Consider the following 144,179-nt stretch of genomic DNA (forward strand, 5'->3'; position numbering starts at 1 on the left):
GCAAAAATCCTGCCTTCAGTAAGACATTTTTCCCCATCTTCCAGGTCTTGTTACCACCATAACATCAGAAAACAGCTGTCAGTTGGCTTGTCTTTCATCAACTTCTGATGTGTTTAAGGTTGACAAATTTTCAATTTGTGTGTTACCTGTTCATTAGAGCCAGTAGCTATATGTAAGCTAACAAAACAGTAGGTATGACAGGGTCACATAGAAATTTTTATTTATTCTATTCAAAAAGTCTGCCTGGGGCTGGAAAGATGGCTCAGTGGTTAAGGTACTTGCCTGCAAACCTAAGAACTAAGGTTCAGTTTTCCAGTACCCATGTAAAGCCAGATGTTCAAGATGGCACATGTGTCTGGAGTTTGTTAGCAGCAGCTATAGGCCCTGGCACATACATTTTCTCTCTCTCTCTCTCTCTGCCCCCCCTCTTTCTCCCTCTCTGTCTCTCTCTCTCAGAAAGTAAATAAATAAATAGATAAATCTGCTTGTGTAATTATTATATCCTTAGCATTATGATTAATATTAATCAGTACTAATGCCAACATGAAAATATAATGATGTATAGCAGTCATTAACACCAGCATAATGCATATTATAGTAATATCCCTATTTGCTACAATTGCTAAGCTTTAGGATATTTATACATTATATATATATATGTGTGTGTGTGTGTGTGTGTGTGTGTGTGTGTGTGTGTGTGTGTTTTCATTTAAAATCTGTACAGTATCCAAACAAAATAAAATCCTTGTCCCAAGGATACAGGAATGGAAAATGAGATTCAGCAACCCTTCTAGTGCTATAGCTAGTAATTAGCCAAGCTAGTCTCATTTGGATCCAAAGTCCCAGGAACTTGCCCCCACATTTCATGGCATCTAGCTGAAGCAGGAGACGATGCTCGAGTTACAGATGTTAGAGATGTCTTGTTTGTGGAATAGCAGTGTCCACAGCAGTTCATAGTAGCCTGAAGTGCACCTTCTAGTTTAGCTTCCATTAATGAGGTAAATTTGCCAAACAAGTGTGACATTTATGTGGACAAATTTTAACTAACTTGTGAGCTAGATTTATAAAGCGGTGCTTAATTTACTACAGTTTGTTTATGAGTGTTCTTGGGTGAGGTGCATCATTAGGGCAGTTTATTTTGAGAGTTACATGAGGAGGAGATTAATAAAACACAAGAATTGCAAGCAAAATCCACTGGCACAGGCACAGGTGGGACCAGGGATCATGACTGCTGAGAGAGTAGGACTTTGGACTTGAGCCCCAATGCCTATCTGCAACCCAGATGCAGCGATTGCTGGCTTGTGTGTCATGTCACTGACTTTGTAATGACTGCAATCCTTTCTCTTCTAGAAAGCCTGAATTGAACCTTACTAGAGGATTGTTGTTTTCCAATTATTTTTCCTGCTCACTTAAGCCAAAAACCTTGGAGTCATCCCTTGACAGCTTTGCCTCACATTCTGTATATAATCCACCCAGCCACTCATCTATATTGCAAGCAGGAACACATTTTCCCACCTCTACTCTTCTGCTCTATGCTCTGCTACCATAATGTCTATAATAGTTTCTGAAATATCCTCTTTGCTATGGAAACACACTCTGTTTTCAACACAGTAGTCATGAATGATGCTTTAGAGCTTTAGTCAACCAGGCACTCTGTTCAGAATGTCTTTTTGTCCTTCAACTTTCTCAGAGAAAAAGCCTATATCGTGCCCATCCCCATCTTCCTCCACTCCCTGATCTCTCTGAAGTACTCTTCTACCATACCTGTTACTCCTTCATGTCAACCACTGGTTCTTTTGCTATCCTTTCAGGCCCTGGGCACATTTTACTTTCGGACTTTTCCTGGTTGCTCCCTCTGCCCAGAAGTCCCTTGCCAAATATGCCTAGCCAATTGCATTGTTTCTTTCAAACTTAGGCTGAATGTCACCTTTTGTGTGTGGCAGTGGAAGGGGTGGGACATGTGTACATTTGTATGCGGTTCTGTGTGAGAGTGTGGTGTCCAGAAGACAACTTAACATGTTATCCTCAGAAACACTGGCCACATTTTTTTTCAGACAGTCTTTCATTGGCCTAAAGCTTGCCAAGTAGGCTAGACTTGCTGGCCAGTGAGCCCTAGAGATCTACCTGTCTCTACCTCCCCAGTACTAAGATTAGAAGCATTTCTGGCTTTTGTTACATGGATTGTGGGGATCAAATTCAGTTCCTCATGCTAACATGCAAACTCTTTAATGACTGAGCCAGCTCCCCAGCCCTGTCAGATGTTATTTCAATGGGACTAAATCTCTTCTTACTAAATATTTCTATCTGCTCCCTAACCCTGCTCCAATATCTCTTTGTTACATAAGCTGGTCAACTGATGAAACATCAACCTTATCTGATTCACTGCTGGATGAGAGCTACAACCTGTACTCATTTACTGAGATGTCTCAAGAACGAAAAGCAGGCCTGGTATACAGTAACTTTTCAATAAATATTTGCCCTTACTAAGAGCTAAATTTGAGAAAGAGATTTTCTAGCTTGGGGGAAGAGGGCAATAGTGGGTCTGCCTTCTGTTGTAACATTTGGCAGGTATTGTCAGTGTTTGGCACCGGCGTCCTTGCAGGCATGCAATAGACGCTGGCTTATATGGGTGGAAAGGGCTTCTTGCGGCAGCATACCTGGAAGGCTTTCTGCTCTGAAAGATAAATGACGTTGAAGAGAAAACAGTGCATTAGAATGAGGAGTATACATTTTTGAAAATTCTATATCAGCACAATATTAAAGTGACTGCTTTCTCTGAGACCAGTAGTTTTGTGAAGGTTGCTAGAGTTTTAGCTGTCATTCAAAATCAAGATGAATAAGATTTTACTTAGTGCCACTCCCTTTTGGGACAAGATGAAGATTATCTGTTATGCATAAAAACAAGGAGAACCAGACAATGGTTCCTAGCCATCCTGTGTTATTTTATACTGAGGTCTTGTGTTATTTTACCCCAAATGTGATATGAACTTTTTTCTAATGCAGAAGAGGGTTATAGGTACCTAAAACTGGAGTTACTAAACCAGGCATGGTGGCACATGCCTTTAAACCCTGCATTTGGGAGGCAGAAGTAGGAGGATTGCTGTGAGTTCGAGGCCACCCTGAGACTACATAGAGAATTCCAGGTCAGCCTGGGCTAGAGTCAGACCCTACTTTGAAAAAACAAAAAAAAAAAAAAACAACAAAAAAAAAAACCCCTGGAGATACTGCAATGAACTCATTTTTTAAACAAAATGAAACAAGTAAGCAAACAAAATAGCCCTTCAGCTCCTGTGGAACTGAACATATTAGGAAAGATTTAGAGATATTCTTACCTCTTTTTCTTCTTGCCAAGATACAGTGCATCATGGGTATTGAATTTCAAGAAAATAAAGCTATTCCCTGTTCTATTCCATTTTGCCACATGTGAGCTGTGGCAGTGAGTGTACAATAGTCTAGACCTTGTCATACAGCCAGCTCCTTCTTGCCACGTAAGCAATGCTTCAGAGAGGGAAAGATTATCAAGGAGCTCAAGAAAGGAAAACTATCAGAAGGGAAAATTCAGTCTGCAGAGACCCATGAAGTGCCCTTGTGTCTTCCCTTCACACAATCAGTTAATCACCTGATAAAATGCCAAACTCATCAGAACCTAAGCTGAAACAGCAAATTCAATTTTTTGCTCCTTTAAATGTCTCCTTTTCAGTTATAGAGTATTTTATGAAAAATTGATGTCTTACTAGTCAACATGATGAATGCTGGGACATGCAGAGAATAGTTTAAGGAGTTTGTTTTAACAGTTATGCATTTAAATTGTCCCATTACAGTGGACATGTTTCTGCTGCCAACAACAACAAAAAGCAGTTCTTAAAGGTCCAGTTCTCCTAGATTTTATTTTATTATTTTTGCTGCCCTCAATCATTTTGATAGCAGCCCTGATAAATTCATGAATTAAAATTATTTCATCAAAATGTTAGATTTCAAGGTGGCAGTTGGCAGCCTCTTTTTCTTTTATTACAGAACTTTAATGCATAGTACTGAAGACATAACATAAAAGTATGATATATTTTCTAAGGAAAACATTGAGATACTGAAGCTCAGTGGGGCATTTGCCTGAAAGCAATTAAGTTGTGCAGTGTGGATCTGTATACAAACTGTTTTTACAACTCAATGCAATTTTATTCAAGACCAGCTTATAGGTCAAAGCCTAAACCATAGACCTGGCATGGCTTGCAGTATAATAGCTATTTATTTAATATATGAGTATATAGGCAATACCATCCACTCTTCTACTCTAGTAGTAGAAAAAATGAAGATATATTATCTTTTCCTTTTCTTATTTACTCCCAAATTATGGATTGATAGCATGGTTTGGCTATAACTTAAGAGTCATGTAAGTCAATTTATACATTTTACAAATGGAGCCATAGAGTTTTGACCCACTTCTGGTTCTTACAAAGGTTAACAGCCATTGAACTGATAGCAGCCAAGCAGCAAGTCTGGCCTTCCAGCTGCAAAACCACCTCCTTTTCTTGCTAGACCTTGTTGGTGTTTTCTTTTGATCACAGTAAAGGATAGAGTAAGACTCTGTGGACCTGGTCAGGACTTAGCTTGCTCTTATCTTGGGAAGAGGAGAAAGTCCTCAAGAGAGGTTTTCTTTTTCTTATGCACCTGTACCTTTAGACACACCTCAGCCCTGATGAGCCTTCAACAAAACAGTTAGTGGGAGTGGTCCTAGTCCAATGAAGTGATTAACATGGCTGAAATTTAAGAAAATACCTTTGCCAAAGTTCTTTCTGAAAAATATTTTTTAAATTTATTTTGAGAGAGATAGACAGACATACCAAAAGAGAGAAAGGCAGACAGAGAGAGTCAATATGGGCAAGCAAGGGCCTCCTGCACCAGATTTACACACCACTTTGTAGATCTGATGTTAGTGGGTACTGGGGAATCAAACCCAGGCTGTAAGTCTTTAAAGTTCTTAAGGAAACCCAAAGTTAGAACAAATAAGCAAAAGCCTTGAGAGCTGGAGGTGGTGATGGAGGAGTATTAGTTTAGGGAATAAAAAATATAATTGGCATTTTCAGAAAATAACTTGTGAAAAGTGGCATGAGAGCAGAGTGGAGTGAGAAAGTAAGACCACGGAGCAGCAGCTGGGAGGCTGGATGTCTGGTAGGTAAACTGACCTTGGAAGTTAAGAAGATGTGCAAAGTGCAGGGATTTAAAAAATTATATTTTTACTTATTTAAGAGAGAAACAGAGAGAACGAGAAAGAGAGAAGTGGAGAGAGAATGGGCATTCTAGGGATTCCAGCCACTGCAAATAAACTCCAGATGTATGTGGCACCTTGTGCATCTGGCTTACATGGGTCCTGGGGAATTGAACCTAGGCCCTTTGGCTTTGCAGCAAGTGCCTTAATCTCTAAACCATCTCCCCAGCCTAGTGCAAGGATTTTGAAGTGACAGAAGTCACATTTGTTAATCCACTCAATCTTGTGCAGTAGGGAGTTTAAAATCAGGAGATTGAAGGTGACTCCCAAGTCCCTAGCTCTGCTGGCAGCCATAAGGAGAAATGGAGAGGTCCAAACATAGTGTAAGGGAATGTGCTCAGACTTTATTCATTCTGAGTTGGAGTTCCTCTGGGCAGTGTGATGGTTTATACTGCCTGTCAACTTGACAGGATCTAGAATGACTTGTGAGGCATTATCACAATTAGATTAATCAGAGTGAAAATACCCAGGCAGCACCATTTCATGAACTGGGTTCATGGACTCTGTAAAAAGGGGAGAGATGGCTGAGTGCCAGCATTTATCACCCCTGCTTCCTCACTACGGACAGAATGTGAGCAGCACAAGGTTTGCCTGGCATGCTGCCCCTGCCATGATGAATCATAACCTGGAACTATAAGCTAAAATAAAACCTTCTTCTCTTAAAATATTTTTGTCAGGAATTTTTGTCCCCAAATCAAGAAAGTACCTTATACCCAAGAGGATATGTACTATAGTTAGTCAGAAGTATCCTTGCATTTGAGAATATTATTCAAATAGGTGTGGACAATGTACTCAGGCTATGCATAGCCCTAAACCTGGCACTTCTCTAACCTCGTGCCCCAGAGTCTCTATTCCAGTTATACTGGCTCTGTTGCTGGGCTCCACTACACCAGCCACATGCCAGCTTGAAGATCTTAATAGAGGCTTATTTCTCTGCCTGGAAGATCTTCTACACAGAGCTGCCTGGAGTACTTCCTGACCTCCTCAAGGCTTGCTCAGATTCTTTCCTTGATATAGCCTCAAGACCTCACTCTTCAGGACTGGATTCCTCTGTCTGCCCACTATCATTATCATTTATCTTCCCATCTTTGTCTCACAGCTCCTATATTGTCTTGTCTTGTATCATACACTATCATGTATTTATTCATTATATCTGTTCTTTGGTATTTCTTCCCCCCTGGCATGGACAAGGACCTTTGTGTGTTTACTGAACCATGTTTGACTGAATAGAAGAGTGTTTCCCATTGAAGGGCTACACTGTCTTGACTTACACTTGACTACAACCAGAATCTCCACATGGGAGCTCTCATCCCTACCACTGTCTCCATCACATTAGCTCAAGGCGGTATATTCTCAGTCCTGATTCTAAAAGTTAGACTCACCCAGAGATTTCCTTAAAATGCAGACCCTGACTCAGCTAGCTTCTAGTCATGCCAGCTCTCCAGTTGAAAGCAACAGATGAGATAGCATTTAGTTAGTGGTTGACATTTGCCAAATGTCACAAATGCCTTCTTGTATGTTAGGAGCTTTTTGTTTTTATGACACATCTATAAGGCAGAAATCCATGAGCATGTAACAGCACAGCAAGATAATGGAGTACCAGAAGCAATGGTAAGCACAGTATCAATCTGACATCATTATGAAAAGGGGAGGTCAACGTTGTCTAGAAGAGCTGAGGGTGTGAAACTTGGGGTGAATGTAGAAAGAGAAAGCTATTTAGCTAGGTACTGATGATGCACATATCTAGTAAAGCGAGTAGTATGTGTGCTAATTGGTTGACAGAAAACTGATTAGGAAGCATTCAGTTTAATTTCTCTGGTGCATAGAGCAGTTAGAATAGTTATTAAATACCATTTAAAATAATATAATACCAACAACATGCCAAGTACTTTATGTGTATCTTCGCACCAATCATGTGTAAAATAACATTGCTATCTCCTTTGTAACATAGAAGAAAGCTGTGGCTAGACAGAGTTAAATGACTGAATTTTGAATGCACATCTGAGGACTATTTGGTATTCAGTATGGATCTGTCCAACTCCACAGCTCCTGCTCTTTCTACTGCAGTAGCTAGCCTTTCAGCAGTGAGTGACTTTGCCGGTTACTTCAAACTCTGAATAGTTTAGAGTGAGACCGAGATAGGATGTGGGAACAGTAAATTATTGGCACTATTGGCATACTGCCAATTTTCCTTCATTCTTGTTTTTCCTCTCCCCCACTCTGAACGCCCCTTTCATTTGAAGTCCCTGTGTCTGAAAGCAGCTCTGTACTCCCTGGGCTGGTTAGTGAGCCTCTATAAAGTATGATAACCTCCATTTCCAATGAAGACATTGAGAGCATAACCAGATAGAACTGATATGATCATCAGGGGGATTTGTGTACAGTCTGTTACTAACACATATTAAGGACTTGCTACATTGTATGAGCATGCAGTGTTGCTTTTTCTGTCCCCACAAACACTAAGAAACATCAAAACATGGAATGTAAGAATCTTGGTGTTTTCATGCTTAGTCTATTGTACAAATGAATCTAGACTTTGTAATAGTGAGCAGATCCTAACTGCAGTGAATTCAGTAAGCATCTGTGTTCTTAGCGTAAGCTGACCTTGTGTTTGATGGAAAAAGGGTGTGCAAAGTTGAAAATACACTAACCCTGTCTTTATGGGTCTTGACTAATTGAAATTTAGTGCTAATATAAACAATGTCAAATGATATGTTTGTTGATCTCAGTGGTTTTAGATAATAAATTGCTACCATGCTTTTCATATTGTTACATGCCTGATCCATACATAAATTCTTTTTATTAATTTCAGAAAGCCTATGTAGAAGGTACTATTTCTCCTTATTAAAATAGAAAAGTAAGTATATTCCAAAAAACTATATAAATTGTTCCAGTGAAGTAACTACAAAGTATTTGGTAGAGAGGAAAACTACTGGTATAAAGAGGAGCAGGGTACTCAAATCCCAGGAGATGTGACTCTAAAGTTCTTTATCTTTTTATCCTTTATACACACGCTGGGAGTTATTTACAGAAAAGCATTCCCATACCCCACAAATTTGTAAGTGCAAGGTTCCTCTGACACAAAGATAATATTATGCCTAAACTGAGAGGTATTGGAGGACCACAGGCAAGTGACTCAAACTGACAGTGGCTCATTTGAATATTCCATAGCCCTAATGGCATATCTATCTCCTACTTTAGTGGCTGCATAGAACATGGGAATAAATAACCAGGAAATGCCTCTGTAAAAGCAAAAACCAAGGATGATTCAATATATACTGACCATATCACTAAGAGCTTAGAAGTTCCTACTTGAACCCACAGCATGAACACCTTGAAGGGTCTCAGTCAGAAGACAAAAGAGCAAAGTCATGTTCATGTACTAATATAAACTGGAGGAGACAGTAAACAATCCACCAGATCAGTAAGTACTAGTGTTTAAGTGCTAGTCAAAAGAAACTCACAAATTCATAAATCAGTTATACAGAACAGTGTAATGAAACACCTCCACCTTGGAATCACTTCTCTGGTCATGGCACCCCTCCACCCCCCCCCCCCCCGTCATTGAGTCACGATATACACTGAGAATTGCTCTCATGTAATGTTGTAACAGCACGTAGAATTGATATCTGAACTCACATGGTTCAAAAGACACCCCATAAAGCTCAACTTCTTGACCCAGACACCATTTTGGGGACATGATGACCAAGACTGATAGGGAAAACAAATTTATTATTTAAAAAAATGGATTGTAATAATTGAAATGAAACAGAATGAAATCAGAGCAAGAATTACAGCCACTTATCATTTATTCGTACAGTGTTACTATTAAAAGAAATTGTGCTCATTATGTACCAGGTATTGTGCTAAGTGCTTGCATATATTACCTTGTTTGGGGGTTTTGTTTTTGAGGTAGGGTTTTACTCTAGCACAAGCTGACCTGGAATTCACAATGTAGTCTCAGGGTAGCCTCTAATTCAGGCAATTCTTCTACCTCCACCTCCTGAGAGCAGGGATTAAAGGCATGTGCCCCCACACCCAGCTATATTACCTTATTTAAATCTCAGACCAATCCAAGAATACAGCTACTGTTATCTGTCCACTTATGAATAAGAACTGAATAACAGATGAGTTTAGAAAGCATAAGCAACTGTTATAAAGATCACTTAGCTAAAGAAATGGTAAAGACAGATTTTGAACCCAAAGTCCATGCTTGTAACTACCTACCAGTGCCATCATTATATTCCAGCTTTAATGTTCTGTCAGCTGACATCCTATCACATATCAGACTGTGTCTGTTTATACAAAAATTGTTGTGCAAAATGATATACTTTTGACAGTAGAAGGGGTTCCAGTAACAGTTTTTTTTGGGGGGGGGCATTTCCTAGGCATATGCCAGGCAAACAAGGATATCTGATAAGCCTACTTAAGTACAGCCCAGTTCACATTTTGACATGATTTATATCTATGTGTATATGATGAGAATTCAAGCAGCAGTTTATAATTGTAGTTGGGTGAACATGCTTAGATGATATACCACAAAAAAAACCTTTAGGGTAGCTATTGTGATATATAGCACTATATAAAGAGACCACTGGTGCACTTGAAGAAAATCTATTTTTCTGGCTTGAAAGGGACCAATCAATTGTATGGGTACAAAAGGCTGCCTTGAGGGCTATGGAGAGTCACATTGCTCTATGAAATTTCATGGAGGCAGGGACCTTTATATAAATGATGAAAAACTGGTACCTAGTTACGAAGCCAGGTCCCAATACCCTGGTTGAGGAAAGGCAGTTCTGTTGAAAATGTGATAACCCCAGCTAAAGAAGCCTGATCTATAGCCTGGGTCCAGACTGGGCTAGGATGTCATGATATAGGAACATATCTAGAGGCAAGAGAAGAGAAAGGAAGACATAAGGAGTAGGGTAAGGAGGATGGGGAAAGTGAGGTGAGAAAGGCCCTGAGTTGCCTTACAGATTCCTTTCAGGTGAAAGTATTGATCTTTTTATGGAAATGCATTACTTTCATTAACTGAAAAAAGAACTGTTTAAATCTTCCTATTCAGATACTCTTTTAAACTGTCATAAAGCATCCTATATTTCTGTGGAGTTAAGATTCCTACATTCATTCAAAAGAAAACTTTAGGTTTGTTTTTATTTTTGCCTTACTCCAAATTAAATCTACAGCTTCATGCATGGTGGACAAACACTCTACGCTTAGCATTATCCCCAGTCCTCTACTTACTTATTCAGTTTTTAAATTTTGGAAAGAGTTTCATTATTGCTTAGGCTAGCACTGAACTTGCTGTAGTCTAGACAGGGCTTCAACTCCTATTAGTTAGCTGTGATTACAGGTCTGCATCATCAGGCCTGGGAACAAAGCCTTCAGGCCAGTGCATATTATAGAAAATTGAGGTACTGTGGATTAAGCGGTGAGCATGACCCATCCTGATCCCACTTTTTAATTTTTTTAAATTTTATTATTTATGGTAGGGGAGAGAAAGAGGGAGAGAACAGGCATTCCAGGGCCTCTAGCCATTGCAAACTCCAGATGCATGCACTGCCATGTGCATCTGGCTTATATGGGTACTGGGGAAATGAATCTGGGTCCTTAGACTTTGTAGGCAAGCACCTTAACTGTTAAGCCATCTCTCCAGCCCCTTTGTTTTTTTTTGTTTTTTGAAGTTTCTGATCACATTCTTGATATGTCCAAAGGCAAGTCATGATATGTCTAAAGGCAGTGGACAGTGGCATTTAAAAAGAATATTTATGTAAACAGCATTTTCTCCAGCCCCTAATCTTATTATTTTTGTTGTTTTCTAAGAAAACAGATACTATTTAAAAAATAATATCTGTAATGCTATCTGTCCACATGCTGTATTAGTTACTTTTCTTGCCACTGTGACAAAACATCTGGTAGAAACAACTTAAGGGAGGAAGATGTTTGTTTGTTGTTGCAGGTGATGATGATGATGGTTTTACAGGATTCAGTCCTTCATGGTGGACAGGGCACAAGAAAGTCATGCATTTCTGCAATGGCATCCAGACAGCAGTTGAAGGATAATACCAATGCACTACTGGCTTTTTCCTTTGCTGTCTGTTACTCAGTCTGAGGCCCTTCCCAAGAATTTTGTCACTCACATGGAAAGTAGGTCTTACCTCTTTGTTCATCCTCTCTGGAAAAGCCATCCCAGACTTACCCAGCAGTGCAGCCCAGTCTCTTGGTGATTCTAAATCCAGTCAAGTTGTCAGTAGAGGCTAAGCATTTGGAGGTGAAGCCTTGCTGGAGGAGGTGTGCTGTTGGGGACTGGCTTTGTGGTAGTATAGCCAGCTCCTTCTTGGCAGAGCTCAGTGCACTTTTGCTGCTATCTTCTACCTGCTGTGTCAAATCCAGTCCGGGATATCCAGCCTCTACTCTAACATCTTTTCCCTGCCATCTTGAAACCCCCTCCTTGATCCTGTGGGCCAAAATAAGCTCCCATCAGCTGCTTTTGGTTAAATGTTTTCTCCCAGCAACTCAAGATAACTACAATACCTTATCTTCTATTTCTCTGTTCTCACCTCTCACCACTTCTATACTTATTTAACCTGTGTATCCAGTGTCTATCCCAATTCACCCATCTCAGGAACTTTGCTTCTCTGCTGTGCCTTCTTTCTCAGATTTCCTCATAACTGAGACTTTTATTAATGGATTGTTAGAGCAAATGTGAGGAGGCCTTTATAGAGAGGCTACCTTGATCTCCCATCTCAGGCTGTGGCCTGCCTTTGCCCATAAGTTTCCATCTTATTACCCCAGATTTCCTTCATAGAATTTATCACTACTTGAAATTATTGTACTGATGTAATTATTTCTTTTCTTATTGGTCATCTTCTTTCATTAGTAAAATTATAGCCCACTCTATAAAATAGACATCTCTTTATTCCTACTGTGATATCCCCAGAGCCTATAACATTGTCTTGAGCATAATAGTCTTCTAAATACCCAAGGCCTATACTTTCTTGAATTGTTTTATCCTTCTTCTGGAAGAAAATCCATAAATATTATTTGTTCACTTAATTGGATTTTTTCTGGTCCCCAAGACATTCAATAATTCATCAACCTACCTCAGTAAATTTTAAATCTGGATTGATTTCCACATTTAAAACCTTGATTTAGTATCTTTACTGTAGAAGTATTCAATGAAAACAGGAAGACATTAATTTTGCAACTTTTCTGCATCTAACACTTGCATAGCTACATGGGGTGGCTGGGCACACATTAAATTATGTAACAATAACAGAATACCAATCGCATACCAGAGGTTACATCAGACCGGGAGATTTGTCAGTGTGTGGTTAGAGCTCTCTCTGCCCTTGGCGGAGGATAGCAGCTATAGCTTTGTGAAAATCTGTGTGAAAGATGACAGAAAGATGCAGCTATACATGACCATATACGAACTAGAAACAATGATGATTTGGACAAACTTTACTTTGTGATATGGCTGAGAAGGAACAGAAGTTGGGTGTTTGATTATAGTCTACATGAAGTTCCCCAGAACTGGTTGTTATATGAGTCATATTTCAGAGCCATTTGTCCTCTTCATTTGGCAGGATTTGTTTAAGGCAAGTCTGGGTGATTTATCCTGCTCACTAATGAGCTCCTCCTCCAGCAGGGCAGCAGCTCCTAAGCTGGCACCCGAGTCATTAGCAGAGGCATCTTGAAGACTGTTCAGAGCTTGGGAGACTGGATGACAGAAGTGATCTGGGCTTCCAAATCAGAGTCACACACTCAGCTTGAACCTCATCATTTTTAATACCCAAATTAAAATGTATTGAAAAATTAAAACAAATTAGTTCATTATAATCATCAAAGTATATGGTCTTGGAGTTTGGAAAATAGATGAAAGAAACCATCCTATGAATTTCCACAGACCTGTATTCCTTAAAAAAATCCATAATTCTTTCTCTTGGCATCTTTCTAAAATTTTCTACACACACACACACACACACACACACACACACACACACACACACACATATATATATATATATATATATATATATATATGTATATATATATCCATGTATAGGTATATAGACAGATAGTTGCATAGCAATGGTATCAATCAAAAAATATGATTCTGTTGATGTGGTGTGGCACACTGCAGTGATATCCCTAATTCCTCCCTCTTTCTTGCATTGCACTCCTACCATGGGTAGCTGATCTTCCCCATCACTAACACTGGAGTTGACACTGGACTCAGCCTCACTTCTTGTTTTTGCTCCTATGGTGTTAGCAGACCTAAAAGAACAGAGGTATGAGATTAGTTCATGCACTGGGCTGCTCTTTTGAACTTCTTTTGTTCTCTTAAGAATTTATCTGGCTTCATGTGTGAGACACAGGGAACAGAGCTGAGTTATCACAGCCTCTATCAACCCAGTAGCCTAGCCACCTTCAGAATTGTGAGTGGGCCTAAGCTGCTAAAGACTTTTTTTTTTTTTTTTTTTTTTGGTTTTTCAAGGTAGGGTCTCACTCTAGCCCATGCTGACCTGGAATTCACTATGTAGTCTCAGGGTGGCCTTAAACTCACAGTGATCCTCCTACGTCTGCCTCCCGAGTGCTAGGATTAAAGGCGTGCACTATCATGCCCGGCTCAAAGACTTTTAACTACTGCTGTCCTCATAGAGGCTTGAGGAATGACCACTTATTGGTTAGTGATTATTTGCTAAGAAATATTACTCTGAGCGTAGGCAAGTGGTATGCCTTAAGCTCTCCCACAAAATCTTTCTCTTTGAACTAACCATAAAATATTCCAGTATATATAGGTACCCTGATTTAATTCATCTTACATCAATAGGCATTTAGATTGTTACCACATTTTTGCTAGCCAAATAACATTGCCAAGAGCATGAACAGATAGGTATCTGCATAATTGGCACACTGATACAGAAGATAAATTTCTAGAGGTAAAATGACTAGGTCATAGGGTAAGCATTTTTCAGATTGTGCTAGTTAGTGCCATAACAATTTGCTTCAAAGTTGTATTTACTGGACCATGATTCTATTGTCACAATAAGTAAGCCTCTCGTCTTTTAGAATAAAAAATTTTGAAAGAATGTTATAGGATTTTATGAACTTTCTTTTATAATTTTTTAAGTCAAGTTTCACAAAATATTGCTATTTCCATTTTCACTCTTGCTTTGATATTGAGTCTTCTATGCTTTTATGTATGTGTGCATTATGCATGTATATGTATCAGTTACTTTTTAATTGCTGAAACAAACTACCCTACTAGAAGCAGCTTATGGAAGGAAAGGGGTTTAATTCAATATATGATTCCAGGAGGTAGAGTCCAACTGGTTAGGAAAGCACAGCAGGAGCAGAAAGCTGTTGTCATGTCAGCAGGGAGAAAGTAGAGAGAAATGAATGCTGAGTACTCATTGTTATAGTAGATTTCATGTCTCTGGGATGAACCTCCAAACCAAGACAGTTTAGGGGTGGATAGGATTTATTTCAAGTTTATAGATGCAGGGGAAGTTTTTTCTATGGTGGAAGAAGCTGACTCCCTTTCTCAGATCCAAGCAGAAAGAAAAACCACAAACAACCAGCAAACACCAAAAGCAACAAGTACAAGCTGCCAGCAAGGACCCTGCCAGAGCTCAGACCTCTGTGCATGTTTTTGGGCTGGAAATCAGATCTTTCCTCAAACACAGCTTCTGGCTAGACCCCAGGATCCAACCCCAATGATACCTCCTCCAGCCACTGGAGAACCAAGTTACAAACTTTAATAAAACATCTGGGGGGGGGGGCATGCATTCAAACTACCACACAGTATAGTCCTTTAAGTATAGTCCAGGGACTCAGCATTTTGATGGTGCTGCTCAGTTAGGATGGGTCCCTACACCTGAACTAATCTAATCTGGAAAATCCATCACAGATAAAACCAGAAATTTATTTCCATGGTGACCCTAAATCCTGTCAAGTTGACCACAAAAGATTAAATATAATAGTTTATTTATTTATTTATAAGCAGAGAGAGACAGAAGAGGAGAGAGAGAGAGAGAGAGAGAGAGCATGTGAAGGCCTCTACCTGCTGCAAATGAACCCCAGATGCATGTGCCACTTTGTGCATCTGGATTTATGTGGGTGTACTGGAGAATTTAACCCAGGTTGTTAGGCTTTGCAGGCAAGTCCCTTAATTGTTTAGTTATCTATTCAGCCCCAGATACATATTTTTTAATATAAGAAGTTATCTACTGTAGGTTAGATTTACTTTGCTCAGTAGATCTAGAAATTCACAGAAAGGACCAGAAGCCCTCATCCTCAGTCCCCAGTTCCTAGATTACAGCCTCAGGGGAAGTTGATGTCATAGTTCTGTGGTCACTTTTATCCCTTTTTAAGACCCTTACCTGTTTAGTATCAGGCATTTATATTACTTATGTATTGCTCTGATAAAACAACCTTAAAGGCAAAAGGGGCTGGAGTATTGTTAGCTGAGCAGTTAATCTCTCTGTACCTCATGTCCTCCATCAGAGATGGAGATAGGACATCCGCCTCACTACATCGCTTTGTATGAAACACTTACTACCAGGCCTGGTGCACAGAAGGGCACACAGTAATGGTACTTAGCACTTTTATTTGTTTACTCTAGTGACCATAAATGAATGGCAGGCATTTTAGCTCACTGTTTTCTCTCACGCATTTTGTCTAATTTGGAGCACATTCTTTACTTATATTTTAGTATCTTTGAAAATGTTCTATGGATGAAAATTGATGATATCTTATAGTTACTACAAACCAGGCCATAGTCAGAGGGTCATTTTTACCTGTGCCTGTGAGAACTTGTGACAAGACTGAAAATGAGAACCTCTCAAGTTCTATGTGAAAAAGGGACAGAATCCCTATGTATTCTCTGAAACAGATTCTTTTTTTTTAAATTTTATTAATTAGTTTTGTATTCAGGAAATACAGTCAATTTGGTACCATTATTAGGCTCACCTATGAACTACACCCTCCCCATTGGCCCCTACTTGTTGAGGCATATGGGTTGTGCATTGTGGAGTTAGCCTACAGTTATGGGTAAGATACATGTCTCTGCATATCATGACCCAACATGTGGCTCTGACATTCTTTCCACCCTTTCTTCCGCAAAATGTCCCTGAGCCATGTTGGGGTCATTTGTGGACTGCTTGTGTGATGAAGTGTTGGGGGCCTCTGAGGCTCTAGCTCTCTGATTTGGTAGGAGTAAATTTTTCTCTGTGTTGGTCTCCTTCCCCCTTGTGCTGGTATCTGGCTCATCAGGAAAACAGCACCCATGCTTGTTTCACCAGTTTTTCTTAGTTTCAGCCAGGGCCCTTTTGAGGTATGATGGGGTGGCTCTCTTCTTAGGATCTACATCTATCTGAAAAAGAGGAGCAGATTCTCCAATGGTGAGTAAGTTAGCACCAGGACAAATGAGACAATCCTTACTTTTTTATAGAGAATTTAATAGGTGTAGGCCCTCTTGTAGCCCATGATTGATGGTAGCTTGATAATGGAGAGTGGACGTATGTTTGGATATGGTTCTGACTTGTTTCCCAGCTTCAGCTATGGGTCCCATAGCACTGAGCAGATCAGCTAGCCAAATCAAGAGCAGTTGGTTCCCCACCATGGCTGTGTGCCACTATTGCACTTTTGTGAGCATCATGACAGGTTATTTGCTGCTTAGTAGGTTAGACCATGAGTTGCTTGGACAGATATTGGTCATTTTCTCCCAGTCGCCCACGTAGCACCTTCTGGCACTAGATGCGCTGACTGTCTGGGGACTGAGTCTCTTCCAACTTCCAGCCATGCCATTCCATTTTACATGTCAACCACATATGGTGTCTTCAGCAGTAGGGTCTTACCACTAATCTTTGGTGGGTCATTGTTGCAGTCCGGTTCGCATTGCTGGTAGAAATCACCCAACCAAGAGTAGCTTCTGGGAAAAAGAGGTTTATTTTGGCTTATAGGCTCGAGGGGAAGCTTCACGATGGCAGGGGAAAACGATGGCATGAGCAGAGGGTGGACATCACCCCCTGGCCAACATAAGATGGACCATAGCAACAGAAGGGTGTGCCAAACACTGGAAAGGGAAAACTGGCTTTAATACCCATGAGCCGGCCCCCAACAATACACTCCATCCAGGAGGCATTAATTCCCAAATCTCCATCATCTGGGAACTTAGCAGTCAGAACAACTAGGTTTATGGGGGACACCTGAATCAAACCACAACATTCCGCCCCTGGCCCCCATAAACTGATATCCATGCATGATGTAAAGTACAATGCATTCAGTCTGACTTTAAAAGTCCCCATAGCTTTTTATCAATCCCAATGATGTTCATACATCCCCATAGTTCAAGATCTTTTAACTGAGCCATATACCAAAATATAACCTCAAAAAACCCATAGTGGCACAGAATAAATATTCACACTGCTAAAGATGGCATTGGGCATAGCAAAGAAACATTCAACCAATACAAGATTTAAAACAACCAGGGCAAATATCAAACTCTGTAGCTTCAAGTACAGCAACTCTAGCCAGTGACAAATCTTCAAGTCCAATAATTCTAACCAGCAATAAGTCTCTGGCATTCCAATTCCGCCCCTCCAGCTAGGCTACTCACAGTCCTGGAAAACTTCATCGGGGCTGGCAGCTCCTTGGCAGCCATCTCATGGTCCTGGCATCTCCACTGGGTCTCCACTGCAATCCACGGTTCATCCTCATGGCCCCATGGGGTCTCTATGCAGGCAACCAGCAAACCCACTTCACACTGCCCATGGCCATTTCCAAAACACAAGACCATGTTGCAAACTCAATGACCCTCTTTCCAGCATTTCTTATACTCCATGATACCAGGTAGGGTACCTATTTGTTAATCCAGGGGGGAATAAAGCAGACTTTGAAGAACAGGACACTCCTTGAGCACTCAGGCCCCTTCAAAAGAGTCTACATTCTTCTTGTTGCCCCAACGCAGGTCAGCTAGCCCAGTCTCAAAGGTTGTAATCTATCAGTTGCAGCTGAATGGGCAACAGTTCACCCAAAGATTTTTCTTTCTGTGCCATATCCCTCTGCTCATACCAATTCATTTCTATGCAAAGCAACCCTGCACAACTTCTCAGGACATGGGCATAAGAGCAAGCTTCTCACACAAACTGCTAGCCCAGTCCAAGCAAAGCTCTTTCTCACCCTCATAAGCCAAACTTCACAGTCCATAGTTTTTACTGCATTCAGGTCTTGCAGCTCAGACCGGGACAGTCCATCAAGCTGTACTTACAGCACTGCAAGGCATCTCTTAGGCCAAAGTTTCAACTCCTTCCACTTTCCTCTTGAAAATCAGCTCCAAAAAGGCTGAAGCCACATAGTCAGGTGTCTAGCAGCAACCCCACTCCTGGTACCACTTTACTGTTGCAGTCCGGTTTGCATTGCTGGTAGAAATCACCCAACCAAAAGTAGCTTCTGGGAAAAAGAGGTTTATTTTGGCTTATAGGCTCGAGGGGAAGCTTCACGATGGCAGGGGAAAACGATGGCATGAGCAGAGGGTAGACATCACCCCCTGGCCAACATAAGATGGACCAAAGCAACAGAAGGGTGTGCCAAACACTGGCAAGGGAAAACTGGCTTTAATACCCATAAGCCGGCCCCCAACAATACACTCCCTCCAGGAGGCGTTAATTCCCAAATCTCCATCAGCTGGGAACTTAGCAGTCAGAACAACTAGGTTTATGGGGGACACCTGAATCAAACCACAACAGTCATCAAGTACTCTGACAGAAATCTGTCTTTCCTTTAGGAAATCTTGTAGGTCTCTCTGATCAAAAGCTCATTGTGGATGATGGCCACATGCTGGAACTGGGAGTTACAGGTCAGTGCCCACTAAGAGAAGGAGGAAAAAAATAACTAATATACAAGAGTTAGACAGAAGAGAGAGGGATAGGGCAAGGAAGGGAAGATTAAGGTTAGTATTCATCATAATCTCTCCAGTGTCTCATGGTTCAAGTGTTCTCTGTAAGGGCCTGGTGAAGGTTCAGCCATTTGGTCTGCCTTTTAGGAAGTAGAATTTTATGGTACCATTGCCATTTGGGTCTAGATTTGTGTTTCCTACCCCTTCGAAGCCTTCCCCTCCCTCCCCATCCATCCTAGTGTCTTGTCCATGAGATGCTTGCTGGGTATGTAAGGTATCTTGGGTAGATTCAGGTTAGGTGCTATAGATGAGTGAGACTATGTGGCAATTTTTTTTCTGTGATTGGGTAAGTTCAGTGAGAATGATCTGTTCCAGGTTCAACCATTTTTCCTCAAATTTCATTGTGTCATTTTTTCCTTACTGCTGTATAGAATTCCATTGTGTAGATATACCACACCTTAGTAATCCATTCTTCTAGTGATGGACATCTGAGTTGACTCCAGCTTTTAGCTATTACGAATTGAGCTGCTACAAACATGGTTGAGCAAATCTCTCTGGCCTGTTGTTTGAAGGTTTTAGGGTAAATGCCCAGTAAGGGAATAACGGGGTCTGTTGGTATCTATGTAGTCAGCTTTTTCAGGAGTCTCCATATTGCTTTCCAAAGTAGCTGTACCATCTTACATTCCCACCAACAGTGGATGAGTGTTCCTACTTCTCCACATCCTTGCCAGCATTTATTTTCATTTGATTTTTTGATGTTTGCTATTCTTACTGGGGTGAGGTGGAATCTCATACTTGTTTTAATTTGCATTTCTCTGATGATTAGGGATGATAAACATTTTCTTAAGTGTGTGCTTGCCATTTGTATTTCTTCTTCTGTGAACTACCTGTTGAGATCTTTGCCCCATTTTGTGAGTGGGGTGTTTGACTTCTTACTGTTTAGATTTTTGAGTTCTTTGTAGATTGTAGAGATTAGGCCTTTGTCATTTGAATATTCAGCAAATATTTTCTCCCATTTTGTCGGTAATCTATTAGCTTTCCTTCTTGTATGCTTGTCTGTAAAGAAACTCTTCAGCTTCATGTGGTCCCATTGGTTGAGTGACTGTTTAAGATAGTGAGCTACTGGGGTTTTGTTCAGGAAGTCCTTTTCCATTCCTATATCATGGAAAGTACTTCCTAAATTTTCTTCCAGTAGTATTTGGGTTTCTGGTCTTATATTGAGGTCTTTGATCCATGTGGACTTGAGTGTAGTGCATGGCAAAATGTGTGGATCAAATTTCAATTTCCTCCATTTGGTTATCCAGTTTTTCGAGCACCATTTGTTGAAGATGCTGTCTTATTTTCCCACCTATATTGTTCAGGCCTTTGTGGAATATCAAGTAGCTATAGTTTCTTGAGCCATGAAACTGATTCTTTTCACTACTGTTATTTCATTACCATCACATAAGAATCTAGCCAGTGAAGGAATATGGTCTGAGACCCAGAAACACAAAGTCCTTAAGGGTTTTACAGGGTCACCAAGGAAAGAGGGCACAGATATAAAAGCATAATTAACTGTGCAAGACAGTCTATAACTGGTGCCAAGAGATACTGTAGACATTTTATAAGTGCTTTAAGAGACAGAGAAAGAGAAATGGTTGGGACAGTGAGGTCCCATAAAGGAGGGAAAACATCATTAGGTATCAAAATGAGGATAAGCTGTGGTCTCTCTGGGGTGAGGCATGGCTAGAACAAAGGAGCAATACAAAAAAAAAATAGTCAAAGAAATGGATATCTTGGGTTCACCAGATGAAAGGAATAGGAGGGCAGATAAGGAAGATAGCTGGGTGCAGGCTACATGATGATTTAAAGTTATATCACATGTCCCCTCCTTCCTTTTAATTTATAAGTTAATGATGTGAACACTCATGGATTATTGCTACTTAGTACACTGAGAACAAGAGGGAAATTTCTTCTTCATGGATGATTTGATCTGATTGTTCAGAATTAGAAGAGGATTCTAAAGACAATTTGTACTGCTATCTATTACTAGAAACAATGGCATAATTATCAACCACTCAAAGATTATGAGCATTATTTTTGGCAGATGTCCTTTAAATGTAATTGGCTCTCTTTCATAGCCCCAAGAGACATCATCTGGTGACTGAGATGCTTGATGGGCACATCTCAATGGCTGGGATAGGCCCTTGGCACCACCTATTTTGAAGATTATAGTAGCCAATATTGTCCTAGCCATATAATTTTTTGAGATAGAAGAATTATTTGTTTGGGTAATTGTATGATTTTTTTATTGCTATAATCAAGTCTGACTAAAACAATCAGAAGAAGGAAGGGCTGATTTTGGTTGGCAGTTAAAGGGGCATAGTTCATCATGGTGCAGAGGTATGGCAGCAGGAGTGTGAAGCAGCTTGTCCCATTGCATCTGACTCAGGAAGCAGAGAGAGATAAATGCTGGTGCTCATCTAGCTTGCTTCCTTTGTAATCAGTCTGGGACCCCAGCCCATGTAATGGTACCACCCACATTTATGGTGGGTCTTCCAGTTCAATTAACATAATCCAGAAAACCCCCCATTGACATGTGCAAATATTTGTTTCCATGGTGATTCTAAATCCAGTCAAACTGATACCTCAGATTAACCATCACAGTAGTAAGATACTGAGTGAGTGTCATACACACAGTGTTACTTAATATCTGCTAGAATGCAAATCACCTTTGTAATGTGACTTGAGATTTTGACCAACCCATTGAAAATTTCTACTTGTTGCCATCTACCATGTGACTCCATACTATACAAAAGGAGAACAAATAAATCAGAGAAAATTAACCCCAGGGTCTTAGGCATGCCAGGTATGCAAACTACCACTGAGCTATACTCCCAGACCTGCCTCCCCATTTTTAATGTTGATTATGTACAACATGTGCACAGCAACCTGTTACAGATATATCCAATGTTATTAGGATACATATTGTTCCTTAATCAAAAGCCAGTATAGAGCTGTATAGATGGCCTAGCAATTAAGATAATTTACCTGCAAAGACTAAGAATCCAAGTTTGATTCCCCAATACCCATGTAAGCCATCTAGATGCACAAGGTGGCACATATGTCTGGAGTTCATTTGCAGTGGCTAAAGGCCCTGGTGTACCCATTCTCTCTCTCCAATAAATAAATAAATAAATAATATACTTTTTAAAAGCCAGTATGACTATGATTTTAAAAAGCCAACAGAAGACATAAGCCTATTAGTATGTCTCTGATGTACCAAAAATTATTCTACCTATTTTTCTTAAACACTGCAGTTTGAGATTGGGATTGTATGCTCTAGAAAAATTATCAAATGGATGTATCATCTCGCTCACTGAATTTCAGTTTTGTTTGTTGTTTATGTGGAATCATAAAGTACGTATTCTTGTGTTTGACTTCTCCCCGCATTTATTATGTTTGTGAGACATATACTTTTCACTGGATTTAGTGACATTCATTCTCATTGCTGTACAGTGTTCTACTGCGTGAATGTACCATGATTTACTTATCTCTCAATGCTCAACTCAGTGAGCATTTTGGACAGTTTCCATTGTGGGGCAGTTGCGAATAGTGTTGTCATGAACACTCTGTTGCATGGAATTATGGTAGAAACATGTGGCCTTTCTACTACCTGCGTACTGGGGAGTAGAATTTCAGACTGTAAGACTTTTCTAGAAGTAAACTGATTTTTTTCCCTTTGGGAAAACATACATATGTACAGAAGAGTAAAGAATATGCAATAATGTTGGAAACCAGTGATAGTCATGCACTCATGATGATTGCCACAGAGTGTCCACCTCTGTGCTATGAGGAATGCAAATGCCTTATCATTCCACAGAGCAGTCTGGGTGTGGAATGAATATTCACATGATACTACACGGAAAACTTTAGTCTCCAAACTCAAAGCATCTAAGTGATAAATAATACCTTAGCTTCTTCACATTCAAAGAGAAAATCCTGTAAATGTCTCACCAGTGAGCATCAAGGAGATCAGCAAACCACAAAGAAAATTAATACTCACCTAGCGTTCTCCATCTGCAAAGCACTTCACAGACACTAACTCATTAACCCTCCACTTCGCTCCTGCTCTCCCACCACGAAGCAGGTGGCATCTTCATATTATGTCACTCCTTTGCAGAAAGATAAACACAGGAACAGATTATGCCACATCTTCAACGAGGTCCAGGAGTGTAAAATAAATGCTCTGCTGCCTGGGGCCTTTGTGAAATAAAATTAGCACATATTTGAAGTCTGAAAATCTACGTTGCATAAATAAAGCCGCCCCCCCCCAAAAAAAAGGACATGTAGCAGGAAAGATGGATTCATCTTTGAGTTTGTTTACTAAACTGTTACAGTGGTTGCTTGATGCCATAACCCTTGGGAAAGTGCAGAAGGAACATTAGGAGAAAAGAATTACTAGATATTTTCAAACATGGCACCAAGCAAAGGCTATTATGTTGGTTCCGCTGGGCTCTCCCAGTCCCAATCCAAGAAGAAAAAGGTTTTAATTACTTTGAAAAGAAAGAACAGCATGGATACAATGAGACAGATTTGTAAATGCTGGGATAGCAAAGGGATGTGTGCCCCTCATAGGTCTACTAGGAATAGACACTTTGCTCTGGATTTCTTTTGAGTCTTTGGAAAACAGCTATAACATGGGGGTACTAGTTATCCATCCATCTATTAACCAAGAACCATGTTTGGTTTAAATTATTTTCTACTGGGAGAAGGACTATGGAAAATTTCCATCATTTTATATTTACAATTTAGTAGGATGGAGTGATACACTTTAATTTTCGATACAACCTACATTTATAACCAGGAGATCAGGAAAGTAATCAGAACTAGTGATTATGCTAGATGAGAAGGAATTCTTCCTGAGGCGACGTTCTGCTCTGGTTCTATGCTCACAGCTCACTCCAGCTTCCCTAGAGATGTTTTTTTTTTTTTTTTTTTTTTTTTTTTGTACATATTGAGGACACCAGAGCCTCCTTAGAGTACTAAATAGAAAAAAAGTAAGTGATTTGAGGCTTGATAAATTTGCTCAAAGAGAAATTAAGATGCTTAATTTTAAATTTATTTTCCTGTACAAATAGGCACTTCTGGGGAAAAAGCAGCTCCCTAACAGAAACTGCTAAAGAAGAAAACAGAGTTTGTGCACAGCAGTAAGGATAAGCCATACAAGTCTAAAGAACAGAGCAAAAGGAGAGTCTTCTGCTACAGAGTGGCCTGAGTACTCCTGATATTCTCAATTCCTATTTCCCTGAAAATCAAACGGAAATTTGCTAATGGGCAGGAGAGATGACTCAGTGGTTAAAGACATGTGTTTATAAAACCTGCTGACTTGGGTTCAATTCCCCAGTACCCACATAAAGCCAGATGTACAAAGTGGCATATGTGACTTGAGTTTCTTTTCAGTGACAGGAGGCCCTGGCAGGTGCCCCCCCCCCAGCCCCTATCTCTCTCTTCTTCACAGATAAACAGATGGATGAAAGGAGGAATATATGCATACATAACTGTGTTAATAACTCAGTTAAGAACAATACAGAGCAGAGATCCAAGCAAAAATGGGAGACACAGCAATTCTAGAAAGGAGAAGCAATTTAAAGGTAGGAGAGTAAATGGGAATTGAAGCCAAAAGGTCCAAGGAAGGAAATCTTCCTTAGGGCTAGGCCTTTCAGTACCAAATCTCAGGACACAGTGATTGCTTTGGAAAAGGACTTACTTTTAAAGAGCATTAGAGAACTAGCAATTTTAACCCAAGGAAGGAAAAATCAAAAAGAAATGAAAAGAAGCAAAACAAACCAGGAAGAACTATAAGTATTGAAGTGGGCAAAATAGCTAGGGCTGCTGGTGAGCATGGCAGGAGCATGGTCAGAGCAGGCACAAGGTGGCAAAGATGGTGAAGTGTGAGAGGCCAGGGAGGGTTGAGGGAGTGCTCAGGACTGAGCAGTGTGTCAGAGCCAAAGCAGGGGAGGTAGAAGAGGAATAGAAAGTAAAGAGGAAAGAGAAAAATGAAATAGTTGAATAGAGTTGTAGGAGGCTGCTTCTTGAGGATAAAACAGATCTTTATAGGCTTGTAAGGAAGACTTGGCCCAAGGGAGCAGTGGAGGGCAGGGAGGAAGGGAAAGGCAGGAGGGAAGGAGGGAAATGACAGCAATCAGTGGAAAAAAACAAGCAAAGGCAGAAAAGGTTGGCCTAAAAAATAGGTGCAAAGGTTAACAATGGAAAATATATGAAATACTTCACAATATTTCACTTACTTTGGACATGACTGGCTGATGAGAATTGTGCTTTCATGAGAAGTCTGCTGTCATGGTGATGGTGATATCTGACGATGGGGGCTGATGGGATCACCACTCCTTACACCATCCTTTATACCATGTTATCTATCTTAATATCCTAGCACCTTGTCAATTGCCTATTTTGCTTAACAGATGACACAAAGCAGTAAGCATTCATATTCTCTCTCACCCAGCTGGTCTGGGTCAGGAGCCTAACTGGTGCTTTGCTATGTGGCTCTGGCTCTGGCTCAGGGTCTCTCATGATGTTGCAGGGAGGTTGGCAGTTGGGGATGAGGCATGACTGGACCTGGAGGACCCACTTTCTTCATGAGTCACTGCACACCTGGTAAGTGGGTGCTGGTTGTTGAAACCCCTGCACACATCTCCCTAACACTGCCTGAGTGTTTTCCAGCATAGCAGCTGGCTTCCCTTGATTGTGTTGGGTGAGGGGTCACAAATCCTTTAATGACCTGGTATTAAGCTTCCACAGTGAGCCTGACAACCTGTGCTAGGGTGATGGTAATAGACACTAAGGATACTCAGAGCATACTAAAGCAGAAATCCAGAAGCTGCTTGAGAGCTCAACACTACAGTAGACTTAAAACACACCAACCGAGGCTCAGGGAATTTTGTGGAAGAGGGGACTGAAAAATTGTGAGACCCACAGGGTGGGAAGGAATATTCAGAGGCATTGCTCCCTCACCCTATACAATGATTGACTGCTGCTCTTACAACTCATAACCTAAAATCCCACTGTGAATACCAGCATCCCACTGAGGAAGGCCCTCAGTGGATTGGGCCAAGGAAGAGGGAAATGATTGTAGCATAGCAACATATGATATGTACACACACACACACACACACACACACACACACACACACACACACTATCCCTTCTTGCATTTTCTGTCTTACTAGAGCCCACTCTGAAGGAAGGTACCCAAGCTCTATCTTTTTAGGTGAGGAGTGCTGAAGAATTTGTAGACAAGTTTTAAACTGCTACAGACAGCTAGATCTTCAGGCGCATTCAATTAAGAAGTTCGGGGAATCTTCCACTGGAGATGCTTGCTACACTTAGAAGACCTGTGATTCAAAATGAGGGGTATATTTAGTAGCCATGTTATTGTGCACACTGTGCCTCAGAAGGTGAGTGTGATTCTGCCATGTCATTACTCTATCATTTGTGTGGTGTGGTGGTGTCTGAAAGAATACCAGAGAGTGCTCACACTGTTAACGAGGGGGAGAGTGTATGCAGCCGTGGGAAGGAGGAAGGAAAGGAGGAGCGGATGTAGCAATGGGTCATGCGTTATCTGATGTCTTTGTAGATTTTAGCAAGTGATTTTTAGTATGATATTACCCAAGAAAAAACAAGGATGCAAGTCACAAAGTTTCTATACATTCTGATCTCCCTTGTCTTTAGCCTTTGGAAGAGTGGAAAGAGCCAGATTCAAGGTGATGCTTCCCATATAGACACTAAAATGAGATAAATCTGCCCGCCCCCCACACCATTCTGTTGCCAATTCCCTCAGTGAACTTGGAGGAAGAAGGAATTAATGAGACTCATTGTGCATGCAAGAGTAAGCCCAGTTTGTGTTGAGCTAAGTCTAGCAGCAGCTGAAAAGCATATCTGGCACAGCTAAGTAATTAGACTTCACATTTCTCACGTTTGGTAAGGAAAAAAAAGTCTTTAGTGGAAAGTGTCTTTAAGCTCATTTTCCACAGGCAGCAAAGGCATTCCTAGTTCATCCCAGAGCTGCTCCTTTGTGGACCACATTTACAACAGATGTGGAAATCAGTGCCATTGTGTTCAAGGTTACTCATATGCGCTGCAAGGAAAAGGTGACTGCTTAAGGCACAAAACTAGTGCCAAATTCTTGGCTAGAATGAAAACCCAGCAAAATGTGTGTTCAAATCAAATTCAGGAAGCATCCATGTTCACTCTTACCAATGTTTGCAAATGCATGCAGCACAGTGAGCGTGTATTTCACATGCTGGTTGAAAGCAGCCTATGGTGCCAGATGGCCTGGGTTCAGTTCCGGTTTGCCACTTAGGAACTGTGTGATTGGTAGATGATTAGTTTCATCTGTCTCTGTCTCAGTTTCCACATCTGTGAAATGGGGTAAATAGTACCTACCTCCTTCCTCCTCACACTGTTGTGAATAAGAAACAAATAGGAATTGGAGAGATGTCTCAGCAGTTAAGGTACTTGCTTTTGAAGCCTAATGGTCTGGGTTTAGTTACCCAGTACTCATGTAAAGCCTGATGCACAATGTGGTTGCCTCATATGTCTGGAGTTTGTAGTGGCAGGAGGCCCTGGTACCTATTCTCTTTCTCTCTCTCTCTTCCTCACTGTGCTTGCAAATAAATAAGTATTACATCTTATATAAAAAAACAAATAAATATATGTAGGTAGCAAAACAGTAACTGACACATTCTAGCCTCTGTAAAGTTTAGCTTTTTAAAATGTGTATGGTATGTGTGCATGTTCATATGTGTGAGGGTGTGTATATGTATGTGGGGGGGGTGTGCATGTGGAGGCCAGAAGACAATCTTGCATATCATTTCTCAGGAATACCTTATACCTTTTTTTGAGAAAGGATCTCTTATTGGCCTACAGCTCTCCAGTTAGGCTTGATGGCTGGCCAGCCAACCCCAGAGATCCATCTGTTTCTGCCTCCCCAGTACTGGGATTTTAAGCAGGTGCCACCATGATCAGCATTTTCATTTGTTAATGTCGTCTTAGAATCAAACTCAGATACTCATCCTAGTGTAACAGCAGCACTCAATCAACTGAGCTATTTCCCTGGGCCCAAAGTTAGCCATTGTTTATGACTATTAAGTGTTGATAAGAATGATTCTGTGAACAGAGTACGTAGTGGATCAATAATTGTTATTTGAGGTGAACATTGTGATTCACATGTACATCAGATTCTGTTAAAGAGCGGTTCCTCTGTGGACTTTGCCAACACCCATTGCAGCATTAGTTACTCTGTACACACATGGGCATATGCATGCACACACACCATGTTTCAGTAACCCTTTATCATTTCCCTCCAGTATAATTTCCTCTTACTGTGTCACAACTGTGAATGATTAGAACCTCCTTGAACTGCGAACATAATGAGGTAGAGTGTGCATTTTCTATGTATCTCTGTGTCACATCTATCATCTATCTGTCTTTTGTATGTGTACCTATTATCTATGTATGTATTATTTATCTTTTTATCTGTCATTATCTCAGTGTCTGATATGCAACAGAGGTAAACAATGAATGTTTGTGGATAATGAATTAAAATTAATCAACCAATATTTATTGAATTCCTACTATGTCTCAGCCACTCAGGATTACAGTTATGTCCAAAATAAGCAACATGTTTACTTAAATGGAATTCACAGTTCAGTATAACTGTTTCTAGACCCCTTGATTGGTAACTCCAAATTATCAAAAGAAGGAAAGAGGTCTGCTGGTTCCTATTCTATATCAACTGGGATTTATTAGTCAGGTAATGGTAAGCCCAACTATCGGTGACTTAAGAATATCTAGTGCTTGAGTAAAGAACGTATGGCATTAATTGGCTCTGAGACTTATTCATGAGTTTCCTGTTGTCAGGTCATGGGTTAGTGAGTCAGCAGTTCCACTGGGCTTCCACTCAGGGGGTCAAGATGGCTACCAAACTGAGCTTCTTTCCTTGTAACAAGGAGAGAATCCCTTCTCTGTCTCTTCTTTCATGTCATTGTCCAAGACAGCATCTATGTTTAGCAGGGCCTAGGAACTGAGTTTCTAGAGTTTTTGGTGAGCAGTGACAAGTAGACAAAGGAGAAAGCAGTTGTATATGGCTTTGGGATAGTCAAACAACAGTGTGTGCTACAGCTTGGCTATTCCTATTCTCATTTCCCATGTCCTTCAGCATGAGCTATATCCTATAACAATCTTCACCCACCCTCATTCTGTCCCAACCTGTGAAATGAGAGGGAAGAAGAGAGTGGGAGGTGCTTACAGGTTCATTCAGCTTTGGTTTTCTAGAATTAGTTACTCTGTGACCATCACAAGACTTGGTTACCACCTTGAAATTGTATGTATCAGAGCATGCACATTTTACTTTCATTAGAATAGAGTATTTGGGGGCAAAATATCTGGTTTCAGAGTTTTGGGTTTTGCTTAACTATGTATCTTTCTTTTTTTATTTGAGAGCAACAGACAGAGAGAGGAAGAGGCAGAGAGAGAGAGAAAGAGAGAGAGAGAGAATGGGCTCACCAGGCCCTCCAGCCACTGCAAATGAACTCCAGACGCATGCACCCCCTTGTGCATCTGGCTAACATGGGTCCTGGGAAATTGAGCCTTGAACCGGGGTCCTTAGGCTTCATAGGCAAGTTCTTAACCACTAAGCAATCTCTCCAGCTCAAGCTTCAGATTTTTTATCACTTAAATGGAAGTTATAACCAAAAGCAAGGTTAGATTTGGGAAAGTTGCCATGCTTAATGTGGTTGTTTGAATGTAAAACATCCCTCACAACCTCATGTATTTTGAATGCTTGGTCCCCAGCTGGTAGCAATTTGGGAGGTAGAGTCTTTGGGAGGTGGCCTTCCTGGAATAGGTTTGTTTCTGGGGGCAGACCTTGAGTTTTACTAGCCTAGTTTGTCAGTACTCATTAGCTTACTCTTGCTGTTTCCTACCAGCTGCTGTGGCAAGGTGTGATGCCAAGACTCTGCTCTTCCATGTTTACCTGCCACTATGAAAACTTCCCTTCAAGACTGTAACTAAAGCAAACCTTTCCTTCCAACAGCTGCTTTTGCTCCAGGGTTTTGTCTAAGCAACATGAAGCTAACTGCTATGGCCGATAACCCCAGTACTCTGGCAGCTGAAGTGGGAGGCAAATTTGGACTACATAGTTAGTTCAAGGCATCCATAAAAATGTAGTGAGACCCAGCCTCAAAGAGAAAGCAAAAAACCAAGGTTGCTAAGTGGGTTAAATGGAAAATATTCAGTGAAATTCACATTTTATTTTCATAGGTTGTTTCAGAGCCCTTGAGGGGAATGTTCGTTGTAAGCTGTTATTATTACTCTATAGGACTGTTATCAAGACAACAGAAAATTCAAAACAAGTCTCTAAATCCCCCCCCGCCCCGCACTTACAGGGACAAGTGCTAGCCCCTGGGTGGAAGCTTAGGATCACTGCCACCGGGCACCCAGCTTTCTGATGACAAGTGGTAGATCGTGTGGGAGTGTGTCCTTTGCATTTTTGGGAGCTTCAGAACAATTAAATATGAACATGGAAAGGCTCATGTAAAGCTATATCAAACTCTTCTCAATTCCAAAGTTCATTCATAACAGAAGGAATGTTCTTACAGGCATGATGCATGGGTAGTTTTGATCTTGTTAAATACTTGAAACATGCTAATAATAAGATACAATTCAGCTATGCTCATGGAAATGCCACCCTGTGTCATGTCATCTCCTTGGACCAAATGTGGAATGTTCTTCACACTAAGCAAAGGTGAATTTCTCCCCCTCCAAAGAGGATATGTGGGTGTGATAATTTCCTAAAATCTAATTCAATTTCAAAGCCAAGCCCATTGAATGACATCTCTCAGCAGGAGATACAGACAGCCAGGTCAAATGGAAGAAGAGGAGATTAAATCCTGTTTGCATGATAAGACCTTCTTAGAAGTGGCTCTTACCTGACAGGATCTGATGGCTCAGCTGAGAGCTTCTACTGGGAAATAAGAGTGAACAAGTGAAAAGAAAGCTCCTAAAAATACTTCCCAGGTGTGGTCACCCAATGGTATTTGATATGTGATTTCATCATCATTGGTAACCAAGAATCATGGTAGAATTTTCCACACAGCCATGAACATTCTATAACACAATGTCTTTACTTGTTTCCAATATTTTGTTGTTGTTGTTGTTTTCTAATTTCTTTTTTTATTGACAACTTCCATAATTGTAGAAAATATCCCATGGTAATTCCCTCCTTTCCCCCTCTTTCCCCTTTGAAACTCCACTCTCCATCATATCCCCTCCCCCCTCTCAATCATCTCTCTTTTATGTTGATGTCATGATCTTTTCCTCCTATGATGATGGTCTTGTGTAAGATAAGGTGTTGCTGTCAAAGAGAGCTGGGCACGCACCCTATCAGCACCACTCTATTAACTAGGGTCATGCCTCGGCACCTTGGCTTTCTCACCTGCAAAGCATTAAGGAAGTCTGCCTTATAAGGTTGCTTTGAGGATTGAGCTGTATTAACTACTATAGAGAAGCTAGCAGCTGCTCTGTCTTGTGCTAAGTGATTAGAGTTTCCTTTCCTTGTTCACCTTTCCAAGAGGCATTTCTTGAATTTTCACTTTCTTTTTCCAAATACTACTAGCTGAAATCAACAGTTTGGAGGAAAAGCTAATCAAAGCCCATTTTTAAAATATTTTATTTATTTATTTGCAAGCAGAGAGAGATAGAAGAGAGACAAAGAGAAAATGGGTGCACAAGGACCTCTGGCCACTGCAAACAAACTCCAGACACATGTGCCAGTTTGCGCAACTGACTTTATGTGGGTAATGGGGAATCAAACTTTTGTTGTTAGACCTTGCAGGCAAGTGCCTAAACTACTGAGCCCTCTCTCCAGCTCTCCAACCGCATGTTTTGCCTACGTATGTTTATGTGTGGTGTATGTGTATGTGTTCACGTTCAGATGCATGTAGACATACATGTATGTGCAATGGTGCTTGCATGTGGAGGCCAGAGGTTAATGTTGGATATCTTACTCAGTTGCTCTCCACCTTATTTTTTTGAGACAGAGTCTCTCATTGGAGCTCAGACTAGCTATCCAACATGCCCTAGGGATTCTCCTGTCTCTGCCTCTCCAGTGCTGAGATTTCAGGGGCATGTTTCCATGCCTAGCTTTATGACAGCAGGCTTAGGGTCCAAAATCAGGACCTCGTGCTTAGGTAGCAAGCACTTTACCAAATGAGCCATTTTCCTAGCTCACAAATACCAGTATTTTAATGGGGCCTTAAACTTTGAAAACATTTCAACCAAATTAAAGAAGGTAAAGAACAATTGGGACTCAAAGTCAACTGAAAGGCCCTTCTGAAATTATCGCAAATATTGAGAACAAGTAACACATTGACTGCAAGAGGAGTAACAGTTTAGGTGCTGGGGACAATTAAGCTTTATGTAAAAGTAAGATGGCAGGTTTCCTTCTTGTATATATGCATGGTATATACCAGCTGTCTCCCTTCATGGAGCCAGCCATCTCTAGAGTTCTTTTTTTTTATCCTCATGGAAGCTCTGAGGAGCTGTAGTATAAAACAGCAATGAGCATGACTGACTCCTTCCAAATCCTTGTATTATAGCCTTGAATTCAATTACTGTTGATTCATAGTAGAAATACAGTTAATCTTCCTCACTGCTATTTCCTACAGTCCTTTGTTAGGTTCATACCATACTTTATGAGCAACCCCATTGTCTTGATTAAGAAAAGTAAAGATCTTTAATATGTGAGCGATTGCCTTAAAAGATCTTTAATTCTCTCTTGATCCATTTGCATTAAAAGCCCTGGTACCTGCTCCCTCCTATGATCCCAACCATGTCAACTATTTGAAGGACTCTGAGAATATTGTGCTATCTCTCATCTACATGCCTTTGAACATGCTCTGCAGCTCGCCAAACAAGGCCCCTCCTGTTTGGTCTATCTTATTAAATCTTCCTATATTTACTGTCTGCTACAAATCCCTTGGCTGTTAGCTAAACCTCTCTGTGATCATCCTATGACGTATAAAATTACTCATTTAGATCCTTCTCATTACCACTGAAAACCTTGGGATTCTTCTTTATTGCCATGCCATCCTTGTCCATGGCTGCCTCATGATATATTCTGCGAATCACAGGTACTCATTCCTCTCGAGGCTCTGGGAGCTTTAGTGTTGGTAACTGTGACTTTAATTCCCTTATCTCCACTGTGTGGTTTGGTTCCTGGCCTGTGACAGACATCAAGAAATATGAAAGAAAGGGAGAAAAGTGGAGAGAAGTTAAATTAACTCCCATTTGTTGTTCAAATCTCTACTTTCTTTCAGGAAATCCAAAGTTATTCTCTTACCCACCCTTTGCAGTAAGTCTGAATTCTTGGCCAATGGAAGCCTTATTATAAAGAATATTGTGGATAACAATATTCATTTTTGGTAGGATCCAGCCCTGGCTTGAAGGAGGGTCCCCGAAGAGAGGTGTGAAAGGGAGCGGCACAATAACAACTCAAAGTCAAGTTCTGGTGCAAGCTGACAGGCTAATGCTGAAGGCAGCTGAGTTTTTCCATCTTTGTCTCTCTGTTTCTCTGTTTCAATTTTTTCTTTTTCTACTTTTCTATTTTATCTTGCTCTTTTCTTTTTCTCTTGTTTTTGTCTTTTTCTCTGTTCTCTGTTTTTTTCTACTTCTATATTTCCTCTGCTTCCACAGCTCTTAGCCTCAGTCTTTTATTTTCTGATCACATCATGCAAGAACAACTTCAAAAAAGGTACAATTTCACAGAATTCATAGAAACATTTCATTATTCTTTTTCATCAAACAATCCCATAATTATTCACCTCCAGTAAAGTTGTCAGGCCCCTATAATGATTAACTGTTTTTACATTTTCCCCATGTATGTGAAGTCAAGCACTTGTGATTTCCTGGACTTCTACTTTCAATTACTATATTAAAGGTGAGAGGCAAAACAAGCACAAACGGGGGTTCCCATCATTAATCATTGATCCAATAGATCCATTTGTCCCTCAATCATTTATTCTGAATTTCCTTTTCACGTCCCTCCAATACTTAGACTTTGGTCCCCCCAGTTGAACTCTTTCTGACTTCGGTTGTTTTTCTGTAAGGATTCTTGGTAAAGAATCATAGTTTGCTGCAATTGCCACCATTTAGAAAAATTAGTCATAGAACAATTTTTACATTGTTCCAAGAGGTTCATTGTTTCCTCCTAAGTGTACTGTACTCCATGCCTGACTTTCTTTAAGGCCTTTAAGGAAAACAATTATCTCCGATCCATTTTCTTGTTTTTCCAATTCTATGCCCACGCCTCTTTCAGATACATTGACCAACACTTCACTAACACCAATTTTTACTGGAAAAGTAAACTTAGAGATTGGGACACCAAGTGAAAGAGAAAGACAAACATTATACAGAAAACCACAGATTTCTGTAGCATAAAGAGCCAAAGATTTTTCTATAGAGGGGCCACATTGGACTTCAAGGACAAGAAAGCTGGCCTGACTATGTCATGAAGCTCTTCAGTGCTTTATTCCTCATGATCCTGAAATGGCATGCTTGTCGTCTCTGGCACATTTTATAGGAGTCTGGGAACATGGCCTATCAGTTAGAGGAAGTTGCTTGAAAGCTTACCAACCTGAGTTTGATTTTCCTCAGTGCCCACTTAAACCTAGATACAACATGGCACAAGTCTCTGTAATCACAAAGTACCCTTAGCAATGGGAAACAGAGCCAGCAGAAGCAGCAGTGGCAAGACAGATGCTGTCTTGAGAAGGCAGAAGGAGAGGAAAATCACCCTGAAGTTGTGTGTCACATCTGTGCTCATATAAACACCACACACACAAATAGACATACAGATAAATAATAAAAATATTAAAAAAATAAAGATTATATTTATAAAATAAGGCTTATATTTGAAGATGAGACCAAATTTCTGTAGCTGGGGTCACAGGGTCTTTGGGCAGGAATGATAGCAGTGAGAGTAGTACAGCATAGGCATAGATAACCAGTAATGAGTCAACTTGCTGTAGTCCACATCCATGCTTTGTTCCTCACTTCAGGAAAATTGCATAATCACTCACAGTTTCTTTGATTATAAAATGAAGGATGATTACACTAGTTCTCAGGGGTTCTTGTGAGATTGAAACTTTGGTATTTGCAGAGATCAGAGTTTAAAAAAAAAAAGGCTACTATATGGCAAGCACTGCATGACTATTCATTGTCACGATTATCTAGACCCAAATTACTCTTAAATATTAAGATGCAATCTTAACAGAAGTTCATAGAACCCTTAGAGTTGCAGGAAGCTGGCTGAGAAGTTCTTATCACATTGCCCACTCCCTGTTTTCTAGAAGGAAGACTGAGACTAAACCTTGGTCTCTGTTATAGTTTCCTTCTCAGTGCTGGGATAACATAACCAACCAAAAGCAGTTGATGGGAGGAAAGTTTTCATTTTGGCTTATAGTCTTAAGGGCGAACTTCATGATGGAAGAAGAAAGGATGGCATTAGCAGAGGCTGGACTCGCCTCCTGGCCATATCAGGTGGACAACAGCAGTAGGATAGTGTGCCAAACACTGGCAAGGGGAAGCTGGCTATAACACTAAGCCTGCCCCTAACAACCTCTTCTAGCAAGGCTCCAATTCCTAAATTTACATCAGCTAGGGATCAAACATTCAGAACCCATGAAATTATAGAGGGACACCTAATTCAAACCACTACATTACACTCTTCCCCTCATATACTCACTACCATCTGTGACATAAAATGAAATACATTCCGTCCAACTTTAAAAGTTCCAATAGTTTTTTTTTTAACCTAATACTGTTCAAACATCCCCATAGTCCAAGGTCTCTTACCTGTTATCCTGAAAAAACAAAATAATGTAATGGCACAGAGTAAACATTCTTAATGAAAAAGATGGTATTGGACATAGCATGGAAAATTTGAACCAATGAAAGTTCTAACACAAACAGGGAAAACTTCAAATCCTGTAGCTCCATGTCTGACATGTCACACCAGTGACAGTCTGCAGTTCCATTTCTGTGCCTCCAGATGGACTCCTCACAGCCTGGGGAACAATCTCTGTCAAGCCAGCAGCTCTACTTGGCAGCCATCCCACAGTCCTGGCATGTCATAAAGTCCTGGGGGTCTTCACTGTAACTCACAGTTCATTCTCATGCCTCCATGAGGTCTCCACACAGGGACTTTCAACAACCCTGCCTCACATTACCCATGATCATTTCCAAAAAATAAAACTGAGTTCCAAATCCAATGACCTTTTCTTTCTTGCATTTGTTATACTCAGTAGTATCAGATGGGCTGCTAAACTTGTTACTCTAGAGGAGAATAAAGCTTACTATAAGGAGGAGGATAATCCTTCAGCATTCAGGCTCTATACTTTCCGAAGGGCCTGTTTTTGTTTTTTGTTGTTTTTTCTTTTTTTCTTTTTTTTTTTTTTTTTCTTTTTTGGTCCCAATACAGAACATTTGTCCAAATCTCAATGGTGGTACTCTCTTACAATTACAGTTCAATAAAGCACTGTCTCCAGCCTGAAACTTACATTTCTTTATAGGGAGAGAGGGAGGCAGAGAGGTAGAGGCAGACACACATATACAGAGATAAAGAGAGGGGGGGGGCGCACAATGGACATGCCAAGGCCTCTTAGCCACTGCAAACAATCTCTAGATGCATGTGCGACCCTGTGCATCTGGCTCTGTGGGTACTGGGGAATCAAACCTGGGTATTTTGGCTTTGCTAGCAGGTACCTTTACTGGTAAATCATCTCTCCAGCCCTGAAACTTTCATTGTTTTTCTGTGTCATATCCATCTGCTCCCAACAGTCCATTTCTATGCAATCTATACATGTTCTCAGGACTTGAAAAGAATGTAGTATTCATCTTATATAAACTGCATCTAGCCCAGTCTTAACAAAGCTCTTTTTTCCCCTCATAAGATAATCCTCACAGTCAATAGTTCTTTCTGCATTTAGGTCTCTCATCTCTGACCAGAATGGTCCGTCAAACTGTTCCTTCAGCATTGCCAAGTGTCTCTTAAACCAAGGTTTAAAAGCATCCCACCTTCTCCTGAAAATAGTTCCCAAAGACCAAAAAGCCACACAGGTTTCTAGCAGCAACAACCACACTCCACTTGTACCAATTTTTTTATTGTAGTAACCTTCTTGTTGCTTGGATGAGACACCTGACCAATACCAGCTTATGGAAGAAAAGTGTTTATTTGAGATTACAGTATTGAGGGGAAGCTCCATGATAGCAGAGAATGTTGAAACAGCATGAGAAGAGTGAGCTGAACAAACACTGGCAACCTAGTGCTAATAAACCATTAATTCCACCCCCAGCAATACACCCCCTCCAGCAGATCTCCAACTCCTAAATTGTCATGAGCTGTGCATTCAGAACACACAAGTTTATGGGGCAAACCTGCTTCAGACCACCACAGTCTCAGTAACTCAGGGTTGCAAATCATGCCCCATTAAGCATCCTATAACCCCTGCTACTTGACCCTCAGTACACATCAATCTTCAATAAAGAACTCTTCTTTCCCAGCAAAGGACTCAAAATTAGAATGACCTATGTCAAAGGAGTAGGCTGTATATTTTTCCTTCTGTAGTCGTTTTTGAGTGGCCCATCAGCAGTTTTTCCCAATGACAGCAATGATAGTTGATACCTTAACATCTTTTGTGCATTAGAACAGCATGCTTCTATAGACCCTAAGATCTTAGTCTCTGAGTTTGAAACAAGGTGGAGAAGTGAAGATATGTGTTTTAATCTGCCTTTTTTGTTGAAACTAAAATTGGAATTCATTTCACTTTCTTTTGCCAATATTTTAAAACTACATTTGCCTACATTTCACTCACTACCACACATACTTGTATTCTTAATTTGTTATCATTTGAACCCATTCCCAGATAGGTCACAGCCACGTGTGTGTGTGTATGTATGTGTGTGTGTGTGTGTGTGTGTATATATATATATATATATATATATATATATATATATATATATATATACACACACATGGAAATATTAGTTAAGCAGACACTTTGTTTTAGTATATAACTAGACATACTGAGGAATGAGTTTAGCTTTACATGAAGTTCCTGTTGCTTTCTGGATTTATTCAGCAAATATGATAAGTGATGCTGTCTTATATCCTAGAACACAACACTTCTTGTCACAGCCCACACTAGAACTCTTTAAGCTGTTTTCTCAGGAGAAAATAGAGCTGTTCTGTTATATTCCTGGGCTTATAGAACCATAATCACAGTATTTTTAGATAGGTATTTCCAGCTTCCTTGTTTCATTTGTGTACTGTTTTCATCATGAAAGTTTGCATGAAGAAAAGGTAACTTTACAGGAAGAAAAGTCCAGTTGTTCTTTCAGCATAGATTTATTGAATTTTTATCCTTTAAAAGGGCTGTGTCCTCGTTTCCTGTTCTTTCTTCTTGTATTTTTTGAGGGAAAAAGCTGAAGATACAGGTTGTTTAAGCAGAAGTTTATTTAGCTAAGAAAATTGATAGTACACTCCAGAGAGAGACTGGAGCAGGTTGGTCCAGTAGGGGTGGTAGTGAAGCCATTATTCATTATTGTGGACATTTAAGAAGTTGCTTATGGTCTGCTCCTTATTGCTATGGCATTGTTAAGTTGTTCCTATTGTGTACCACCTTTATTGCCTCCTACCCTATAGTGTACATACCAGGGCCAACATATCCCTGGAGTTTTTCCTTCCTTATTTATCAGGATGTTTGTGGTGCACATTTATATAGTCACTGGGAAAGTTCCCTGGTGCCTTAGCTTCTGATATAGTGAGTAGTTCCCAACTGCAGTTTTAAGAATGTCTAACCACAAAAGGTATTGTAGCAATCAGGAGACAGAGCTACCAAGATACAGCTGTTGTTTCCTTGGTTACCTCACATCTAATTCCCTACCTGGTCAAGAAACACAGCTACCAAGATACTGCTTCAGCTTTCTTTGCTCATTTCATGTCTAATTCCCATCTTGCTTATTCTCATTTTAACAATCACCTTAAAAAGTAAGCAGTATTACCCCACTTTTAAAAGAAAGACAACATAGAAACTGATGTAACTTGCACTAAGTCAAGAAGCTGGTTGGTAAGGGAGAAAAAGAAATGGAGAGCTGAGATTTGAACACACATATGTGGGACTTCAAAACAATACTATTAACCATCATGTTAAACACAGGGAGCCTCTACCTGGCAGGATGTTCATTGGTAATGAAGATGAAAAATAGTCATAGTCCTTCCATTAGGAACCTCATACATACTTATACAAAGGTATGATAAAGAGGAATAATTGCCACACAGAACAATAAATCATAAATTATCTGGGTTAGGGAGGAATTCAGCCTGCCTAGGTGTAGACAGCAGAGACATCAGAGGCCAGGGAGAGCTTCATAAAAGACCTTTAATCTTGGCTTAGAATGGAAAGCAAGGGTCCTCAGTCCAGGAAGGATGTTCTATGCAAGAAATGGTATCAATAGTTGTGTGGCCACAGTTGTTTCCAGGGAATGATAGTGTAGGGTTTAGTGGGATATAGTGTAAAACTGAGTAAACTGGCAAGAACTGAGACTGAGAGTGAATCTTGATCTTGAAGTCCATGTGAGCTCTACCAGCCAGGGCCCCTCACCTGTCAGCAACAGAAACAGATTAAGCTATGAATAAAAGTAAAGTTGAAGCTATGGATGAAACCCCAGGAAACATACTGACTAGCACCTTCAAAGGTCCAATAAAGATAAGTACCAGGACTGGTCCCCAACAAGAAGGGTCTGCTCAGGTTACAATGTTCACTTCTGGCCTCCATGACAAGCTGAAAATCTGAAGTCCAAAAGCAGAGCATCCAGCTGGTGCCCCCGAGTTGGAAAGGAAAGGGCTGCTGAGAAAAGCATACTAGAAGAAAAGAATGATTCCCTGAAAAGAACACAGAGGGACTTGCTCTGCTAGGAGTGGAGAGCAGATACTATATGGATTGTAAATATTTCAGAGCAGGTAATCATGTGACCAGAACTATGAACTGATGACAGCATAACAGGTGGTTTTGTAAGAGTTAAGGGAAGGGGCTGTGGTCTCTTTGGTTCATATGAGCACTACTAAGCTTTCAAAAGAGAGCAAGAAGAAAGAGGTGAGAAGACAGATTCACAGGGTAACAGGAACTGTACTTCGCCACTGTGGTTAACTCTAATATCCTGCACATGGACAGTGTTACATTCACTTGATGAGAATGTTATTGATCTAGTGAGGGATTACCCCAAGGCCTATGATTTTATAAATTAGAAAATAACTCACACTCCAGGGAGAATTAAGTGTTACATTAACTATTAATAGGAAAATCTGACAAAGCCAGGACTTGGAAGTCATGTTTTTTTATGAATAATATAGAGCTAGGAGAGTTGGTCACAACCCAAATACATTCAGAGCAATTTTCCATAAACTTCCACCTCTAGTTCGAAAATATTTCATGTGTGACAATGTGAATTTTCTTTGACAGGCTGGGATTGGAAGAGGAGGAAGTTAGGAAATCAAAATTGCTCTTTTTGAATGGTAAAAATGTCATTATCATGAAAGCATCCACCTTTCTGATCAGGTATTCTATCTTCAGCTGAGAGTCTGGTTCTGTAGACCTCAGCATTGTCAGCAAGCATGTTTGAGAATAACTAAATATATGATAACTGTTTTTGTTTGATTATCCAAACACCACTAGGGGTATTTTTCAGGTCATCATGGGCAGCCACTTACTTTTCTTTTCTTTTTTAAATTAATTAGCTTTGTATTCAGTGGATTTAGTCAAATTGGTACCATTGTTAGCCTCATCCATGTCCTATCCCTTCCCCCTGCCCCTCCTTGTTGAGGTATATGGGTCATACATTGTGAAGTTAGCCCACAGGTATGGGCAGAAAATGTCTTTGTGCATCATGACTCAACATGTGGTTCTGACATTGATTCCACCCCTCTTCCGCAAAATTTCCCTGAGCCATGTTGGCTTCATTTTAGGTCTGCTTCCGTGATGAGGTAGCCTCATCACTGGAACCCTCTGTGTCTCTGGATATCTGATTTGGTAGGAGTTGATTGTTCTCTGTGTCTATCTCCTTCACCCTTGTGCTGGTACCAGATTCACCAAGAAAATGGCACCCTTGCTTGTTTTGCCAATTATTCTTAGTTTCAGCTGGGGTCCTTTTGAGGTATGATGGGGAGGTTCTCTCCTTAGGATCTGCGTCTATCTGAAAAAGAGAAGCAGACTCTCCAACAGAGAGTAAAGTTAGCACCAGGCAAATGGGATAACCCTTATTTTTTTTATACAGAATTTAATAGGTGTAGGCCCTCTTATAGCCCACAATTGGTGGTTGCTTGATAATAGAGAGTGGGCTCATGTTCATGTTTGGATATGGTTCTGACTTGTTTCCCAGCTCCAGCTATGGGTCCTGTTCCACTGAGTGGATCAGTGAGCCAAATCAAGAGCAGTTGGTTTCCCACCATGGCTGTGTGCCACTATTGCACTTTTGTGAGCATCATGACAGGTTATTTGCTGCTAAGTAGGTTAGACCATGACTTGCTTGAACAGATATTAGTCATTTTCCCCCAGCCGCCCATGTAGCACCTTCTGGCACTAGACACGCTGACTGTCTGGTCACTGACTCTCTTCCAGCTTCCAGCCATGTCACTCCATGTTATGTATCAACTGCATATGGTGTCTTCAGAAGTAGGGTCTTACCACTAACCTTTGGTGGGTCATCAAGTACTCTGACAGAAATCTGTCTTTCTTTTAGAAAACTTTGTAGGTCTCTCTGATCAAAAGCTCATTGTGGATGATAGCCAGTACCACGGGTACTGAGAGTCACTAAGAGAAGGGAAAAAAGATAACTAATATAAAAGAGTTAAAGAGAAAAAGGAGAGAGGAAAAGAGGGAGAGAGAGGGGGGGAGGGACTGTAGAAGATTAAGGTCAGTCTTCATTGTACCCTCTCCACTGCCTTGTCACTCAGGTGTTCCCTCTAAGGGCCTGGCGAAGGTTCAACCATTTGGTCTGTCTTTTAGGATGTAGAATTTTATGCTACCATTGTCATTTGTGTCTAGATTTGTGTCCCCCCACCCCCTACCTTACCCTCCCCTCCCTCCCCACCCACCCTATTTTCTAGTCCTCGAGATGCTTGCTGGGCATGTTGGCATCTTGGGTCGATTCAGATTAGGTGCTGTTGATGAGTGAGACTATGCAGCTATTTGATTTCTGTGATGGGGTAAGTTCACTGAGAATGATCTGTTCCAGGTTCAACCATTTTTCTTCAAATTTCATTGTGTCATTTTTTCTTACTGCTGTGTAGAATTCCATTGTGTAGATATACCACATCTTAGTTATAGATTCCAGCTCTTAGCTATTATGAATTGAGCCACTATAAACATGGTTAAGCAAATCTCTCTGGACTGAGGCTTGAAAGTACATTCCCTTACTGGGTACATGCCCAGCAAGGGAATAACTGGGTCTGTTGGTTACTCTATAGTCAATGTTTTTAGGCGTCTCCATATTGCCTTCCACAGTGGTTGTACCATCTCACATTCCCATCAACAGTGGATGAGTGTTCCTATTTCTCCAAATCCTCGCCAACATTTATTTTCATTTGATGTTTTGATGTTTGCTATCCTTCCTGAGGTAAGGTGGAATCTCATAGTTGTTTTAATTTGCATTTCCCTGATGATTAGGGATGATGAACATTTTCATAAGTGTTGTGTTTGCCATTTGTATTTTTTCCTCTGTGAACTGCCTGTTGAGCTCTTTGCCCCATTTTGTGAGTGGGTTGTTTGACGTTTTACTGTTTAGGATTTTGAGTTCTTTGTAGATGCTAGAGATTAGGCCTTTGTCAGTTGGATATTCAGCAAATATTTTCTCTCATTCTGTGGGTAATCTATTGGCTTTGCTTATTGTATGCTTGTCTGCGAAGAAACTCTTCAGCTTCATGTGATCCCATTGGTTGAGTGACTGTTTAAGATCCTGTGCTACTGAGGTTTTGTTCAGAAAGTCTTTTTCCATTCTTATACCATGGAAAGTTCCTCTTATGTTTTCTTCCAGTAGCAGCCAAGTTTCTGACCTTCTATTGAGGTCTTTGATCCTTTTGGACTTGAGTGTAGTGCATTGCAAGATGTGTGGATAAAGTTTCAATTTTCTGCATATGGTTTTCCAGTTTGTCCAGCACCATTTGTTGAAGATGTCTTTTTTTCTAGCCTGTATTGTTAGGGCCTTTGTCAAATATCAAGTAGGTGTAGTTGCTTGACCCGAAGTCCAGGTCCTCAATTCTATTTCATTGGTTTATACTCCTGTTTTTATGCCAGTACTATGCTGTTTTTTTATTACTATGGCTTTGTAATATAGCTTTAGATCAGGTATGGTGATGCCTCCAGAGATATTTCTTTTGCTGAGGATATGCTTGGATATTCAAGGCCTTCTGCCTTTCCATATGAACTCTGAGATAATTTTTTCTATCTGTGTGAAGAACAGTGTTTGTATTTTAATTGCCTTGTTCTTCTCTTTCCAAGGCTTTAGGGTGAAGAATTAGGTCATTTACTTGCGACCTTTCTATTTTCTTAATATAGGCACTGAAATATATAAATTTGCCATTTAGGACTGCCTTCATTGTGTCCCAGAGATTTTGGTATGTTGTGTTCTCATTATCATTTGACCCTATAAATTTTTTGATTTCCCTCTTGATTTCTTCATTGGCCCATTCATTATTTAGTAATGTGTTGTTTAATTTCCATGATTTGTGTATGCTCTATGGTGTTTCTTGCTATTGATTTGTACTTTGATTCCACTGTGGTCAGATGGAATGCAAGGAATTATTTCAGTTTTCTTGTATTTGTTAAGATTTGTGTCCTAATATATGGTCTATTTCAGAGAATGTTCCATGTTATGCTGAAAAGAATGTATATTCTTCAGCATTTGGATGAAATGTCCTGTATATATCTCTTAGGTTCATTCTTTCTATGACCTCATTTAGTCCAAATCCCTCTCTGTTTACTTTTTCCCAGGATGACCTGTCAATTGATGAGAGTGGGGTGTTGAAGTCACCCACTATCACTGTGTTTGGTGTTATCTGTGACCTTAGTTCTAATTGCATTTGTTTGATGAATTTTGGGGCCCCCATATTAGGCATATATGTTTTGGTTTGTAATGTCCTCCTGTTGGAGGATGCCCTTAATCAATATCAAGTAGTCTTCTTTATATTTCTTAACTAATGTTGGACTGAAGTCTACCTTGTCAGATATTAGGATAGCAACCCGTGCTTGTTTTCTATGTCCATTTTATTGAAAGTGTTTTCCAACCTTTCACCCGAAGATAGTGTCCATCCTTTATAGAAAGGTGAGTTTCTTGGAGGCAACAAATTGAAGGATCCTGCTTTTTAACCCAGTCTGCAAAACTATGTCTTTTGGTTTGAGGCATTGAAGCCATTGATATTAAGAGATATTATTGAAAGTTGTGTATTCATTTTGCCATTTTTTTTAAATTCCTTTGGTTTTACCTTTGCTCTCTTCTGTTAACTAGTATTTGAAATTATTTGGTTTTTCCTGGTTTCATATATGTGTGCTTTTCTTTTTCTTCAGCATGGAGGATTTTTTCACATATTTTCTGTAGAGCTGCTTTAGTCTCCAAATAGTCCTTTAGCCTGCTTTTGTCCTGGAATGTCCTTATCTCTCCTTCTATTTGAATAGGTAGCTTTGCAGGATAAAGTAACCTTTGTTGAAAGTGATTATCTTTCAGAACTTGGAATACATCACTTCACGCCTTTCTGGCTTTTAACAATTTAAACTTTAAAGTTTGTGTTGAGTAATCTGCTGTAATCCTGATAGGCTTGCCTTTGTAGGTAACTTGATTTTTCTCTCTGACTGCTTTCAATATTTTTTCTTTGGTTTGTATGTTTGGTAGATTGATTATAATATGGCAAGGGGAGTTTCTTTCCAGGTTTTGTCTGGCTGGTGTTCTAAAGGCTTCCTATCTGCATTGGCACCTCTTTCCCAATTTGGGGGATGTTTTTTTTCTATGATTTTGTTGAAGATGCCAACTATACCTTTGGAGAGAAATTCTTCTCCTTCTACTATGCCCTGAATTCTTATGTTCGATCTTTTCATAGTGACCTGAATATCTTGAAATTCCCATTCATACTTTTCTATAAGTTTGTCTTTCTTTTTGTTGCAGTGTATTAGATCTGCCACCTGGTCTTCTAGTTTAGATATCCTGTCCTCTCCTTCATCCATTGTACTGGTAAGATTTCCTACAGAGTTTTTTTTTTTTTTTTTATTTCATTAACTGTATTCTTTATTGCTAGTAATTCTAACTGGTTTTTCTTTATTATTTCTATTTCCATATTTATGTCTAGTATTGGCCTCTTTATTTCATTAAATTGGCATCCTGCATCTTCTTTGCTTCCTTTGATTTCTTCTTTGAGTTCTTTGAATATATTTATAATCATTCTTTTGAAGTCTTTCTCAGGCATTTCCTCTAACTCATTCTCACTGGAGGTCATTTCTGATGCATTAATACTTTTGGTGGATTTATATTGTCTTGATTTTTGGTGTTTCTTGTGTTATAATGTATATATTTTTGCATCTTGGATTATTTAATGATTGGATTTTCCAGTTAGCTGGGCATTATGAGATGTATCAATCAATCTGATTTTATATATATTCAGGGTAGGAGTGAAAGGCGCTCGGTGTGGCTCTGAAGACTCTCAGAGTATCTACATAAGTGACTCTAGTTGTTGGGTGTGCCTGCTATGAGAGTATTAAAGTAGGCTAAGTGGAACAAAATACAGGTGGATTCTAAAATTTAACTAAACAATGTACACTCTCAATGAAAAACAGTACAGAGTATTTTTCTAAGAGTAGGTATTATGACATCCAGATCCTCTGTCTGTCCCTTTTGCTGTGTGGTGCCTCATCCACTCTCTTAATCCTGGCAACAAGGCGGTTAAGATTTGTGGTCTGTAGAGGGTTCCAAGTCAGCTTGTGACCAGGTTAGACCCTTCCCTAATGTATAACAGAAGAATAAGCAAAGCCACTATAATTCAAGAAGCAACCAATAGCAAGCCCAAAATACAGCTTATTTAAGAATGGCCAATTTGTCCATCCATACAATTTAACATATAATTTATCCTGATATGGAAGGTGCAATTAGAACTTCTGGTTCAGGCAAATATACCAAGTTTATTAGGTGGGTACTGACCTGGTGTAATCCCAGTTAAACTTTGGGATGATTTTGGTCTCAGCTGTGCTCTTGATTGGGCCCCTCTTTGGTGCTCTTTCAGTTCAGGTAGGCATGGCTGGATCCCTGACCATAGCTCTGTTCCTGACAGCTGGGCACTGGTGGTTGGGAAGGGGAGGGAGCCGATGCCTCTCAGTTTGCCCGCTATTCCACGTGTCCTTATACCTTGTTATCTTCTCCTCCATTATTCACTGCTGTTCTCCTTTCAAGTTTCTTGAGTTTGCGGAGAGCTCCAGTGTGAGTGGAAAATTCCCTCGTTTGGCTTTTCCTGTGGCTCAAGCTGAGCCTGCCACAGTCTTGCACATGGACCTGCCCTGCTGGAGCAGCTTCTGCTGGCCCGTGTGGGCTCTGGATGCTCTAGATCTCTCCTACTTCTCTGCTGATGTTTCAATTTCTTATACACGTCACTTTTTAGTAAAAGTGTCTATTTTGCTGGGCTTTGTTTTTGGCTCTTTCCCTCCTAGGGTGCTTTGGCATGGTACCTACGTGGCCATCTTAACTGGAAGTTGAGATGGGTCTCTTGAAGACAACAGATTGAGTGGTCTAATTTTCTGATCCATTCTGTTAGCTTGTGTCTCTTGATGGGCGAATTAATGCCATTAATATTTAGAGTAATGACTATGAGGTTTGATTTTATCCCTGCCATGTTGTGTTGGTATATGAGCTTTGGTGTTTTCATGGACTTTGAAGTTTTTTGTGACTTCTCTGAGTTTGGTTATTGTGATCTGCTTCTTGTAGGCATTTGAGGTTGATCATTTGTTTCTTCTGTGTGGAGAATTTCCTGAAACACTCTCTGTAGGTTTGGTTTTGTGTTCATGTAATTTTAAAGCTGAATTTCATCATAAGTTTTTTTTTCACCATCTATTATGAGGGATACTTTTGCTTGGGAAAGTATTTTGGATTGGAAGCCATAGGTTCTTAGACTTTGCAGTGTTTCGTTCCAGGCTCACCTTGCTTTCAGGGCTTCCATTGAGAAGTCTGAAGTAATTCTGATGGGGCTACCTTTAAAAGTGATGTGCTGTTTTTCCCTAGCTGCTTTTAAGATCTTCTCTTTGGTGTAAATGTTTAGAGTCTTAGTGACAATATGTCTTGGAGAGTTTCTGCTTTGGTCCAATCTGTTTGAAGATCTGTTAGCTTCTTGTATCTTGATGAGCCTTTCTTTTGAGAGAGTGGGAAAGTTTCCTTAGATTATTTTGTTAAATAAGTTCTCCATGCCTTTGGTCTGAATTTCTTCCCCTTCTGGTATTCCCATGAACTGGATATTAGGATGTTTAAGGGTATCTCACAATTCCCTCATGTTCTGTTCACAGAAATTTTTGGACTTACTGAAACTTTTGAACTCTCAAACTCTCTTCTCTCTTGTCTTCCAGATCAGAGTTTCTATCCTCCACATGGCTGACTATATTCTTGAGAGCTTCTAGAGAGTTTTGGACTTGTTCAATTAGGTTTACATTTTAAACTACTTTTCTATGTATGGTTTCCATCCCTCTGTCAAGCTCACTTTTCACATCATTTTCTGACTTTCTTGATGCTTCTTGAGATTCATCTTTGCATTTCTTTATGTCTTCATTTAGCATATCCAGCTGATTTTTGAGGTCCTCTTTTTTTTTTCACTCTCCTTCCTATCTCTTAACTGTCTTTGAAGTCCTTCCATTTTCTTATCTATTTGGTCTAGACTAGTGATGGCAGAATCCATATGATTATTGGTCCATTGTTGCTTTTCTACATGTTCTACCAGTAGCTTGGTCAGGGTTGCATTGCTCATAGCTTTATTTGATGTTCTGATCCTAATGTCTCCTCTATGTTTTGATTAGAGATGTACATTGTAGGACTGGGTGATCTTACTGGATTTACTTGAATTTGATTTTACATGTTATTTCTTTTGTACTGTGATCTGCCCATCATAGTGTAAGGACAGGGAGGTTAGGACTGTGATCTCAATGGGTGGGATAAGTGGTGCCTCTTGGTTGTGCTGGCCTGAGATAGCAGGCAGGCAAGCAGATGGGCAGAGTGGTGTTGAGCTAACACGTGGGTGGGTGGATCAGCCTAAGCTCATATGCACCAGGAAGTTGAAGTATTCTGAATCCAGATGCTGAAGCAGTCTGAGCTCTCAGTGGAATGCCAAAGCAGCCTGAGCTCATGCACGGAGGAATGCTGAAGCACTAAGCACAAAAGCATCCTAAACTCACTGTGGCAGGACACTGGGACACTAAAGCAGTTTCAACTCTCATGCAACAGGACACTGGCAGGCTGCCAGTGTGGCAGACAGGCAGGGGATTGGGGCTGTGCTGGTTCAGGCAAGCAGAGTGAACCTGAGCTTGCATGGGCAGGTGGAATGTGTGTGTGCTCACCCGCGGCTGGAGCAGTAAGTGGGCAAATGGGAAGAGCAGACTAAGTTTGCACAAGTGGACATGGGCGGTGCACATGTGGCAGGCAGATAGACCGAAGGAGCCTGAGCTCAAGCATGCCAGTGGGTGGAGCCTGCCCAAGGTCACACGTGAGTGGGGGTAGCAGGACGATCACCCCTGTACAATGAGGCAAGTAGAACTATGCTGGTCTGGGTCCCCTTTTCTGCAGTAAGTGCAGGAGTACCCTGAAGCTGGACTAAGGGTACTGCAGCTGCTTGGGGGGATCGGGGGACTGGTGGCCTACCTGCCAGTGAGGGAATCAGCAATTCCCTTTTTTCCCCCTGTGCCCTCCCACTGGTGATCTATTAGAGATTGCTCTCCCCTAAAAGACCCAGTGAACCCTTAATGTTTGCCTTTCTTTCCTGGGGAGGTACGGTTCAGGTAGGCGGTTGCCATCTTAACCGGAAGTCCAATTACTTTTCTTAATGCTGAAAATAGCAGTGATTTCAAGGTGAAGTCTCCATTTCATCTGGCTGCAGTTTCAGTGGGAAAACATAAGGGGAGTTGGAGTGAGAATGGAAGGTGGGGAGGACAGAAAGGCATATTATTGAGTAGACCACATGGGCTAATAGAACAGCTCTCAGGGGGGATGTGTGGAATTCATTCAGTTCAGAACTTTCTCACAAAGAGGACAGGGTGGTCGGCCATTTATGCATCAACTTCTCATTTGACAGTCACTCCCAGGCAGTGGGTTTCCAGTACTTCTGGCCTACTCCAGAAGTGTGAGGCAGGAAACATCTCATAGTACATTCATCTTCAGAAGCCATAAATATGTGTGAGAACCATCTATTGGCATCTTCCAGGATAAGTCCAGAGGATATGGTGGAATGTGACCAACAGCTGATACAAAATGAGCTGGGAAAGTTAATTGTTGCATTTTTTTTAAAAGTAAATGTATGTGTTTAAAGAATTTTACATTGTTTAAAGTGAAGTATATTGACTGAGCTTGTGGAGTGGATATTGAAGCATGGGTCACAGTTTCAAAACACTTGCAATTTAAGAAAGGAATTAGGATACATTTACAAATAAGTTTTTTTCTTTTGGTGTGTTTGTGTGCAATGTGTGATGTGGTGTGTGTGTGTGTGTGTGTGTGACATTTTGTATGTGTATGTACATGTGTGTGTGGATGTGTGCACTCCATGCCTACAATGAAGACCAGAGGAGAACATCTGTGTCCTCTGTTGCTTTTCCAGTTGTTTCTTTGTGACAGACTCTCTCATTAAATCCACAGCTGCCATTTCTGCTCAGATTAGCTAACCAGCAAAATACGTGATTCTCCACTTTCCATTCCCCACATGACTTGGGGTTGCGGGCCTGTATAACCATACCCCTCTTTTTATGTGGATGCTGAGAATCAAACTCTGGTCCTCTCAGTCCCTCATTGTTGCAAAGTGCTTTAACTTACTTAGCCATCTCCCAGCCTCAAACAAGTCTTATTCATGAGATGAAGTTAAGAGAGATGACTAAGTCACATACAGAGAGCAAGGGGACAGGAGTGATCTCTGAGCAGGAAGGGAAGGACACAGAGTAACTTCTTGGAGAAGGCAGAACTTGGATTTTATACCTAAGATTGGGTAGGATGGATGTTCCACCCGGAGGAAACAGAGTTGTCACAGATGTAGAGAACAGTGGAAAGTTACCACAGAAGTTGGAAAGCAAAGGACAATGTTCAGGCCAATGCAACATGATCTCCAGAGATGAACGTGAGCAGTAGGAGAAAGATTAGAAAGTTCTATTGGACCCAAATTGTAAAGACTCTTAAATATCTTGTCTCAGGATGTTGACCTTTGGCCTTTAGATCAGTGGTCTCTAACTTGTCTACCAGTCACATGGGAGTGCCATCAAGTCTTATAAGTATACTATCACTTCTGTTTTTATTAAAATAAAACAATTATTTCTCTACTGCAGCTATACACAACTATACATACTATTATGGTATTATTCTTAGGTAAGCCTAATGGATCATATATCTCAATTTGTAGCATACCACTTTGGTCAAGGAATAAGTAAAAAGAAGTCAAACAAAATAATAGTATTTTATTTATTGTAATATGACAAATCATGCCTTGTGACTGTTTAAACAAACAAAGGTGATGTGCTCAGAGACCTCAGACATGTCTCATGCAAAAAGGCAGCTGATTGAATAGTTACTGACTGGAGATTTAATCCATTTGATATGCTTTTCTGCCCTTCTTTTTCCTTCCCTCACCTCCTACTTTTCCTCTTGCTCTCATTTTTCTTTCTTTCCTTTTAATATAATCTTGCTATGCAGCCCAGTTTGGCTTCAAACTCAAGATCCTCCTGCCTTCTGTATATTCATCTTCTGCCTACTCAGTACTTTTAACTGAGAACCTAGATACCTGGTTCTCATTTTAATATTTAGAAGTAGGCCAAGAAATCTAAAAGGTCACTTATAGTGTTGGACAATGAAGAATCATTTCAAGGCTTTTACAAAGGACAGTGATGTGGCCTGGCTATATCCCTGTTATTAAAAGCATGAGCAGTAACATGTTCACTGACCTCCAAAGACAAGGATTTTCTATAATCAAACATGTTCAAGCCACTTTCCATATTTCTTATGCATATGCAAAAGAGATAATCAAAGTCAACATATTAGGAATAAATAATTCTCTTTGATATAGGCATTGTATTAAGAAAGACTTCCAGTGCTAGAGAGATGGCTCAGAGGTTAAGTCACTTGCCTGCAAAGCCTAAAGACCTACATTTGATTCCCCGGTACCCACATAAGCCAGACACACAAAGTGACGTATGCATATGGAGTTCATTTGCAGTGGCTAGAGGTCCTGGCATGCCCATTCTCTCCCTTTATCTCTCCCTTTCTTTATCTCTCTCCCTCCTTCTAGCTGTCTAGAGTAAATAAAGAAAACAATTTTAAAAAGAATGTAGATCTCCACATCATCCTCCATATGCATGTGACAGTTTGACAGTTACACATTGAGCTGTTGCTCCACACAGGGAGCTGACAATGAATGACAATGCATGACTTTGGTCAGTTAGGCATCATTATATTTGTTTATTTATTTATTTATTTTGTTTTTTTCGAGGTAGGGCTTCACTTTAGCTCAGGCTGTCCTGGAATTCACTATGTAGTCTCAGGGTGGCCTCAAACTCACATGATCCTTCTACCTCTGCTTCCCCAGGTGCTGGGACTAAAGGCATGTGCCACCGTACCCAGCTTGTTTTGGTTTGGAAGTAATAAGAACTATTTTGCAAATTAATCACAGAGATTTAATGATATAATTTATTAAAACCCACTGTCCTTGATAAGAGCTTAATAAATGAGAACTCATAGATAAGTATCATTGAGTGACCTTGGTAGTATGTCTTGATATCCAGACAATATCAGGATCATATAAATTGTAGGTGAAATGAAAACATCCTTTCATGGAAGCTACTATCTTCTATATAAAGTTCCTGGCACACTAGTTTACATCTGCTAACTTTGAGTTCAGTGCTTAATAAATTAGGATATATACTTTATCTGGTACTATAGGAAATTGAAATTTAGGGAAGTTGTCTCATATATTCTGATTATTTAAATAATTCATTCAGTAAGCATTTTAGTACATCCTATAAGTGCTAGGTATGAAGTAGATATAGTGTTGTGTAATATTTCTTTAAGTATCATATAATTTATTTTAAAGAAAAATTATATATGCACATGTATATAAACATAGGGAAATGTACTTTATATAGTATCTATACAAATTAATAGTTAAGTAATGTTACTAAACAATATTTACTAAAATCAATTGACTGCATGATAATAGTAGAAATGCTTCCTGATTTAAAATGGGCTTATGTACCAATAAACCTTGTGAGTTGAAATAGTTTAATACACCATTACAGCCTAAGATATACTGCATATCCCATAATACACTGTAGAGCATCTATTGTTGCCCCTGTGATCATGTGGCAGACTGAGAGATCTGTCTGGTTCATTGCTGCTGCACAGAAGGAAGAAGGTTTATCACATCATGTGCTATTACCCCCCCAAAAAATTTTAAAAATTTATTCCATCCTTAGCAGTGCAAAAACTACAAAAATTCAGTATAAGGTCTCACCAGTGTATATTGCTTTTATACCCTACTAAAGTAGAAATATTATAGGCTTAATATGTTGAAACCTTGTATTTATTAAAAATAGAAAACCACTAGGTTTGGTTAAATGCCTAAGAATGTTTTCTGGAGGACATAGGGCCTAACTCAGTCATTGAAGAATGTGTAGGGAGGAGCAGAGGGTCTTGCTGCTATTGTATTTAAATAGGACAGTGACAGGAGTTACATCAGGCATTAATGGTAAGTAAGGCTATAAAAGGACAGAGGGGCTTAAGCCAGTTCAGGGCAAATTCAAGTGAGCTAGCCTATTGACCAAAGTCATGAACCACAATGCTATAAATTAGTAAAATTCCCAGAGTAATAAACTGGAAGTGAGAGAAACTATACCGACATAGATGCTCAAATTCAAAAATGTCTGGAACACTGGGCTCTCCAAATAAATCATGCCCCCAGGCCAAATGTTAAGCAGATTCTGGATTTTAGCTACTGCTAAAACTATTATCTGGGCTTCCAATGTCATACTGATGTGTCAAGACCCCTGACCAGGAGCCAAAACCCCCAGTCACCCAGGAGTCACCCAGGGAACTGCCATAGAAGCCGAGACACTCGAATGTAAAAGCAGCAGGTTTCTTTATTGCAAGCCTAGTCCTGGGCTCTATCCACAGTCTGGCACAGTGTTAGTGAGGGAGATGTCCCTGACCTTCAGAGGGAAGGGGTTTATAAAGGAAAAAGACTGCCGAGGTAACATCATATTGCAATTTTTAAAATGATTGGTTCTAAGAGGGCACACACAGGAATTCTAGAGAGGTCGCATGGGAACTCTAGCCTTCTTATCTTAGGTCAGCAACTCGTTTGCAGAACTTATCCTTTGCAAGAGGCTGGGTCCCTAGGTGGAGGCTTCCCAGAAATCTGGGGGGGGGGGGGGACTATAGTTAAGCAAGCACAGATGTAGAAGCAAAAATAGCACATTAGTCAGCTAGTTCCTCATCTGAGCCAGGTCTGGGCTTCTTATTTACTCAAAATGGCTGTCTGTTTTAAATGGCAGTACTATTGTCTAGCTGTTAAGCGAGGTTACAGAAGCTAGGTATACCATGTTATTTCTTTTTGGTCTCTCAATACCTCTGAATCCTCTTCCACATAATGTGTCATGAGCACTAACTCTATGTTGATTTCCAGCCATCTTGATTCCTGGGCAAAACAATGATCCCTTTTGCCAAAAATGTGTGAGTGAGAGGTTGATATTTATTATGGTAATGTGCAGTTTCTTGGTATGCCCTTTTAATTGCTGACTGCCCACATTAGAAGTTTTGTCTTTTCCATGTGTTTTCAAACACATAGGGCCTTGGGGCTCTAAGGCTACCCATCTCTTTAGGGAATCAAGTTCATGGAGCATAGGAATACAGGGAAGGGTAGACAAGGGAAGTGGACAGAGTTTTTTAAAGAGGTGGAATGCCAATGCAGGCTCCATCACTGAGTGGCACATGTAATTTAACTCTCTGAATCTCAGTTCCTCAGTTTCCAGTGGATGTTATCATCTTTTCCTTGACCATGATAATGATAGCACTGAGAATCAAGTGAAAGTCTGGCAAGCTCCTGGCATTATTCAGTCTAATCCTTTAATGCCTCAGTTACAGTGGATATATGTTTCTAATGTGACTATTGTATGCTGATTAAGTTGTATAATTTTAAGATTTGCTAGGGAACCTAGCTAGCTACCATGGCACACACCCATGCTATACAATATGTGTGTTAAAGGGTGTTCAGGAAACCAGGAGTGCTTCCATTGCAAGGAGCCATGCTTGGTGTTAATTTAAATGAAAGTCAAGTGGAAAAATTAGACCATTGTTTATAGATCAAGGATATTATCTTGTGCTCCAGACAATTACACTTTCTCATCTCCAGCCTATACCATCTTTTTAATATTATACACACACACATATATATTATTAATTATATTATATTATATTATATTATATTATATTATATTGTATTATATTATTAGTTAGTTCTGTATTCAGTCAGTTTGGTAACATTATGAGGCTCATCCATGACCTACACCCTCCTCATTGGCCCCTGCTTGTTGAGGTATATGGGTCGTGCATTGTGGAGTTAGCCCACAGTTATGGGTAAGATAAATGTCTCTGCATATCATGACCCAACATGTGGCTCTGACATTCTTTCTGCCCCCTGTTCCGCAAAACCTCTCTGAGCCATGTTGAGTTCATTTGTGGTCTGCTTCAGTGCTGAGGTGTTGGGGGCCTCTGAGGCTCTGGCTCTCTGATTTGGTAGGAGTTGATTTTCATGCAGTCCTGTGGCCCTCACAACAGCATGAAATGGTACAAAAGTGGGTGATTATCTCCAAGAAAGGAAAGAAAAAGGGAAGCAGCGAGAGAGGGAGGGTAGAAAGGAAAAATGAAAAGACTGAAAGAACATCACTAGTGCTCTTTCCACACCTCAGCTGGTACCAGAGACTGCCCTTGTCAGTCCTGTCAGTCTTGTCAGGGCACAGTTATGTCCTGCGTTCATCATCCTGCAGGAGTGGCCTTACCTGCAGCTAACCTGATATTCTTCTGCTTTCCTCAAATATTAGAAGGATGGGTTTATGGTTAAATCAATACTTAATCTAATGTACCTCTCTTGACTCCATTTATAAAATGGTGTGTAGATCTTGGATAAGAGTATAAGCCTGCAAGCTGATTCAAAGCCATTTGCACACTGTAAGCTCTAAAAGCTCTCCAGTAATACATGCAGAAGAAAAGGAAGGCTTCCTAAGCAAGGAAAAGTGTACTGTTTTTCCTTGTCCTCTCCCTTTTCATTAGATACATAAAAAATTGAGTCAATAGTCATTTAATTGTGTCTTTGCAAATGAGGCTTGGGACTCCACTAGGCCCAAGGACATTACAATAATGAAGAAAAAATTTTAATAACATGAGTATGAATTCCTATACCATAATGCTTCACAGGACTTTTTTGAAGCAAGCCCAACATACTTGCCTTTTTAAAATGTGTGTATATGAGAGGGAGAGGTAGGAGGGGGAAAAGTGGGGAGGGAGAGAGATAGAGAGACAACTGGTGCAGCAGGGCCTTCAGCTACTGCAAGCAATAGAACTCCAGACACATGTGCCCTCTTGTATGCATATGCAACCTTGTACGCTTGTGTCACTGTGCATCTGGCTTTCATGGGACATGGAGAGTCAAACATGAGTCCTTAGGTTTTGCAGGCAAGCACTTTAACTGCTAAGCCATCTCTCTAGCCCCACAGGATATTTTTATTATTTTCAGAAGAAAAGACAATATGCATGCCATTTTTTCTTATCAAAAGGTAAGAAATAAGTAAATTGCTACTAAATAAAACTTAAATATTTCATTAGTGATGTAGATCCTAAACTGATTGAGACATTCAAAGTGCTCTTCATCCAAAATGATTTGTCAGAAGCCACTGAGATTGTTAGTTTCAAATCAGAGATGGACTTCTTGACCTAATACTATAGAAATTGGTTATGATTTAATTTTATGGGATTGGAGATAAGTCATTACCTATGGAATGAAAATGGAGAAGCAGGTGAGTTTAAAAGAAGAAAAGAAAAAGGGGAAAGACCAGAGAAAGGAAGGAGAGGGCATGGGTCTCAAGAGTTATGTGCTCTAGTGATCTGAAGAAATCAAAGTCTCTTACTAGCAAGCTTTTACATGTCTCTCATTGACAAGTACATACTCATTTTCAATAAACAGAGTTTAAGGTTACAAGTTCAACAAAGTGGTCTACTTAATTGAGAAGTGTCATTGTCCTCCTTGTGCCGATATACTGTCCCAAATTCAATGCTACTCTACATGACCATGCTTTTGATCAACAGTAAACTCACAGCAAAGGACACATACCATAAATTCACAATTAAGTGATGCTATGAGGCATGTAAAATGAGCAGCATTTCATCAGGTAATTCTATTGCCTGAAACTAAGCACTAAAGAAATGCCTCTAACTTCAGAATACCAAAATCATTGCTCTGTTGAGAAGACATTACCTTCTCAATGCAACTTCAACAAGCAATGGCCAACTTCTCACTAGTGCCTTTAATGTTATCATGGTCACTAGGTGTAGTAGATAGCTCCACACTATTGGGACAAACATCCATCCAAACACAGTTTTATGGTAGCAAGGGATTTATTTCAAGCTTACAGAACTCAGGAGAAGTTCCATATATGGTGGAGGAAGCTGAGATCCATTCATAAACCCAAGCAAAGAGAGAACCACCAGCAGCCAGCAACACCAAAGAGCAGCACGCAGGAGCCCAGAGCTCTGAGCTCTCTGCACACTTTTGGGCTGTAATTCGGATCTACCCCATGCACACCTTAGGGCCAGACTCCAGGACCTTCCCCCCATTATACCTCCTCCAGCCAGGCAGTTGGAGACCCAAATTATAAGTTTTAATAAAACAGCTGAGTCTATGGGAAGCCACACATTCAAACTACCAACTAGAGATCAAGTCAGATTCAGAACAAGGAATGCATTTTAATAACTTATGTGCTACAAAGCATTAATTTTAAACTCCTATGGTGGTGATACCATTTTTTATTCTCCTTTAGCAGCTATACCCAAACCCTTCTCAAACACAGAGATAATCAAAGTAGAACCATGTTTATACTAGATAAAACCAGCTGCAAACCAAGTCCTTTTCCCCTCTTCAATCCAATGACCTCCTAAAACTATCCTCTGCCATAGTTTTAGAGATTTTACTAGAACAAAATCACTCAATTTGAAAATGTATGAAATACTTAACTACACACTTGGCTCTTATAATTGCTTTAAGATTTTAAACTCCTTCTTTTAATTCTCTGTACAAACAAAATTCTCTGTACAAAATCTGGGCATGGCCTCCATAGTTAAATAGATATGATATTTCCTTTACAAGAAAATAGAAGTTTTATAATTCCAGGAGTTAGCATTTAGTTCATATTTATTTGTGAACACCTACATGTTTGGGTGTATTTAGGACTCAAGAAGTCTTGGCTTTCCCCATACTCAAAGTGTTGAATAAACCAGCAATGAAGGTTTAAAAAGTAAACTAAAAATAAAACTTTGTATTTTACGTATAAGGAACTAGAATCCCAGAGAGGTCAATGACTTGTTCAAAGTCACACTGCAATGTGGAGGCAGAGTTAAGAATGGAGCACAAGTTTCCATTACAAACCAACAACAGGCCTGGAGTTGACTTAGGCATTGGCATTTAATCAGTTAAGTCAAGAATTGCCTTAAAATCAATTTACATTCTGAAAATTTCTGACTGATATTGATTTTTTTAAAAAAATGCTTTCTTCTTTCTGAGACTGTAATAAAAAGGTACTTCATTAAGGTCCAGAGCCCACCAGGTGAGAGTCAAGTGTTCACTGCTGACTTTTGAATGGAAAAAGGGAGAAAATAATTTAAATATTTTATTAGATTTCTTTTCAGATATCAGGAGATTGATTAATTAAAAGAAAGCCTTATCTTTTCATTTTATAATTCCTGGAACAAACAAATTGCATAGCTAGAATGCATTTTCACTGATAGCCACTAAAGACACACAATACACTCAGGTGCTGTATACAACAGGGATATGGTATTTCTGTCCATGTAAATCTTAGGCCAGGGCTGAGTGACGATAACACACATCTTCTAGGAAGACATGGGCTATCTGGTGTTTATTTTGACAGAATATCCCTACGGATGGCCAGTAAGATGGATAATACAGTACCTATTACATATAGCATTATAAATTATAGTTTGCAAAATGCTCTAAGGCATTGTCGTAGTCATATCTTGCAAAAATATCAAGCTAGTGTCACAGAACAATTAGAAACAACTTCACTGTTTTGAGACAGGGCAAGGATTATTACATAATGGCCCTGTGATTTAGAAAATAAAATGAGGATATTAAAACTAAGTTCAGTCAGCAAGAACCAATGAGTTGTCAAGGTGGCGCAAGAGTGATGCCTCAAATGCTATTTCTGAGGCTCTAACTTCACAGAGTCTTGTCATTGTCACAATGCAGATGCTTCTCAGCAAAGAAACACTTGCAGGGTGGAAAGGTGGGAAAGCTGGACGTTGTAGTTAGTTTTGATTGCCAATTTGATTAGATTAAGAAGTATTAAGGAGATTAGTAAAGCACCTCTGGGTGTGTCTACAAAGGTGTTTCCAGAGAGGACTGAGATGGAAGATCTGCACTGAATATGGGCAGCACCACCTACCCAGGCTGAGTCCACACATGGAGTAAAAGGGGCAAAAGCATAAAGCCTACAATGCAGGTGTTTTCTGTGTGCTCCTTGGTGGAGATACTCTGTTCTACCACACCTCCCCGGCAGATAGTCTGTCTCTCTGCTCCTTGATAGAGAGGCTCTGTTCTACCGCACCTCCCTACCATAATAAAATGAAATATCAAAAACCTTGAACAAAGTAAATCCTTCCTCCCTAAAGTTGTTTCTTCTAGATATTTTGTCATAGTCATGGAAAGTCTAACTGACACACCAACAAGAACAACACCAAGAGGTTGGTTTGATGAGCTCAGTTCTGGGTGTGAGACCACCTGAGTTGGTGGGTCAGAGGGAAGGGAAACAAAGAAAAATCTGGGGCTGCAGTTAGTCTTATGGAGGCAAAAACACCTGTATCTGCATTGTGACTATTTCTGGAAGTCCTGTGTGCCCTGGTTGTACCTGAATTGCATTGAATAGCCAAGCCAGTTGAACAGTATTAAGTCTCTGAAATGAGCACTCAGATGTTGCTCCAACCTAATAAAATAACTTAATGGAATTTTTCACTCTGATCAGATGGTTTCAGGCTCAGTTTAGGATGACTGATCACATGCTCTTGGCAATGCTCTATTCCTCCCTCTGGAGCTGGCAGAATTGGCTAGCTACAGGATTTGAGAGATGTCTCATGATGTGTCCCTGGTGTTAGTCAAGTGAATATTTTGAGAGTTACATACATTGTTTAACATAAAGAAGGAAAATAGTTCTGTGACTTTTTTTCCTTTGTTGAGCAAATGAGAAGATAGAATAATGGAGTTCATTTTAAAGAAAATCAGATAAATTTATCTTTTATTTGTATGGACACAAGGCATTTTCATACTTTGATTTGGAAAGATGAGCAAAATATAGCCAACTAAATGCTTTATACCCTAGAAAAATTTCCTCCATGTAAAGGAGACCATACAAGAAATTGAAACCTTACCTTTCCCATCTTACATGATGGCTTCACCACACTTACAAAGTTATGAATGTGTGCACCAATCAGCACAATACCATATGATTATGGAATCACCTCAATAAGTGCTGAGAAAGGCAGAAGAGTGAAGGAAAGGTAGAGAAAAAGTTAATAGCAGTTATTCATGAAGAGATGAGAGTTTACCAGAAAAATACACCTTCACTTCATAATAATTTATTAGGATCCTAACAGGTATTTTTCTATCCAAACTATGGGGGTGTGAATGTAAAAGGCCTGTCCCAGGTTCATATGTTTGAATGCCCCATCCCCAGTGGTGGTACTGTTGGAACGTTGTGAAACCTTTAGGAGGTAGAGGCTTGCTAGATGAAGTGTGTCACTAGGGATGGGTTTTGAGGTGTTATATAGTCCAGTTCTGCTTACATTTGTTTCCCAGCTTCCTCTGCTACCATATGACACCAGCTCCCTCCCACCCCAGCTGTGCTTTTTCTACTGACTCTACCTCTGGAACTGTAAGCCAAAATAAACTCTCTCCTTCTCTGAGTTGTTTCTGGTAAGGTATTTGTTCATAGCAAGAATTATGTAACTGAAACACAGGTTCTCTCAGTTCTCCAGATCTGACCCTGGAAGTATCAAAATTTGAAAAATAATATACATACATCTAAGTATGTTTCTTCATGAAAGTGAGCCTGGACCTGGGGAGATGGCTCAATGGCTAAGAATGCCTGCATGAGTATCTAACTTTGATCCCCAGAAAACATAAAAATCTGGACATGGCTGCACATGTCTGTAACCCCAGTAGTAAGTGGGTTGAAGACAAGGGGATCCCTGCAACTCCCTGGTCAGGCAGTTTAACTGAAACAGGGAGTTCCAGGTTCAGTGAAAAGATCCTGTCTCAGGGAAATAAAGGGGAAGGACAATAGAAGATGCCCAATGTCTTCCTTTGCTCACAGGGCACTTGTATCTGCACAAACATGTGTATACAACACACACACACACACATACACACACACAGCTGAAAAAGTTAATGACCATGGTTTTTAATAAAAGGATTTATAGTAGCACACAAGCATACCAGGAAGGGTTATTAAAGTAACAGCTCCACATAGAATGCATTTATTGAGTTGTTATATAATTAAAATGGCGAAAAACCTCGCATATAATTTTGATTTAGAATTTTTAATAAGAATGAATGCCTACAATTCAATAAGCTTGTAGGTGCCACTATTTCCTTTTATATTCATGGTATGTTTAAAATAAGTTGTGAGAAAAACTGGAGATGGCTACTGAAAACCATGCCTGTAATCAGCTCAACTTTATCATTTGGAAACCCTACTTTAAAAACTGATATATATCTAAAAATAATAGCTTGTCTAATTGCAGCTCATCATTATCAACAAGTTAGGACATATTTGTGAGTTGTGTTAATGGTGTGTGCTAAATATATGAAGTGATAATCCACTCTATTAATATGGTAAATCTATTTGTTTTATCTATTTTTAGCAATTGTTCTTATTCTGTGTGCCTTTTTTCTAATATATGGATCAATAGATAGGTAAATCAGATAGATTAATAGATAGGTAGATAGATGATAGATAGATAGATCAGTTCAAGGTAGGAAAATTTCAAAATTGATACCATACTTTGGGCAATTTATTTAGTAAGGAGGTATGGGTTGAGTTCATATAAGGGATCTTAGTGGAAGATCTCAGTGAAAGGAAGATAAGGAGCTGTAAGAGATTGCTGACTTTTGCTAATACTTGATTTAAAAGAGCATATATTAATTGTTATATATCAGGCATATCATGGGTCTTTGAAGATAGCTCTGTTGATAAAGTGCTGCTGTATCAGCATGAGGACCCTATTTGGGCTCCCCAGCACCCACCTGAATGTTGCATGCATCTGTAATCCCAGTAATCAAAAGGTTGATACAGGTGGATTCTTGAGACAACCTGGCCTAGTCTAGATGAATCAGTGAGCTCCATGTTCAGTGACAGCTGTCCCAACAAATTAGGTAAAGAGTGATTGAGGAAGACACTTGATGTCAACCTCTGGCCTCCTCCACATGTATACACACACACACACACACACACACACACACACACACACACACAGTTATGCACATACATGAACACTACATACATAAATGTACAAAAATTTGACACATCAAAGGAAAAATCCATGTATTTTAAGAAATACTTAAGGGCTGGAAAGATGGCTTAGTGGTTAAGTGCTTGCCTATGAAGCCTAAGGACCCATGTTCCACTCTCCAGACCCTACATAAGCCAGACCCACAAAAGTGAGGCAAGTGCAAGGTTGCACATGCCCACTAGGTGGCATAAGCGTCTGGAGTTTGATTGCAGTGGCTGAGGCTCTGGCATGCCAATTCTATCTCTCTGCCTCTCTCTAACATAAAAAAATACATGTATTTATGATACTTTGAACCTAAAAATACATTGAGTTTCAAAATCAACTTATCAATTGATAAAACTTTTGAGGATGTTTTCTATGAAGAGTACTTACTAAACTTTATCATTTGTGCATTTTCAGAATGTCTCAGAGTTCTTAAAAAATAGTCCAACAGAAATTTAAAGACAAGTAATATGAAGTCATTTTCATTTTCAGACAAACATATCCATTTGCGTGATTATGAGCAGTGCATTCTCTAATTCATCCCTAGTACTTGACCTTTCTCAGGAACGGTGACCACACCCTCCACTCTCTCTTCCTCATGCCCCCTCTCTTTGTCTGTTTCTCTCTTTCCTGAAAAAGGCCCAGCTACTCCCAGGATCTGTCTCAATAATTCCTAGGCACTCTTGGCAGGATGCCTTTAGCTCCCTCCTCTCCAGGTATAGCCACAAGTCAGGAGGACAATCCCAATGTTGTATATCAGAACATTTTAGAGCACAGTTGTTGCCCTGGACTCTTTTTCTTCTTTAATTCTTGAAAACAAAGAATAAAAGACCTGCATTCAGTGTGCATGATTGTCGAATGTTGCACATTTAGTTTAATCCCCTAACAATGAGCTAACTTATAAAAAAGAGTTAATGGTTTGGGATGGTTGTAATAGCTTCTTGTAATAGGTAGTAAAAGAATTGCCTGGATTGAAGCCAAACTCACCTTCAGTAGAAAAGCACATGAAGATAATTGCTTAGAGAACTTGTACACTGGAGAACAGTTCATAACATCTTAACATGATAAACAACACTGAAATGCCATTAGGGAATTAATTTTTAACCCATGAGCTATAAAGTTGAAAGAGGAAAAGCTTAAAATATTCTTTTATCAGCTTTAGAATAAAAAGATAATCCCAAGGGGGCTACACTTTTCCCTAGAAAGTACCAATATTTCCTGAGCTTGTGTCCTAATGAGTTGAGAGCTTTTTAAAATGCACCTTACCACACATTTTCACGTGTACATCTGTGATTTTACTAAAAACTTTCTTCTGTTCCTGCAAGCATATTACTCATCATTCTAGATTTTTGTGTCTAAAATTGCATACATCATTAAGAAGAGAATGGTAACTTTCTGCTCTCTCTGTTCATTATGCAAAGTGTAGTGGCAGTGCATGGTGTGCCTCTGCAAACAGGACATCCGGGTGGATCACTAGTCACTCAGCATTCCTCATCGTCTTGTCTCCAGGCTTCTCACGATAGCTGTCCCAGGGACACCATCTCCTGGGCCTCATGCCAACTCAGGAATGTTGGGGTTGAAGCCTAGTGGTTTAATTGCAGCCATTTTAAGGTTGTGGCCCAGAAAATACTAATCAAAAAAGTTAATAAAATGAAGATCAAGGTGATTCTTATTCTTCCAGGCTTCTTGCTTCCAATGGTAAATCCATTTATACTCATTTTAGCATTATTGCCAAGCACCGACTGTGTGTCAGAACCCATCTAAGAGGTCCAGATAGAGATGTGAATGGCAGTCTTCCCCAACTTGAGCAGCAGGTCAACAGATGCACAGATTATTATAGTACTATGTGAAAATGCTGTCAAGCAACAACAAAAAAAAATTGATGGAGGTCTATACAGCAGGAATATTTCCATGCCAATGACATGAAGGAAAGGCCGAAAGAGCCAAGTTAATTATTAGCCTTCATGACTACAAGAGAAATATTTCTGACGCAAGGCACCACAGCACCTAGAATATAACGGTACTTAAAGAAATTGGATCTCTAAGGGGTAATTAAGTTATACTCAGGTCATTAGGCTGAAGTATAACCCAATCTGATGTCTTTTTTAAAAGAGATTAGGACAAAGGCAGGTACAAAATGAAAACTGTGTGAGAACATTGACCATCGAGTCTATACTATGTTATTATAGAAGTCCCAGGAAAAGAACCCAAGGTACCTTTCAGGTCCTTCTTGGAATTACCCATATGACTATAGCATGGTGCTGATAGCTCTACACATGAACCTTCTCACTCTGCAATCCAGCAGGCAGAGAAGCTTCTGTGGGGCTTTCCTTATGTTTTAGGATACTCACTCTCATCTGTGCCAAGATCTGTGGTCTAAGGAATGTGATTCATGGACTAACTTAAGCCAAAGAGAACACATTCCTAAGAATTGCCTGAGGTCATTTCCATTCAAGCCTCATTAAGGTGAATTCTCCAAAAGAAAATCAAAGTGTGTTTGTTGACCTTCAGTAGAGATAACCAAGATCTAAAGAGAAGATTAAACAGTCTACCTAAACAAATTTGCAATGGGCTATAATGCATGGGTGAGTATTCCTCAGAGAGGGAGTGAAAAGACAATGTAGACAAAGGAAGCACCATAGATGAGGCACAAAATAGTTGTGCAAGGACCTGTTGTGTTTTACAGTGATCAACCTGCCCCAGCCAGACTGGGACTTTTCAGTTTTCACACTAGCATGCCAATATTGTGAACTAACATGTATAATTCATCTGGGATTGTATCAACATTAAAGTAGGAGCTCCCTCAGCCCCTCATTTCTGGCCAAACTGAAATGGTTGCCCATCCTATGCAAGAGAGCTAGTATCAAGGCTCATGGAACAGGAGGACTGAAAATAAGACGGAAAGTTAGTTGAAAGTAATGGCAAAGAGCCTTTCTTATACCCTAGCTCTGACTAGAGAATATCTGAAACGTACCCCTGCCATGTTGAAGAAATAATTTAACAGGCTAGAGTGCTACAGAGACACAGGGATTCTGTATTTATCTTATGAACAGCATTTCACAATTTGGCCTGTTACAAGAAGTTTATTGAACTTGAGTACTATCCTGAATTTGACAGCTGCAGCAAATTCTAGTTCAACCTTCCTGATTCAGAGTCACACTGACCCTGGTGTCAAAGGTTAGCATTTTACTAGACATGTATATGGCTTAATTCTTGGTCAACAGGATTCTTTTAGTAACTAAAATTTTCTCTTCACCTTCAAATGCCCACGGTAGGAACTTAACCCCTAAAAGCTGTATCTCTTTTTCTTAAACCCACCTGCCTTTAAATTCCTCACCTTTCCTCCAATAAGCCTCTTCTGCCTTCTGCCTTTTACATGTTGAGAAAGCTGCCATTTTCACAAGCATCCAAGCCCATGCTATAATGGAACAAACCCTAAAAAGATATGGCTAAAGTCTGTCCCTCCATCAATTTGCAGGTGCTATAATGGCCTTCCTGAGTGTGTATATTGTGAAATAAATGAATTTATTTTTAACAGATTTGGAGGCTAAGTCCAAGAACAAAAGAATATATCTAATAAAGAGATTTGTGCAGATTCCAAGAGTTTCAAGGATATAGCATGGTAAAGGGACTCACAAGAGCTCTCCAAATTGGCTCTTATAACAGACCCCACTCTCATGTACCTAACCCACTGCCATAGCTATTCATTAACTCCCCCCCCCCACACACAAGACCAGCATGGTTCTGAGCCCACGAACATGGAGAAGGATGAAAGGAATGAGGCAGCACACAGGAAGGACTGCCTCAAGAGGAAAGTCCTTGGAGGATGAGGAAAGAGGGGAAGTGACAGAAAAGAATAAAGAGATGGGAACATGAAGGGGCATGAGGAACCACTTTGGACTCCTGAATGCGTATGTCATCTCATACTGGGAGCATCACTATTTTATGTGCTGATTCTTGTTTTATATAAATATTTTAGTTACTTATTTGCACATGAGAGAGAGAGAGAGAGAGAAAGAGGTAGCCAGAGAGAGAATGGTACAACAGGCCCTCAAGATGCATGTGTTGCTTTGTGCATCTGGCTTACATGGGTACTGGGGAATCAAACCTGAGTCATTAAGCTGCTCAGGCAAGTGCTTTAACAGCTAAGCTATCTCTCCAGCCATATAGCTCATTCTTTATATTTTGAAGTACATGCTGGGGAAGGTGGAGGCAGGAGGATCAGGAGTTCAGAACCATCTTCATCTACATAGTATGACTGAGGCCAGACTGATCTACATGTGACCCTGTCTCAAAAAAACACACAAACATTAAAATACAAACAAACAATTAAAACACAACATTTAATACACAATTAATACACAAACTTTAAATACACAAACATTAAAACAAAACAAACAAGTATGAGCTAGATATCTTTTCATATTTGGAAATATTGATTATCCTCAATTTACATGTTAACAATTTTATAATAATATAATGTATGAATATACCAATATCATTTAACCAGGCTCCCATCAATAAACATTTATGCTGTTTGTAAATTTTCCTATTACAAAAATGGGCTTTTTTCTATATCAGAATTCCTGAAAGTTTCAAAGCAGTGAGAAAATCTGACCTAGGAACTAGTTGGTTATTCATTTGTTGCCTCATCTCTCACTCACAATCTCATCAGGCATAATAACTCTCTATATACTTATTCCAACATCCCTACAACTGATTTTTGAAGAAAAAAATTATACTAGGCCATCAACTATGTGAGTTCTAGGATACTTATCCAAAACTTGTTATCAACTTTGAACCACAAATGATGTCTTTGATGAATTCTATTTCTTCTATAAAGTAAAACCATTAAAACTCCAACAACACTCAGCATTTCTTAACTCTAAAGACAAGAATAACACTTTGCTATTCTGACATCTTAGATGTTTGGAAATAATATGCATACCATAAAGAATTATCATGCTTCATTGAAGATTCAAGTAGTATGGTGATGAGACCATATTAAAAGCATTTATAAAACTCCATGGTAAAGAGTTCATTATGGTTCATTAAATCCCCTCGTGCTCTTCTGCACTTTGTTACTGTATTTCTTATAAATGGGATTTGTGCCAGAGCCACGTTAACACCATTTCACATTCAACTGTGCTATTACCCACTGAGCTTGAATCAATTGAATGAGAGAGGCCTTTTCAAGTGTATTGATTTTCACTTATCCATCCTCATCTGTTTGCTTTGCTGCATGCTCATACATGAGAACAGGCCAGAGCTAAGATTCTCCCTGGCATTACTTGCTTTGCTTATGCATCTAATACTAGAATAGTCATGTGGCAGAAACACAAACACTGGCATAAATTTATAGAATTTGGGAAGGGGAGTAGGCTCTGAAAGTAAGAGTGCCTGATCTTGATGCCCACCCCATGAAAAAAACTGTGTGTGGCCATGAAATCCTATAAACCCAGTCCTATGAAGGGCAAAGACAGAATTTCTGGTTAGCCCATATGACCAAAAACCATACAGTTTCATGGTCAGTAATAGACTGTCTCAAGAAACAACATGAAAGAATGATAGAGGATGTTCTTCTCTGGCCTCCATATGCATGTACATGGGGCCCACACATCTGCACATACGCATACCTACACACAAACTCACTTATATACACTATACATATACATATCACACACATGTTAAAATGATTTATAAAACTTTTACTGGAAAAGCAATCTTTTAGTGTTGACAGCAGGTCCTGACTCTTTTCCATATCAAAAAGAATGATGCCTAAATGAGCACAGATAGCCTCCCTCTCTATCCTCCTGACCCCAGGGATCTCAGATGCTCCTCCAGAAACTGGGTTGAAAACATGGAGTCATGAAGGGTTATCCAATGATTCTTCTACATGCACATTTTTGCTCACTACCATGAAACAATGTTTCCTACCATATTCTCCAAAGACTCTCATGTTTCTTTCGTTAGGTAAGGATCAAGCTAAAAATATGGGCAAAAGAAAGTGTGAAATAGAAAAATAAATGCTTCTTTCAATCCTACTTGATGTTTCTGATTTTGTGTAAAGGTTTGGGTAAGAGTGACAAAACAGAAAATGGACACACAGAATTCATTTTGAAACATGATTAAGATTTCAGAGGTGGAAGCAGTGGTAATTTTGATGGGATCATTGTATCAGCCACTGGATACTGTGACTATTGAGTGTAGGACTAAATGAGGTACCTTAGGCTTCTGATGAGTAAGGTCTTGACTTCAGCTCAGGTAACTACTGAAACTTATCTACTTGGAGACTAAATTCTGGCTAAGGCAAAGCCAAGGTCAATATTTCTTTATTGGTATAATAATTATTTCTGTATACTGAGATGATTCTATGTTAGGATTAATGAGTAGACATCATCTAATGTCAATCAAGAAATAATGTGATGGCAACCTAGTTCTCAGGCATCTTTCCTTAATGTGTAATCCTGATGGCTCAATTAAGATCTGTTGGGTGTTCTCACAAAGACTGATTATACCTGAGTCTTTATTGTGAAACTGGTGAGTAGAATTCATTTGCACAAGTTCAAGATACTTAAATGAACTGAACAGCAGGCAGTATTGACATAGATAAGTGAATAGCCAACTTTGACCCTGATTACTGATTGTGCAAATTATTGTCTTTATGTACTTTGATGTCTGTGTGGTGTTGGCTAATTTTTAAGATCATTTGAACAACTTTCAGAGAAAAATATTTCCTTTCAAAAATTATATCATAGCAAGTAAAACTCATTTGGGTATCATTTGGTTTGGGGCTAGGAACCATGTAAAATGAATATTCAAGACTGGTACAATCGGGGACAAGAGCAGTTACATTGAGTTCAAGTCCCAACTTTGACTACTTATAGTATTTCCTGAGCTTTAACTTGATGAAAAAAATGTCCTCACTTAGAGAACAGTGTAGGAGAGTGAGCAGAAAGAACAGAAGAGCCAGAAGAAGGGGAGGGCTGCTTTGAACACTATCTTCTTGACTTGAAGTGGAAGCTGCATTTGTGACCTCAGCAGCTGTCATTTTCTGCACAAGAACTGCACGATATTGGGCCCATCAACATTCTGTCATGGCTGATGGAGGACAAAAAGCTAAACAAGTCAAAGTAGAAGAGGTAATAACTGGAAAGAAGGGGAGCAGAAGGGGAAAGAATGGGAAGGAAGACAAGGGAAAGTCACAGGAAAGGAATGGAATAAAATGTATTTTTAAAAAATTGTTATCCTAAGATCATTGAAAGATTTAGGTTAAAAGGAGAGAATTCCACAAGCAGTTGCTATTTTAATGATGCATTTTACTATTGCTAAATTTTGAATAAAACAGATTATTTGTTATAATATCAAAGGACCAAGGTCTTATTCATACTATGACTGTCAGTACTAGTAGGGTTTGAACCAAAGGTTGGCAAAGAGTTTCATTTCATTGCCTGTAGATTAGAGGCAATGAGTGTTATGGCAGCCATTAATGTACTAGTCTGAGCACATCCTCCTCTTTGTTTCCAATCCTTCATTAATTACTAACAGTAACTCCAGATTTTTCTGTATTTTTTCAATCATTTCTTCTGGGTCTCTTTTCTTGGCACTTTGCCAGCTTTTTTTAATCCCCCAAAATGAAAAAATATCACTTTCAAAACCAAACATTAAAAATGAAACAATTAGAGATGAAAATAACCAGAAGCCTCACCTTCTGTTTAGTACGTAACCCTCTCTAGATAGTTTGCTAAAGGTATCGCAACATATTTTTGAACCTATGCCAGTCATGCACACACTTCACACACATAATTATCTACTCTCGGTTTTTCAATGAACATACAGTATGGCATAAATATGTTGCCACGTTGAAAAACTTCATTGTCCCTTAAGTGGGTACTTTGAAATTTTGTATAACTATTAGCATTGTTTAATAAACCCATCAGTGGGCACTGCAGTTATTTTGAATCTCTTGTTTAAAACCACTGTTCAAGGGCTATACAGTATGAGCTGAGCACATTCATTCTAGTCACTTTTATTGTCACCTTAAGAAAAATTCCTAGAAATGGATTAGAGAAACGAACTACACATTTGCAGTTTGGGTTTTACACTGAAAAAATATAACAGGTAAGACCACTGTATCTGAATCTTTGCTTTTGTTTTTGTAAAAGAGAACTACTACCAGCCTTAATTTCTGTGAATAAGGCAACTTTACTTTTAAACTTGGTGTTCCAAATGAAAACTTGAAAAATAAGAATGTGTAATTAGAAAGTTATTCCAATTATATGATTCTCTATAAGGCAATCTCTTAACAATAGAAAAATTATGCAAAGGGAAAAGTGATCAACTTGGTTTCTCTACAGGAAGTCTTACCAATTAAACCAACCAAACTTTTTAATTTAAATGTCTGACTAGATAATTAAATTAATTGACTTTCCAGCACAATTATCTGACATCTTGATGAGTTATTGTGGAACGCTGAACAGCATTGAATGACTTGAAGCCTCCTCTATCAAAGACTTGTGAACTGATACTAATTTAAGTCAGTATGTGCTGTTCTCTTGCTTCTCATTTTGCCTAAGAATATATTGAAGAATTTACTTTGTTTTAGACATCAGTTGTCTAGCTGTCACATTCACAATGTGACCTTGGTTGTTAAAATATGTGTCTTTCTTTAATACTTCATTCATTTATTTGACAAAGAGACAGAGAAAAAGAGGCAGTTAGAGAGATTGGGCATGTCAGGGCTCCAGACACATGTGCCATTTGGTGCATCTGGCTTTATTTGGATACTCGGGAACTGAACCTAGGCAGTTAGGCTTTGTAAGCAAGTGCTTTTAACCACTTAGCAATTTCTCCAAGCCCTAAAATGTGTCTTCTTAAATAGTTTTTGCATTAATCTAGTATATTCACATGCGTGTGAAAAGCTTCTTGGTCTCTTAATAATTGATGATTTTGATCAATCAACAACTTATGACCTATTTATCAGAATCTCTATAATTTTCTTGATGTAATTGTTAGTAATACTTGGTCTTATAGTGAACTGTATTTAATGAATAGTGTCCCATTGTGATATGACCCCCAAATTGACATTATTCTAGTTCTTATGCACTGAAATTTCCTTAGGTCAGTATAGGAATCTTTGTGTTTTTATTCTTTATCAATTCTGTGTTTTGCTGTATGAACAAATCGTATGTTGGTCCCATTCCTCTCATGTTATCTTCTTATATCCCTTCCCAGTCCCCATCCCACTAAGGGACCTCCTCAATGATACTAATGATATTCATCCTGGTGTTATGAATGCATTAGTCAGTCTCTGTGGGTTGGGAATGGAGACAATGCTTATTGTTGCACTATTTACAATAGCTGAGAATTGGAATCAGCCCAGAAGCCCATCAAGAGATGAATGGGTAATGAAGATGTGGTACATTTATACAACGAATAGAAATTTTTTGCCATATACATATATTTGTATACATTGACATTATTCTAGTTCTTATGCTAGACAAGGGAAAGGGGTTGGAGAGGGGAGCTACACAAAACTAAAGATGTCATTCTAAAATATCTTGTACACATTAATGGCAGAAATAGAATGCACCAAGCAACAATATTAGTTTAAAATATATATCCTATTGGAAGAAAACTGTATACATGCACATACATGTACATATAAGAGTTTGAGAACAGAATACTTGTGAAAGTTTTTTTTTTTCCTAGTTGAAAAGGCCAAATATTCTGTTATTTTCTTGTCCCTAAATTTCATTCAAATTCCTAATAGGATTTTGCCTGTAACTGAAAAATATTTATGAAATTTATATTAACAATATGTTTCAAATATATATTTTGAAATTTTTGAGGAAAGAAAACCAGTTGCTCACATACTACACAGGGTAAAAATGTTTATAGTAACATTATTCTTCCACCAAATGCTGTAAGCAGCCCAAGTGCACATTATCTGGTAAGAATGGATAAATAAATTGTTATACATTCATAAAAGACAAATATTACTCATCCCCAACACTCTGGGAAAGCTGAGGTAGGGAGAGCATTATGAGGTTGAGCTCTGTGTCTTGAAAAGCTATTGGTCAGAAATAGAAAATTACTAACAATACGCTTACTGGTAGTTTAAGTGTTTATTCACATTTAGTGCTAATATCAAAATTGGTGGAAACTATAAAACATTCTACTGTGAACTGAATTTACTTGCTAAATTTTGATTTTTAACAAAGAAAAAGAGAAAGTTCTGAGATATATATGCAAATTATGGTAGTTTGATTCAGGTGCTTTCCATAAACTTAGGTGGTCTGAGTGCTAGGTTCCCAGCTGATGGAGATTTGTGAACTGATGCCTCCTGGAGGAAGTATATTGTTGGGGGCAGGCTTATGGGTATTATAGCCAGTTTTCCCTTGCCAGTACAGGTCATGCTCTCCTGTTGCTATTGTCCATCTGATGTTGCACAGGAGGTAATGTCCACCCTCTACTCATACCATCATTTTCTCCTGCCATCATGGAGCTTCCCCTGTAGTCTGTAAGACAAGATAAACCTTTTTTCCCATAAGCTGCTCTTGGTTGGATGATTTCTGCCAGCAGTGCAAACATGACTGCAACAGTAAAGTTGGTACCAGAGGAGTGGGATCGTTGCTAGATAACTGACTCTGTGGCTTTGACCTTTTGGAGCTGAGTTTCAAGAGGAATATGGAAGGATTTCAAATCTTAGCCTATGAGATACCTTCCAGTGCTGTAATGATGAACGATTCTGGTCAGAGTTGAAACACCTGAATGCAGAAAGAACTATGGAGTATGAGGTTTAGCTTGTGAGGGTAAGAAAAAGCTTTGCTTGGACTAGGCTAGAAGCAGTTTGTGTGAGAGGCTTGCTGTTATGCCCTTGTCCTGAGAACTTGTTCAGGGTTGCTTTATGTAGAAATAGACAGATATGAGCAGAGGGATATGGCACAGAAAAAAATGAAAGGTTTGGGCCAAAACTGCTGCCTCGTCAGCTGCAATTGAGATTAGGCCAGCAGACATGCACTGGGACAACAGAAAGAGTGCAGTCTTTTGAAGGGGCCTGGACACTGAAGGAATGACCTGTTCTTCAAAATATGATTTATTCACCACTGGGTTAACAAAGTGGCACATTACCTGGTGTTATGGAGTATAAGAAATGCAGGAAAGAAAGGGTCATTGAATTTGCAACATGGTTTCATGTTTTGGAAATGGCCATGAGCAGTGTGAAGCAGGTTTTCTGTATGCCTGTATGGAAGCCTGATGGAGCCATGAGGATTGACTATGGATTGCAGTGGAGACCCAGTGGAGGTTCTGGGACCACAAGATGGCTGCTAAGGAGAGTTCTGACCCCAGATGAAGTTTTACAGGACTGTGATTAGCAAGCTGAAGGGATGGAATTAGAGCTCCAGAGACTTGTTGCTGGTTAGAATTATCGCACTTAGAGATTTTTCACTGACTACAGTTGTTGGACTTGGAGTTACAGAGTTTGATGTTTGCTCTGGTTGTTTTAAATCTTGTATTGGTTGCATATTTATTTGCTGTGCCAAATGCCATCTTTGCAGTATGAATGTTTATTCTATGCCATTATGGAGTTTGGTTAGATCTTTGATATTATGGCTCAGTTAAAACATCTTGGACTATGGGGATGTTTAGACATTATTAGGATTGATAAAATTTATGGGGACTTTTAAAGTTGGACTGATGCATTGCATGGGTTATCAGTTTATGCGGGCCAGGGGCAGAATGTGATCATTTGATTCAGGTGTTCCTCATAAACTTAGGTGATCTGAATTCTAGGTTCCTAGCTGATGGAGATTTGTGAACTGATGTCTCCTGGAGGGAGTATATTGTTGGGGGAAGGCTTATGGGTATTATAGCCAGTTTTCCCTTGCCAGTATTTGGCACAACCTCCTGTTGCTTTTGTCCACCTTATGTTGGCCATGGGGTGATGTCCTCTTTCTGCTCATGCCATCATTTTCCCCTTCCATCATGACACTCCCCTTTAAGCCTATAAACCTTTTTTTCCCCCAAAATCTGCTCTTGGTTAGGTGATCTCTTTTAGCAATGTGAACTTGACTGCAACACATATCAACATGGACCAAAAGGCAATCTAAGCCAGGTGTGGTGACACACCCCTTTACTTCCAGTACTCTGGAGTCAGAGGTAGGAGGATCACCATAAGTTCAGCTTGGGGCTACAGAGTGAATTCCAGGTCAGCATGGAGTACAATGAGATCCTGCAACCAAAAAGAAAAAGAAGCAATCTAGGTCATGATTCCACTTATATTGTATTCTAGAGAAGGTTCAGCTAGTGAGGAAAGATCAAATGCATGGTTGTCTATGTTGGGGAAGAGGGGGATAAACAGATTGTAAAAGGGTACAAGAGGATTTGGAGGGATGGTAGTAGTTACCTCTTTGTGTGTGTGTGTTTTTTAAATTTTGTAAGTGTTTTTAAATTACAGGAAGTTAAATTTTATTTTACATGAAGTATATGCAACAATCTCATCCACATTCACCCATACAAATATGCCCCTTTAAAGATGGAGTAAATAGCTGAGCCTGGGAGCAAATGGAGTAAATCCCAGCACTCAGAAGCAGAGATAGGAGGATCTCTGTGAGTTCGAGGTCAGCCTGATACTACATAGTGAATTCCAGGCTAGCTTGGGCTAGAGTGAGACCCTACCTTGAAAAACCAAAATAAAAATAAAAAAAAAAGGATGGAATGAATAGTTAAAAGTGTCACCTGGAAAAGAGCCAGTTGTTCAAGTCCTTTAAGCTACTTAAATTTGTATCAAATCAAAAGAGTTAAAGTGGCAGTTCATGTGCATGAAGACATACAGATCACTAGCAAAGGAGTTGTGGACACCCAGTCAGCCCCTGTCACCATGATGATTAAATGCACTGTGAAGTCAAGCTCACTGAGGCAATGGAGAAAAAAAGACTCTTCAGTTCAGAACTATTATAGTCCAGAAGTGAAAGCAGGCATTCCATTTAGATTTATATCTCATGTCATAAAAAATTAATTTCACAGAGACTATTAGGTAATCAGTAGAAGACCTTAAATATGAAATTATTTTTCAGAACTCTAAAAAACTTAAAAATATTGTCAGTAATTTACAGAAATTGATCTCCTGTCTAATCATATGCATTCCCATTAGAGAAAATCAAAAGAGAAAGAAAAATAGTAGGAAGATGACATTCCAACAAAAGGAGTAAACGAGCTGTGTTTTCTCCCCTAAAGTACAATGTATTCATTTATAAAAATGAAAGCTCTACAATAGGTAATGGGGCAGACATTCAAGTCAGTAGCAAAAAAGGCAAATATCAACACAGTTATAAAGACAAGTTAATGAAGTAAATGTGAACCTGCATTTTATTTTGATCACACTATGCTCTCCTGGTAAATGAGTGTGACATGGAGGATCTCTCATACTTCTTGATAATAAAATTTGTACACCCTACTAAGGAAGACATATCTGAAGAATAAAATATCCACTCTGTTCTTTTTCTACCTTTATTATTTCAAATAAAAGGTAAAATATGCATAAAGATATTCATTTCAGCATTATTCATAGCATAGGGTCAGTGAAATCAACTTGAATGCTCACCCTTATATGAGATAGACCAGTATACAGTCATCAAAATTTTAGTTATGCAAACTATAAAATAGCATGGAAAGCAGTTATTTGGTTCTTAAATAAAACAAGCATAATACAAAATTATATGCATGTTATCTACTCGACTGTTTTCAAAGAATTGTGTATGAAAACAAAAGAAAAAATGCAGCAGATGCTTATCTGCTCCATACTGTGCTAGGCACTGCTCAGAGACTTTCTGCACGTTAGTTCGTTGATACCTCAGACCATCATGATTGCCATTTTAGCAGTAAGAAATCTGAGCTGCAAAGAGCTTTAAGTAACTTGCCTAGGATAACATAGCACAACTGCTAATATACCCCAGTCTCCTAACTATTATGCTCTATTGTCTAAATAATGAACACTGACACAGAGAAGTGAATGCAGGTGTGTGAGGAGATAGTTGCATTATTGCTACCTGTGACTTTTATTTTCCAATCTTGTACACTTAATTACATATGCACATTAAAATGCTTGAGTAAGGCATTTTAAAGGTCTCAAGGGAGAGAATGGGAAATGAGAAGATGGAAGGCATCACACCAAGTGTCAAGGAAAATGGCCCTCAGGCTCCAAGAATAATGCCCCACCATCCTAACCTGCAGGAAGCTGGTGTGTGGAATGTGTGAGTAGAGAAAGGGGCAGAGAATGGTCCTGTTTCTGAGTGGTCTCCTTTGGAAGCTGACATTCAGTGAGACAGTCACAAGAATCCTGTGTAATATACAGTGGCATGTCACGTAGACTTCCTGATTGATGGTGTCAATACCATCAGTAAGAGAAACCCAAATCCCCGACTGCAATTCATGGTCATTATTTTGTACTATATATAAAGAACACAGGGTGTGATCCTCTTTTCTCAATGAACACAATAAAAATACATTGCCCCAAATCAAAATGAAATAACTATACCTATTGTGCACATACCTGCCTAGTGAGACAGCTAACTTATGTAGGAAAGTCCATCTGAACAAAGCATGTGATCCATCTCTACTTTTTGAAAAGAGGAGACAACGTTAGTGCTTCAGGCTGCAATTGAGGAATGATAAGAATTATAAAAATTGCCCACATTTTTAAAAGCACCATTAGAAATAAAAGCATTGACTCTGTTACCTTGTCATCTAAATATAAAACATGTTTCTGTTTTTGGCAGAAAAGCCAGCAATTCCTATAATAAAACTTACCCTGGAGGATATGTAAGAATAAGCTTGGAAAAACATGAATAAAAGAAATCATAAAGAAATACTTGGAGTTACAGTTGTTGATCATGAGGATTAGATTTGACAGGAAAATATATCCTTGGGGAATCCTATTAATTCTTAAAAGCAAACGTTGCTGCACCCTGTGTGATTGCAGTATGTCTGGTACTAAAACCCACTTTTACTAAATTTGGAGAAACGGTTTCTAATGTGCTGAAGTCCACCTAACAGAAAATTTGACAACAGGATTTCAAATGGTCAGATAAAATCTGAAATTTAAAAAGGAGAGAAAAAACAGTAGGAAAAAAAAAAAGCCAAGTGGCACCCACACAAACTACCAAAACATTGAAAGTTTAAAAATTCCTAAGTAGGGCTGGAGAGATGGCGTAGCGGTTAAGCGCTTGCCTGTGAAGCCTAAGGACCCCGGTTCGAGGCTCGGTTCCCCAGGTCCCACGTTAGCCAGATGCACAAGGGGGCGCACGCGTCTGGAGTTCGTTTGCAGAGGCTGGAAGCCCTGGCGTGCCCATTCTCTCTCTCTCCCTCTTTCTCTCTGTGTCTGTCGCTCTCAAATAAATAAATAAAATTAAAAAAAAAAGTATTGGGTAGATGGACCATTTCAATTTTCAGACTTTCACTTTAACAAGATAATGAATTATAAGAAGGAATTTTTGAATCAGGAAGAAGGGATGATAGTTAATGTTTTAAGTGTTAAATGGTTTTGAAGACATTTTGAAAAAAAGTATCTTTTTTAAATAATTTGGCTCTCTCTCTTATTCCAGTTGTCTTTTAGGCCTCAACACAGATAGTTTCTTCTCCAAAAGTACAGATATAAATTGCCTCTAAAGAGCCTGGTTTCTAGTGGATACTCTGTAAACAAGTAATTTTTTTACCACTTACTATGCATATTGATCTCCTTTGAAGCATTTTTAATAATCACTATTTTCACTAAATCCACAGAATCTTGTTCCTACAGATATGATGCCAAAATGCCTCCACTTTTCCATAGTCCCTAATTCATCCACCAGTGATTTGGTTCCATGAATGTGATTTTAGCCTTTCTTATTTCTGGTCATCTCACAGAATCAATTGGACTATGGGGTGTTTAAGCAATATGTTTGTGTTTAAAGCAATGCAATAGAGAGCATGAAGTATGTCTGGAAGGTATGTTGCTGTTTCTTTGGTCAGTGAGCTTTGGAATTCCAAAATATGATGGGTTATAAGTTGCAACAATTGGAAAAGCACTGTTAGAAGGTCCTGATTGAAGAGACTACCCAGTGAATTGTGTTCATTAACTTAAGTCTTCCAGCTTAGAAAGCTTAATTTTAACCCCTAATATTTCAAAGCCTTCATTTTTCCTGGTAACAATAGAGTTAAACTATCAAGATACAGAAGTATGAAGTGTATATAGGACTCACAAACTCATGTCTGCAGGAGCCATATATAATAAGAAGTGGGTATGGCCAGATTAACATCTGGTTAACATAAGGTAGGATGTGGAACTGGGGCTTCAAGTCCTGTGTGGTCATTTGAATGGATGGCCCTCAATATATTCAGGATTTTATTACAGTTTGTAATTTAGATCTGCAGCCATCTGGCTGGAGGAGGTGTCACTGTGGGTGGATCCTAGGGTCTAGTCCTACACTGTGAGGATGATTTGGAATTATAGTTTAAACACATACAAAGTGCTGGAGTTTAGCCTGGGGTTCCTGAAGTATACTTGTGGTGGCTTGTGGCTTTTCTCTCTCTTCTTGGATCTGTGAAAGCAGGCCAGCTTCTTCTACCATTATAGAACTTTCCCTGGATATGTAAGTTTCAATAAATATCCATTTCTCCACAACTGTGCCTGGTTTGGAAGTTCATCCCAGCAACCTGAAGCTGACTACTACAGCCTGTGAAGAATGGGTAAGCAAGACACATCTATGAATCCTAATGAAACCTGTGTATAGAGGAACACCAGCTAGACACATCCAGAGTCAGTAATTAAATTGAGGATACTCTGTATCCACTCATATTGGCGTATCTTCAGCAAAAATTAAGCCTAGACCATGATGAGATGCTGCTTCCCATGGAATAGGATGCCCATGAGTAAAACAATGAATAATAATGAGTGACAAAGATAAACTGAATCAAGTCAAATTGGAATCCTCACATATTACAGGACAGAAAGCAAAATGATACAATGCTTTGGAAAAGTAATTTGGAAGTTCCTTAGGAAGTTAAAAATGAATTAACCATATCACTTAGTAATTCTCCCAAGAAAATGGAAAATACACCTCCATACAAATATATTCTTAGTAATATAATTTATGGACAAAGAGAAAGGATGTAAATGTCCATAAATTTATTGATAAAATTTGATCTACCAAGTGAAATATTTTCATATACTTCAGCCATAAAGCAAGAATGAAGAATGAACTGTTGATGCATGTCACAAAGTGGATGAACCTTAAAGATACTAGACTAAATCAGAGAAACTGGACACAGAAGACAAAATACTATATAATTTCATTGATATGATGTGTCCAGAATTGAGAAATACAGAAAGACTACATGGTTGCTAGAGGAAGGCAAACAGGAATGGTGTAAGCATTACTGAACTGCACATTTTAATACTTTTTAATTAATTTTTTATTTGAGTGAAAGGCAGATAGATAGTAGAGAGAGAGAGAGAGAGAGAGAGAGAGAGGGAGAGAAAGAGGAGGAAAGAGAGGGGGAGAGAGAATGGTTACTCCAGAGCCTTCAGCCACTACAAGTGAACTCTAGATACATGCACCACCATGTGTATCTGGCTTATGTGGTCCTGGAGAATTGAATCTGGGTCCTTTGGCTTTGCAAGCATGTACATTAGCTGTTAAGCCATCTCTCCAGCCCTGAACTATACATTTTATTTTATTATTTATTTACTTTTATTGTGAAATATGGATATACTTTGTATGTAAACATCACATGTTGGTACCATCCTTTCCCTCCTCATTGCCTCTTTTCTGAAGAGCCCTTCCTCATTGGGGATGTAGGTCAATGGGGATTGTGGGTCATGCATTATGGGGGCAGCAATAAGTTATGGGGGAAGGCAATGTCTCTGTACAAAATGTTCCAACTTGTGGCTCTAACAATCTTTCTGCCCCCTCTTCCACAAAATGTGAGGAAGACTCACAACTTGTTAGGGTGCTGAGAGTAAGTGGCTGATAAGTATTCAGTGCTAAATGAGACATTTCTAAATGCCCAAGACTCAGAAAAGGGGCCCTGAAAGAATGCAAGAACCCCAGGATGTGGAGGAGTGTTTTGGAACACTATCTTCTACACATGGAGTGGTATTCATTCACTCTTCAGCAGCTGTAGGTACCTGCCCTAGACCTGCGCAATATTGGGTCCAGTATTTCGGTATGGATGATGGAGTATGGACAAAACTGAAAAAATGGAAAAACAGAAAAGGGAGTCATCAGAAAGAAGAAAAGGTTTGGAGTAGGAAGAGCTTGGGAGCAGGGAGACAACAAAAGGTAATGCGAGGGAACTATGATTAAAATACATTTATGAACATGCTTGAAAGTTCTCAATAAAAATAGAAACTGAAAGTGGGGCAAAAGTTTCAGCAGAAGTTGGAATTTTGGAATGAAAGCTTTTGTAGTGAGATTTTGGGAGGAATAGAGGAAGCGGAAGTCAAAAAGTCCAATGCAGATGTGCATTCAGATCTGTGAGAGGGCAGGCTCTGGGCTGTGCAAGCAAGAGACCAAGAAGCTGGGCCCCGAAGCTGTCATTCAAGGCTAGGGTAGGATTTCTTAAGCCTCTCAAGCTCCAAGTACTCAGAGTTGGAACAGCTGGGCTGAAGGCCCCAGTTCTTATGCACAAATAGGTCTCCAATAGACAACCCATCTATGACAATCCAAACACTTGATGAGGCTTTAAGAGACAACCCAAGATGCTTCAAGGTTCTTAGGGGAGAGTAAATCAAAATTGGTTATGCTGACTCACTAGCAAAATTTTAGGCTCTAGCCTATTCTAGGTGTGACCTTGAGCTAATAGTGGCTTAGCTTATCATCCTTGATATTTCTAATGTCTTTAATCTCTATTCTGCACTATTTGGTTGACAGGGATTCAAAATAGTGGAAAATTCTAGTTTCAGATTACCCAAGTTTTATAAGAGTTGACAGTGGATGTTTTAGCTTAGTGACTTTTGAAAATTAATGTTGTCTATATGATTATTATGCACAACCTTTACCATCAGAAACAAAACAAAACAAAGCAAGTTAGATCTGTTTACTAAATATGAAAAAATAAGCTATGGTAAATGGTGCTACTTTGATTCATATTAACATCCACTTCTTAATTGATACAATGTATGCAATGTGATGTTTTGAAATTTATATATAGAATAAAATGATAAAATTAAGCTATTACCATGTCTAACACCTTTTGCCAATTATTTTTACTGTGAAATGTTTGAAAAGTACTGTTATTTGTAGAGATACCATATATATATTTTTTTTCATCAAATCTCTTTTGTTTCAATTAGGAATATACTTTGTGCGGATACATCATGTATTCCCATTATGCTAAGGGCCCTCCTTAGCGGTATTGCAGGTATTTCCCATGGAATTGTGGGTTATGCATTGTGAAAGCAGCAGTCAGTTCCTGGGGGAAGGCAATGCCTCTGGGTATGACATCCTAACCTGGGAATGTTACAACTTTTCTGCCCCCTCTTCCACAAAATTCCGAGCCATGGTGGGTGTGTTTTAAGACTACGTCAGTGAAAAGCTCTCAGGAGCTTCTGGATTTTTGCTTTCATATGTGTTGAGTATCCTCAGCATCTGTCCCCTTCACCTTGGTGCTGATTGTCAAACTGGCTTTAGTAACCATGCTGTGCAATAGATTCAAAACTTACTTCTTCTGAATCTTTGAAACTTTGTATCTTTTGACCAACTGCTTTCCACTTACTCTAGTTTGTAGCCAGCATTATTTACTCTGCTTCTATAGGTGGGGTATTTTTATATTTCACATGTAGATGAGATCATGTGGTGTTTACATCTGGTTTATCTCACATAATGTAATGTCCTGCAGGTTCCTGCATATTATTACAAATGATAGAATTTCTGCTTTTCAAAACTAAGTAACAGTAAATTATATAAATATATATATATGTATATATAATATATAAATAATATATATAATGTTATATTAATATATTATATAATAATATATAGTATAGTATGTAATATTATATATATATAATAGTATATAATATAATACAATTGAATATATATGTATGTATGTATATATGCATATACATATATGTCACATATACATATCTGTCATATGTATCTCACTTTTTAATATTTATTTATTTATTTATTTGAGGTAAGGTCTCACTCTAGCTGAGGATGACCTGAAATTCACTATGTAATCTCAGGGCAGCCTCAAACTCACGGCGATCCTCCTACCTCTGCCTCGCGAGTGCTGGAACCAAATGCATGCGCCACCACATCCATTCATCTGTTGGTGGACTCAGGATTCCAAGTCTTGAAAACTGAATAGACTACAATGAACATGGGTATGCAGATATGCCTGTGACATATTAATTTCAATTCACTTGATTATATTACCAGATGTAGGAATGCTGGGTTATATGAAAATTCCACTTTATTTTTTCAGAAATCTCCTCAAAGCCTATTTCAGAATGGCTATACTAATTTACATTTCCACTAACAATATATAAGAGTACCATTTTTGTCTACATACCAGTACTCATCTTTCATCTTTTTTCATAAGAGCCATTTTAACATGTAAAGTGATAATGAATGGCCATTTTTAATTTGTATTTCCCTAATGATTAGTGATGTTGAGTGTTTTGACATACCTGTTAGAAGTTAGTATTTTCTCTATTAAGAAATATCTACTTATTTCTTTTCTAATTTTTTTGAAAAAAAATTATTTTTATTTACTTATTTATTTATTTATTTTAGAGTGACAGACAGAGAGAAAAAAAGAGGTAGGTAGAGAGAGAGAATGGGCGTGCCAGGGCCTCCAGCCACTGCAAATGAACTCCAGACACATGCACCCCCTTGTGTATCTGGCTAACGTGGGTCCTGGGGAATCAAGCCTCGAACCAGGATTCTTAAGCTTCACAGGCAAGTGCTTAGCCACTAAGCCATCTCTCCAGCCCTCTTTTCTCATTTATAATTCTTATTTGTCTTAGTGCCATTTACTAGTATTCCCCTTATATATTGGATATTAGCAATTAGATGAATGCTTTACAAATATTAATAGTATTACATAGAGTGGGTTGCCCTTCTCTTTGTTCATTGTTTGTTTTTCTTTGCAGAAGCTTTTTAGGATAATACCATCTTATTTGCTGGTTATGCTTTCCTTTATATCCAAAAAATCATTGCTCAGAGCTATGTCATGAAGCTCTTATGCTTTCTTCTCTTGCTTTCACAGTTCTAGGTCTTTAGCACTCTCAGCAGCTCTGGATTTCTGCTTTGGTATGTTTTGAGTAACCTAAGTGTCTGTCTACTTCACCCTGGTGCAGGCTGTCAGCAGCACTCTTATTCATCTCACTAGCTCCTCTGTGGTTTCACCTGGGCCCTAGATGATGTGTGAAGGGGTGGTTCATCTTATGTCAGGGGTCAGCTATCTTTTCTTGTCTTATGGACAGATTTTGGTTGACCTTGGTTCTTGCTGCCTTCTGAAAAGTAAAAATAGATTTTCTAATGGACAGTGAAATCAACATAGATTTAAGGGGATATGTATTGTTAATTTAGAGAGATTTTGATGGGTGTAGCTTCTTTTTGGGCCACAAATTAGTAAGAGTTTCTGGTTGGAGACTATAATCTTGGTCTTCACAGGATTCTGGTTTGGTACCCAGTTCTAGCTATATGTTATTTTCCAAAGAGTGGATCTCTTAGCCAATCAGCAAGCCATTGGTTTCCCACCTAGGTTGGATGCTACTATTGCATATGTGTGTATGTCTTGTCAGGCCGATTGCTTTCTATAACAGTGTTACCTGCTTGCTCACAGTGTTGTTGGCCATTTTCCCCCAATAGCTCATGTAGTGCTTTCCAACACTATATAGGCTAACTATCTGGAAACTATCTCCCTTCCAGATTCCAGCCAGATCTCTCAATGTACTGTGTCAGCATCATGTGTTATCTTCAGCAGTAGGGTCTTACTTTTACTTCAGATGGGTACTAAAGAGTTTTGACAAAGTCTGTCTTGTTTTGGAGACATTGTAGGTCTATTGGATCAGCATCTCAATGTGGGTTGTAACCGATTTCTGATACTAGGAGTTACATGCCAAAGCCAAATGTTTTAGGGTTAGGCTTCATTCCACCCTCTCCAAGACCCTTCTCATGAGATGCTCCCCTCAAAAAAAAAAAAAAAATTCCTATTGAGAATTATACCTTTTACATTACTATACAGGAGGAATGTTTCTATAGTACCAATTTATTTTGGATTTAGTTTTGTGAGTATCTCCCTCACCCTTCTGTTCCCCTACTGCAAACCCTTCCATCCGTATTATCTATCTTTCAAGTTGCCTGTTAGGTATGTCTCAACTCAAGCTGTTCCAGATTAGGAAACACAGATGAGGGAGAACATGCTGTGGTTTGTCTTTTTGTGTTTATATGAGTTTGCTTAGTATGATCTCCTCCTAGTCTATCCATTTTCCTACAATTCAATTATATTATTTTTCCTTACTATTGAGTAGCATTCCATTGCATAACTGTACATCTTCATTATCCATTTGTCAGATAGGCATATGGGTTGATTCTAGTTCCTAACTATTGTGAATTGAGCAGCTATAAACATGGTTGAGCAAATATGTCAGCAGTGAAGAGTGAAGCCTTTAGGGTAGATGCGCAGTAGAATAATAGCTAGGACAGTTGGTAGCTCTATTTTCATCTTTTTCAGGAGTCACCCTATTGATTTCCATAGTGGTTATACAAGTTTTCACTCCCACCAGCAGCAAATGAAGGTTCCTCTTTACCTACATCCTGGCCAACATTTATTATTGTTTGTTTTTTAATGATTTATGTTTAAGATTATTTATGTGGTATATTATGTCAGTTGATTTCCATATGTTAAATCATTCCTGCATTCCTTGGATGAAGCCTGCTTTATCCAGGTGGATAATGCTTTTGATGTGTTGTTGAATTTGGTTTGCAAGGATGGATTTTTTTTCCTTAGGACTGCCTTCATTGTGTCACTTAAGTTTTAGTATATTGTGTTTCCACTATCATTCAGTTCTACAAATTTTACAATTTCCTTTTTGATGCATTACACAGCTCATTCATTGTTTAATAGTATGTTGTTCAGTATCTAGGAGCTGGTGTAATTTCTACTGTTTATCTTGTTGTGAATTTCTAGCTTTATTGCTTGTAGTCTGATAGCATGCAGGAAGTAACACAGATTTTCATGTATTTATGGAGGCATGTTTTATGCCATAATATATGATCTATTTTGGAGAAGGTTCTATGGGCTACTGAGAAGAATGTGTATTCTGTAGAATTGGGGTGGAATGTTCTGTAGATGTCTGTTCTGTCTAGTGATCTATGATGTTGTTGAGTTCTATTATTTCCCTGTTGATTTTCTGCTTGGATGCTATGTCTATTGAAGTCCCCTACTATGATGGCATTAGGATTTACTTCTTGTTTGTTGTAGATTAGGTTTTGTTTTATAAATGTGGTGTGCCTGTTTTTGGTGCATATAAACTTATGATTGTGATGTCCTCTTGATGGATTGTACTGTACCCTTACTGAGTAAAAGTGGCCTTCTTTATCCTTTTTGATTACTTTTATTTTGAAGAATATTTTGTCAGAGATTAATATAACCATACCCACTTTTTCTTTATTTCCATTTGCTGGGAAAATCATTTTGCATCTTTTTGCCCTTAAGAGATGTTTATCCTTAGTGATGAGGTGGGTTTCTTGAACACAGATTGAAGGATCCATTTTTCTGATTTAAAGCCATAGATTTTAGACTTTGAAGTGCTCCATTTCAAGCCCTTCCGGTTTACAGAATTTTAATTGAAAAGTCTGAGGCAAGTCTGATGGAATTGCTTTTGTATATGAGTTGCTTTTTTCTTGCTGCTTTTACCACTGTTTGTTTTTATGATTTAGAGGTTTAACTATGATGTGCCTCTAAGAGGTTTTTTTGGTTTGTTTTTGTTTTTGGCCAGTCTACTTAGTGTGCTTTCATTTTGGGATTCAATTTCTGTTGTCTGTTTTCACTGGAGACTTCCATTGTGGGACTAAGCCAAGTTGGTGGAGATCCCTCAATTTGTTGTCTCATGTTTTTATTTTTATTTTTTCTTGCATTCAAGCTTACCCATGTCTGGGTAAAAGTCTGTTTCATCAAGGAGGAAGCAAGTAAGTGTATGACCTTGTAGGATCTTCAGTGAGTGTTCCACTTTGGCTTTGACCCCAGTTGGAATGGGATGCCATTGTATCCACAGACATTCAGGTTGTAGGTAGGGCAGAAAGTAGGTCCTGGCTCAGACACTGTTGAGATCCACAAGGGCTGGAGGGGCCAGGAGGGGTAGAAGCATGGTTTATGGCTCTGGCACCTTGGGGACCTGCAGCATGGGGATCTAGTGTGGTGCATGTCAGATGGGGGCAGGTGGCCCACAAGTGTGGTAGGAGAGTGAGGCATGCTGAGGTGTGCAGCAGATGGGGACTGATAGTGCAGGAATCCACTGGCACCCAGAATAGAGGTGCCGAAGTAGAAGTATGGGCACTGGCTCCTCCCACACTGTCTGAGTGCCTAGGGTGTGGAGGAAGGCAGATTGCCAGACTGCACTGCTGGTCTGAACTAAGCAAACCAAGTTAGCACCAGACCACCCCAGCCTGTGCCTGACAGCATGTAGGAATCAGCATATTGCAAATATGCACCCCACTACCCACCCAAGCAATACAGGTCCTCTAAGACTTACTACTACTGGAGCCCCTGATTCTTGCCTTATTTCATCTCCAGAGCTCTAGCTTGCTTATGAGTTCACAATCTTGACCAGAAGTCTGGCATTGTAATTTTTGTAGGAAAAATATTAAATTGGTACATCACTTGGCTATTCTGAGCATTGTCATAATGTTGGCTCTTTCCACCCATAAACATGAAACAGCTTTCCGTTTATTTGTGTTATTATCACTTTCTTTCATCAGAAGATGAAGTTGCTCAGTAAACAAGTATTTCACCTCCTTGGTTAAATATATAACTCAGAATTTTATATTTCATTTCATTTTTTGTTGTTATAAGTGCAACTGTTTTTTCTTCCCTTCTTTTACAATGGCTCATTCTCCATAATAGCAGTGCTGCTGACATTTGTGTTGATTTTGTAATCTACAACTTTACTCCATTTGCTTTATCAGTTTCAATAGATTTTATGTAGTTTTTATGGCTTTATGTAGTTTTATGGCTTTTATATACAAGACATATCATCAGATAATAGTGACAAGTTCACTTTGTGCTTTCTTTTTTTATTTTTTATTTTTTTTAATTTTTATTAATATTTTCCATGGTTTATAAAATGATTATAAAATATATCCCATGGTAATTCCCTCCCTCCCCACCCCCACGCTTTCCCATTTGAAATTCCATTCTCCATCATATTACCTCCCCATTACAATCATTGTAATTACATATATACAATATCAACCTATTAAGTATCCTCCTCCCTTCCTTTCTCTACCCTTTATGTCTCCTTTTTATCTTACGGGCCTCTGCTACTAAGTATTTTCCTTCTCACGCAGAAGCCCAATCATCTGTAGCTAGGATCCACATATGAGAGAGAACATGTGGCGCTTGGCTTTCTGGGCCTGGGTTACCTCACTTAGTATAATCCTTTCCAGGTCCATCCAATTTTCTGCAAATTTCATAACTTCATTTTTCTTTACCACTGAGTAGAACTCCATTGAATAAATGTGCCACATCTTCATTATCCACTCATCAGTTGAGGGACATCTAGGCTGGTTCCATTTCCCAGCTATTATAAATTGAGCAGCAATAAACATGGTTGAGTATATACTTCTAAGGAAATGAGATGAATCCTTTGGATATATGCCTAGGAGTGCTATAGCTGGGTCATATGGTAGATCAATCTTTAGCTGTTTTAGGAACCTCCACACTATTTTCCACAATGGCTGGACCAGATTGCATTCCCACCAGCAGTGTAGAAGGGTTCCTTTTTTTCCACATCCCTGCCAACATGTATGATCATTTGTTTTCTTGATGGTGGCCAATCTGACAGGAGTGAGATGGAATCTCAATGTAGTTTTAATCTGCATTTCCCTGAGGACTAGTGACGTAGAACATTTTTTTAGATGCTTATACGCCATTCGTATTTCTTCCTTTGAGAACTCTCATTTAGCTCCATAGCCCATTTTTTGATTGGCTTGTTTGATTCCTTATTATTTAACTTTTTGAGTTCTTTGTATATCCTAGATATTAATCCTCTATCAGATATATAACTGGCGAAGATTTTTTCCCATTCTGTAGGTTGCCTCTTTGCTTTTTTCACTGTGTCCTTTGCAGTGCAAAATCTTTGTAATTTCATGAGGTACCAATGATTAATCTGTGGTTTTATTGCCTGAGCAATTGGGGTTGTATTCAGAAAGTCTTTGCCAAGACCAATATGTTGAAGGGTTTCCCCTACTTTTTCCACTAGCAATTTCAGAGTTTCAGGTCTGATGTTAAGGTCTTTAATCCATTTGGACTTAATTCTTGTGCATGGCAAGAGAGAAGAATCTATTTTCATCCTTCTGCAGATATATATCCAGTTTTCAAAACAACATTTGCTGAAGAGGCTGTCTCTTCTCCAAAGAGAATTTTTGCATTTTTATCGAAATACAGGTGGCTATAGCTACTTGGGCTTACATCTGGCTCCTCTATTCTGTTCCACTGATCTACACGTCTGTTTTTGTGCCAGTACCATGCTGTTTTTGTTACTATGGCTCTGTAGTATAGGTTAAAATCAAGTATGGTGATACCACCAGCATAATTTTTGTTGCTCAGTATTATTTTAGATATTCGAGGTTTTTTTTGTGATTCCAAATGAATTTTTGGATTGTTTTTTCTATTTCTGTGAAGAAAGCCTTTGGAATTTTGATAGGGATTGCATTAAATGTGTAGATTGCTTTAGGTAACATTGCCATTTTCATAATATTGATTCTTCCAATCCAGGAACAAGGGATGTTTCTCCACTTTCTAGTGTCTTCTGCAATTTCTCGCTTGAGTGTTTTAAAGTTCTCATTGTAGAGATTCTTTACTTCCTTCATTAGGTTTATTCCAAGGTACTTTATTTTTTTTGATGCAATTGTGAACGGGAGTGTTTCTCTGATTTCATCCTCTGTGTGTGTGTTGTTAGCATATATGAAGGCTACTGATTTCTGTGTATATATTTTGTATTCTGCTACATTGCTGTAGGTTTTGATTAGCTCTAACAGTTTGCTAGTAGAGTCTTTAGGGTCCTTTATGTATAGAATCATGTCATCTGCAAATAATGATAACTTGATCTCTTCCTTTCCAATTTGTATCCCTTTTATGTCTGTCTCTTGCCTTATTGCTATGGCTAAGACTTCCAAAACTATATTAAATAAAAGTGGAGACAATGGAAACCCTTGTCTTGTTCCTGATTTCAGTGGAAAAGCTTCCAGTTTTTCCCCATTTAGTAATATGTTGGCTATAGGCTTGTCATAAATAGCCTTTATTATATTGAGATATGTTCTTTCTATTCCCAGTCTCGGTAGGACTTTTATCATGAAGGGATGTTGGATTTTGTCAAATGCTTTCTCTGCGTCTAATGAGATGATCATGTGACTTTTGTCCTTCAACCCATTTATGTAATGTATTACATTTATAGATTTGCGTATGTTGAACCATCCCTGCATCTCTGGGATAAAGCCTACTTGGTCAGGTGAATGATCTTTTTGATATACTCTTGTACTCTGTTTGCCAATATTTTGTTGAGAATTTTTGCATCAATGTTCATGAGGGAGATTGGTCTGTAATTTTCTTTTTTTGTTCTATCTTTGCCTGGTTTTGGTATCAGGGTGATGCTGGCCTCATTGAAGGAGTTTGGTAGAATTCCTTCTTTTTCTATCTCCTGGAAAAGCTTAAGAAGCAATGGTGTAAGCTCTTTCTTAAAAATCTGGTAAAATTCAGCAGTGAATCCATCTGGGCCTGGGCTTTTTTTAGTTGGGAGATTATTGATAACTGTTCGGATCTCCATGTTTGTTATAGGTCTATTTAAGTGATTAATCTCATTTTGATTTAACTTAGGTAGGTCATATAAATCAAGAAAATCATCCATTTCTTTCAGGTTTTCATACTTTGTGGAGTATATGCTTTTATAGTATGTCCCTATGATTTTTTGAATTTCTCTGGAATCTGTTGTGATGTTACCTTGTTCATCTCTGATTTTATTAATTTGTGTCTCTTCTCTCTTTCTTTTGGTCAGATTTGCTAAGGGTTTATCAATCTTGTTTATCCTTTCAAAGAACCAACTCTTTGTTTCATTAATTCTTTGGATTGTTCTTTTTGTTTCTAATTCATTAATTTCTGCCCTAATCTTTATTATTTCTTCCCGTCTACTGATTTTTGGTTTGCCTTGTTCTTCTTTTTCTAAGGCTTTTAGGCAAAGCATTAGGTCATTTACTTGCAACCTTACTAATTTCTTAATATAGGCACTTAAGGCTGTAAATTTACCTCTTAGAACTGCCTTCATTGGTTCCCAGAGATTTTGGTATGTTGTGTTCTCATTATCATTTGACTCTATAAATTTTTTGATTTCCTTTTTGATTTCTTCACTGACCCATTCATCATTTAGTAGTGTATTATCTAGTTTCCATGATTTTGTGTATGCTATATAGCCTTTTTTGCTACTGATTTGTAGTTTAATTCCATTGTGGTCAGATAGAATGCAAGGAATTATTTCAATTTTCCTGAATTTGTTAAGATTTGCTTTGTGTCCTAATATATGGTCTATTTTAGAGAATGTCCCATGTGCTGCTGAAAAGAATGTATATTCTGCAGCCTTTGGATGAAATGTCCTATATATATCTGTTAAGTCCATTCCTTCTATGACCTCATTTAGTCCAGATGCCTCTCTGTTTATTTTTTCCCGGGATGACCTGTCAATTGATGAGAGTGGGGTGTTAAAATCACCCACCACCACTGTGTTTGGTGTTATCTGTGACCTTAGTTGTAATAGTGTTTGTTTGACGAATTTGGGAGCCCCCATGTTAGGTGCATATATGTTTAGGATTGTAATGTCCTCCTTTTGGAGTGTGCCTTTAATCAATATAAAGTGACCTTCCTTATCTTTCTTGACTAACGTTAGACTACCATCTACCCTGTCCGATATTAGGATAGCAACCCCTGTTTGTTTTCTAGGCCCATTTGCTTGAAACACTGTCTTCCAACCTTTCACCCTAAGATAATGGCCATCCTTTGTAGAAAGGTGAGTTTCTTGGAGACAACAAATTGTAGGATCCTGCTTTTTAACCTAGTCTGCAAATCTATGTCTTTTCGTTGGGGCATTGAGGCCGTTGATATTAAGAGATATTATTGAAAGGTGTGTATTTATGTTTGCCATTTTTTGTGTGTGTGTGGTTCTGGTTCTACCTGTGCTCTCTTATGTTAACTAGTATTTGAGTATTGCTTGTTCTTTCTAGGTTCCTTATATGTGTGCTTTTCTTTTTCTTCAGCATGGAGGATTCTATTAAGTATTTTCTATAGAGCTGGTTTTGTCTTCAAATACTCCTTTAACTTGCTTTTGTCATGGAATGTCCTTATTTCTCCGTCTATTTGAATGGATAACTTTGCAGGATAAAATAACTTTGGTTGACAGTTGTTATCTTTCAGAACTTGGAAATTATCACCCCAAGCCCTTCTGGCTTTAAAAGTTTGTGTTGAATAATCTCCTGTAATCCTGATGGGTTTACTTTTGTAGGTAACTTGATTTTTCTCTCTAACTGCTTTCAATATTTTTTCTTTGGTTTGTGTGTTTGGAAGTTTGATTATAATATGGCGAGGAGAGGTTCTTTCCAGGTTTTGTCTGGCTGGGGTTCTAAAGGCTTCCTGTATCTGTATTGGCACCTCTTTCCCAATTTGGGGGAAATTTTCTTCTATGATTTTGTTGAAGACACCTACTATGCCTTTTGAGTGAAATTCTTCTCCTTCTACTATGCCCTGAATTCTAATATTTGATCTTTTCATAGTGTCCCGAATATCTTGAAATTCCCACTCATACTTTTCTATAAGTTTGTCTTTCTCTTTGTTGGCCTGTATTAGATCTGCCACCTGGTCTTCTAGCTTAGATATTCTGTCCTCTCCTTCATCCATTCTACTGGTGAGATTTTCTACAGAGTTTTTTATTTCATTAGCTGTGTTCTTCATTGCTAGTAATTCTGACTGGTTTTTCTTTATTATTTCTATTTCTTTATTTATGTCTTGTATTGCCTTCTTTATTTCATGAAATTGGTGTCCTGCATCTTCTTTGATTCCTTTGATTTCCTCTTTAAGTTCCTCTTTGACTCCTTTGATTTGTTCTCTGACTTCTTTGAACATATTTACAATCATTCTTTTGAACTCTTTCTCAGGCATTTCCTCTAACTCGTTCTCACTGGAGGACATTTCTGATGCATTAATACTTTTAGGTAGATTTATATCATCTTGCTTTTTAGTGTTTCTTGTGTTATAATGTATATATTTTTGCATCTTGGATTAAGTTAAAGCTTGGATTTTCTAGCTAGCTTGGTATTCTTAGCTGTATCAATTGATTTGATGTTATATATTTTCAGGGTATGAGCTTAAGGTGTTAGATGTGGCTCTTAAGACTCTGAGAGTATATACAAAGATGTTCCTAGGGGTTGAGTTTCCCTCCTATGGGAGTATTCAAATAGGCTGAGTGGAATAGAACACCGGTAGATTCTTAAAGTTAACTAAACACTGTACCCATTCAGTCCAAAACAGCCCCAAGTATGTATGCCAGAGTAGTTATTATAACAACCAGATCCTCTATCAACACAGAGGTTAAGATTTCTGGTCTGTTGAGGGATCCCAGTCAGCTTGTGACCAAGTGAAACCCTTCCCTGGTGCAAACCCAGTTACCTTGGATGAGTTTGGTCTCAGTCAAGTTGCTGCCTGGGTCATCGGGCTGCTGTTCTGATTTCTGGAGCTGGCCACTGGCTTTTCCTGCAGGGCAAACCAAGCCTGGCAACTGTGGCCCTGCAGATCAGCACCCCCGCTGCTGGAACAGCTGCTGCTGCTGGGTCTGCTGTTGTTGCCGCTCCTGGGTCTGCTGCTGCTGGGGCCGCTGGTACCAGTTCCGGAGCTGCTGATGTTGCTGCCGAACTCTGCTCCTGCTAGAGTCCCGCTGTTGGCTCACGTTGGCGTGGTCGGGTCCCGGGACACTGCTCTGTTCACTGGAGCTGGTCTCAGGCGGTAGGGGTGGGGAGGGAGCTGCAGCTGCTCTGGTTTTCTCACTGCTCCACGTGTTCTTCTACCTCATGGTCTGCTCCTCCGCTGGTCACTGCTGCTCTCCCTTCACGTTTCCTGAGTTGTGGAGAGCGCAGTGTGAGTGGAAGCTCCTGCATCTCGCTTTTCCTGTGGCTGGAGCTGAGTCTGGCGGCTTTCTGGTGCGCTGACGCCACGGTTGGCGGAGCTGCCAGGGCCGCTTTTGCCAGCCTGTGCGGGTTCTGGAAGCTCTGGATTTCTCCTACTTCTCTGCTGCTGCTTCAGTTTCCTATATACCTCACTTTTTAGTTAAAGTGTGTATTTTGCTGAGGTTTTTGGTCTTTTATCCCCCCAGGCTGCTTTGGCGTGGTACCTACGCTGCCATCTTAATTGGAAGTCTGTGCCTTCTTTTTTAAAAAGTATTTTATTTTTGTTTATTATTTGAAAGAGAAACAAAGAAAAAGGCAGACGAAAAGTGAATGAGTTGGCACAACAAGGTCTACAGCTACTGCAAAGGAGTTCCAGACGCATGGGCCACTTTGTGCATCTGGTTTACATGGTGACTGGGGAGTTAAACCTGGGTCATTAGGTTTCTCAGGCGACACATTACCCACTAAGCAACCTTTCCAGACCTCACTTTATGCTTTCTTATTATGATGCTTATAATTTCTTTCTCTTCCCTAATATGCAGCAATATTTGAAATATTTTTATAAATATATTAAAATGCAAGAAAAATCCACATAATAAAATATTAAACTAGAAAAATAGAATGCCAAATCCTATATATCACATGTTTTAACACAATAAAATATAAGAATAAAGTTTCAATTTTATGCAAAATTTTAACTGTGACTACCCCTATAGAGTCGGATTACTAATGACTATTGTGTTTATTTTTTCTGAATTCTCCAAATGGTCTTATGTAGTTCTTTTTTAATTCAGAAGATAAAGAACCTAAGTATTTGATAACAAAGTTTCCAGAATTTGAAAGTTGGGTTTGGGGATGCCAAGTTTCTAATGGTGGTGTTTGGGACTGAACATGTGCAGGTAGGGTTAATCAGACGGTTCTGCTTTGGGGATGTGTCTTCATGTCCTGTGCTTTGCAATATTCTAGGAATATTGTCACTTTTAATGACATATAGCCAGTTCAAAACTTTCTATATATAGTTAAAGAAGTTTCTTTAGCTTTTACTAAAAACAATTTATTTTGAAAATAGTAGGCAACTTGTAGACTATAGTTTGTGGTCCCTAATACTGCTCTTTACTTATAACTGTGTTTTGCACCAGGTATTTACCCATATTGTTCTCTGTCAATGAGAAAACTGAAGCCAAATCAAGTGAGGCAACCTGTTCAATGGCATAAGTCTACTACTGTAACAATTAATACTAGAACCCAAGAGCCTGATGTGCTGACAAGATCTGTAGAGCAAAAGTGGTGACTTATAAGTTATTAATATAATTTAGAAGTTAGCTTTATTAAAAATTTCTTGAAATAACTTGAAGTTTTCTGATAATTTAAATAAAAATGTCTAATACCAAAAAGGCATATACTCCTGGTCAGGGAAGAAACCAAGAAACTAACCAGTACTGTTGAAGACATGTGGAGGAGCTTTGAATGTGCACCCATGATTCAGGCCCAGAGTATTCCCAGTGGAGTTTTTGTTGTACACATGGGCCAATGTACACTAAGCTCTATGAAGTGTGGCTCTCATGAAGCTCTTTTGCTATGTCATCTCATAATCTCCATATTCTCACTGGAAGAAAGATATTATTTCCTTCCATACTTTGGGATGGAGAAGTTGATTAGGCCCAAAGGTTATGAGAACATCTCAAAGTCACTGATATGATAAGGACTCAACTCAGAACACTCTCCTGAGAACCTTGTGACTCTGAAGCTTCTGACCATAAAGAATGGACCCCTAGGGATGTCATCATTAACACCATTGTGTATGGCACATTTCACCACTTGCTATTTGAGTGAATTACAGTTAAAATCCATTCTCTTTGATAATATTAGAAATAAAAGTTTTTAAAGAACTTAGACTTGATGATATCTCATATTTGGTACAGTGGGTGTCTATGAGTATAATTATTTTTTGCCTATTTTTTCTTACTGATTTCTAGAATTCCTTCACTCAGAAGATGCCACTTTTAGGTTGTGGACCTGAGAATTTATTCAATAATTGTTCCTCATGTTCCTTCAGTGTGAAAATTGTGGGATAAATGTTCTTCCTCTGCATCTGGGAAGACAGTTTTAATCATGGTTTGTTGGGAAGGGATAAAATGATAATTATTTGAGAGAATTTAATCTTGTTTCCTTATAAAATACAGCAAATTTGAGAATTTTGTTGTTGTTTCTTACTGCTTATTTTGGTTATAAATGCTTCCTTTTTGCGAGATGGAACTTTACAGCCTCTCATTTAACAGCAAGTGCTCTAGTCACCTCTTCTTTGTCCATACCAAACTCTTCAATTGTGATAGAGTGTCCTTATGACTTGGGACCTTATTAGAAATGCATATTCCTGGGCCCCATTCTGCAGTTGTGGACCAATCAAATGGGCCTACATGAGTGAGTTCCACATCCCTAGAAAGGATCTCCTTTAAAAACAATATTTTAGATATTTAGGTATTACCCAGAACTTCTTAGTGTAAATAAGTCCCATTCAATATTTTAGACATTCTTACACTTTAAAAATCATTGCTTCTATGAAATTTCAATTTAACTAAGAAACTGGTATTTTTATTTGTTGGATTTGATAAGCCAAGTCTATCAACAACTAACTTTTCTATAGGTGAGTTCTATAAGGTAGGACTTAAATCTTAAAACCCAGTAGTCAGCCCAATTTTCTATAGGTGAGTTCTTGGAAGTAAGATAGCAGTAACCACCAGTTTGGAGGTAGTTTTTTTTTGGGGGGTGGCGTTGAGGTAGGGTATCACTCTAGCTCAGGCTGACCTGGAATTCTCTATGTAGTCTCAGGATGGCCTCAAACTCAGGGCGATCCTCCTACCTCTGCCTCCCTAGTGCTGGGATTAAAGGCGTGCACCACCACTCCCAGCTAGCTTCATTATTTGATTCTGCAGCCTAACCTAGAATGCTATAATGTGCCTTTTGTAAGCACTTTGGAAAAACAATATTTATTATACTTAACGTTACTTGTGTACTTTGTATCACGATAAAAGGAGAATTCCTCATCCCTGCTGCAGTTTAAATAGGAAAGCACAGTAAGATCTTTTCATTAGCCCCTCCAGAGAATTTTGGAAAATCAGTGAGAGTAAAATAAAGTGGCATGAAGGATAGTTTCTGAAAGAGCAGAATGAGTGAGCTAGCTGGGGCCTGGCTCTGTCAAGGGTATGTGGGACGTGTACATGCATACATAGGTACATTGTGGGATGGAGTGACCAATAAAAGGTTAGGAAATTGACACTATATTCCCAGAATCAGGTTTGAGCATGCTGCTTTACATAAGCTATAAGTGATCTCGATGCTATTGCCAAAGCATTCCCAAGAAAAGACTTTATGTTATATTCTAAATATGTAAGAATTATGAGTCATTCATCTTATATGTTCCCTGGTTAAAAAAAAAATACTCCACTAGCCAATTCTTTCATTTCCCAAACATGTAATAAAAATGAAGACAAAGACATTAAGAATCTATAACAACATTATCCTGCCCCGCACTGAATATAAGCCTTCATAGAGCCATTATCCCTGTTGCCTGCTCAAATGAAAGAATATACCTACATATAATTACTGTAGATGCTTCTATTAAGAAAGGAAGGAAGAAAAGAGGAAAGAAGGAAAGAAAGCTTATACAAGGAGTTAAATTTTTAGTTTGCCTTGAGGAAAAAAAATATTAAAAATATAAAACCATAGGTTATTGAAGACTTGAATGATTCTGTAAGATATAAGAGGAGTCAAGAGAGACTCCACTGATTGTGGTTTGTGAATTTAATCATCTTGTTGAGTACCCCAACCTGCAGGTACTAATTATAAAGCACTGTGAAAATTATGGCAAATGACTCTCTTATTAACTAGTTTACATAAACATGTATTTCTTAACTGAGAATATAAATAGCTAGTGTTTTCAGGTTTTTTTTTTTCTGGTACATATACACCTTGGCTACTAAATATTAATGAGAGAGACATAAACAATCAAATGCCCCTTCCAACCCCTACTGTTAACATTTTAAAGGAGCTAAAATAGTTTACTAGTTATTTTCTCATTGCTGGGACAAAATACCTGGCCAGAAGCAGCTTATGGAAGGAAAGCAGTTCAGTTTGGCTTAGCTTACATTTACCAGGCTAGAGTCTGTCGTGGTGGGGAAGGCATGGCAGGCCAGCACAGGAAGCCAGCGTTACATTGCCATAGGAAGCAGAGGAAGAGAACAGCATGTGGGGTCAGGTTATAACACATCAAGGCCAGCAAGTGAAACACTTTCTCCAGTAAGGCTCTGCCTAAACATTCCATAGCCATCACAAACAGTGCCCTATCTGGGAATTAAGTATTCAAACACACAAGTCTATGAGGGACATTTTACATTCAAACCACTACGATTCATGGGTCCACACAAAAATGAGATGACCTCTTTTACCCTTGAATTTCCACCTCATGGCAGATGAGACAGTGGGAAAGAAATAATAGTCACAGTCTTAACCTTTTCCCAATAGTGAATGATGCATTTCTGTTGACTGACAAATGAGTAAAAGGCCAGTAGTGGGTGCAGGGACATTGAGAGAACAGGAAGGGTGAAGAGGGAGGGATGCCTCAACCTCAGAGGTCTGGATTGTCTTATTTTAAAGGAAGGGTAGGCCAGGACTCCTACAACCATTGGCAGCTTTCCACAAAATATATGCTATATATTCAATCTTTCATCAAAGAAGCCTCTTGGGCAAATACTTTAGCTGCAGCTGGGGATCAAAAACACAGCACCTACAGTTTTTCCTTAGCCAGTACCCAAGCAGCTGTTTGGAGAGGGATGTTTTTTTCCTAAATGAATTCAAAATTTAGGAATCACTTCCATGAGCACACGGATTGCTTGTTTGCTTTTCCTATCAAAGATGCCATTTTTGTAAGTTTTAGTGAAAAGAATTGTTTAACATGATTTTATTTCCTTCACTAGGTTTAGATATAATTCAGTTTAGTCTGCAGCAAGCCCTGAAAAAAAAAATGAGAACAATGTTATGGATCAGAAAGTTTATCTGCCCCATAGTATCAGTGCTCAGCATTAGCATGTCACGTTTTGTCTCTGCAGACATCCACCATTCCTTGTCTCATGGGTACTTACATGTGCTATTAAACCAGTGATGGGGAGCTCCTGATAAAAATGCAGCAGCATATGCATATCAAGCCCAGTCTCCAGAGAGGGTTTTGAGATTCTTCATAAAGCCAAAGTCTCCAGAAAGCTTAAAAGATGTAAATTGCTTTCAACCTCTCACATTTTACTCAATCAAGACAAACTGGTATTAGAATTCATTAGAAATGGAACTTGTGGGCTGAGGAAATAGCTCAGTCAATAAAGTGATTGTCTGGCAAGTACAAGCATCTGACTCCAATCTCTGCTACCCATGCCTTGTCTTAAAAAGAGATGGATGGTGTCTAGGTAAGGAAAGATACCCAAGGTTGTTTTCTAGCCTCCACAATACACATAGATATATGAACCTGCACATATGCATACCACACACACACATGTGCATAAAGAACAAATGATATTTATGATAAAATCAGTAGCAACTATATTATATATTTGCTTGCTGCACCATTGTCAGCCTTGAAGTACTACACACACACACACACACACACATATACACACACACACACACTCACACCTGCATATAAACATGTTTATAATGTTCAACCAATAGTTATCATTATTTGGAATAAGTGTAGCAAAACTGATGTGGTAGGTGGAAGTCCAAAAGTCCAAGTGTGAAGCCATTTTGCTGCACAATGACTTTATAAAAGCAAAACAATGTTTTATTGGATCTATAATATAAAAATGAATAAGATTAAAAGAGTAGAACTTTTTGTTTTATATTTGGTTGTGGTTTTTTTGACATTGAGTCCCATACTATAGCTCAGGCTGGCATGTAACTCACTACGTACACTAGGCTGAACTCCAACTCACATCAATCCACCTGTTCTAGCCTCCCACCTTCTGGGATTATAGACATATGCCACCACTCCCAACAAAAAGGGAAAAACTGCTATTTTGACCATAACACACAGTGTAAAATAAGATAGTTCTAAAGAGGTATAATGTCCTCCTGGATTTTAAAATGATAATGGATAAGGGACCAGGGTGAGTCATCAATTATATTATATATGAACATCCATAATCACACGAGTTTATATTATATTCTAAATATGTAACAATTATGATTCATTCATCTTATATGTTCTGGTAAACAAAATCTTATATGAGTTGGTAAACAAAATCACTCCACTAGCCAATTCTTTCATTTCTCAAACATGTAATAAAATGAAAAGTTTTTTTTTTTTTATTTTACTGAAAATATGTTTCATCTATGTGATGAAAAGTAAAAAAAAATATTAAAACTAGCTAAAGAGGAAAACCAATATCTTCAGGTGATGAAGGTGGTGGTTTAAATGTGAAGTGTCCCCAATAGCCTTGTGTGTTTGTGATTGCACAGCTGGTGGAGCCTTTGAGATGTGGAGGCTTGGAGAAGATGTGTCTCTGGGGGTGGTCCTTGCACTGAATTAGTCCAGCCCCATTGAGTGTTGATAGCTCAGCTCCTTTCTCTGCTGTCTCCCTGCTGTGTGATGTGAGTCAGCTTCCTGCTTGTGCCATGCTTTCCCACCATAATGAAACTTCCCTTGATACTGTTAGCTGAAACTCTTTCCTTCCTTCCATAAGCTGCTTCTGGTTGTTTTGTTGTTTGTTTTTTTTTTTTTTTTTGTTTGTTTGTTTTTGGTCTCAGAAACAAGAAGATAACTGGCTTCCATCAGCCAACTAAAACTACGTTGAAATTGTGGCCAGACATGAACGTCTTATGGTATGGTAGTCCAGGTCCTCCAACCTCAGACAAAAATTTAATGGACAAATCCTTGAGTTTCACAAGGTAATTGTCTTTTTGTTGTTGTTGTTATAGCCTCTAAAATAAGGTTCCATCTTCTTAAAGATAGGCAGTTATCTTTAAAAATCCAGTTGAGGGCTGGAGAGATGACTTAGCCGTTAAGTGCTTGCCTGTGAAGCCAAAGGACCCCGGTTTGAGGCTCAATTCTCCAGGACCCAGGTTAGCCAGATGCACAAGAGGGCACATGCATCTGGAGTTCGTTTGCAATTGCTGGAAGCCCTGGCGCGCCCATTATTTCTCTCTCTCTCTATCTATCTGCCTCTTTCTCTCTCTGTCACTCTCAAATAAATAAATAAAAATGAACAAAAAAAAATTTTAAAAATCTAGTTGAGAGGCTCTACTAAAATATTTCCCTTGGTTCAGACAAGCAAATGCACTTATACCACAGCTGCCCACCATACTACACATAATTTAAAACTATTGACCATTTAGAGGAACAATTGCAAAGTTCCAGGACACATCACCACAGATTCCCATCTGTTTTCTGCCTGAGCCCTGGCAAAATATCTCTTTCCATTCCTATAGCTCATTAATTTCCAAGCTGGGTTATTAAGGTTGATAAAGTTTCACTTTTCAATATGTTGTGTTCTCCTTTCCCTTTTGTTTGTAAAGAGTCAATGAATGTTTTACATCCTGGACATGGAGACTCATTTCGGAGCTCCGTTTAGTGCCTGCTATGATTGGCCTGGAGGAACAAAACCCAGCCTCCTCTTTACCAAATAAAACCAAACTTGTTTTTCAATTCCTTGTTAATTTCAGGAACTATGAGAGAGCAGGAAAGAACTGATTCCTCGAAATTAACAAGGCCATTGACTCTTTCCGTGTTACCTCAGCGTGACATTACAGAGGCTGAAAGGTAAAGAGGGAAGAGCCAGCCTTTCTGCGGGGGTGATCTCCAGCAACTCTTCTCTGATTGACTGAAGTTACCTCTTCAGTTAATGAAAAACATACATAGGGCACAGTACCTTTTATGCTCTTAATTACAGGGGGTAGGAAATGTTCTAGACAGCTGTGGAGGGCTGCCTACTGGTAGAAAGATGCATATTTAGAATCTAAATTGATTACTTGGGCGGTATTGGGCCTTTAACTAAACATCTCAGAACACTTACTTTCTCCTAAGGCACATAGGAAACATGAGTATCTTATAGGCCTGTTAGGAATATGAAATAAAAACATGCTTATGAAAAACATTGTTAAAAGCACGAACTTTAGCAATGAATGCAGCAGAGTTTGAGTCTCAGCTTTTCCATGCATTAGCTCTGAGATCTTGAGCAACTTTTTTTTGTTGCTGTTTTTAACTGTCTCTTTCCTCCTAGAAATTTATAGATAGTATCACCATTGCAGATTGCCATGGTAGTCTAAGGTTTGTTTCTATGAAGTTCATAAGATATAGTAGGGAAATGATAAATGACAGGTGATTTATTTTTGTGAAATATTTTGTTATCTATGTCACCATATTATAGTATAGTATAGTATAGTATAGTATAGTATAGTATAGTATAGTATAGTATAGTATAGTATAGTATATATAACTGCCAATCTCACCCTTACTATTTTTGCTCTTTAGGGAAAGACTGTTTGAAGCTTGTGAAATGTTTATACTTGGTACTTAGGATGAAGGTGAATGCAGCATAAACTTAAAAACTGAAGGTCTCATGAGTTTGCTCTTTGTTTATTTTTACATTATCATGTTGTGGTATGCACATATATTGAACTTACTAGAGTTTATCAAATTAACACATCTATCTCTTCATATAATTATAATGTGTGTGGCAAGGACACTTAAGACATGCTCTGTTGCCACATTCTAAGTATGCAATGCAGTATTGCTGACGATGAACCCCATGCTGCACAGTACAGCTCTCACACTCACTAGTTCACATAACTGACACTTTACGTATTTTGACCAACATCACCCCATGTCTTTCCCACACCTGTCCCTATAACCCAATTCTACTCTGCTTCAGAGAGTTTTTCCTGTGTATATTCCACATAAATATGAACAAGAAGTGACTTTCTATACTCTATACTTGGCTTAGGATTTCACTTGGCATGCCTTTCAGGTGAACCCATATTGCTGCAGATGGTAGAATTTCTTTCTTCATTATGAAACACACTCTGTGTGTCTTTATGTTAACAATCTCTTTGTTTGGTCGTCCACCCTTGATGAACAGTTTTGTTCATATCTTAGCTATAAAGAGTGTTAGTGTAATGAAATGAGAGGACAAATATCTCCTTGAGATGCTGATCTCATTTCCTATAGATAGATAGATGATAGATAGATAGATAGATAGATAGATAGATAGATAGATAGATAGATAGATAGATAGATATAGGTATAGGTATAGGTATAGGTATAGGTATAGGTATAGGTATAGGTATAGGTATAGGTATAGGTATAGGTATAGATATATAAAAGATGATCTCACATAGCCAGACCTGGTCTTGAGTCACTATATAGTCAAGACTGGCCTTGAACTACTGACCCTCCTGTCTCTATCTCACAAGTGCTAGGATTATAGGTGTGCACTGCCATGCCAAGATTTTAAGTCTCATGACTTTTTAAGTCTCAGAAACACAGCATTTTCTAGGGACTAAAGAAGATATCACATCCAGGAAGCAGTCCTGCAATTACATGCTTTTTACAGCAAGTATCAGAAATCTATACACACGATTTATTTATGTTATATAGAAGGTGAAGGTGCAAGGGTGGAGCTCTGGAGCTGCCTCAGCTACTCAACAGCACCATTAGAAGCACAGGCTCTTTCTGTCTACCTTCTATTTCTTCCTCAGTATGTGGCTTTTGGTTTCATGGCCTCTGTGTAACGACAGACCAGAAAGGAGGAAGATGGATAGGGAACTTCTACTGGAACTTCATAGAAGAGAACTAGATTACATAGTCAGCCCTAGCTACAAGGGAGACTGGAGGAAATGTTCCCTTGTATATACCATGTCCCCAAATAAAACTGAAATTCTAGGAGCAAGGAAGAGGGGGAAGGTGGATATGGTTGGGCAGCTAGCCCTGTCTACCACAGCAAACTGGACTTGTGAAGAATGGACCAGTAATAATAAGCTGAGATATATCTGTTCAGGTTGCTTTTTTTTTTTATCAGTTTTCTATTCTGCAAGTACAGGCAGTTTGGTACCATTATTAGTCTCATCTGTGACCTACCCCCTCCCCATTGGCCCCTCCTTGTTGAGGTATATGGGTCGTGCATTGTGGAGTTAGCCCACAGTTACTGTTCCTTTAGAAGACAACATGTATGTGCATGTGTGTATTCACATGTGTGTATCACAATGTGCATGTGGAGATCAGAGAACAACTTTGGGTGACAGTCTTCACTTTCTGCTTTACTTAAAGAAAAGTCTTGGCTAGAGAGATCACTAAGTGTTTAAAGGCATCTGCTTGCAAAGCCTAACAGTCCAGGTTTGGTTCCCCAGTACCCACATAAAGCCAGATGCACAAAGCAGTGCATAATCTGCAGTTCATTTGCAGTGGCAAGAGGCCCTGGCATGCCCATACTTTCTCTCTGTCTCTCTCTCACAAATAAATAATTAAATATATTTAAAAATAAAGCAAGGTCTTATTGTTGTTCACTACTGTGAACCAGTCTAGCTGACATGTGAGCTTTTGGGAGTCGTCCCATCTCTACCTCCTGTTTTACCACTGGAGGGCTGGGATTACAGATTTTTACTATTGCACTCAAACTTACATGGGTTCTTTGGATCTGAACTTCATTGTCAGCCTTATATAGCAAATGATTTCATCCACTGAACCACCTTCCCAGGCCTAGGACACAACTTTGCAATGGAAAAAATATTAGTAATTCTAAAATAATTCAGTCTTCTATTACATCAAAAAAAAAATCTACCAAGGTACCATTTATTACTAAAGTATCATTTGCTTTCTTTGCAAGGAATGTGGATTTTCAATTGAGGGAGGTCATTCACCTTTGTGGCTATTGTTTTGTTGTGGTTTTGTTAGTTTCAGTTTGGTTTGTTCGTAGTATATTTCATGTATGCAATTGTCCCAGATGTCTACCCAATCATACCTCTCTCCCCGATGGCCCATGGAACGGTTCTGTCTCCCAGAGGTAGTTTGTGGACAGCATCCACATTGGTCTAGACACATCCAGAGGCTTCCTATTACAGGTGTGGAAATCCTGTTGGGCAGAGTGCACCACAGACAATGCTGTCAGCATTGTGGCACATGTCATCACTAATGCACTCTCTCCAATGTGAAGAGAGAAGCACTTGAAAAAATCATAAATCTTGGGCTGGAGAGATGGCTTAGCAGTTAAGGCACTTGTTTGCAAAGCCTAAGGACACAGGTTTGATTCATTCCCCTATACCCACATAAAGCCGAATGCACAAGGTGGCAAATGTGTCTCGAGTTTGTTGGCAGTGGCTAGAGCCCTAGTTTGCTCATTCTTTCTTACTCAATATGCCCTTTTCTCTCTGTAACTCTCTCTCAAATAAATTATATATATGTGGGGGGGGGTGTATGTGTGTATGCACGTGCACACGCACTTGTGTGTGTCTTATTCAAATAAATTTGCCTAACTCCACACAAGCTTTAGGTTTGCTAAAAATTCTCCTTCTGAGAAAGGAAAATAAATAAAATAGATAAAATCAGGATTAAGCCTGCAAATTATTATTTTTTTGAGGTATCGTCTCACTCTAGCCCAGGCTGACCTGGAATTCACTATGTAGTCTCAGGCTGGCCCTGAACTCCAGGGATCCTCCTACCTCTGCCTCCTGAGTAAAAATGAATTTGTCAAAGTATAGTATCCATAACAAGTATATATGATATGTGTCTACCTAAGAAATGTATATATTTTCTAGATGTGAAAATATCTCCTTTCTACAAAGCAAATTAAAAATTGTTCTATACTGACCTTGATCTTGTGACTGAGGTATCTATGTTGTTTAATCTTTTAAGGCCCCTGTTAAATTAGATATTATGCATAGAGCATGAAGTAAATTAGACTTTAATTCTCCAATACTTGATCTTAAATAAGCTTATGAAATTAACTCTAAAAAATTCTGCTCATGGCTGGAGAGATGGCTTAGTGATTAAACACTTGCCTGTGAAGCCTAAGGATCCCGGGTTGAGGCTCGACTCCCCAGGACCCATGTTAGCCAGATGCACATGGAGGCGTACGCGTCTGGAGTTCATTTGCAGTGGCTGGAGGCCCTGGTGTGCCCATTCTGTCTGTCACTCTCAAATAAATCAATACATAAATTTTAAAAAATTCTGCTCAGTTGAAATTTTCCTGGTAGCAACTGTTGTGTTTTCTTCCTGCACCCATGGCCCAAGCATGACACTTTGCACAGAGCAGACTCTAATAGCGTTGGCTGAACACAATGACGATGGGGTACGGGTATGGAGCAGACAAAGCTGAGGAAGCAGATGACTCTCTTAGGGCACAGGGGCAAAGTCTGGCAGCTAAAAGGAAAATAGACATCTGGGGAGGGGCACAGAAATTCCTCAGCTGCCCACAGGAAACAGGCTTTCCATCTTGTACATTTGGCAAGAATGAAACTGCCCATAGGCAATATCAAAGTGGAGCTTTGGAGCTAACTGTGCTGTCATGAGAGGAGACACCATGGGGAGGATATATATTGATCATCAAGTCTATTTCCAGCATCAACTTGTATTTATTTGTAAAAGAAGCAGGTCTTATTAAAGTGATTAGCCTAGCTGTAAGAATTTTGCCTCTGATTCTGGAATTCTCGAAATAATAGAGCACATTAGAATGAAAAGATAATTCTTAGCTTCCATGTTTCTCTGGGGTCCATGCTTTTGCCCAAATTCATAAATGTTGAGCTAACATAAATGGTAAGCTTATTCCTCTGTAAGTAGTGATAGAATGCAAGCCATGGTCCTGATTAATTTGACATTTTGATGAACTAAGAGAAAAGTCCCTTCTAATTTTTATTTCAATCATGCAATAGTGTTAAATTATGTTCTTTTTAAATATGGCTTTATAATGAGGTGCCAATAGTCATATTTTGACAAGTGATCACATGTTTATAATATCTTTCCCTTCTGCTAGTGTTGACTCCCTTTGTTTCTATGGACGTGTGTCCTCACAGGACAGACTACTGAATCAGGAAATTTTTGGCATCAGTCAGATATAAATGAGTCAACATTTGGTGCAAACATCATTAAATACTCAACTAATCATTGAATTTACTCAATCACATTGTGGCAAAGGAGATAAATATTTCATCTTTTTCTTTAGTGGAAATGTCTCACTCAGGGACCTCCAAAGATATTGGGCAGAGTATAAATAATATGTGATGTGTCTTTAAAACACTGAAGAAAGAAATAGAAGACCCTGGAAAATGAAAAGACTGTCCATGCATTGGTGGAACTAATATTGTGAAAATGACTATATTATGAAACCCATCTGCCAATTCAGCACAATCACCATCAAAATTCCAATGATATCCTTCACAGGACTATATAGAATACTACTTTACTAATTCTACTAAATAACTAATACTAAAAATAAGCATAAATACAATATAAAATTAAATAATAAATGAAATGCTATTAAATATATTAAATAATGCTAAAATACCACCAAAAGTACTTATTAATATAGAAGCACAAAAGATTCTGAAAAGCCAAATTAATCCTAAACAGAAAAAGAAATGCTAGAGATACCACAATGCCTGAACTCAAAACTATAAAGTCACAGGAACAAAGAAACAAAACAGCATAATAATGGCACAAAATCAAAAATAAACTACAGAGGACCCAGAAATAAACTCATACAGGGAAAATGGCTCAGTAGTTCAAAGGCACTTGCTTGCATAGCCTGAAGTTCAAATTTAATTCCCAAGCCACCTATTTAAGATGGACACAAAAACTGGCATAGGTATCTGGTGTTTGCTGGTAGTGGCAAAGAGTCCTAGAGCACCTATACCTACATGCACACAAATATAAGTAATTAAATTAAGAAATAAATAATTTTTAAATTCTTTACATATCTGTATATGTATATCTATGTAGGTAATTTTGTAGGAAAGAAATCAGAGAGATATACACTGAATTATCAGCTCTGTTTACCTCTGGAAAGCAGAACAATTGAGTAAAAAAGGACTGACAGCATTTTGTTAAGATAATATTGTATAAGATGAATCTTACAATGAAACTGCATTTATGCATTTGCTGTCTTAAAGATATCTTGGAGTTTAAAAAATATAACAGCATACAACTATTCCATGGGTTGATGTACAAAGAGAAAATGCAAGAAGAGAAAATGTAAGTAATTAAATCAATTTTCATAGCTAGATGTGTTTTCTCCAGAGAACATACACATGGTTACTATCAAATTTCCTTTGATCACTGATCTAACTAGTGTTTGTTGTTTTTGTCCAACTCGTTGGGTGCTAAGATGAATATGCAAAGCCCGCATGCAAGACATATGCAGTGGGGCAATGATGGATCCAAGGATGAGTTGTGCAGTTCAGGTCTACAAAAGCTGTGAATACAGAACTGAGAGATGTATCCACTGAGGAGATGGACTTTAAGATTTATAATTCAGACTCCACAGGAGGAAGGTTTGGGCTGTCCTAAGAAAGAGTGAAAGAAATTGATCTTTGGATTTCCACAGAGAGGGTCTATGACAAAGTGACCATTTTTATTCAGATGCCATCGAGAAGGAGAACTCATTTGGTAGGCAAGTGGATGTAACTGCACTAAGAAGATGCTATGCTCGGTCACCTTGAATCTGAGCTTTAACATCTCAGCACTACTGAGGAAGAGCCTGGCTTGAGTTTCAATTGTAAGTGAGTGATTCAATAAGTCCTATTTGATCTACAAGTTTATGAACTTGTTGAAATTCATAGTGGTTTAGAAGTAGAAATTTTGCAAGTTCTGAAGAGGCGAGAAGAGAGCATGCTGGCACTGAGCCCAGCCTGCAGAGTCAAGACTGAGTGTGTCCTATAGTAGGTGCAGGTGCTGACTCTGCATTCCAAGTTGACATCATTTTTCATGCTGATAAGGGGCTCTGATAACTGTTGGTTGCATTATGAAACAACAGTCCTCACATGCTAGCATCCTAATATGTATCTTTGCCACACCTGTGCTTTACCTAAATGGTCTTGCTTCATCCTGAAAGTCATTCTGCAGTGTGTATTAATACCATGATGCAGTGGAGAAAACAAGGCCAGAAGGGCCAGAGAAACTGCCAGTGTCACCTCATGGCAGAATCAGCATGTCACACATTTGTGTGCTTTAAAGTAAATGCACTGTATCCTGAAAGGAGTAGAATGGGAACAAGCAACAGAAAGAGCAGGAAAGAAAGAGGAGGGAGAAGAGAGAGAAGGAAGAAAGGAACAAATAAAGCAAAGGAGGAAATTTGGAAGAGGAACTGAAGGGAGAAGCAGGAAGGGATAAAAGGAAAGGAGTGGGAAGAAGGGGACAGTAAAGGAACAAGGCCATTCATGTTTCATCTTCCACATGTAAAGTTGGGGGCAGGGCAAAGTTGGTTGGGTTTGTCAAGGTCACAAGAAGTAAGTGACAAATCTCAGAACACAGCTTATGTCCTTAGGTAACTCACCACTATGCCTCTGCCGACTCTCCAATGTCAGGAAGTAATTAATCCATGATCAATCTAACAATTTATTATGTGTTCATTTTACTTCTGCATATTCTTTCTAAACCAATACTGGAAGGGTAGAAAAACTGATTCAAGAATATTTTTAATCTCTCCATGATAGAAGTATTTTTTTCTCAATCAAGCTATAATGCAGAAGTGAACAAACTATGTATTATAAATTCAAATTACACAAAGCAATAAATAATTCTCAAAGGAAATAAGCAATGATTTCCAAAAATTCAATTGACATCCCAAATTAGATCTACATAAAAAGATCAGCCAATTAACTCTGCCAACAGCTCTTTCTATTTTCTATTCTCACTTGCATTCTAAAATTTTGTTTATATAATTACTTCAGACCATGGGGGAAGTAAACTCATTTCCATGTTTTAGGGAATAATTGTCTTGTTTAAAGGGCAGCAGTTCTACCCATGAATATGAAGAAAATGCAAAACAGTAACAATTGATTCTTTAGACTGTGAGAGAATAACACTGCAAGTTGCTAAAGACAAAAATGTTTAGGAAGATTAACTTAAAATAATATAATCATTTTACCTGGATAAATGTCAGAAGAAAGGGAAATAGAGTTGTCTATGACCTCTCTTTCCTAAAGCAATCACCCAAAGAGCTGAGTGGAGGAAGTATGTCTGCCATGTAGTGGAGTTTTATGTGGAAATTCAGGGCTATCCATCTTTTATTGAGGGAAAGGAAAATTGCTCTACTCCTACCTACGTAGCTTCAAAATGTTCTCATCATGACTAAATCACATTTTGCCTAAGGAAATAATGAGTTATAGAAAACTATGCAAAATACCAAAGTGCTCAGAGCAAACCTACTATAGCAACAACTAGAAATTATGAACAAGGAAATGCTGAAATAAATGATGGTGCCAACATCTGCCATATTTCAATGATGAACAGATGTCATCCATTGCAAGGTGTGACATTATTTTAAGGACTTTTTTGGAGTGAATGGTATAGTATATCCAGTATTCATTAAATATTTTATTTATCAACATTGACATTTATGTATACAATGAAATATCCTTACAATGAAGTTCCCCTTGCTTCCTCTTCTAGTATATTTAAAAAAAAAAAATCAAAGGCTGGAGAGATGGCTTAGCAATTAAGGCACTTGTTTGTGAAGCCCAAGGACCCATAGACCATGGGCCATGGACTCCCCAGATCCCACATTAGCCAGATGCACAAAGGTGAGGTATGTGCAAGGTTGCACATGCCCATTAGGTGACACAACCATCTAGAGTCTGATTTCAGTGGCTGAGGTCAATTCTCTCTCTCTCTCTCTCTCTCTCTCTCTCTCTCTCTCTCTCTCTCTCCTTTTTACTCTAAAAAGTAAAAGCCAAGTACTGAGAATCCTTTCACTCCAGGCAGCATGCACCTCAGCAGAACAAGCTTTGCATCAGGCCCTCATCTCAACTCTGCCTCATTGACATCTGTGTGGCTATCTCTTAATGTCAAAGTCAGCATATGGAGGAATGTCAGTTTTTTCTACATTTCCTCTTTGGTTAAACTCCTGTACAGAAATTCACTGTATATTAAATAGCTTCTCTTTGGAATAACCTGGAAGTTTTTGACAGAGGTGCTTAGTGCCTGAGTGACAGGCCATCATGGTGCGTGATTAGTCACAAGTACTCTTTCAGCTTGGAAAATACCATGACCCACCCTAAAGATGGCAACTTCTATTGCTTTAAATGTCATTGCTTTCTTCTGGATGTACAATATAACTTTCTTTTTCACAATACCATCACATTGTGATCTCTTCAAAGACATTGTCACTATTAGGAATGCATGTAAGATAAAATTCGTTGATTTGGAATTGCCAAATGAACAGAAATGGTAATTAAGAGGATGGATGCTTTATAATTCTGGGTAGAACTACAAAGTCTCAACTAATGGCAACTGTTTTATCATCTGCTCCTCTGCATGTTTCTCTGATACTGATCATGTCTCATACCTTAATTTCAAAAACATGAAAATGAATAAAACAGAGTCTCAGTAAATAAAAATTATAAGTAATAGAATCCCATTGAACCATTTTTAATTTTTTTGTTGTTGTTTTTTTGAGGTAGGGTTTCACTCTAGTCCAGGCTGACCTGGAATTCACTATGGAGTCTCAGGGAGGCTACGAACTCATGGTGATCCTCCTACCTCTGCCTCCTGAGTGCTGGGATTAAAGGCTTGTGCCACCATGCCCGGTCTTCATTCAACCATTTTTAAAGTGACACTCGTGGAAGTATTTATTTGCCAGCTTTTGCACCAGGGATATACTTAACCTCCTTGTTGGAATAGTATCATCTGTATCAAAGGGCTTTGGTGACAATTACATGAAGTGAAGCAGTGGTCCCCAGACTGTGGTGCTAGATCACAGTGTCTACTTCACCCAAGGATTATGTATTAACTATTAGTAGTTTGTTCACACAGTATATATAATTGCCATACACTACTCCTGACCTCAGAAGTTTCTACTAGTATACCACGTGTTAGAAAAAAGTAACACTGTTTACCAAATTATGATATCTTCTCAATTTTATATATAGAAATTCTAAAATGTAGTGGTCATAAAAGCAGTACATAATACTGGGTCTGGTTTTCCTAGAATATGTGTTAATTTGTTTGAAAAACTACTGGCATCACTAGTAAGTAGCATACAGTATGAATATTTTGTGACAATTTTCATATACATGAGGTTTTTGTGCTCATCTGAACTCTATACCTAGTATGATGGTGGCATGGGTTCTCATTTTACTGATGAGTCTGATTTGCTCATAACCACAAAGCAAGTTTTGTCTCCTGATAATAAATCCTATTTTATTTGAAGTTTATCAGTCATCATGACCTATAGATCAGACACTATCTTTTCCACTGATTAGTCCCACTAACAAACTTAATAAAAAGGAATATCAGTTTGTAGAAAGTCAATGAATGCAAACTTGGGGAAAATAGCTAATGAAAGTACTAACATATCATTATAAGAAGGAAATAAAAATCTCTTAGCCAATTGAAAACCCAAACTTAATTTTTGCTTGTTTGTTTTTTAAGGTAGGGTCTTGCTCTAGCCCAGGCTGACCTGGAATTTACTATATAGTTTCAGGGTGGCCTCGAGCACACAGTGATCCACCTACCTCTGCCTGCTGAGTGCAGAGATTAAAGGCATGCACCATCATGTATGACTTTAAATTTTCCTGAAGCCAAGATATGGCAACCCAGTCATCCTGGATCATCTTGGATGGTTGGGAGGAGCAAGTGAGTTGTAGACTTCAGATTCACCTCGAGTGGTGTGCTGTGTGTGCATGTGTATGACAAGAGAGTATGCAAGTGTCTATTAAATGACAGCATATCAGTGTTTATACACAGATGGGCCTAATGGGTGATTGTACTATTTGGAATGGCAGTAGGGGTAAGGAAACCTGTTTACTGTCCTCCAAATCCCTAACCAATTGAGTTATGTGTAGCAGATCCTTATAGAGGGGCCAAACTGGGCTTTACTACTGGCAAGGTCAGTATAGGTGCACAGCCTCAAATGTGAGGCCACAATGGTAATTCCAACATCCCTTCTCAATAGGCTTACTTGCTCAGCTGCAGGCACATTTGAACATTTGCAGACTCCTACAGTGGCCAGAACAGTCCTGCAGGCTTGAGAGGCTGTCTGTGAGCAAAGAAAAGAAGCTAACCTAAGCACGGACAGCTCCTCCAAAGTCATCATTGGGTAGATTGTGCCCTCTCCCCATGAGAAGATTTTGAAAGTGTGCCCCCACCTTTTCCTTTGTTTCTTGAGGGGTTGGATATCCTATGGCTTCATGAAAGCAGGGAATGTAAACAATTCTCAGCATTTACCATGATTTAAAAATAGGAGTATCACATCCATTCACAAACATTTGGCTCCCTCAGGCGCAGTATTATTTGAAGGTGCCTTCATTTGGGAGGCATGATGATATGCCTTTTTTGACAAGTCATGAACATTTTATTTGCTAATTTTCTTCTGTATGGCCAAGTGCCAGATAAGTGAGCAAACAACAAACTCTGGCCTCTCAATACTTTGCATTTATGAATTTCATCTATCTTGCTGGACATGGGGAATACTTGTAAAGATGTGCTGGTACAACTACATAGGTATAAAATCAGTGGAGGAAATACTTCCATGACATTATATCAGTTACCTCCTCAAGGCTGGAACAAAATAAATACCCAAACAGAGCAACTTAGGGAGAGAAGGCATTTATTCCAGCTTACAGTTTTGAGGGGAAGTTTAGCCTGCGCTACGTCATCACATTAACAGGGAGGAGGCAGAGAGAGCAAGCGGGGTTGGGCTACATCATGTAAAGCTCCACTTTTTTATATTGAATATTTTTTCCTTTTTATTGACAGCTTTCATACTTACAGACAATAAAGCATGATAATTCTCTTCCCTTCCCCACTTTTGCCTTCAGAAATTGATACTTCATATTATCCCCTCCCTCTATTCATTAGTGTCTCTTTTTTTGATGTCATCATCTTTTCCTCCTATTATGAGGGTCTTTTGAAGATAGTGCTAGGCACTGTGAGGTCATGGATATCAAGGCCAATTTCTGTCTGGTTGATGGCATTTTAAGCAGTCCTACCCTTCCTTCAGCTTTTACATTCTTTCCATCACCTCTTCCACAATGGACTCTGAGCCTTGGAAGGTGTGATAAAGATTTTTCAGTACTAAACACTCCTCCATCACATCTTATTAGCACTATGCTGCCTGTTAGGTCATCCCAGTGGTCACTGTCATCTGAAAAAAACAAGATTCAGATTCTCTAACCAAGAGTGAGAGTAGCATTAACATATGGGTATGAACATATGGGTATGTAAGCAAAGTGCTTACAAGGCAGTTTGGTGAGCATAATATATGCATTTAACAGACAAGAGCAGGCATTACACTCCTAATGCTCATGACCTCCCTACCATAGATTTTTGATTAGGTTTTCAGTACAAGGCATGTATTCACTCCTGTAGAGCAGGTCTCCAGTCAAATTAGAGAGTAGTCTATTTACCCCATAACAGACATGCCACTGTTGCATCCACTGGCTCATTTGTCCTGGGTGGCCAAACTTTAGGCTTGCAGTGTCCACTGTTTTCACCACTGATGGTTTCTGTCTTCCATAAGGCTGCATGCAGTGCAGCTTTTTCAAGCTTTTTGTCAGCTGGCCTACTTGGAGAAGGTTTTCAGTTAATCCTGTTTGAATTCTCGGTGACCTTGCAACCCAAGCATGTGTAGTTGTCAGCAACAGGGTCTTATCATCTATTCCTGGTGAAAAACCAAGAGCCTTAGCAATAGCCTGTAATGTTTTGGGGCACTCAGCAAGGTTCCATCTCCTGAAGGTTCTACAATCTTCCTGAACAGTGCCACCAACTGGGGAATATGTATTAAAACATAACAGTCTATGGGGATGATTTTACATTGAAAACACCATAGACACTTATAGATACTATTTTTCTAGTGCATGTATAAAGATCTCTGGCAATATGACAACAGTTCATCCCCCATTATCACTGAATCAGGAGCCAGCCATTGGGAGCCATGGGGGGTTCTGCTTAGTCCCCTGGCCCAACTTCAGCTCAACCCTTTCTGAAGATGTTCAAAATGAGTGTTGTTGATAGTACAGCATTAAAGTAAAAAGGGTAATTGACAATTTTACTACATGAACTTCTATTTGCTCAATGACACCAACATTCATCTGAGAAGTATGGCATTGTCAATCTGATGTCACCAAGATTTCGTCCAAGTTGAGAGAAATGTCCTTGAGCCTTATAAAAGTATTTCACCAGACATTTACAGACATATAGATAAGCACAAAGTAACTCAGAGCTCTGACCTTTGAGGAGCTCAGTATAGACAGGGAGAGAATTGTAAAGAAAATAGTTATTATGCAAGGTGGGCCACAGAGAAAGTGAGATAAATCGATATAAAAAGTGAAGGGCCCTCTTCTCAGAACTGGAGGTTTGAAGTTGATCCTTTCACCACCAGCTAAACATCACAGTCTGTTTCCAGAAAGGATGATTATTTATGGCTGTGTTTTAGCTCTCATATTGTAACAGAGGAGGAAGGAAGAAGGAAGAAAGAAGGATTAACAAGAGAAGTGTTGTGGAAAGAAGACAAAAACCCAAAGCTGGGGAGATAGCTCAGTCTGAAAAATGCTTGCTTTGTAAGCATGCAAACCAAAGCTCAATCCTCAGAAGACTATCTGGGTATGATGGCACATGCTTTGAGTATGGAGTTTATTTATAGGAGCTGAAGGCCCTAGCATACACACACACTCTCTCTCCTTCCCTCCCTTCTTTTGTCTCTCTTTCTGAAATAAATTTATTAATTAATTTAAAAAAAAGAACAAACCCTAAGAAATGAGAAATGACACCCAAAATTGCCCTCTAGCCTCCACACACACACTGCACACACACACACACACACGCACACTCAAGGGCTTAAATGCAGACAAAGAAAATATGGAGCTGCCACACTCATTGTTTTAAATTCTATGCTAGAGATCAGAAGTGACTTGAAATAACAGAAGGAGATAATTGGAAGTTGTTTTCAAAATTCTTCCAGGTGGTGGAACTGGCTCAATGGGTAAGAACACTTGCTGAGCAAATGCGAGGACCTGAGTTTGATCTCCGGCACCCATGTAAAAAGCCGAGCTTGGCTACACATGCCTATAACCCCGGTGCTGAGGTGGACAGAGTGAGAACAAATCCTTGGGAATCCTCCAGCCAACCTAATCAAAAAATGGGGCTCTTTCAGGGAAATGGAGTAGAATAATAATAAAGGATAACACTTGACATCTTTCTCTGGGTGCTGCACAAGTGACCACTAGACACACACATTCACACATGTTCATACAAGACATGCACTGCACAGGCGTGCATACACACACACACACACACACACACACACACACACACACACACAATCTTCTCCCAGCATATCCTATATCTGAATAGAACTAGTCCCTATATACCATGGAAACAGAGGTTTTTGTAATCCTGATAAAACATGGTGGTTACTACAAATGTCAGTGAACTTAAAGTATATTTATATTTCAAACAATTATGATAAAACTCTACACATTCAATAGAAAACAGATTCTAAAATGTATGGGAAGTCAGCTTAACATGCCAGTGTTTTATATGCTTGCCTGTGATTTATTAATTCTTACATTTCACTCTGTGGTATGATTTATACATCCAAGTCTGATTAGCTACTACTCTTATTCCTCCCTGGAGCATGTTCAATTTCTTTTGTATGTTACTATGCCAAAAACTGCCTGCCACAAAATCTCTACTTCTGGGGGCTGAAGAGATGGCTCAGTGGTTAAATGTGCTTGCTTGCAAAGCTTTACAACCCAGGTTCAATTCCCAAGTACCCACATAAAGCTAGATTCACAAAAAGTGGTGCATGCATCTCTCTCTATCTCTCTCTCTCACTCCATTATGCTTCAAATAAATAAATAAAACCTTAAAACCACTATTTAAACTAGCAAATCACTACTAACATACAAAAATATGCATAAGTACCAACCAGGTTTGAGGTTCTAGGAACCCATCAGTGATAGACAGACTTCCAGAAACAACATGCGCACAAGTGCCCAAAGAACACACATTGTCCCTGTCTTCACTGTGCTGACCATCCACAGCAAAGGGAATCACTGGCCAGCATGAGGAAGTTTGGACCCAGAAAGGCATAGAGCCACCAGGGATGGCCACACTACTGAACAGGACAAATTGGCTTCTTGGGGATGTAGGACTTGTGAACAAGAAGGAGTTAATGAGATAGAGAGAAGAGGAAGAGATTATGCAAAGACCAGGAAGACAGAGAAAGTGTGATACATTTGTTCATAGGAAAGATGTTCCCAATGGGGGAGGACAGAGTGCCAGATGGGATATACACACATGATGGCTCAATAACCAAGGCCAAGATCATGGTGTTCCTTGCATAATTGCAGCACAGACTCTGTACAAAATGAGCACTCAAAATCACTGAATAAGTGATATACATTAGTGTGCTTTAACATTCCACCTACCAAATTAATGTACTGATTCAATGCAATCCAATGGAAAGTTCACAGGATTTTCCAAATTATTTGTCAAGATTATTTGAAAAATGTGTACACTAAAGAAAAGGAAGAACATTAGCTAAAGCAATTACAAAGGAGACCAAGGTTGGGAGACTTGCCAGGCATGTTGATATTTAAAATCAATAATTGAACAAAATAGAGAATGCCAACATAGATCTGCATTTGCATATGAGCATAGCGTTCCACAAAGCTCATATTACAGATCAGAGTAAGGAAGGACAGTATATTAAATTATATTGAGATCATCGGTTTCCCATTAAGGGAAACAAAATGGTACCTTATCTCTAATTATATATACAAATCAATTATAAATGAATGAAAAACCAAGCCATGAAGAAAAGAAAATTCAATTGAATGTCTTTCTGAGCTAAGACCAGAGATGAACATCTTATGCATAAGACAAAGAAAAGCACAAACTACAAAGGAAAACATTGATTGAAATACTTGCATATATCAAATTAAATCTCCTCAAATACATTGGTGGACAAGAAAGTTTCAAAGTTTTATGATGAGATATAATTTGTTCAAATTTTAAATACCCACAAATAGCATAATCTGTTTCTTTGTGTTATCTAAAAGTACTTATATACATAATTGCATTCAAAAAATAGATGCCTTGAATGGATACACTGTAAAGTCACAATTTCCTATAGCAGAAGGGATTTCATGCAGGGATGTAGACAGTTTTGACTGTATATTTTCTGCACTGGGGACAAGTTGTAGTGTACATGTTTGCTTACTACTTGATGCATTTTATTTTTAAAATATTCTTTGATTTATTTGAAAGAGAGATAGAGACAGACAGATAAAAAGTGAGAATGGGCATGCCAGGGCCTTCTGCGACTGCAAATGAACTCCAGAAACACGTTTCTTTTCATGCATCTGGCTTCACATGGACGCTGGGTAATTGAACTCAAGCCATCAGGCATTGCAAGCAAGTGCCTTTAACCATAGAACCATTTCTCCAGACCCTTGATACTTTTTATGGACTTCAAATATTTCATTATTTTTCTTTATGAAAACCTGATAGGACTAAGGAGATTGCTTCATGGTTAAACGTGCTTGCTTTCAATATGTAAGACATGTAAAGCACAAAGTGGTACATGAAACTTGGCTTCATTTGTAGTGTCATGAGGTCCTGCTATACCCATACTCTCTCTTAAATACATAAGCATTTTAAAACCATGACAATTTGATTCCGTGAATCATGATTATGCAAGCACAATTCCAGACATTTCACATTAGGAAGATGTTCACATTTATTTCCTATTACCTTCCATCATTATAGATGGAGGAAGCACATTGAGACTTAAACTTTCCTGACTAACTAAGATTGTACCAATTATTTGGCCCTTACCATGACTCCTTCCAGCCCTGCTGCCACTCAGTGGCAGGGAAGGAGAAGGAAGTGCCATGGAGACAGTCATGAATGGCTTGATTGAAGGGCAAAAGGATCTCCATGTTGCTTTAAATAGTGCTCTCCAGACACAGCTGAGTAGCCAGCCTGTTCTCATCACAGATGCTAATGGGTAGGGTCCACTCTGACTGCTGCCATTGTGACTACAAGAAGACACAAGAAGGGGAGGGGGAGCCTGATTATCCCCTCATCTTATAGTTCAAGGCATGAATCTGACTGTCCCACTCACTAGCATTGTGGTGTATCAAATACCTACCCAGAGCATGATGAAAGTTTGGATTCTTCATGAAAAATATCACATCTGCCTGACAACAGCATCCCATAAAAAACAAAGTAACTTGGGCTGGAGAGATGACTTAGTGGTTAAGGTGCTTGACTGTGAAGCCTAAGGACCCACATTTGACTCTTCAGATAAGCCAGGTGCACAAGGTGATGCATGTGCAAGTTCACACATACACACAAGGTGGTACATGTGTCTGGAGTTCAATTGCAATGGCTGGAGGCCCTGGCATGCCAATTCATTGTCTTTCTCTCTCTCATAAAAAAGGTAAGTGATCTCTGTAGCAATTAAGGTACAAGATGTGAAGCCAGGTCTGCTTTCTGTAGAAAGACATGATAGTCATGTGAGTTGGAACTAACATATGATCAGTTGGAAATCTGCCCTTTTTTGAGTTCAAGTGTCCCCCATAGGCAAATCAGCTTCCCCAACAAGCCTAGAACACAAGATATCAGAAAACTACTTACTATCAATATGGAAAACTATAAATGTGCACTTACATCTGGCAGGGAACATTAGGGATACTCTGAAGTTCATTTGCTGATAGTTTCATAACTACCAGCCTTGTCTAATTAGCCACTGTAATGCACTCAGCTAGTTCAGAAAGAATTACTTACTTGCTTATAAAATAACTCATAATAAATTATTAATAAGCTTCAGTTTACTAATACATGGTTTACTAACAAATTGAGGCGGTTCTTTACCAATAGAGTCATGTGGTGATTCATAACAGTTCTACCATTTTTGCACAACAGGATCAGTCAGCTTCATTGATGAAAGATGTCTTAGTACCTTGGTGCTCCTTTGTTACTTGATTTACCCGAGTTTCTGCAATGGCTGACCTTATAAGTAACAATAAAGAATATTTTGTGTCACAACAATTTTCAGATGTCTACTTATTTGCTCTTTATAAGTACAACCAGAATCTCAACTAATTTCATGGCTTGAAATACAGCAAAGTGTTGGAGCTGTTCTCTGGACTTGAGACCGAAGAATCCAATTTCTGTTTGGCATCTCCTTTGCCATATGTAGTGGGTATTTCACTTGTAAATGTCCACAGCAAATCTTCACACTTCTAGCCCACAGTCATTCTTTAGTGGGCACATCCACATTAATTAGTGAAAATTACTGTTCTCATCACTCAATCCATCCTCAGAAATATCCTGAACTCCTTCTCTTCCTGCACATCACATCTTTGTATTCAGGAAATCCTCCTCGATCTGATTTCAGTCTTCAAACAAAACTAGAGTCTGGCCACATCTCAGCATCTTCAATGTTATGCAAACATCAAAAAATCAAGTGAAAATAAATGCTGGCGAGGATGTGGAGAATTAGGAATATTCATCCACTGTTGGTGGGAATGTAAAACAGTACAACCACTTTGAAAAGCAATATGGAGATGTCTGAAAAAGCTGACTATAGAGATACCAACAGACCCAGTTATTCCCTTACTGGGCATCTACCCTAAAACCGTTAAACCATAGGCCAGAGAGATTTGCTCAACTATGTTTGTAGTGGCTCAATTCATAGTAGCTAAGAGCTACAATCAACCAACATGTCCATCACTAGAAGAATGGATAACTACGATGTTTTTTTAAATGTTTTTATTTTTATTTATTTATTTGAGAAAGCACAAGAGAGAGAGAAAGAGACAGACACAGAGTGAGAGAGAAGAATGGGCGCACCAGGTCCTCCAGCCACTGCTAATGAACTCCAGACGCGTGCGCCCCCTTGTGCATCTGGCTAACATGGGTCCTGGGGGATCAAACTGAGGTCCTTTGGCTTTGCAGGCAAACGCCTTAACCACTAAACCATCTCTCCAGCCCAACTACTATGTTTTATTGCTCTACCATCTCGTTCTTGGGTTACCTTGGTTGTCCTTACATGTTTATCAGGTTGTTTTTTTTTTCTGTCCTTTCTCTCCTTTAGTTTAATCTCAACACAGAAGTCAAAGTATTGTTTTAAAAACCAAGATATTGGGTTGAGGAGATGGCTCTGTGGATAAAGTGTTAGTCATGCAAGCATGAGTACCTTAGTTCAAATCCCCCAAACCCATGTAAAGCTGGCCACTGCTGTAATAGACATTATCCCAGCATACCTATGATAAGGTGGGGGCAGGGATGGAGAACCCCCAGGACCCCGTGGACCAGATAACATGGTGAACATGGCACAACAAGATGGAAGGCAAGGACCAGTATCCAAGGTTGTCTTCCAACCACCTCATACACACCATGGCATGCACACTTGTACTCACACATATCATTAAGAAAAAAAAAGCAGACTGGAGAGATGGCTTAGCAGTTAAGGTGCTTGCCTGTAAAGCCCAAGTACTCATGTTCAAATCTCCAGGTAACCAGATGCACAATGCTGGAAGCATGCAATGTTGCATATGCGTCACAAAAGAGCGAATACATCTGGAGTTCATTCACAGCAGGCTGAAGGTCCTGGCGTGCCCATTCTATCTCTACCTCTTTGTTTCTCCCCCACACTCAAAAGTAAAAAATAAAAATTATACATATTATGTTTTTATTTATTTATTTGAGAACGACAGAGAGAGAATGGAAGCTAGAGAAAGGGGGAGAGAGAGAATGGGTGCTTCAGGGTCTTCAGCCACTGCAAACGACCTACAGACGGGTACGCCCCCTTGTGCACCTGGCTAACGTGGGTCCTGAGGAATCGAGTCTCTAGCCGGGGTCCTTAGGTTTCACAGGCAAGTGCTTAACCACTAAGCCATTTCTCCGACCCTAAAATATATGTATTTAAAAAAAACACTTTATTTTTATTTATTTGAGAGCAACAGATAGACACAGAGAGAGAGGCAGAGAATGGGCGCTCCAGGGCCTCCAGCCACTGCAAACGAACTCCAGACGCGTGCGCCCCCTTGTGCATCTGGCTAACGTGGATCCTGGGGAATAGAGCCTCGAACGGGGTTCCTTAGTCTTTACAGGCAAGTGCTTAACCACTAAGCCATCTCTCCAGCCCTAAAAGATATATTTTTAAAAAAACCCAAGACACATATCTTCTGTTCAAAACAGTTTAATATTTTTCTATAACATTAACCAGTCCAGTCGCATCTTTACTATTCATTCAGGTCTATTCATCCACTCTACTCTTTCTGGCATGTTTGGATAAATGCGTAAATGACTGAACCATGTGTTTTAACTGGGTATCAAGGTCAGTTTGGTGCTGCAGAAAAAAACAGAGGCTGGGCTTTCACACTCAGCTCAGCTGCTTTTTGTTTTATCTGGGCAATTGATGGAGCACAGTGGTTCTAATTGCACCAAACAATAAAGACATAGCAATGCCGAATGCTTTTGCTAGATTAGTATGTGAGGAATACATGTGTTGAAATATTGCACTACGGGCACAGACAAATGTATAAGTATTCCATGTTTACCAAAAACTTCAGGGATGGAGAAATTTCTCAGTGGTTAAGGTGCTTGCCTGCAAAACCTAGGGACCTGGTTCGATTCCCCAGAACCCACATCAAGCCAGATACACAGTGTGGTACATGAGTCTGGTGTTCCTTGGCGGTGGGTAGAGGGGCTGGCACACCCTTTCATTCTCATTTCATCTCATTTCATTCTCATTTCATTCTCTCTCTCATAAATAAATAAGTAAATAAAATATTTTCTAAAAAACTTCAAAAGCAGAGTTTGGGTCATGGCTCTCATCTACTCCAATAGTGAGGTCAGCAGGTACGTTCCACATCCTTACCTGCTTTCTCCTGTGTGCAGCTCTCCTTACAGCCTGAACACCATCTTCTTACAGTGGCGCCACCGCAGATTTTCTCACCCTTGCCCACACTGTCCAAACCCCACACCTCACTTCCGGCAGTGGCACCCTCAGCAAGGGGCTTGCACAACTCTAAACTTCTGTTTGAGAACAGAATTAAAAATAGGGAATTCTGGGCTGGAGAGATGGCTTAGCGGTTAAGCACTTGCCTGTGAAGCCTAAGGACCCCGGTTCGAGGCTCGGTTCCCCAGGTCCCACGTTAGCCAGATGCACAAGGGGGCGCACGGCGTCTGGAGTTCGTTTGCAGAGGCTGGAAGCCCTGGCGCGCCCATTCTCTCTCTCCCTGTATCTGTCTTTCTCTGTCGCTCTCAAATAAATAAATAAATAATGAACAAAAAATATTTTAAAAAATAGGAAATTCCGCTTATTTACCTTTCATTCCAAGCTTTACTACAGTATAACAAGCAAACTAATGCTGGCAGCCTCAGTCAACGGTGCCACAGAAGTGGTCTCTAAAATGGAGGATGCTGGGAAGTTCTTATTCCCTCGCAGCTCCAATTGCTGAGGTAAATTTTAGTCTAAAGTGCTGGCTAAGTGAGTTATGAGTTACATTATTAGGAAAGGAAGAATTTTATTTTACTTATACTGAAATGAACAATGAGCACAGTCTTTTCATCATATAAAAGTTCAATTTTTCAAAGTTAGCAAATTTAGAGCTGAATTGGCATTTTTTTCTTTCAGAAAAGATAAGTGTTCTGAAATCTCTGTCCTTCGCTTTGAAAAAAAATGGTTTCCAGACCCTGCTACCCAACAGATATTCAAGAAACAAAATAAATATACACCTTTAAAATAAAGTGGTATTCTTAGTTGAAAAAGTAACTGTTTGCTGGAGTAAATTTTGCTCTGGAGAGAACATTTTTATATTGTAACTATAGAAAAAATATTTTTAGACAAGGTCTTCATCTGTAGCCCAGACTTGCCTAGTACTTGCTACGTGGCCCTTGCTGGCTTCGAGCTTGTGCTGGTCCTCATCCATTTGCTTCATTAGGTCTGAGATTACCAGTGTGTATCACCACACAAGACCTTTGCTGTTAATAAATAGTATTATTGATTTGAATTGTGTCATTTGCTAAAATGCCTGATCTGTGTTCCTGAAAAACTTGGACTTAAATTTTCTAACTTGCTTAATTTTTCCAAATAAATACTTTCAATATTTTTAACCCATTGACATATGTATATGCATATACATACAGATTTATAAATTTATTGGATACACATGATATGTTCATATAGCTATTATCTATAGACATCCATTTATTTCTCTGTATACATGTACTATACCCCAAAACCTCATTATTAGTTTCACTGATTAACATTCAGTAAAGGTTTGTATTTAGGGAAAGTCGTCAATGGTTTAAAAACATTTTTTTAGCACAGCTACTAGCAGAAATTGATAAAAAACAAAACAAAACAAACAAAAAAAAAACTCAGTGCAACTTTCAATGAACTTTTTCCATTTGGAACTATACACCTTTGAGCAAATGTTTAATGGGGCATTTTTGGTAGGAACAAAAAAGATGAATTAGCCTTTATGTCCATCATTGTGGAAATGGAAAAAATAAATTATGGTCTATCCATACAATGTCATTCTATTCAACTGCAAAAAAAGGAGAAACTAGAAATATATATAGCAATATGGATAATGTTCAAAAACAATTTTTTAGCAAAAGACAAAAAGCAAGTTACAGAAGGCTTAGACCATTCATGTGTCATTTAGGAGCATGTACACTCATGTGAAATTCTTCATTTACTATTTTAGGCAAATTCATATGTAATGAAAGTAACACTACATGCATGGGATTGACACACTAAATTCATATAATGGCTGCTTTTGAAAGGAAGAATGGGGCCCGGGAGGGGACTGAAGGAGCTTGGATTGCTTGCTCTTTTCCTACTTTCTGGTGGGTGTGCAGATTTTCCATTATTCTCTGTACATTTATGTACACCTGAAGTATTTCATAATATATTTTTGCAATTTAAGATTTTCTTTTAAAATCCCTTTGTAGAAATTACGACAACAGTTTTATAGATTTAATCCATGGTAGAAGTGTTCTGTGGTGCTCTGTTAATCTGAGAGCATTGATGTGGCTGTCTGGGAGTGGGTCACATTTCCTACGCGTTGAGGAAACTCCCTCATATTGCGTGACTGAACCAGTGAGACAAATATAACCTCTAGAATCTGAAAGCAGGTACAAATGTGGGGAGCACAAGGTAGTAATTTCTTCTTTGGACTTTAGTCATTGTTCTATATTTCTAAAAATACAATGTCTTCTACATGCATAAAAAATAAATTAGTCAGTAGATAAAAACAATCTGTTCTCATTAAATTGTGTCAAAGTTGATTTATTCCTAAGGACTGAAGTGAAATCTTGGTAGAGGGCTGGACAGATTTCTCAGTGGTTAAGGCAGGAGTGCATATGATCAAAATATATTGTATACATGTAAGAAATTTTCAAAAAAGTAAAATTTTTAAAATGGGTCTTAAACTCATTTCCTTTCATCTAAAGTATCATGCATTCATGTTCATCTAAACACATAAATTATTACATGTATAGAAGAGATTCCATCAAGCTTTAATCAACTTGCTAGCATTATACATTTTGTTGATTCAATATTCTCACAGATAAAAACTAATACAAACAACTTGTATGAATATATTATTTTTTAAACTTTTTATTGACAACTTCCATAATTACAGACAATAAACAATAATAATTCCCTCCCCATTTTCTCCTTCACAAATCCATTCTCCATCATATCCCCTCACTCTCTCAACTAGTCTCTCTTTTATTTTGACATCATCATCTTTCCCTCCTTTTATGACAGTCTTGTGAAGGTAGTGCTAGGTACTGCAAGCTCATGGATATTGAAGCCAATTTCTGTCTGAACGATTGCATTGTAAGCAGTCCTACCCTTCTTTTGGCTTTTACATTCTTTCCCCCACCTCTTCTGCAATGGACCCTGAGCCTTGGAAGATATTAAAGTGATATTTCAGTGTGGAATACTCTCCTCACTTCTTAGTACTATGGTGCCTTTGGGGTCAACACAGTGGTCTCTGCCATCTGAAAAGAAAAGTTCTCTAACAAAAAGTGAAAGTAGCATTAACATATAGGTATGAACATTAAGTAAAGTACTTACAGAGAAGTTTTATGAGCACAACATATGCATTTAGTCAGACAAGAGCAGATTTTACACTCTGAGGCCTCATGACCTCTCCCACCATAGGCTTTTGATTAGGTTTTCAGTACCAGGCATGTATTCCCTCCCATGGAGTGGGCCTCAGTCCAATTATACAGCTGTTGGTTACCCCCATAGCAGATATACCACTATTGCACCCTGTCAGTCATTTGGCCTGGCTGGCCAAACCTAAGGCTTGCAGTGTCCACTGTTTTTACTACTGATGACTCTGTCTCCAATAGGGCTGCATGCAATGCAGCTTTATCCAGCTTTCCATCAGCTGGTCTACAGGAGGAGGTTTTTATCTCAGCTCTAGCTTGATGTCTCAATGACCATGGAGCCCAGGCATGTGGAATCTTCAGCAATGGAGTCTTACCATCTATTTCTGGTGGGAAACTGTGAGACTTAGCAATGGCCTGTGAGGTTTTGGGGGCATCAGGGACCTCCCTGGCCAACAACTCACTGCAAGCTATCCCATCCCTGACACTGAAAATTTTCTAGTAATAGTCATTGGCTTCTCAGTGTGCTATTATCCAAAAACTAGGTTTCCATATGGTATATTCACAATATCTTGAATTTTGATTAACCATCCCTTTGCCCTTCTTTCACTCAATCTCTTCCCATGACCTCACTTAGGCCATTGCACCCCCAGTGATCTGTTCAGCTACTTGCATATATACAATACTATCCCTTTACACCTCTAAGTCCTCCCATCTCCTCCTTCCTTTGTAGCCCTTTTTTTTTTTTTTTTTTTAAGCTTACTGGCCTCCATTACTGAGTTTTTACTCCAAGTCACACAGAAGTCCAAACATTTGTAGCTAGGTTCCACATATGAGAGAGAATGTGCAACATTTGGCTTTCTGGGCCTATGTGACTTCACTTAGTGTAATCCTTTCCAGATCTATCCATTTCCCTGAAAAATTTATTTTTTACTGCTATATAGAACTCCAATGTATAAATGTACCACATTTTTATTATCCATTCATCTGAGGATGGACATCTAGGCTGGTTCTATTTCCTAGCTCTTGTGAATAGAACAGCAATAAATATGGTTGTGCAAATATCTCTAAGGTAGTGAGAAGAGTCCTTAGGATATGTAACCAGGAGTGGTATAGCAGGGTCATATGGTAAATCTATTTTAGCTGTCTCATGAACCTCCACACTGATTTCCACAGTGACTATACCACATTACATTCCCAACAACAGTGTACAAGGATTCCTCTTTTACTGAATCTTCACCAGTATTTATTGTCATTTGTTTTCTTGATGATAGCCATTCTGACAGAAGTGAGATGGAATCTCAACGTAGTATTAATTTGCAGTTCCCTGATGGCAAACATTGTAGAATGTGTTTTTAGATGTTTATAGGCCATCTGTATTTCTTCTTTTGAGAACTCTCTATTTAGTTCCATAGCCCAGTTTTTAATTGAGTTGTCTGATTTCTTATTAACTTTTCTGAGTTCTTTGTATATCCTACATAATAATCCTTTGTCAGATATATAGCTGGAAGTGATTTTCTCCCATTCTGTAGGCTGCCTCTTTATTCTATTCACAGTCTTCTTTTCTGTACAAAAGCTTTGCAATTCCATGAGCTCCCAGTGGTTGATTAGTGGTTTTATTTCCTGAGCAACTGGTGTTATATTCAGAAAATCCTTGCCTATGCTAATATGTTGAAGGGTTTCCACTACTTTTTCCTTTAGCAGTTTCAGATTTTCAGGTCTGATATTAAGGCCTTTGACCCATTTGTACTTAATTCTTATGGATGGAGAGAGCTAAGAATCTAGTTTTATCCTTCTGCATATATATATTCAGTTTTCCCATAACCACTTGTTGGGGCTGTCCTTTCTCCAGTGAATATTTTTGTTGAAAATTGGGCAGCTGTAGCTGCCTGGATTTACATCTGGGTCTTCTATTCTGTTCCACTGCTCTACATGTCTCTCTTTGTGCCAGTACCATGCTATTTTTGTTACTACGTTTCTGTAATATAACTTAAAATCTGGTATGGTGATACTGACAGCCTTATTTTATTGCTCAAAATTGTTTTGGATATGCAAGGTTTTTTGGTTTTCCAAATGAATTTTAGGATTGTTTTTTCTATTTCCATGAAGAATGCCATTGGAATTTTGATGGGCATTGCATTAAATGTGTAGATTGCTTTTGGTAAGATTAACATTTTCACAATATTTGTTCTTCCAATACAAGAACATGTGGTATCTTTCCACTTCCTAGTGTCTTCTGGAATTTGTCTCTTTAGTGTTTTAAAGCTTTTATTGTATAGGTCCCTCACTTCCTTGGTTAGGTTTATTCCAAGATATATTTTTTTTTCTTTGGAGGCAATTGTGAATGGGATCAATTCCCTGATTTTATCCTCAGCATGCTTGTTGTTAGTAGAATACATAACTTTAAATCTGTATGATTTGACAGCTACAGTTCTCTTATAAGTAAATGTCCAGAAGTATAACAGTTGAGTAAAGATAGCATATTAAAATAAGATCTCTTTCACATATTGCTTCATGGCTCTCTGTAAAACTTGTTCTAATTCATCCTCCCATCACCTTGTGAATAAAGCTTCTTTGTAGTTCTCAAATCAGGGTGCTGATCTAAATCTGCAAATAAGCCTCATGTCTTCTTGGGCATTTCTGATCAGGATGCAAAGACCTTGTGAGGTGATTAGAACAAACATTCTTACCTTTATTAGAAAAAATAAGCACACACATTGAACAATTGCACAAACCAAAAATTTTGGAACAGCAGAGACAGTCTTACCTAAAACAGTGTTAGCTTCATGCAGACAGAATATGTGACTTATTTACCCCACATTTTAAAATTATGATATTTAGTATAAAAACCCAGACTTATGCCTTTTTTTGACATCTTGTGTACATTATGTTTGCATGTAAGCTACAACCAACTTGAGTGAAGTAGTATTGTCCTTTAGATATTGAAGGTGCCTCCAAGTTACCACATACCCTACTGTGGTGATTGATTCAGGCCTCCCCATAAACTTAGGTGTTATATATGCTAGGTCCCCAGCTGATGCCAATTTGGGAATTAAAGCCTCATGGAGGTGAAGTATTGTTGGGGGTGGGCTTATGGGTGTTCTATCCAGCTTCCTCTTGCCAGTGTTTGGCATACTCTCCAATTGGCTGTTGTCCATCTGATGTTGGCTAGGAGGTAAAGTCCACCCTTTTCTCATGCCATAGTTTCCCCCTGCCATCATGAAGCTTCCCTTCAAGTTTGTGAACCAAAATAAACCCTTTTTTTCCCCACAAGCTGCTCTAGGTCATGTGTTTTCTTCCAGGAATGAGAATCTGACTGACCTACTCACCTGTCTTCACTCACGCACGTTAACTCCCTTGCCATGGTTAGCACTAGAGCTAGAAAGTTTAATACCACAAGTACTTCTTAATACTCACTGCAATAATAGCTACAGTCTTCTGAAGAAGAATGTAACATGGACTTCAACATGATGAAGATCAAATCATGTCCTCATAAAAAATACTAGTAACAGCAGTAAGATTGGTCTCTGAGTTAGTGAGCCCTATCCAGTTCTATATCATAGAGATTTTAGTCATAATATGCTTTCACAAATTTATACACAATTCATGGTGAAATATGCACAGCTAAAAATAACATAATTGCTAATCTATTATTAGAAATATGTGCAACATTGAAGTATAAGAATTTTATTCACACATACTTTCCAATTTAATTCAACCTCCAACTATATATAATAAGCTCACTTGGAAAAATAATAGCCAATTAAAAACTTAAATATCTAGCTTGTGATCAGAAGACAGAATTATATTCATTCCATTAAGTTCTAAAGCATAATTAGACATGTATCTGTGTATGGTATCAGAATTCTGTAGGCAATCCATGGAGGGATAAAGCTTGTGAAAAAGGTGTTCTGAAGTCTTTCCAGTTGCAACATAGATACAATAATGCAGAATAAAGATGACAAAACCCTCAGAATAAAGCTGGGAAGATTAAAAGTAAATACTTTTTGTCAGAAAAAAAGAGGCCTAAGGTTTTATTTTAGTAAATCTTAGTTAAGCATACCAAAAGATTTATACTGAGCTTTAACGGCAGGTAATATGGAATTCCTTTAAAACAGAAGACACAGGACTTAAGATGTCCTATATAAGTTTATTTATATAACAAGTATAAAAAAGGTGTTCAAAGTTTGTTTTATTTAAATGACTGTTAAGATAAATCATTTCCTTCATGAAGGCTTCTATTGCCCTGTGAATATGCATGTATAATAGCAGTAGATTAGATGAATGAAGAGCTTAGGAGTATATCTAATGTGATCTAACTCCAAATGCCATTGTATCTGCTATGCCAGTTTTCTAGATCTTAAAATATACTTCACTAGTTTATGTTTAATTATTTATCTATTTATACATTTACAATTTATCAATGTATACATACAAAACACAGTGGTGTAGGGAGCCTCTTTGACACATTGCCTGACCTCAACAACCATCAAATATAGGCCAATTCTGCCATGTTCACCTCCCAAATCTGTGGATTCCCCTTGTATTGATCTAAAGCAAATTTTATACATTATAAAATTCCCTCTGTGACTTTTTACAGAATACATCTAAGAAATATAAAGACTTTTTTGTTGTTTATTTTTATTTATTTATTTGAAAGTGACAGACAAAGAGGCAGAGAGAGAGAGAGAGAGAATGGGCATGCCAGGGCCTCCAGCCACTGCAAGGGAACTCCAGATATGTGTGCCCCCTTGTGCATCTGGCTAACATAGGTCCTGGAGAATCGAGCCTTGAACCGGGGTCCTTAGGCTTCACAGGCAAGCGCTTAACCTCTAAGCCCTATAAAGACTTTTTAAACTCTAAACGAACTACCATTATTACACCCGAAAAAGTATATCCAATATTGGCAAATACCTTGTTAGTTATAACTGTTTCACAAATATAATTTTACAGCTTTTTTGTTTAGTTTTGTGTTTTCTTTGATAAGGATTCTATTTAGCCCAAGATGGCTTTGAACTGATGATCAAGTCTCAGTCTAGGCATGTGCCACCACACTCAGCTCCATCTCATTTTTAAAGCTCATTTGTCAAATAAGGTACATACATTGTGGCTTTTTTAGGAGTTAACAAGTGATTTTATTGTTCAATTTTTACTAAGCAATAAAATATCTTCATAAATTAAAGACAGTCATGTGCTGACAAAACTAATCCTGAAAACTCAATACCAAGCTGTAATTTTTAGTTTACAGATTGTGGTAGGATATGTTTATATTCTCCTGCCACAGCTAATTTCAAACTACCACTGGTGTAATAATCACTATGTAAGTTTCTAAGTATTTTTTAGTTTATTTTTTATTAGTTATGGACATTCTTAGTATACAAACAGCACGTTACTTCAAATTGATAGGTCCCTCCTTCATCCCTTTGTTTTTCTTGAAATTTATTTTGTAAAGCAAATAGCATTTGTGAATTTAAAACTCTAAGAAATAAAACTCAGGGTAGGTTTGTCTTTCAAAAAGTTAATATCTGATTAAAATGGAATGAAAGGAATCAATGTCTAGTAGCATAGGTATATTAAAGTGTGTGTGTTTCATAAATGTAAGAAACATTTATTAGCTATGTCATTTGGGACAAGCCTCTAATCCCAGTACCAAAGAAGCTGAGACAGGAAGTTCACCAGTTCAAAGCCAATCTAGACATGGACTAAATAGGGAAAACATGTCAAAGGAGAAAAGGAAGGGAGGGAAAAGAAGGTCGGAAGGAAGGGAGGGAGGAAGGAAGGAAGGAAGGAAGGAAGGAAGGAAGGAAGGAAGGAAGGAAGGAAGGAAGGAAGGAAGGAAGGAAGGGAAGAAGAGAAAGAGGAGAAAAGAGGACTATGATCTGAGACATGGCCTGTGACCTCTAGTTAGAGAGGAAACTTTGAGTCAGAATTACTCAGCATTCCATGAAGTGAAATCTGGTCTGAGCAAACTGCACTGAGACAGGACTGAGACCCACATCTAGCAGGTGAGGGACCACATACAGACTCTGCAGCCCTGCCCAGTTCTCTTTCCTTGACCCTTTGACTCTCCTCATTTAATTCCTAAGTTCACTTGCCTGGACCCGCTTTGTGTCTCCTGTTCTCTTTCTCTTGATTTGACTAGCTGTCCTGAAGAACACAGGTTTGCCTAGAGTGGGTTTCTCCTTGTATCAGCCTCCAAGATGCTGGGATTAACTTTAGCTTTTACAGTTTTAAAAATACCTCTTTCTGTTTTCATTCCACTTTTAGTTGCAGCTGCCTTACCTTCTCTTTCATTTTTATTGTTTCCCCTTCTACTTATTTTCAACTTTTTTTTCTATTACTTTAATACTATTCACTAATCTTAATCTTGTTCCTTTAGTCCCACAAAGCTATTAGAGTTGAAGATGTGAATTTCATTAATTGATTATTGCTATGGGTTTTCTTTTCTTTTTTGCGATAAGCCCAACAGACTGCCTGCTTTTTAATGCAAGAGTGAGAGAATTGACACACCAGTGCTTCCAGCCACTGCAATCGAATACAGATGCGTGCACCCCCTTGTGCACATGTGCGACCTTGTGCTCTTGTGTCACTGTGTCTGGAGAACCCTTAGGCTTTACAGGCAAGTGTCTTAACTGCTAAGGTAAGTATTTGAGTACAGAGCTACACCCCAGCCTTCTGGGTACAAATCAGACCTCAAACCTACTATAATCTAATCCTACTTGAGCATTGCAGATACTTTAACTGAAAACATATGTGATTTTAAAAAATCCAATCAATGACATAATCCCAGAAACATAATCTCATCACACAAACACAGGAAACATGAAAATGAGGACAATATGATTCCTACCTACAAAAATTATTAATTCCACCGTAATACCCTCTAACATGAGTTGTATAGTCAAAGTGTATACTGAGTCTATCCTGAGTTGACACACCAAAGAGATACCTGCCCTTCCATGCTTATTGCTACACTATTTACAATGGCCAAGTCACAGAACTAGCTTATGAGTCCATCAACAAATGTATATGTATGCATTGGGTCATTTTCAAGTATAAGTAAGAGTGAAATTATGCCACTGACTGAACAATAGATGCAACTGGACACCATCGTATTAAGTGAAATAAGCCAGACTCAGAAAGACAAATGTTGCATGTTTTCTATCATGGGTGGATCCTAGATTTTATATAAATATATAAAACCATATGTATGTGTTATGTATATACATGTGTGCATATATATGACATGAGAGCACATGAGGCAGACTGGGGGAAGGAAGGAGATGAGTGGGAAGGAGAAAGGAGAGGAGTATAGGAGTGAATATGATCAAAATACATGTTATACTTGAATAACATGATCTCTCTGTTACCCAGCACTATGTATGAATATATCTAAATAAATGAACAAGAAAGAAAGGAAGAAAAGGAAACATTTGTCAATAATGTAAATATATATATATATATATATATATATTTACATTATTGACAAATATATATATATGGCCACCCTTTCCTTTATCCACCCCTTCTCTCAGACCACTCATAGGTCAGCACTCCTCCAGCCAATAGGACTTGCCTGGTAAAATATGACACCAACCCTTGCCTTCAAGTTCCTTACTCATTTAAGAGTCAGAACTTGATAGAAACACAGTGTGGAAGATGCTCCATTTACACAGGATAAGAAAAAGTATATTCCCAGCCAATTCAGAGTATATAACCAGCTGATTCAGAGCATATACCCAGTACACACTTAGAATATATAACTCATATTAGAATATATTACTATGGAATTAATAGTTTTTATAGGTAGGAATCATGTTGCCCTCATTTGCATGTTTTCTGTGTTTGTGTAATGAGACTTGTGTTTCTGGGACTATGTCCTTGATGATTATTTCCAGGGCCTCTTCAGCATTTGCTGATTCAGATATATCAACATCCATGTATGACATAACTTCTATTACCCAAAGGCACATACCCCAGTCTTACCATGCACCTATATACATGACCACCTTCACCAATTCCCTCGGGCATTGCCTAAGCATCCACTCGGGCACCGTTCACCATGCCCCACGTGGAAACATTCAGCTACTGCAACAGGCAGGCATGAGCTAGTGTACACTTGGACAATGAATATGAACAATCCATCCTGTAGGCAGATATTCTGCCATGCTTACAGCACAAGGATTATTTCGGTGTTGACTTCTTCATTAAAAAACAAAAGTCTGCCTGGAGAGATGGCTTAGCGGTTAAGTGCTTGCCTGTGAAGCCTAAGGACTTCGGTTAGAGGCTCTACTCCCCAGGACCCACGTTAGCCAGATGCACAAGGGGGCGCATGCGTCTGGAGTTCGTTTGCAGCGGCTGGAAGCCCTGGCGCGCCCATTCCCACTCTGTCAGTCTCTTTCTCTCCCTCTCTCTCTGTCACTCTCAAATAAAGAAATAAAAATGACAAAAAATAAAAAAAAAAAAATAAAAGAAGTCCAGCTGGGCGTGGTGGCGCATGCCTTTAATCCCAGCACTCAGGAGGCAGAGGTAAGAGGATCACCACCAGTTTGAGGGCACCCTGAGACTACATAATGAATTCCAGGTCAGCCTGAGCTAGACAGACCCTACCTTGAAAAACAAAACAAACAAACAAACAAAAAAAAAAAAAATGAAAAGCCTCCTCTCCCTCCTAGCTGTTAGATAGCTGTGTGTAATTCTTGTCAACAGCTTACATCTCATTCTGATCAAGTCTTATAACTTTTAAAAGTAAAAAAACCCTTCCATCTCATCTTGCCCAGATTTCTGTGCTATTCTAGGTCAAGCACTCTACACTCAGTTCAATCTTTTCCTTCAGCTTCTCCTTAAGTATCCCGAAACCATGATCCAAAAGCCTTCACTGACTTCCCAAGGACACCTGGAAGTTTCTGCCTTCCTTAAGCATTCTGCTCCACAGATATCCAAGCTATCCTTTGTGGGATGTGATGGGAATCTGGGACATGCCTCTGAAACTTTAAATTTTAGAAACTTTGTAAATAATAAAAAGTTGAGTGCAAGAGTCATGGTAGGTCTCAAATGTTCTAATGAGAAGGGACAATTGTGGGAGTCAAAGGAAGAACAGAGGCCCAGGAAGCTTGCTGAACTTACGAGGTCAGGGTCTGGCATAGGTGCGTTCTTCCTCACGCTCTACATCTAATTGCATGCAACTCTTGGAGCTTCGTTCTTCAGTCATTCCCAGAATCAGTCACTCCTCACCACCTTTACTGTACTCCCTGACCCCAGCCAACAGTACCTCTCACCTGCGTCAATGCCTGACTTTCCTACTTCCAACTCAGGCATTTCCCACTTGCAAACTTTGACATTTGGAATTCCCTCTGCTGGAGGAGTCTTTCCTGAGTTGTCCTTGGTACTCAGTTCTCTACCTGCCAGGTTCTTGTTCAAATGTCATTTTGCTGGTGATGCTTTCTTGATGCCTCTACTTACGATTGTACACCAGCACCAGTTGTCTTGATGCAATTTCCCTAATTGATTATGTATACTTTAGAATATAGTATGTCTTATTTATTTATTTATTTATCTTTTGAAAGCAGGGATGGGGTGAAGAGAATGAATGGGTTCACCAGGACCTCTTGCCACTACAAGAAATTCTAGATACATGTGCCATTTTGTACATCTGGCTTTACATGAATACTGGGAAAATTAACCATGGTCAACAAGCTTTGCAATCAAGTTCCTTTAATAATAATAACCCATCTCTCTAGCCAATATCATTCTTATTAATTTGTTTATTGTTTACCTCCCATCCTTTGAATGGAATGTCAGTTTTACAAGATCAAGCATATTTTCCTTTTTTTTTTTTTTTTTTACTGTGGTATTCTCGATGTCTAAAGCAGTTACTAGCACACAGATGTTGAATAAGTCATTTTGGAATGAATGAGTGACTGAGTGACAGTATAGATGAATGACTACTCTGAAAGAAGGAACCCTTTTTATGACATATAGCTCTTGACCTTAAGTCCTTGAACACTCACTGATGCTTTAATGGCGATACCAAAGAATTCCAAACACTTATTAAAATATAGTTATTGAAGTGAGTTGTTGGTGGTGATATGTTTGGGGAATTTGGTAAACTATGAATACTCAGACACAGAGCCATGAGGACAAGACACCAGAGAGGAAGAGGCCTATTTATAAAACATTTGTAGTTTTCTTATTTTAAAGTAAATTTGCCAGGACTTCAAGACACCATTATTGATAAGACAGCCCAGATTTCCTTACAGGCTTATCCTTGGTGCTGGGACTAGTGTGCAGCCTGGCTGCACTGCTAAGTTGACACCTTCTTAAGTGCCTATTTTTCATATGTTGATTCAACATTTCTTTTGTGGGAATATGAAAATTATGTTCTATTACTAAAAATTGTTCTGGAGAAATGGCTTAGCAGTTAGGTGTGCTTCCTGCATGCTCATGAGGGTCTGACACTGCCTGAGTTCAGCTTCCAGATTCCTTCAGTTGGTTGTGGCCACAAACACTTTTAACCCCAGTGCCATGGGGAGCAGAAACATGAGAATTGATATTCCCCAAAAGATCTGGAAACAACAAAATTATTTTGACTCAAAAAGAAGACCACATGGAAGAGCAACTGAGTAGGACATCAGACCTCACACTTTGACCACCACAGGCAAATATCCCTGCAGCAGGCAAGTGTATGGGGTGCCACAAAGGCTCATACGTGTACATATACTACACATACCACATGCACACAGATATGCACACACACATGACCAAAAAGTGTGGTAAACAATTTGTTTAAATTCAAAATAGGTTATTTATTTCATTTTTTGCAATAACACCATTTCTATATATATTGAAAATACTTCACAGTTTTTCTCCCACTCATCATTAGTCCATCATCAAACTCACTGAATATAAACTTTACGTGGATATGCTCAAAATATACTTAATGTCTTTTCTTCTGTCCCTCATGTTGGCAAAATATTTCCAACTCTTCTCTCATTCACTTTTGCATATGTCTTTTTTCAAAAAAGACAACTTCTTGAGAAATGTATTAAAGAGTTTAGAGCTGAAGGAAGAAGAGAAAACATTTGAGTCTAGGTTTTCATTTTCTGTTTCAGGAGAATGTAACATCTGACAATGGGATGCTGAATACCAGTTAATGAACTATAGCTATAAGTCTGTCTCTGACATACCCAGCAGACATAGGTTATGTGTGTGTGGTATGTGTGTGTGTGCCTGTGTGTATGCAGTCAAGTAGAAAAGGGAGTGAAAGGGCATCTGTTTCCTAGCATTGAACTCTGCCTGGGTCACCTGTGTCATCTCACTCTTGGGTGACTGCCTCCCAACACCCTACTCCACCACCACATACACTAAGCCAAATTCTCCAGGACTTGGTTTTCATCTCTCCTTCAATGAGATGGCCAGAACCAGGCCATTTTTTCACATGCTGTCATTGTTCAGGTAAATTCCTATTCACTTTTGGCATCCTCTTGCCAATTGTTCATCAATCAGGAAGGTCTTTATGCCTGGGTAACACTGATAAAACCAATGACTCAGCATCCAAAATAGCTCTCTCAGTTGTGAGAACTGATCTAGTGTTAGCCTTAAAATCCCCCTGAACCAGGCTGTTCACTTCTGAATGCTCTGTCTGTGGTGGTACTATTTTATAAAAATGTCAAAGAATGTTGAGTTTTGGCCATTTTGTTTTTTGTGTGTACTATGTGTGTATGTATGGTTATGTGTATGCAGGTTCATATGTGTCTGTGTGTGTGTGTGCAGGTACACATGCACATATGCATGTGGAGGCCAGAGGTTGACTGACGTGGAGGTGTGTTCTTCAGTCACTCGCCACCTTTTCTTTTGAGACAGGTTCTCTTCCTGAACCTAGAACACAAGGATTTGGCTAGACCTCCTAGATGCAAGCCCCAGGGAATCCCTGTCTCTGTCTCCCCATCACTGGGATGACAAGTGTGCACCACATCAAACAGGTCTGGATACTTGTACAACAAGCCCCTTACCACTTAGCCATCTCCCAGCCCCAGAGGCTTTGTGTTTGGCTTAGTGTCAACTAGCTGTTATTAAGGCAAGAAGAGCTTAAATTTAGGGGTAACTTGTTATCTGTCTATAATAACTGGTCAGAAAATCTATTACATAATGTAGTCAACAGACTTTTTAATAAGTTGTTTGCAAACGTAATGAGTTTTAATTAGAGAGGGTAACATGTCTAGTGTAATCAATCTTATAAAAAGGATACATTTTTCATGTATGAATTTTTAATATTTCAACCTTGAGATTAGCTCTGTTATGTCACAAACCTAATTTAAATTGTTTGCCAAAGGCTTGAATTAAAAACAATCTCTGATGGGGGCTAGAAAGATGGTTTAGCGGTTAAAGAAGGTTGTATGTAGAGCCTGCCAGAGTGCATTGAGTTCCCAAGCCACTCATATAAAGCCAGATGCAAAACATGGTACAAGTGTCTGGCATTCCTTTGAAGTGATGAGCAACCCTAGCATATCCATACACACACACACACACACACACACACACACACACACACACATGCAAATAAATAAATAAATTTTTAATATATTTGATAATGTGAAGTCACATGACAAAAAAGTGATGGCTGATAACTTAGTGGGTTTCAGAATAACCGTTCATCCAACAAAATGGTTCCTAAATCAAAACAGTTGCCAAATCAAAACTGATACATCTGTTAAAGAGGCATTGGGCTAGGGAGATGGCTCAGTGAATGAGGGACTTCCCTGTAAAGCCTAATGACATGTACATACACCTCCCTGTCTCTCAATCTAAAAAGATGTTTAGTGATGTTCTAATTATACCAGTAGTTGATTACTTTAAAAAAGTGTTAACAGTGGTTATACCTAGCAGAGTAGCTCTGATTCCTTTGTTGCAATGAATAATGCAAAGATCTGTGGAATTTCCTGCAGTCTTATTTATAAAAGAACACCTGGGTAGCTTTATTTTGAGCTTGGAACAAAACTTCAAGTTGTTGAGAGCATGATATTTAAATGTGTTCATCTCCATCCTTAAGCACATAAGCAGGGGTGAAGCAGCCTTCCTGGGGACCCGTAAGTCCAGATCTGTAGTGCTCTAACTACGGCTTCTACAGGGAGGATGAGGTCAGGAGACCAGTGCTGAGTCCTGCCCCTTGAGAAAGGAAAACGAGGCAACTGAGGAGTGCCTGTTAGTGTGGGCAAAGGACAAGCCGTGGAAGACGTGAGTCTACTTAAATTCTGTTCTTTCTTTGCTTTTTCCTCCTTCCCACATTTCATGCATTCCTGCTTTACATTTTGTATGGGTCCACTTCCTGTTCGTCCTGTCTGTCTCTCACACATATGTATACATACCAAAACTCTCTCTCTCTCTCTCTCTCTCTTCTGAAATCTCCCACAGCTTAGTTCTTCCCACATTTTATTTTATTTTATTTTATTTTATTTTATTTTATTTTATTTTATTTTATTTTATTTTATTTTATTTTATTTTTTGCCTTTCAAGGTAGGGTCTAGCCCAGGCTGACCTGGAATTCACTATGCAGCCTCAGACTGGCCTCAGACTCACAGGTCTCCTCCTATCTCTGCTACCCAAGAACTGGGATTAGAGACATGCAGCACAACGCTTGAATCTTCCTACATTTTGAGGTATAGTTGGTTTCATTGGTCACACCAGCCTCAGAATATCCTACAACCTGGCTGTTTCCAGGGAATGAGCAGCAAACCATGGAGCAGCAAACTGTGGTGGAAAAGGGATGGATTGCTGTGAGAATATATTCACACATTTCCACACAGCATTCCTTAACCAGAAAAGTGTAATTTAGACCTGTCCTCAAATAAAATAACGTTTTTTTTGTTTTTTTTTTTGTTTTTTTTTATTTATTGTTCCTTATTTATTTATTCATTTGAGAGAAAGGATCAAAGAGAAAGAATGGACAAGCCAAGGCCTCAAGCCACTGCAAACTACAGGCACATGTCTCCCCCCACCCCCACTTTGTGCATCTGCCTTATGTAGGTACTAGGGATAGAACCTGGGTCCTTAGGTTTCATAGGCAAGTGCCCTAACCACTAAGCAATCTCTCCAGCCCATTTTGTTTGTTTATTTTGAGGTAGGGTCTCCCTCTAGCCCAGGCTGACCTGGAATTTACTATCTAATTACAGTGTAGCCTTGAACTCACAGTGATCCTCTTACCTTTGCGTCCTTAGTGCTGGGATTAAAGGTATGTGCCACCATGCCCAGCTAAAATAATTCTTTTTTAAAAAATTGTTTTTTGTTTATTTTAATTTATTTATTTGAGAGTGACAGAGAGAAAGAGGCAGATAGAAAGAGATAGAATGGCGCATCAGGGCCTCCAGCCACTGAAAACGAACTCCAGTCACCTGTGCACCCTTGTGCATCTGGCTAATGTGAGTCCTGGGGAATGGAGCCTCGAACTGGGGTCCTTAGGCTTCATAGGCGAGTGCTTAACCACTAAGCAATCTCTCAAGCCCTAAAATAATTCTTTTAAAAATATTTAATTTATTTATTTGAGAGAGAGAGAAAAAAATGTGTACGCCAGGGCTTCCAGCCACTGCACACAAATTCCAGACATGTGCTACATTGTGCATCTGGGTGATTGAACCTGGGTCCTTTGAGTTCACAGGCAGTGCCTTAACCTAAGTCATCTCTCCTTGCCCAGAATAGTATAAGGTTCTACTCACAAGAGACAAAAAACAGGAGGTTAAAATGCATGTGAGTGTCGTGAGCATCCCCTCTATGTTCTCCAGGGAATGATGACATTTAACATGACAACAGTCATACTTCAACCTGTAAAACTCCCCAGAAGTAAAACCTCCTGTAACATAGCTCACTTCCCGCATCAAAACTTCACCAAAATAGGACCTACATATGATTATAGCACATAGCACTTGTCTCTACCCCCAAGATACTGAAAGATTTCAAACTCATAATGGAGCTTGAATATTTTTAATTAATAAAACTTTATAGAAAAATATTAACTCACACATATGAGCACCAGACACTACTTGTAATGATAAATTATCACTTAAAATGCAAAGTGTGCAGATGTTCGAGGGAATAACTGTATAAATTACTCACCACACCATTAAGATGATTCTGAGATGCCTTGTGCAGTCTTCACCACCTGGGATGCCCATCTGCTTTTGTTTTTTTCCTAACAATGTCAGTCCACCACCTCCTGCAAGACCCAACTGAAATTTTGTCTTTCACAAGCACTCTTCTCTCTCTAGCCTCTTCATGCACTGCATAGGAGCTGCTTTGTAATTATGATCTTTAAGTGTGAGCTCCATCTCTTCTCAAGTTTCTCTTCCACCTTGAACTTAGTAAAACTGCACACACAAACTGGACCACAAGATCTCACATGATACAAGACACCATGCCTAAAAAAACAAACAAAAAAAAAAAACTGATGCACTAGTGATGAATGACCAAGAAAATCAATCTATCAGTGAAAACAATACAGAAATTTGGACACTTGATCCATAAAGACACAACTTCAATCTTGAGTTTATCAGACAATATATCTTTCCCTAAAAGTAAAGATTCAGATGTGGAGACATTACATAGGATTTCAAGCTCTGTTGACTGTTTAACCAAACATTAGACAATTTATTTTACATGCGTTGAAAATTGCTTTCCTTGTACTTTAAGAAAGCATAATGCCAACTCATATGAGAGGATGAATGAGCAAAAGCCTCATAAATGGTGTAAATGTTAGTAATCACCAGCATGATTTCAGTGAAGAGAGGAAATTAGATGCCGGGACATCTGTGTAGTAAGCTGGGTCAGTCAAGCTTCTGAAATATGCATGTAGACACAGAATATCTGAGACAAACAAAGGCAATGTTTTTCCCTCATATTCTGCATGTGTGTATTCTCTAGCTTATTATTTTATAATTGATAGCAAAGCAATAAATGGCTCTGGGGTTGTTGCATATCTTCATTATTGCCTTGTTGTGAAGTAGCATAATCAGATGGAAATGGGGAGAAATTTCGTCAGAGGTTTCTTTCTGTAGGCAAGATGTTGCTTTATTTCTGGGTAACTTTTAGCTGTTGACTATTTTAAAACCATTGGCATAAATATAAAAATGGTAAACAATGTTTATTATTTGCACACAAGTGAGTCTGAATTGGGGCTTTTTACCGCCAGTCATTCCCAGCACAATCTCAAGAATGTAATAGGCAATCAGATGGTGATTTATCTGACCCATTATTGAGAAAGAACCAAGAAAAATCTAAACATTATTTGGTTCACTCATCTGCACATTGTGAATGCAAAACAGTGAATTATCTGAGCTTTGTCACAATACTTAGCATTCTAAAAGTTGTTTTTATTGATGCTATTAATTTTTTTGTTCAATTATAAGAAGAAACATAGAAGAAAAGTAAATGTAATGGAGTTTCATAGAGAAAAGATGTCTAAAAATCAGGACCATACATGCACCAGAAAAATAATTCTCTAGGCTTCTTTGAGGTAATGTGTGTTGTTCTAATATCATGACCAAATTCCAGCCAAGATGATTACTTCAGTCTACCCCGCCAATAGGAAATGCCCCTGTGGCCTGAGCTGGCTCTGAGATATCTTTACTCCATCACCAGAATGGATGCTAAAGGCTTTGCTAAGCAGCTGTCATGTGGTTCCATCCCAAGTGAGAATGAGGCAGCTGTGTGGACTAAGTATAAAATCCCCTAACAAGCTCCAGATTGCAAATGGTACTTGAGGTATGACTATGTGCAACAAGTAGGTTAACTTGAAATAGCAATCCAAAGTATTACCCTGTATAAAAAAATAAGATGCATATTATTTAATTTTCTACTTAACTTAGTACTTAATTAGAAATTGTTTTCATGCTGGCCTCATGGTGTCACACTTGAGTGAATAAAATGGACATTAGCCAAATAATGGCACAAATGAGTGTGCAGAGTAGTGGGGAATGGCAATGATGGTAAGGAAAGGAGACATGGTGAAAGATGAAGCTGCTGGGTCTGAGGAAGGTGGAGTCGAGTGAAGGAGAAGAGACAGTGGAGCTGAGGCAGGGGGCTGAGAACATAGAGAAGGCATAGCAGATGTACAGCTGCCACAGACCAGGACAAAATGGGATGTGGAGGAAGGCTATGTCACTTGGCACAAAGGTAAAGGGGAGGTCTGTACCAAGATGTGGGTCAGCAGGCAGGAATAAGTCATCCTGAACCCATTATAAGGGTGACAACGGCCCTAGAAGATTGCCCTGGAGTTTTCAGGAAGAAATTACTTCTAATGTGTTATTTTGTTTTCCTCATATACTAACCGATGAGGCAGACATGTTTCCAATTTGGGTATTGAGAGGGGAGACTTAATAAGCTGCTCAAATTCAGTCACTATGTGCAAAGGGAAAATTCTCACCTTGGTGGGATTGACTCCTGAGTCATTCACTTCTGAGTCTGCCTCCCATCTGATCTCTGTCATTGAACACTGGAGCAGTGCCTGGAGCCATTTAGTCATTTATCCAAGGAAACACTAAAATCTGTCCCTTCAGATGAGTTATGGCTTCTCCATGCTGCAGTTATAATGTCATGGTCTTCAGTGGAATAGTTGAAGTCAATTAAAATATATCTCTAATTCTTGAGTATGAAGGCAACATGATCTGTACCTTCACATCCAAACCAGCTCTGTACATTTATGAAGTCTTCTCTGTTCATTCATCCTTATTCCAATCTGATACACATTTCACATGCTCCCCAATTCTTCCTTTCCCAGAATTATGCTTGTTAACAATGCATCTTCTTAGAGAGCAACAGAAACAATCACGACTGCTCTTTATTATTCTGATTCCCAGGTTTTTCAACTATAAGTGAAATATCTTTGACATTTATGCAGTGCCCTCTATGTGCCACAACTGACATTATAACAAGCAGATATTTGTAAGACAATGACAACAGAGTATTATGGTAGGAGTGAAACAATTATGACATTCCTACAAATATCCACTGTAGTAGCTTTTCATGCCCAACTTTTGGCATCCAATAATTCCTTGTGATATACCCTTTCATAGCTCTCAGACTTTCAACACATTTACCAGCCATTCTTCTCCAGATTTAGATAGCTAT

This window comes from Jaculus jaculus, chromosome 11, assembly GCF_020740685.1.
Source record: "Jaculus jaculus isolate mJacJac1 chromosome 11, mJacJac1.mat.Y.cur, whole genome shotgun sequence".
NCBI lineage: Eukaryota > Metazoa > Chordata > Mammalia > Rodentia > Dipodidae > Jaculus > Jaculus jaculus.